Source organism: Phaseolus vulgaris, chromosome 1 (assembly GCF_000499845.2).
Source record: "Phaseolus vulgaris cultivar G19833 chromosome 1, P. vulgaris v2.0, whole genome shotgun sequence".
In the NCBI taxonomy this organism is placed as follows: domain Eukaryota; kingdom Viridiplantae; phylum Streptophyta; class Magnoliopsida; order Fabales; family Fabaceae; genus Phaseolus; species Phaseolus vulgaris.
This window is the reverse complement of record NC_023759.2, coordinates 7,307,805-7,451,983: the sequence shown is the minus strand read 5'-3', so window position 1 is coordinate 7,451,983 and position 144,179 is coordinate 7,307,805. Positions and strand designations below refer to the sequence as shown.

At 33.2% G+C, this 144,179-nt stretch overlaps 9 protein-coding genes, 1 long non-coding RNA gene and 1 pseudogene across 12 annotated transcripts; 3 read left to right on the top strand and 8 right to left on the bottom strand.

Moving 5' to 3' along the window:
- Positions 1–5,097: 5,097 nt before the first annotated feature.
- Positions 5,098–5,741, bottom strand: LOC137815428 (uncharacterized). The gene is made up of 2 exons (XR_011081739.1): positions 5,364–5,741; positions 5,098–5,244 (listed from the first exon to the last, which is right to left on the bottom strand). It is a non-coding gene; the product is annotated as an uncharacterized lncRNA (long non-coding RNA).
- Positions 5,742–19,376: 13,635 nt separating this feature from the next.
- Positions 19,377–21,042, bottom strand: LOC137813433 (dof zinc finger protein DOF2.5-like). The gene is made up of 2 exons (XM_068615679.1): positions 20,878–21,042; positions 19,377–20,443 (listed from the first exon to the last, which is right to left on the bottom strand). The coding sequence occupies exons 1-2, from the start codon at positions 20,899–20,901 to the stop codon at positions 19,658–19,660; spliced, it is 810 nt and encodes a 269-aa protein (XP_068471780.1). The 5' UTR covers positions 20,902–21,042; the 3' UTR covers positions 19,377–19,657.
- An 18,821-nt stretch (positions 21,043–39,863) lies between these two features.
- On the bottom strand, positions 39,864–56,712 carry LOC137813432 (ATP-dependent zinc metalloprotease FTSH 11, chloroplastic/mitochondrial-like). Its single transcript, XM_068615678.1, has 17 exons — positions 55,882–56,712; positions 55,298–55,451; positions 53,919–54,011; positions 53,680–53,765; positions 53,460–53,583; positions 52,785–52,904; positions 52,435–52,485; positions 52,036–52,097; positions 49,408–49,465; positions 49,158–49,283; positions 45,524–45,604; positions 44,350–44,479; positions 44,046–44,194; positions 41,795–42,076; positions 41,494–41,583; positions 41,304–41,357; positions 39,864–40,567 (listed from the first exon to the last, which is right to left on the bottom strand). Exons 1-17 carry the CDS (start codon positions 56,454–56,456, stop codon positions 40,412–40,414), a joined length of 2,391 nt encoding a protein of 796 aa, XP_068471779.1. The 5' UTR covers positions 56,457–56,712; the 3' UTR covers positions 39,864–40,411.
- A 7,350-nt stretch (positions 56,713–64,062) lies between these two features.
- On the bottom strand, positions 64,063–65,041 carry LOC137815386 (uncharacterized). The gene is made up of 4 exons (XM_068618528.1): positions 65,038–65,041; positions 64,866–64,945; positions 64,561–64,674; positions 64,063–64,488 (listed from the first exon to the last, which is right to left on the bottom strand). The coding sequence occupies exons 1-4, from the start codon at positions 65,039–65,041 to the stop codon at positions 64,063–64,065; spliced, it is 624 nt and encodes a 207-aa protein (XP_068474629.1).
- A 3,132-nt stretch (positions 65,042–68,173) lies between these two features.
- On the bottom strand, positions 68,174–70,945 carry LOC137813431 (bidirectional sugar transporter SWEET3-like; annotated as a pseudogene).
- Positions 70,946–81,488: 10,543 nt separating this feature from the next.
- Positions 81,489–82,889, bottom strand: LOC137815385 (uncharacterized). The gene has a single exon (XM_068618527.1). It carries the CDS (start codon positions 82,887–82,889, stop codon positions 81,489–81,491), a length of 1,401 nt encoding a protein of 466 aa, XP_068474628.1.
- Positions 82,890–97,790: 14,901 nt separating this feature from the next.
- Positions 97,791–99,010, bottom strand: LOC137813430 (uncharacterized). 2 transcript variants are annotated; one of them, XM_068615676.1, is made up of 2 exons: positions 98,914–99,010; positions 97,791–98,417 (listed from the first exon to the last, which is right to left on the bottom strand). In XM_068615676.1, exon 2 carries the CDS (start codon positions 98,391–98,393, stop codon positions 98,007–98,009), a length of 387 nt encoding a protein of 128 aa, XP_068471777.1. In that variant the 5' UTR covers positions 98,394–98,417; positions 98,914–99,010; the 3' UTR covers positions 97,791–98,006. The 2 variants fall into 2 exon arrangements, with proteins under 2 accessions (XP_068471777.1, XP_068471778.1); XM_068615677.1 differs by lacking the exon at positions 98,914–99,010 and adding an exon at positions 98,807–98,913.
- Positions 99,011–112,335: 13,325 nt separating this feature from the next.
- Positions 112,336–117,325, top strand: LOC137813427 (NADH dehydrogenase [ubiquinone] 1 beta subcomplex subunit 8, mitochondrial-like). The gene is made up of 4 exons (XM_068615672.1): positions 112,336–112,581; positions 112,676–112,762; positions 112,860–112,955; positions 117,135–117,325. Exons 1-4 carry the CDS (start codon positions 112,351–112,353, stop codon positions 117,189–117,191), a joined length of 471 nt encoding a protein of 156 aa, XP_068471773.1. The 5' UTR covers positions 112,336–112,350; the 3' UTR covers positions 117,192–117,325.
- Positions 117,326–121,061: 3,736 nt separating this feature from the next.
- On the top strand, positions 121,062–123,803 carry LOC137815384 (uncharacterized). Its single transcript, XM_068618526.1, has 2 exons — positions 121,062–122,136; positions 122,926–123,803. Exons 1-2 carry the CDS (start codon positions 121,062–121,064, stop codon positions 123,801–123,803), a joined length of 1,953 nt encoding a protein of 650 aa, XP_068474627.1.
- Positions 123,804–128,206: 4,403 nt separating this feature from the next.
- On the top strand, positions 128,207–134,068 carry LOC137813426 (uncharacterized). Its single transcript, XM_068615671.1, has 9 exons — positions 128,207–128,385; positions 128,500–128,556; positions 128,644–128,776; positions 128,846–128,980; positions 129,199–129,291; positions 129,393–129,527; positions 129,958–130,055; positions 132,865–133,075; positions 133,799–134,068. Exons 3-9 carry the CDS (start codon positions 128,665–128,667, stop codon positions 133,882–133,884), a joined length of 870 nt encoding a protein of 289 aa, XP_068471772.1. The 5' UTR covers positions 128,207–128,385; positions 128,500–128,556; positions 128,644–128,664; the 3' UTR covers positions 133,885–134,068.
- A 3,577-nt stretch (positions 134,069–137,645) lies between these two features.
- On the bottom strand, positions 137,646–142,509 carry LOC137813429 (RNA polymerase sigma factor sigE, chloroplastic/mitochondrial-like). Of its 2 annotated transcripts, none has more exons than XR_011081426.1 (6): positions 142,277–142,408; positions 141,090–141,843; positions 140,592–140,735; positions 140,146–140,382; positions 138,485–139,797; positions 137,646–138,027 (listed from the first exon to the last, which is right to left on the bottom strand). XR_011081426.1 is itself a non-coding variant. In XM_068615675.1 (6 exons), the coding sequence occupies exons 2-6, from the start codon at positions 141,780–141,782 to the stop codon at positions 137,830–137,832; spliced, it is 1,536 nt and encodes a 511-aa protein (XP_068471776.1). In that variant the 5' UTR covers positions 141,783–141,843; positions 142,277–142,509; the 3' UTR covers positions 137,646–137,829. The 2 variants fall into 2 exon arrangements, 1 of the variants encoding a protein (XP_068471776.1); XM_068615675.1 differs by having other exon boundaries at positions 139,534–139,797; positions 142,277–142,509.
- Positions 142,510–144,179: the final 1,670 nt, after the last annotated feature.

Here is a 144,179-nt window from a genome sequence, read left to right as displayed (position 1 = left end):
TTTTCAAAATATTCATATAGAATATTATGACTTATACAAATATAAATATTTACATTATAAGGTTCAAAACAACATCTTAAAGCCCTTCAGACCCTCTCAACACGTATATGATCATGTGTTTGTGTACATATTTCAGTCATAACAGTTCACAACACAACAAGAAAGTAAGGGTAAGCTAATCAAAAGAAATTCCATAACATAATTAATCCATGCAAAAAAAAAAAAAATCAGACAAATCAATTATAAACATTTTTTGAACTATTATCATATAAAATTTCAATATCAATTTCATCATTCATATATACCATACATGGATCTATTTTCAATAACAATCATTGGATTTCATTTCAATCCATATCACTTTGATTTCATTTCAATCACACTGACTACACATGAATCCATCGTCTTTTGGAAGACTCCTTAAGTATGTCCCTACTAGAGACTAACATCTAATCCATACATAAAGGATTAGGATAAGTTCAAACATCTAATATCGAGTGTCTACCGTGGCACTGGGTGTGTATGAACTCTCTCATCGGCCTTATATTCAACAAGTGAAGTATTTAATTATGTTTTTCAAAAAACTTATATTAAGTATGGCTACCAAAGATTAATTTATGATACAAACAAGTAATTATATTTATAAGCAAACATATGAATAGTGAATCAATGTAATTCATTATAACCCAAGTCGCATATATATGTTGAGTCTGTAAGAATTTCCCCTTAAGTGTCTTACCACCTGACATCTTGATCTACATTACTTAAACTAAGAGTGAAGCAAGGAAATATTTATTGTAACACAAATACTTTTACTTAATACACAACTCAAAGAATGATTCACATATAATTCCAGATTTTTTTTTATCGGCATATAATTCCAGATTTATGACCTCATATATATTCACACAACTTTTAATATTTGAAAAACCTTTTTTCATATAATATAAATCACGTAAATAAAATCCAATTCAATCAAATAAACAAATCAATACTTTATTTACTTTTATATTTAACATTCACATTCAATCAATTGAAGAAAAAAAAAGTTAAAAAAAACTAGTTTGGGCAGAAATCTAGTCAAAAGAAAGTTGAATTTATGTTCTATTTTATTTTTCACTTAAGTGAAAATATGGCCGAGGACAAGGTTTATTTTTTACTCTATTTTCACTCAAACGAAAATAGAGTCAAAAGCAACTGTTAATATCATGCTATATTTGCTTATGCTTGAGTGAAAAATTATCGCTTTTTAAAATTTCACCAAAAATCAATATAATAATTTACATCTTTTAGATAACTAAAAAGGCCAACATAACTATAATTGACTCAAATATAACTTTCATTTTCATAAAGCTTATAAATCAATCCATGATAACTATAAGAAATTAACTTATTACAATAATAAATAATATTAAAAAACTAAATTTAAAATCTTCATCATTTAACATGCAAAGATATATTTAGCGTAACAATATCGCAATGATATTAAATTGAAAATACTCAAACAATTCTCACTCAATTTCAAATATTTACATATTTTCAAATAAAACACAAATATCTACATAGAAATAAATATATTGTGATCAAGTTCCAAAAGTTTATTCTAAAACCTCAATAAAATAACATAGATATTTTTAAACTTCATTAAGTTCTAAAGGTTTATTCTAAAACCTCAAATGACAGAGGCTTTTTAACCCTTGTTAAGTTCCAAAGATTTGTTATAAAACCTTAATAAAGTAATGAAGGGTTTTTTTAGCATTCATTAAGTTTCAAATATTTATTTTAAAACCTCAGCAAAACATGTCTTCGTCTCCATCCTCTTCTTCCTCCTTTGTTGTAATTCTTTCTTCTTCTTTCACATTGACCTTTGTTCAGCAATTTACAACTCCATAAGCCTCAAACTTGATGAACATAATTTCATTCTTTGGCATCATTAGGTTCTTTCCACTATCCGTGGCCTTAAAATCTTGAAGTTTCTTGAAGGAAATCAAGTTCCTTCTCAGTCTCCTTCATCTTCTTTTTTTAATTCTACTTCTCAACCTTCAAATGTTTTTCTTCAATGTCAACAACAAAATCAACTTATCATAGCCTGACTTCTTACTTCAATGACTACACAGATTCTTACAAAAGTTGTGGGTTTAGAAACTTCAGCGCAAATTTGGAAATTTCTTCAAGATCAATATGCATCTCATACTCGTGCTCAAATTCAAAAGATGAAGTTGTTGCTAAAGACTCTAAAGAATGACAAAACGGTTTCAGTTTATCTTGATGATATTAAAGAGGTTATCAACATGCTCGCTGCAATCAGTGCCTCAGTGACTATTGAAGATCACATTGAGAGTATTCTTGAAAGGTGACTAGAAGATTATAATGCGTTTATGGTTGTTGTCACGTCCGGAACTGATCATTACTCTATCAATGAAATTGAATCTCTTTTACTCGCCCAAGAAGAACGATTTCAGATGTATAAACTTTCTCACTCAACCTTGTTTTGTTTCAAGCTAATGCTACATTTGTTCACTCTCGGTATCATCAATGCCCAACTTTTTGTCCCTCTTTCAATCAATACTCTCGTGGTGGTAATTTTCAACATGAACACTGAACTTGAGTGCAGGTATGGCTATCTCTCACATTGGCTCTGCATCTTGTGTTTCTCCTATCATTAACATTGTTCTTTCTTTACAAAATCTTTTGCATGTTCCTATGGTAAATAAAATTTTGTTAAGCGTTTCCAAATTTTCCCATGATAACAACTTTTTCTTTGAGTATTACCATGATTCTTGTTCTGTTAAACATCAGGCAACTAAGCAAGTTCTGTTTCAATGCACGTTTAGAAATGGTGTATATGTTTTTCCTGCTCTAAGATTATCTCCTAACTTTGCTAATTACACTTCTTTTAAATTTGAAAAACTTTCTCTGCATTTGTGGAACAATAGTCTTAGACATTGCAGTTTTCATGTACTGAGAAACATCTTAAATCGATGTAATATTACTTGTACTGCTAAACCTGGTTTCTATGATGCGTGTGTTCAAGACAAAGCTTTTAAACTTCCTTTTTTTGTTTTCTACAGTTGTCTATACTTTTCCTTAAGAATTCATATATAGGGTCTTACTTCTACGAATGCTACGAATGGTGGAAAATATTATATTTTAGTTTTAGATGCTTATTCCAAATTCACTTGGTTGTATTTGCTACACTATAAATCTATTAACAAAGAATCAAACTGGTCTTAAAATTAAAACTATTCAAACATATAATGCAAAAGAGTTTCACTATTTTAAATCTCTTATCAATGAATATGGTATGAAACACCATTTGACTTGCCCACACACACGAGCATAATGGTGCCATTGAAAGAAAGCATCGACATATAGCTGATATGGGGTTGTCTATGCACTCTATGAATTTGCTCCCTATGAATGTTTGGGGTAACGTTGTTCTCATAGCTAGTCAAATTATCAATTTTCTTCGTTCTTCTATCATACAAGGTAAGACTCCTCATGAGCTTTTTTTTAACAAGAAACCTGATTATACTAAATTTAGAAGTTTTTGTTGTGCTTGTTATCCTCTTCTTGCTCTTAGAATATTAACAAGTTAAATTTCAGGTCTTTTTGCTGTTTATTCTTTGGCTATAGTCCATGTAATAAAGGTTACATCTGCCGTTCTTCTACTAAAAAATATATATCTGGACATGTAGTTTCCTTCTACTAAAAAATGCTCTTTAATCGTCTCAATGGAATCAAGCCATGCAAGATGACTATCGTGTTGTGATCAACAATAGAACTTGGACTTTGACTCCTTTATCGTTAGGAGCAAACATTGTTGACTACAAATGGATTTTTAAGAATAAGTATAGTGCAAATGGAACGTTTTAGTGTCACAAGGCACGTCTTGTGAAAATGTTTTTGTCCTTAAGATTTCTAAACAATTTTTTTTTATAACTATAATTATTTAGGTGACTTCCCCCAAAGAAAACTAAATATAAAAAGTTCAGAGTTGTTATGACTCTCATACCGAATACAATTCAGGATCATAGAGATCATAATAAGAAAAGGATCATAGAGATCATAATAAGAAAAGTAATGAAGCATGAAATGGAAAAATTTAACTTAAATAATTAATAAATGAATAAGAGACAGTATGCAAATAATTGTAAGGATATTTAATATTTAAAAATATCAATAATATTAATAATATTTAATACAATTAATAATATTTCATAGTATTAATAATATTAAATAATATTTAAAAAATATTAAGATAATTTAATAATATTTAAAAATATTAATAATATTGAATAGTATTAACAATATTTAATAGTATTAATAATATTTAATATTATAATATATTTAATATTATAATATATTTAATATTATTAATAATTAATAATATTTAATAATATTTGATATGTATTGACATAATCGGTGAGAGTTATCTATTTTAATGAGAATAACTAATAAAATGAATTACATTAAATTCTTTAAAAAATTTAAAAGTATATTAAATTTTAAAAAAATTGAAATTAAATTAACTTTTGTATCCTTAGTGTAGAAACCTTAACTAAAATAATTTAACATATTAAAATAATAATAAATTTACTTTATCAAATTAAAAACATTAATTATGAATTAAAAAATATCTACATAATTAAATATATTTTTAGAATAATATATATTAAAATAAAAACATTTTTTTCTTAAAAAAAACCTACAATACAGTCCCACCTTATTTTTGTTAGACCCCACCCCTACTTGGTTTGTTTTAGTATTTAGTGATAGTTTGAGAATATAATAATAAAAAATATATATTTAAAAATTATATTTCTTTAGAGTAGACATCTAATTAAGAAATATATAATAAAATGCTTGTGACATTAATTATTTTTTTAATTTTTAGTTTTCATCACATTAAATAAATATATATATATATATAATTATTAAATGCTATAGTATGATTTTCTAAAACTTTTGAATATGTCTTAATATTCTACTTGTCTATTCGTTTTTAACTAAACATAAACAATTCATCTTAATTAAATGTAAAAATAAACTATATGGAAAAAGATTAATGGAATTACCAACTAAAACATGAAAAAAAATTCATTAATTATGAGTTTTAACATAACTCATTCTTTCACGCAATTTAAACAAACAATTTTATTTTCAAAAAAAAAAATACAACTTTGAAGTATAATCCACCATTTGTAATATTTCATCTCCTCCTCGGGGCTAGGTTTTTATAAACTGAAAAGGAGAAGGAAGAAAAAAAAAAGGAAAAACAATGTCAGAAAAGTAGATGAAGGAGTATTAACATTTATAATACATATATATATATATATATATATAAAAGAAAGAAATCTCACCTATCGCAATCCAAGGTCTTAGAGAGATTACAAAGTTTAGGAAGACTTTTGGTCCTACCAAGATCTAGGTTAGGAATTTGAGAGCCTTCTTCCTTAAGGCACTTACATACAAAAAGTCTTTCTTCTTTTGTAGGTGATAAAACTATCACTTCATTCAACCCTTGACAACAAGAAATTGAAGGGGCAGTAGTTTTATCGGTGACAAAATCTAAGCATGCCTTCACTAAAAATTGGGTCTGCTCACAAGTCAGGGGCTTTGGTGGCCCTATGGCTGAAACTGTGACGACTAACACAGCTACCAAACACAAAAATGGTACAAACACACTCTTCATTCTTATCACAATGGTTTATCTCAATCACTCACTACTGCTTTTAATCTTGGATGGATGGAACATTGTGAGATTCTTATATTTATAGCCACATGCAGGTAAAGAGAAACCCCACCCCTATTTCTTTCCATATCTTTGGGTTGTTTTTGGGCTAACATTTGTTTTAAGTATTTAATGATAGTTTGATAATATAGCAAATCAAAATATACATTTAATTTACACTAATTTTAACTTAAGACAATTTATTGTTGTTTTACACATACCATTTTTTATTTTAGGCAATATTTAATTAGGTTAGATATATATAATTGTTGGATAATCATAAAAAATAACGATTTTATATACGCGGTTTAAATACTATCAAAGATCAGATTTATAAAACTAATCGTTGATTATTTATATCATATTTATTTAGTGTTGTCTTTAGAATATGTGAGCTAAAAAATAAACCTGTGGACTAAAAGTAATCACAAATATAAAATTGTCATACACCATGCTTATCGGGTCATAGATGTTTAAATCATTATTTTTTGACAATGACCTTGAACAAAAATAATAACCCACATTAATTAAATTGTGTCATAGAATAATAAAAATATGATTTTTAATTGTAGGTATTTTAAACTATTAAAGGTTATGGAATCTAGAGTTATATAAGGAGGATCCTAATATTAATTGTGTATTTTCTAATTAGTTGTTTCTCATGTGAATAACCTTTATGTTATTGGTTATGATTCTAGTATTTATTGATTGATTCTGATTCTTTCTCTCTTTAGCTACATAGAAACGTGTGTACAATGTGTACTGCTTGTATATGTTCAGAGTATTTGTTTGTTTTGATCTTAATGGAGAGATATTCATTCTCATATCCTTTGTCTCCCATTTTACTCTTTTATTCATTTCTGTTCTATTTCATAATATAAACCATATTTAATTAAAAAAAAGTATAATCTCAAATTCTAAATGTACAATACATTTTGCGTTTTTTTTTTTATATTCCCAAATCTAAATCACAAGTTTTTACTGGTTTATAAATCAAAATTCAAACCAGCCATTCATTTTAAAATCGAAATCTAAATTAATAATAATAATAATAACAACAATAATCATAATATCACAAAAAAAATTGTTTATTATAATTTTTTATATGTTTAGGGTTTATTTATGAAACTTTTATTCAAATGCAATTGCCCTAATTAAATAATTGTAACATAAATGTAAATGACAACACTTAAAAAAAGCTATAATCCTAAAACTGTTAACTATAATTATATCTTAAACAATAATTTTTAAAACGTTTCTTATTGTATAGTCCACATAATTATCTAAAATCATGATTTTTGGTAGTGTTAATTATTTAACTTGAGATATTTGAGAACAATAAGCATTTAACTTATTTGTTTTTATTTCTAAAAGAATAAATTAACACGTTTTTTTTTATAATCATGTTCTTAATATAAAAACAAGTGCAAAATAGTATTTTTTAAGTTTATTAGTTAGATCAAATTACATTATTTTTACAATCCAACATTGATAGAGTAATGTAAAAAGTGATTAATTTTTATGTAGATTCAAGTTGTGACATAAAACAACCCTTTTACATGTTCAAGGTGCTTAATTGATGGAAAAAAATTAAAGTATAATGGTTTGCTTTGGAGAGAAAATTATTGTTTGCAATTTATTAAAAACAAATTATACCACAAATAATCATTAAATTAGAATGTAAAATTTATATCGAAAGTAAATTTTATTTTCTTATATTTAAAATAATTTTTTATTATTACACAAATGTTTATAAAAGAAAAACAGAAACCAATTCAATAAAAAAAATATCATAAGTACAAATATATCAATAAATATAAATTATAGATCCATATATTATATTATATATATATATATATATCAACGGATATTCAACAAGTGAAGTATTTACTTATGTTTTTCAAAAATTCATATTAAGTATGTCCACCAAAGATTAATTTATGAAACAAACAAATACTTATATTTATAAGCAAACCAATAAATAATGGATCAATATAAATTCATTATAACCCAAATATAGTAATTCAAGATATACATTTAATTTACACTAATTTTTACTTTAGACAAAATTTATTGTTGTTTTACACATACCATTTTTTACTTTAGGCAATATTTAATTAGGTTAGATATATATAATTGTTGGCTAATCATAAAAAAACAACGATTTTATAAACGTGTTTTAAAGACTATCAATAATCACATTTATAAAACCAATCGTTGATTATTTATATCATATTTATTTAGTGTTCTCTTTAGAATATATGAGCTAAACAATAAAACGGTGGACTAAAAGTGCATAAATGTATAAATGTCATAGATCATGCTTATCGAGTCATAGATGTTTAAATCATTTTTTTTGTGACAATGACCTCTAACAAAAAGAATAACCCACATTAAAAAAAATTGTGTCCTAGAATAATAAAAATGTGATTTTTAATTGTAGGTATTTTAAACCATATTTAATTAAAGTTACCTTTAATATAAACAACGACTATTCAAATGTTGTTACTATAACCCATGCTTATTAAATTGTGAATATTTTAAAGTATGTTTAATTAATCCATTGATAAAATTAAAAAAATTAAAAAAAAGGTATGTTGTCAAATTCTAAATGTACAATACATTTTACGTTATTTTTTATGTTTTCAAATTTAAATTACAAGTTTTTCACTGGTTTATAAATCAAAATTCAAACCAGACATTATTTTAAAATCAAAATATTCAATTTTATCGCATTACTAGTTTTTTATTTCAGTTTTTATGTTCATAGAAAAGTTTGGATAGCAATTAAAGAAGGTCGGGCAATCATGTGAATTACTTTCTAATATCAAAATTACCGAGTCATTAAATTTTTTGAGTCTGATATCTCTTAACATTATTAATATTGGACTGTTTATTCCTATTGTATAGTTGGGTCTTGCAGCAACTTAAATGCGTCCTAAATGAATAATATTATATCCATCCTTTATATTTTGATCTAAAAGAGATTGTTTTAAAACATTTAAAATCTTATTATTTTTTGTTCCTGGGTAGTTGTATTTGACTATATGTATTTCATCTTGATTTGGATACCAAAATTTATAAAAAACTTTCATGTTAGACATCATTATGCTACTTGACATCTCAGCTAGGCTGACAGCTCAAGTAACAACAATCATTTGTCATCACATGAACAAATATTATTGAAGAAAAGAAAAAGAAAGAAAATACAAAAATATAGGAAGATTAAACCAAAATCCATATGTTAACAAAAACGATACATAGGTAGACTATACCTATTAATAAAGAATTCTAAAAACAAACTAGATGGAAGCCTATTATACCAATGAAAGGATTATCTATGAATAAATCATAAATTAACCAACTTATCAGCACACGCATCCCCTTCACGAAAAATATGAGTAACCCTAAACCTGATTTTTCCACAGTAATTAAGACAAGTATTCCATCGATTACGAAGCATCAAAGGAACATTTGTCCTAGTAGTAAACACAACACCAACCAAGGGAGAGTCACATTCCAACAAGAAATTAGTAGTCCCAACTTTGAGTTTCCTCCCAAGCATATATAACTCCATAAAATTCAGCAATCAAAGCTGTCTAAATGTCAAGAAACATAGAGAAAACTCCAATAAAATTCCCCATACCCCCACGGAAAATACCTCCACAAGTGGCAAGACCTGGATAGCCCTAGCAGCCCCATCAGTGCAGACCAAAATTTATGTTGTTTATATACTTCACATTTTTTAACTATCGATACTAACCAATTATGTAATGAATTTTCTATTTCTGCTATTTGCAAATTTATTTCATTTTTATTTTCTTGATTAGAAGATGAAGCTTCTTGTTGCGGAGTTCTTATTACAACCTGTTTATCTTTATTTTTTAATCCTAAATCATTTAAGGACCTAAGAAAATTTGGTATTCTACTTCTTTCTCTAGTTTCCATGTCACGGAACCCCCTATGAGATTTATGGAAGAGCGCTCCCAAACTACTGATAAGTCTCTTGCCTAGACATTAATTAGTACCTTAGCTACCATGAAATTTTTTATAGTTCTCATACTATGCATGAGCATGTCATTGAGATGACAAATATTGCAACAAGATTTAAATATCTTGGAATGACAATGGATAAAGTTTTTCTTGTGCAGTTCATCTTGAACTCAATATTGTCTAAGTATGGTTCTTTTCAAATGAACTATAATACCATGAAAGGTAAATGGAATGTGAAAGAATTGTGTAGTATGTTAGTTCATGAAGAGATCAGGCTTAAGAATCAAGTAAACCACTTCATTCATTATGTGAATAATTAGGGAGTTGGAAAGAAAGTTCGTAAGCAACAGGGAAAGGCTAAATGATCATTAAAGAGTAATGAATCCTCTACTAAAATCTAGAAGAAAAATGACAAATGTCATTTATGTGGGAAATTTGGACCTTTCCAGAAGAACTGCCATAAATGTAAAGCTTGGTTCGGAAAGAAATGTGGGCATAATGCTTATGTATGTTTTGAATCAAATTTAATTAATGTTCCACATAAAACTTGGTGGATTGATTTTGGATGTACAACTCATGTTTTTAATATGATGCAATGATTCCTTTCAACCTGCATGAGAAGTTTGTCTTCATGGGGTAATAGAGTGAAAGTTCCAGTAGAAGCTGTTAGGAGTTATCGTTTAATCCTTGACACTAGATTTTATTTAGACTTGTTTGATATTTAATATGTACCTAGTATTTCTAGGAATTTAATTTCTTTGTCCAAACTTGATGTTGTTGGATACTCTTTTAACTTTAAGAATGATTGTTTCAATTTGTATAAGCATACTTGTATGGCTAGATTTGGTACACTTTATGATGGTTTATATAAATTAAATCTTGATAATTTATATGATGAAACTCTTATGACCTTGCATCATAATTTTGGCATTAAATGTAGTTTAGTGAATAAGTGTTCTGCTTACTTATGGCATAAGCGTTTGGGACACATTTCCAGAGAAAGGATGCAAAGATCGGTAAAGAATGAAATGCTTCTGAATTTAGACTTTACTGATCTAAATGTATGTGTGAATTGTATTAAAGGCAAACAAACAAAAAACACACACAAAGAAAGGAGCCACAAGAAGCACTCAACTTCTTGAAATTGTACACACAGATATATGTGGACCTTTTTATGTAAATTCCTTCAATAAAGAAAGGTATTTTATCACCTTTATTGATGATTTTTCATGTTGTGGTTATGTATATTTACTACATGAGAAATCTCAAGTAGTGAATGTCTTGGAAATTTATATAAATGAAGTGGAAAGACAATTAGATAGAAAGGTGAAAATTGTTAGGTCAGATAGAGTTGGTGAATATTATGGAAAGTATGATGAAAGTGGAGAACACCCTGGTCCATTTGCTAAGTTCCTTGAGAAATGAAGTATTTGTACTTAATACACAATGCCAAGTACACCACAACAAAATGGTGTGTCAGAAAGGTGTGAGCATGTTGAGTAATTCATTTTACTTGTATCACTGTGGATGTATGCTTTAAAAACTATCATGTATTTGTTGAACAAGGCAGTTCAAAATACACCTTTTGAATTGTGGACAGGCAGGAAACCCAGTTTGAGACACCTGCATGTTTGGGATTGTCAAGCCAAAATTATAATATATAATATGCAAGGAAAGAAATTGGATGCAAGAACAATCAATGGATATTTCATTGCTTATTCAGCAAAGTCAAAAAGGTATATATTTTATTGTCCTTCCCATAGTACAAGAATTGTTGAAACTGGAAATGCTCGGTGCATTCTGAATGGTGAAACGAGCAGGAGTGAAACTTCACGAAATGTGGAGATTAAGAAAATTAGAGTACAAGTTCCTTTTACTAGCACCTTTACTTCAATAATTGGTGTTTAGGGTTTAGGATGTAAATGAGTCTTTAAGACTAAACATGGCTTTTATGACAATATTGAACGTTACAAGGCTCGACTTGTTGCCAAAGGTTTTATTCAAAAGGATGACATTGACCATAAGGAAACATTTTCACCTATTTCTAAGATTCCTTTAGAATTATCATGACATTAGTAGTTCATTATGATCTTGAGTTGCATCAGATAAATGTTAAAATTGCCATTTTGAACAGGAATTTAGAAGATAATGTTTATATGGACCAACCAGTGGGGTTCATTGAAGAAGGAAAGGAACACATGATCTGTGAACTTAAAAAATCATTATATGGACTTAAACAAGGTTCAAGAAAATGGTATCCTAAGTTCAATGATACTATTATGTCCTTTGGATTTAAGGAATACATTATTGATCAGTGTATTAATAAGTGTCATATTTCAGTAATATTTCATATTAAATTACAGACACTTATGAATATTTATTGATAAAATACCTATAATTTAACCCCTAATTTATGAATTTAAACCTTTTTACATATTTTATGATTATAATATGAATAAGAACGATTTATTCTCAAATTTGTGTTAATTTCAGGATTCTAGGGAGAAATGAAGATGAAAAGGCTAAAGGAGAATATACAAGATAAAAAAGGTAAAGTTGGAACGCTCCAAACTCACCTAAGCCGGAAGCCTTCCAAAGGAACTCGCCCAAACAAGTTCAATCTTGCTTAGGCGAGACACTCTAGAAAGTTGGACCTCGTCTAACTCGCCCAAGCTAGCCCAATCATGCCCAGGTGAGAAGTCACTTAGCCCAAACCCAATTAGCTTAAATATGAAGCGTGAGGCACAACCTTAGACACGTGGGGAGAATAGAAGGTGATAGAAAATCTTAGAGGAGGTAGTCGTCAAGGAGAAACATCCTAAATTCTTCTTTTCTTGATTTCCATGATTGTAATGGCTAACATGAATGACTAATTCTACACTTTGGGATTGGGAGTAATATGCTCAAACTCTTATGTATTGAGGTGATATTTAAATATAATATTTTGTTCTTGATTGATGATTGATATTCTTATTTTATTCATAAGGCTTGTTTACCATAATTTGATCCTTAGATTTGACTGAAAAGTACTTCTAAGTTTCTGATCTAAATGATCATGCTTAACATATTTGAATGTTAGGAATAAATTTCAAATGTTAATTGCTATCAACATCTAATCATAGGGATAAAGAGATTTTATAAATATGTGAGGAATCCATATTTAGGAGACTATCTTAATAATTTTATATGCGAGAAATCGGTATAAATGAATTTTATATGGGCATCAATATCAATCAAAGGATAAAATATTGTTATGCTTTTCAAAATAAAAAAGAGTGAGAAGGATGAACCCCAATCCCAATTTTCCCAATTGAATCAACTTCTTTTTTACTTTACTTTATTTACATTATTGCAATCATAAACAACAAACATCCTACAAACTTTTACTTATTGTTTTCTATTTAGTGAATCTTATACTTGATAATTCAATTGTTCCTCATGGGTTTGATATACGTTCTTAGGGACAAATTATTACTTCTGACATAGTATACTTGTCGTAAAATAGACATCATGTATATATCTGAAGATTAGTGGAAGTTTATATTTTTTAATCTCTATATTGATGATATCTTGTTTGCAACTAATGATCTTGGTCTATTAAGTGAGACTAAGAAGTTTATCTCTAACAACTTTGAAATGAAAGATATGGGTAAGGCATACTGTGTGATAAGAATAGAAATATTTCGTGATAGATCACAACAATTGATTGGTTTGTCTCAAAAAACATGTATTAATAAATTTTTAGAGAGATTCAGAATGGATAAATGTTCAACATCTCCCATTCCAAAGAATGATTTGGATTGGAAACAAATGGAGAATATCCCTTATGCATTTGTTGCTGGGAGTTTGATGTATGCTCAAACATGATAAGGTTAAATATTGGTTTTGCAGTTGGTATGCTTTGTAAATCCCTGAGTAATCCATGATTAGATTATTGGAAAGCTGCAAATAAAGTTTTAAGATACTTATAGGAGATATGATCATCTTGAGGTGATTGGACATACAAATTTAGATTTTGCTGGTTATATGGATACAATAAAGTTTACATTTGGTTATGTGTATCTTTTAGTCAGATGAGTGATTTCATTGAAAAGTGTGAAGCAGTCATTCGTCACTGCATCTACTATGGAGGTTGAATTTGTTCCATGATTTGAGGCCACAATTCAGGCTAATTGGTTGTAGAATTTTATCTTATGACTTGGAGTAGTTAACAGTATTGTCAAACCGCTAAGAATTTATTGTGATAATTCTGCAACTGTTTTCTTTTTTAACAACGACAAGTATTCCAAAGGTGTTAAGCATATGGAATTGAAATACTTTGTCGTTAAGGAGGAAGTTTAGAAACATAGAATGTCCATAGCAAATATTAGCTCCGATCTTATGATTGTTGACCCTTTAACAAAAGGGTTATCGCCCAGAACATTTACTGACCATGATGTCTACTAGTGTATATTGTTATTAATGGTTATTTGATATTGTGAGTTCATTTATATGCATGCAACTTATGATGTGGAAAAAATTAGTTATTATTGATGAAAATGACATTATCTTAGAACTCATTATGGACTTCTCATTGTAAAGACATATTAAGGAGGAAAAATGATACAATGGTTCATGAAAGGAAATGTGTTGACTAAATGACTTGTAACCGTCGTGACTCTTATTATGTAAGACCTTTAATGCACATTATGATTTATGTAATTATTAAATCATGAAATATTATAGTCCCACACAAGTCAAGTGGGAGAATGTTAAAAAAATTATGTAACATTCTAAGGTGACTCATGTGAAATAGATTTTGGATCTGAATGTTATTTAATAATATAAAAGGGCCTATTGATTAATCTTGAATGTTATATTATATATATATATATATATATATATATATATATTATGAAACCTCATGAGAACCTAATCTAATAGAGATTAGTAAACATAAAGGAAATATGGTTTTATCTCTACAAATGTGATTGTCTCACGGTTGATCATCAAAAAGAGGTGTGACAAAAAAACAATTGTAAGATATAAATTGAAAAAATATGATTGAAAAACTATTTAGATAGAAACTTTCCTAAAAGGTAAGTGTTTATTTTATTATAAGAAAATATATGGTATGTGAGAATCATCCTATTTAAGATTTTTATGATATGCATAACTCTAAAGTAGTTTAGTTTTAAAATTAGTTTTAGAAAACAATTCAATTTCAAATTATTTTTACATAGATTAGATTTATTTGTAAGTTTAACATGGTATAGTCATTAGAAGTTTAAGTGAGTTAAATTCTTTATAGTTAACTCGTTAGACCCCTCACTTATGTACCAAACCAATGGGTCAATATTTTACAGCTATTAATATTATAATCAGCACATAAGATTGATTTGCAGATGTAGAAGGATGTGTAAAGTTAAGGATGTTATTCCTGCACGGTCACCAAGAAAGAATGTTTGTGGGACCCTTCTCAAAGACCAATACGATAATATGCTTGACTAACGATGGGAAATAAAATAAAAAGATAGGGACACCATAAAGGATTTGACCACCATTCAAACTCACCGAAAGCTGATTTTGAATTTAATAATAAAAATATTAATAACAGTATTATTCAAGAGAAATTCGTATAAATATCTCTTGGTATAAAAGGAGAAACTTTTTTCTTGCGACAAGAAAATAAAGTTCAAAAGATAAAGAAATAACCATGTCGAGAAATTTTTGAGGAATAAGGATTTTGGGTTCTGGAAACTCAATATGGTATACAAAGGTTGTGATAAAGAAAAAATGGTTGTTGAGGAGCTCAAGTGCATCAATGGTGATTCACATCAACAACGATAAGAAGAACGCGAGCAACAATTTCAAACTTGGAAATTCACTGTTCAACATTGAAAATGGAGAAAATCTCATCAAGAAAGCACAAAAAATATGAAAAACAACATAAAAAATAATAAGGAGTACACATTTCAAGGAATGAGAGCAGTGACAACAATGAGAGGTCGTAGAGAAGACAACAATGGGAACAACAGAGAAGAAAGATCGAAGATGAAAAGGCTTAGAGTTGGAAATAAAAAAGCATATAGATGACAGTTATGACCTAATAATCATAGTCTATATGATAGATACAAGTATAAGTGACGGTTACCTAAAAAACCGTAGTCTATAGTGGTCATTATAGGCGAAAGTTGTCCACCAAACCGTAGTTTATATGCTTTGTTTTCACATAGACGACAGTTATAACTAGAATCGTAGTCTATATGTTAATTTTTTTTCAAAATTTCCACCGCGTTTTTGTAGACGACGCTTACGCTTAAATCGATGTCTATACACGTCGTAAAACCCTCTTTTTGCACTAGTGATTGTTATTTGCGCAAAACTCGCTTCAATCGGTTAAACAATTACGATATTTATAACTAACATAAATTATACTCTTAAACATGTCACCTTATACAAGGTGTTAAATGGCAGGTGCTATGACGATTCATATTAGACTGTCATATTATACTTCTTGGAGATCAGATTTATGGCGGTATGCAGATCTGCCACACGTGTATATAGCGGTGTTTATAAATGAAATTATATAATAAAATAATCACCCCCACATACACTATTTTTTTAGTGCATCCAATACATGGTCCTTTGTTCCACACTCAAGAGTGCATGGAATGCTAAATGACCAATTTCATCAAATTCTTCTCAATGTCACAACTACTACAATATTCACAAACACAACAAGATCTACCACCTGAACCCACATTCCTATGTACAACTAATTATTATCAACCACAAGATAAACTTTACTGACATTCATTTGCACTTGAAAGATTCAATACACTTGCACCACAACCTATTATGGACGACTGTAGACACTCATTTGCGTCCAATTTAGTTTATTTATCTCTAACTTTGTTGCAACGAATCTTTGAACACCACCTTCTAACAATGCTTGCATGCAATATATCCCTCCAACACACTTCAATAATTAAGTCACTCTCTTCCAAATGGCTACACAACCCCCACAATTTCAATCTAATGATCAACTACAAATGCAACAACAACAATCACCCCAACACAATCCACCATGTAACCAATATCATCATCACCATTACGAAGATTAACATCTTCTCATATCATTAAATTTGTTTTGTTCAAAATTCTACCTTGAAGTACAAGTTTTCATTCCAATATTTCAATTCTTCAAAATTTATTCTAAATCAAATTTCAAGTTTAAAAAAATCATATTAATTTTACTCACACCTAATTACATTAACATTATATTTATAAAAAAAATTCATAAAAATTTAATAACTGAACTTTTCATGTTAACTCCTTTTAAATTTCCTAATACATTTTCTTTGATAAGTTTAACATAATTATATAATCAATAATAATGATAATGATAATATTGTTCTAAAATTTGAAATAACACATTTAATTCTCAGTTATATTACAAAAACAAAAACAAAATCACTCTTAAATTACTTTTTATTTTTTTCCTTCTCTCCGATGAATTAAAATTTAATCTTATTTTTTTATTATTTATTTTAAATTTGATTTCTATTTCTACAAAAAAAAAATTATCTTGAATCTACGAATACAAATTTCACTCTACATTTTAACTCATTTTATATTCCTTATTGTGTTTTTTAAAATCCTTTCAAAATTTAATGTTACAAATAATAATAAGCATCCACACATTTTGAATTTCTCTTCTATCTTTCATTCAATTATTATACAAACTACTATTAAAAAAAATATTTTCATATTATTTTACAAAAATCAATACTACAGTATCAACATTTTTTCATCCTTAAACTATTTTTATTTTTTTTTCCTTCTCACAAAGCAATTACATTTTAATCTAAACATTTTTAATTAATTATTTTGAATTTCTTGCGTACATAAATTTCTTTCTTCAATATAAATATAACTCCACTTTATATTTTCACTCATTATATATTGCATTTTTTTAAAAATTTCCAAAATTTTATTCCACCATAATAATAACAAACATCCAGAAAAATTTTAAAGTTTCTTCTATTTTTAAATTTTCTATAAATCTCATTTTTTTTCTCCTTACATAATGTTTTTAGTGTTTTTCTCCTTCTAAACCAATTAAAAGTTATTCTCCTAATTTAATTAATTAATAAATTATTTTATTTATTATTATTTTTCATTTCCCTCTCCCATTACTTAAGAAAAAAATGTTCCTATTGTAGTAGACATAGGACAACACTAAAAAAAATCATTAAATAAAAAATAATTTAAAAAAAAACTAATTAAATGTTATATTAATTAAATTAGATATTATTTTATAGATTAAAAAAATTATTAATTTCTAAATTGATATATAGTTTATAAATTAGTATATAGTTAGTTACTAAAGTTTTTCTACCAAATTTTGATAACTAATTAAATATTAATTTAGAAATTATTTATGAATAATAATTTAATAAATAATAACTTTTTTAAATTTTAAAATAGTATATAATTTAGTGATGAGTCAATGTTATGGATACCGAATTTTCAGTACTTTTGGGGCAATTAAAGTCTCCGTAGTCCATTTTGGGGAATTGTTTTTAAAAAGTGTATTATTCATGGAAAAATTTCTTTACTAAATTAAGTTCTTTTAGCATATATATATGGTATGCAGTTAGTTACTAACCTGCGAATTAGTAGCATTAGTTGAAATCCAATAAAACTGACAGCTGACTATATTTCTGACTGAAGAATATCTGTTGGAGGCCGACATATATGACAACCAAGGAATAATAGCATTATTGTCGACAACTTGCTGCTAGAATTAAAGTGAGAGAAGATCCTGGTTAAAACCCCAAGAACAATACTTCTTGTCACATGGGAAAGACAACATTTAATAGGGGTTATTATCACTTAACCTATGAAAAGCAAAGGAAACTAACTATCATAGGTTTCCTACTCTCACTATTACTAAATTTAGACAAGTTAATATTAATCATGAATATAATTACTTTAATGTGAACATAAAATTCTGAATCTGTGTCACAAAACTCGGAATATGTTCATGAAATATCGAAGTAATTATTAATATATTCATCACTTTTTTGAGTTTATAAATGTAAGTATTTTTCACTCATTTATTTTCTTATACTTATTATTTAGATATTATTATGTTTTTACTTTCAACATTGAATAAAAAAAATTATAAAAAAGAAATTAATTTTTAGACATCAAAATAATTATATGCAATAGTAACTAAATTAGAGACTAACTTAGAAACTAAAAAATTTTTAGTTTCTAAATTAATTTTTATTATTGTTAAATAGTTTATAGATTGGTATCTAATTAGCTACCAAAGTTTTAAGTGTCAATTATTTAGTTTCTAATTTTGGTAGCAAAAAATCTTGATTGCTAATTAGATACAATTTAGAAACCATTTAACAATAATACAAACTAATTTAGAAACCAAAAATTTATTTAGTCTCTAAAATGGTATCTAGTTTAATCACTATAACAACTAATTATTTTTTATCTCTAAAATTATTTCTATTTATATATTTCATGATTTTCTTCTAGTGATTATTTTATACTTATTTATATTTTAATATTATTATATTTTTATTGTGACTTGAACGTTGGAAATTCATCTTCCATTCAGTTTTATTAATAAAGTTGGAGAATCTTCAAAAACAAAAATCAATTATTCTTAACAATTCGGATTCACCACTTTGAACCGAACAAAACAATATGCATACATACTTACACATTCCTGTGCTTGAGATCAAAGAGTAGAGAGTAGATAAAAACAAAAATCAAATAAAGATCAAAAGTGAAATGGATACTTAAGAACTAAAACTGAAGGCATGTACCCTATTTTGTTAGAAGTTCTTATCACTTCAAACAATGCTCATCAAATTAAGAACATAAAAGAAAATAATGAGCAAATCCTTGTTCTTTTCTTTTCTAATATCTACCATGATTCCAATACCCTGTTGAATCCCCTTGACTTCTATTTGGCCCAAACTCAGCACTCTTTGTCACCAGCTGTGACTTCAAATCCCCGACAGGAAACAAGATCCTTGTCCCTTCACCCTCTTGAATCCCTTGGAGACCATCATGATAACCATTTTCAAGCCCCTCTAAACTGAAGCTGAGCCCAGGTTTGAAGTCCAGCAAAGGAAACCCAGTTGAGTTATACATTGTTCTGGAATCTGAAACTGACATGGGTATGAAAGAGGTTAAGCCCTTTGATGAAGTGATCTCAGTCTTGAGAAGCTCCATTGCTGAAAAGTAAGAAGAAGTGAGATTTTGAAGGTTGTGCTGATGAGTGTTGTCTTCAGTGTTGTATGGAACCTCAATGAATTTAGATATGCTGGTGTGGTTCTCAACTGGAGGATATGCTAAGTTAAGATCTTGGGCTTGATGGATCTTAGGGTTTGAAGGAGAGTGAGGGAAATTGGGTTGTGTTGTGAGATCAGGAAATGAAGATGCAGAAGTTGGTGATCTCTTGCTCTTTCTTGAGTCTCCTCCCACTGGAACATTTCTCAAAGATCCTCCCTCAGTCCAATACCTTCTACAGCTCTTGCAAAAGTACCTTGGTTGAGAGAGGCTATAGTTGTTGTAATAGCAGAATTTAGTATTTGTTGAATTGCACCTTGGGCAGTTCAAAGCTTCATCTTTCTGTGGCCTTGCCCTTTTCTCCAAAATTGGAGGCTTTGAACCTTCCATAGCTTTACCTCCTCCAATGCCCTGAAATATATCAGAAAGTAAAAATAATAAAACAAAAGAGAGAGGAAAATTCCATAACTATTTGAGTCCAAAATCTTAAGGTAAAAAAGGAAAGAATGAGCAGGAGCAAGGAAACATAGATTCTTCAATACAAACAAATATATGTTAACTTTTCTGCAGGTCCTTTATTCCTTTATCAGACGGTGGAAAGAAAAAAAAGGAGAAAAGGAAAGGTGCAGTGATTTCATTTCCAGATGCTGAACTGAACTGAACATAGTCTCTTGCAAGCTGAATACTTATAGGAGAAAAGTAAAATTGCAGTTATAGTTTACAACATCAAGATCATTTATGAAATAGGAAACATGATATTTTCCATATTATGTTTAAAAATCACATCCCCAGAAGAAGTTTCATGATTATATGTGAAGAGAAAACAAAAGAAGGTTTTGTAATACCTGTGCCCACTGATCTAAGTCCATTGACTAAGGAGAAAGAAAGAGAAAAGGCAACAAGTCTTGATGAACACACGAAAACACCAACTTCAGAGAACGCTCATAAAAGCAAGCGTGAAAAGCATTGAGAATTGGATAATAGTAGTGGTTCTATATGAAGCTGAACACGCCTTTTAAACAATGTGTCAAAGCCTTTTAAACAATGTGTCAAAGCCTTTTAAACAATGTATCCAACACGTATACGACACTAATACAACTACGATGTTCATACGTATCTAATTTAAAAGACATTTTTTTTAATATTTAACAATTTTAAAATAATTTTTTTTAAATACAATTATTTTCCAAAAAATTATAAAATTTATTGTATAAATTTTTATTATAATTATAAAAATAAAGTTAAATTCTATATATAATCAAGAATATTTAAATTATATATATATATATATATATATATTATTAAGAATATTTTTATTTAATCTTCTATTATATCTTTATATATAATGTAAAATTTATTAAAATTATTAAATTTTTTTCAAATAAATTTTAACTAAAGTATCTTTTTTAATAATAGTGATAATATCTTTTATTATATAATTCATAATTTAGAAACTAAAATATATTAGGAAACCGCTGTTCAATCTTGCTTGTTACTTTCCATCAACTATGGTCATGTTTAAATTTTATTTCTTTATCTCAGTAGGTTTTCCCTGTGACGCAAATAATTGTGAAAATAATTATAATTTAAGTTTAGATAAATTTTCTCTTCGTAAAACATATGGATTATTACAATGAAAACAAATTGGCGGATAAAAGTGAATTTTAAAAATATTTTGGATATTAATTAAAAGAAATAACATACAAACAATATTTTGTTCAAGAATCTAAACCAAAACTTTCTAATTTATTACATACTTACTTTGAAAAAAATATTATTATGTATGAAAACAAAAGTAGATAATATTTGGAGACTTAAAACTTATTTAAGTCTATCGTTCATTTTTTATATATAATAAAAAAAGAAAGTGTAATTTAATAATTTAATATACTGAGTGTAAAAAAGAAGGTAACTAGTATTTAAATAAATATTTTTATATAATAATATATTATTTTTTTATCTTTATGATATATTTAATTTTTTATCAATTAATTACTACTATAATTATATTCTTTTTCAAGTGATATTTGTGATAACAAATAATTCGTCACAAACAATAATGAATTTTGTAATAACAAGTTAAAATTTCTTATGAACATAAATCAGTATATATTTATATATTTATGACGAATTTCATGATAAAGGTAATATTTTTAAAAACTTCATCACGAAAAAGTGAATTATTGATGAGTTTTTGTGTCGCTAACAATCCATTCCTAACTTATACATCACAAATATCACAAAAAAAATGTATAAAATATAATTAATTACAATTTTTGTAACAATAGCCATGGGCATCATAATAAGGCCACCACAAAATGATAGGGATGGCAAAGCGGGGCGGGCCATGCGGGCTGGCCCGTGGTCCGCAGGTAAAAAACGTGGGGCGGGCTAACCTTTTCAATCCGCTAACCCGCATTAGCCCGCGGCCCGCGCGGGCCAGCCAACGGGACGGGGCGGGCTGGCCCGCTAACCCGCAAGAAAAAAAAATGTCATTGTTTTAATGTGTGCAGATGATGGGGAAGATTATAATTATGAAAAAATGGATGAAAATTCTTCTAAGGCGACATCCAATGTTATTGAAATGGAAGAATGTCAATAATGTTTATGTTTAATGTTTTTTAATTAATGTTTATGTTTAATGTTTTGGAATTAGGTATGTTTAATGTTTTGGAAGTGGAAGAATAGTGATATTTGATATTTATCTTAATGTTTAATTTTTTGATGTTTGACTATGTTTGAAAAGGAAGAAAAAAAAATTGAATTTGATAGTAACAAATATATAGGTTTAATTTGACAATTTTTTAAGAACAAAATGTAAAAAAAAAATATTTAATTTAAAAAAAAAAAAGAAACGCGAGCTGGCCCGCAAACCCGCGGGACAGCTCTTATGCGGGGCGGGTCGAGAATTCTAATCCGCAATAACTTTGCGGGGCGGGCCAACCCGCCCCACATTTTTGCGGGCCAAGTGCGGGACGGGCCAATGCGAGGCGGGCCAATGCGAGGCGGGCTGGCCCGCTTTGCCACCCCTACAAAAATGATAACAAGGTATTTTCTACTTCAATGGTGAATTGTTTAAGTTGAAATATATGATGCTCTAAGAGCGTTCAAGTTTAAGTGTCACATTTCTTCGTTTAAGCACTCTCACTTAACGGGAGGAGGATGTTTTAAGTAAGAGTTTTAATTTTTTTTCTGAATTGATAATATTTGTGTTCTTAAACAAAAGTATGTAAGTTGATAAATTTTACATTCTAAAATAATCGCTTAAAGCAATATTTTATAAATGTTTAAGTAATGACACCCACCAGACTTAACAATTTATGTAAATTCACTTAAGCTTTCCCATGCACGCTTACCATTGCATGCAAGCTAATGAATTCACAATGCAAAAGTAGTTGTTCAGAGTGATGCTTAGTAGACATTTAAGTGATGCCACACAACAAGGTCAAAATTTAAAGTGTTTCACTTTTAATATTTATGCTTAAGTGGATATTAATGCGTACTGAAGCATATGTAAGTGGATAGAGTTCACTTTGTTAAGTACTCAATCGAAATTGTGTAGGCGCTTAAGCAAAATTTATATGAATGTTTTTTAAAAATTTGCAAAAGACCATGAAAGTCTCATTTTTATGGTTCAAGAATTTTACCCATATACATCTAATACAATCATTTATTATGACTGAACCATATCATTTACCACTTATAGACTCAAAGTTATCGACTCAAAATGTCTTTATGTTGAGACATCATTTATGCTTTCAAAAGTGTTTTTTATTTGTTTGTCTTTGACCCATGACTCATAAAAAAATTGTATTTGAATTACATTACTAGCAAACCCTTTACAATCATTAGTGGAAAAAGATTTAATTACATCACACTTTTCATGTTAGACTCCCTAGTCCAGATGTTAAAAAAATGTGATGGAAATATTGTAAATAAAATCAACTTGTTTACATCAGATCACATAGGATCCAACGTAAACTTCATAATTTACGTTGAATGACTTAAGAGTCCAATGTAAATTTTGAATTTTATATTGGATCATAAGTGGTCCGACATAAATCTCTTTAAAACCCTAGTATGAGCTTCTTCTTCCCCATTTCATCCTTTCATAAATGATGTTTCTCACAATTTTTCTCTAGTGGCGACTGAGGCGAGCTTATTTATACCTCCATTGGTGACCCAAACTTCATTTTTCTTTGGTCTCTATGATTGCTTTGGCATGGTGGAGGTTTTTGACTGATTGAATTTAGTTAACGTTCTTCATTGAGGTTAGTTGATATGAATCCACTAGCAAAGAAGAGATGATTCTTTGACATTCTATGGACTCAACTTGAGTTGGAGATAGTTTAGGCACTTATAATAGAATTGGATCAAGGTTCTATGTTTCAAGAACTCACCAAGACTTGCACCAAACACCAAACTCATATGGAGGAGCTATCTATTGTCAATTGAACCGAACAAATTGTGTAAAAAGGCAAAGGCACCGATTTAAACTCTTAAGAAAGCAAATGAACCGAACAGAATTATGAAAAGAAGCTACTGAACTGGATTAAAACAGAATCAAATGAAATCAGCCGAACAAAAGTGCAAGGAAAGGAAGATGAATCGAACAAAAGAAACTAAGACATGTTTAAGCTTCATATAAAATGGAGATGAAAGAAAGAAGAACTTATGGAGATGGATGCTTTGGTTTGTTGATCACGCCACTTAGAGGATGAAAGCTCCAAGATGAGTGAGCTAGTGCCGCCACTTGAGAGAACCAAATGCACTCAAGATAAGACAAGGTGAAGGAGAAATCAAATTCTCACAAATTCTCTCTCAAATTGAGTAGAGTTTCTCTATTGCTAATTTCCAATCTGAATTTTACAAGGTAAGCACCTTTATTTATAGCCTAAGAGGTGCTGAAATGAAGAGCTAATTAAATTCAACATTCCCCCCTAATGACATAAAAGTGGCGCCAATCCTAGAGCATGAGGAAGGTGTGACTTCCTCTCTTAGTTTGGCACCTCCCTATTACGCCTACACCCCTCTACTAAGCTCACACCCCCCAAGCTTCCTACTATTTTCCTAAACTAAAGACCTAAAGATGCTTTTACAAAAGAGGTTTTTTATGTTTCCCTCTAAGCACCTTCAAACAAAGATATTACAAAAAGAGAGAACAACCTCCCATTATTTCCTAATGCTTTGAATTGACTTCTTGTAAGCCTTTGAGGTGGGCTACCAACTCCATGAGCGTCTAGCACTTGAGCCTCTTCCTCTTCTTGTCCTTGAATATTGGCCTCCATTTGGTCTTGAACGTGATCTCCATCATACTCCCCGAGTTTGAGAGAATTCGACCACGAATTCTGGAGACCTACAAAAAAATGAGTTAGATCACTGATATTAAATATATGACTACCAAGGTATGTATCAAGCATATCTAACTCATAAGCATTGTCATTAATCCTCTTGAGGACTTGGAAAGGTCCATCACCACGAGGCATTAGTTTGGACTTTCTTTGAGTAGGAAAGCGATCCTTCCTCAAATGAAGCCAAACCCAATCACCTTCCTCAAACAACAATGTTTTTCTCCTTTTATTGGCAAGTTCAGCATACTTGCCAACCTTCTTCTTAATTCTCATCTTGATGTCTTTATGCAAAGTTTTCACAAAAGAAGCCTTTTCATCCCCATCTTTGCACAAGACATCTCCAAGAATGGGAATAGGAAGAAGATCAAGAGGTGTTAAGGGGTTAAACCCATAGACAACCTCAAAAGGAGAATGTGAGGTGGTAGAATTTACTACACGGTTATATGCAAACTCAACATGGGGTAGTAAATTCTCCCACACTCTAGGATTCCCAGAAATGAAGCATCTCAATAGTTGACCTAAAGTTCTATTGACCACTTCGGTTTGACCATCGGTTTGTGGGTGACAAGTGGTAGAAAATAAAAGCTTAGTACCAAGCTTACCCCACAAGGTCTTCCAAAAGTGACTCAAGAACTTTGGATCTCTACCGGACACAATAGTTCTAGGAATCCCATGCAAACGAACCACTTCTTGAAAGAAGAGGTTTGCAATATGACATGCATCATCCACTTTGTGGCAAGGAATAAAGTGAGCCATCTTTGAAAAACGATCCACTACCACAAAAATGGAATCCTTTCCCTTTGATGTCTTGGGTAATCCTAAGATGAAATCCATAGAGATGTCAACCCAAGGCATTGAAGGGATAGGGAGAGGAGTATATAGACCATGGGGATGCATCCTAGATTTAGCCTTGCGACAAGCTATGCATTTATCACACAAACTATGAACATGTTTATGCATATGAGGCCAATAGAAATGTTCATGCAACACATCCAAAGTTTTAGCAACCCCAAAGTGACCCATTAATCCTCCCTCGTGTGCTTCTCTAACAAGAGATAATCTAATTGAGCATTGGGGAACACAAAGATGTTTTCCTTTGAAAAGAAAGTCATCTTGTATAAAAAAATCTTTGTGTCCTCCTTTAAGACACTCTTGATAGATAGGAGAAAAATCAAGGTCATCATGATAAATATCCTTAATGTGATCAAAGCCAAGATATTGAGAACCCAAAAGGGTAATCAAGGCATATCTTCTAGAAAGTGCATCGGCCACAATGTTTATTTTGCCTTGCTTGTGTTTGATCACATAAGGAAATTGCTCAAGGAATTCCACCCACTTAGCATACCTCTTGTTAAGCTTGTTTTGGCTTTTCAAATATTTAAGAGATTCATGATCACTATGAATCACAAACAAACTCTTTAGGAAAAAGATAATGTTGCCAAGTAAACAAAGCCCTAACAAGTGCATATAACTCTTTATCATAAGTGGAATAGTTGAGATGACTTCCTTTCAATTTCTCACTAAAATAAGCTATGGGGTGGCCCTCTTGAAGGAGAACAGTCCCAATGCCTATGCTTGAAGCATCACACTCAATCTCAAAGGTTTTAGCAAAATTAGGAAGGGCTAAGATGGGAGCATTAGTCAATTTTTCCTTCAAAATATCAAAAGCTTTTTGTTGTGCTTCTCCCCATTGAAAAACCACATCCTTTTTTACTATATCATTGAGTGGTGCGGCTATTGTACCAAAGTTAGGTACAAATCTTCTATAAAAAGAAGCAAGTCCATGGAAACTTCGGACTTCATTCATGGATTTAGGTGTAGGCCTATTTTGAATGGCCACCACCTTAGCTTGATCCACATGGACCCCTTTGCTACTCACAACAAACCCTAGGAATTCTATATGATCAAGTGCAAACATACATTTAGCAAGGTTAGCATACAAATGTTCCTTCCTAAGGGTTTCTAAAACTTGCCTAACATGCAACCTATGGTCTTTCAAAGATAAGCTATAAATGAGTATATCATCAAAATAAACAACAACAAACTTACCAATGAAAGGTCTTAAAACATTATGCATGAGGCGCATGAAAGTACTTGGAGCATTAGTTAAGCCAAAGGGCATAACTAACCACTCATATAAGCCAAAGTTGGTCTTAAAAGCCGTCTTCCATTCATCACCCGGTTTGATACGGATTTGATTGTAGCCGCTTTTAAGATCAATCTTTGTAAAGATTTTTAAACCATGCAATTCATCCAACAAATCATCAAGCCTAGGTATGGGATGCCTATACTTAATTGTGATGTTATTTATAGCCCTACAATCCGAACACATTCTCCATGTGTCATCTTTCTCAGGGACAAGGATAATAGGCATAGCACAAGGGCTCATGCTATCTTGGACCCAACCTTTTTCAATCAAAGCCTCTATTTGTTGGCGAATTTCCTTGGTTTCACTTGGATTGGTTCTATAGGCCGGACAATTTGGCAAGGAAGATCCCGGAATCAAATCAATTTGGTGTTCAATCCCTCTCAAAGGTGGAAGGCCTTTTGGAGGATCTTGAAACACATCTTGAAACTCCTTTACCAAATTATCCAAGTCATGAGAACTATCAACAAGTGGTTCTAACTTAAGAGGTCTAGGGATAGCTAAGAAGATAGGATTGTGAGCCACTATTTCCCTTTGAACCTCATGCCTAGACACAAGAAGTGTAGGCTTAGGACTTTTTTTATCTTTTTCACCCTGCCTCTTTTTCTTCATAATGATTTGGTCCTCATGGACTTCTCTTGGAGAGAGAGATTTTAAAGTAACCTTGTGACCATGGAAATCAAAAGAAAGTTTGTTGGTAAAGCCATCATGAAAAACTTTTCTATCATATTGTCAAGGCCTTCCCAAAAGAACATGGGTTGCTTCCATGGGCTCAACATCACATAATACCTCATCTTTGTATTTTCCAATGGAGAAATGGATGAGGACTTGTTTATTCACAACTATTTCTCCTACTTCACTAAGCCATTGCAATTTGTAGGGCTTTGTATGAGAGATAGTAGGCAATCCAAGTTTATCTACTACTCTTGTACTAGCCACATTAGCACAACTACCCCCATCCACTATTAAAGAACAAATGTTATTTTGAATAAGACATCTTGTATGAAAAATATTTTCCCTTTGACTTTCATCAAAAAGTTGTGAAACTTGTCCAAGAAGTCTTCTCACAACTAACAAATCTCCTTCAAATGGACTCTCACTCTCATGCTCACTAGACGCCCTAGAAGGTGAAGAATGCCTAGGTGAATCTGAATCATGCTCACTCATGACAATGCCATTATGCACAAACATATTCCTTTTAGAAGGACAATTAGCCGCAATGTGACCATAACCCATACACTTAAAGCATTTCTTACTAGACGATTTAGTTGGGGATTTAGGCCTAGAAGTAGAAGGCTTAGATTCCTTTAGTTTGAAAGAATAATCTTTGGAAGGAAATTTAGAAAAAGACTTTTTGTTCTTCCAGGAATTGTTGTAGTAACCATCATTGGGAGCATTTTTGAAAGAATTTTTCTTAGCAAGTTGGGCTTCCACCTTCATTGCAAGATGAACTAAAGAACCCAATGATGAATACTCTTGTAACTCAACAACATCTTGAATATCCTTCCTTAGACCACTCACAAACCTAGCAATCATAGCTTCATCACTTTCTTTCAAATCAACTTTAAGCAAAAGCGTTTCTAATTCCTTATAATAAGCATGCACACTTAGCGTGCCTTGTTGAAACCGTTGGAGTCTCAACATGAGGTCTTTCCTAAAGTGTGGTGGCACAAACCTACGGCGCATTTGATCCTTTAAAGAGTCCCAAGAGTCCACGGGAGGACCCTTGTGATAGATAATGTCCTTTACAACACCATGCCACCATTTCATGGCATAATCACTAAATTCTAAGGTGGCTAGCTTATATTTGTGCATCTAAGATCTCATGGAGGTCAAAAATCTGTTCACATTTAGCTTCCCAATCTAGATACACATTAGGATCACTATCCCCATTGAAACTAGGAATTTTCACCGAAGGTAGCTTGGCCTTTGCATCACGGTAATAGCCATCTTCACGTTTATCTTCATGAGCATAAGGTGGTCTATAGCCATGAAAGTTGGGTTGAGGTCTCCTTCTTCTATATTCTTCTTCACGTCCATGATCATTGGAAGAGCCTCTTGATGAAGGTCTATGAGAATGCCGTGAACCATGGTGAGAATGAGACGGTCTAGCTTGCTGCACTTCAAGGCTTTGCAATCTTTCCTCCAACCGTCTAATAGCTTCAGCTTGTTGTGTAATAGCTTCATCTTTTTGTGTAATGGTTCGCTTGGCCTCTTTTAATTCACCAAGGACAGAAGCTTTACTAGGAGAATGCTTGTTGTAAAACTCATCACTGGAATATGCAGCCATTTGGAAAAGAAAACAGCAAACAACAAAATAGCAAACAAAGTTAAGAAAACAAAGTTAGCTAAAATAATTTGGAACCAATTGCCGAAGTGAAGTGGTACTGAAAAATCACTCTCAAAGAAAGAATACTCTCTGCACCAAGCTTATCTTGAGGCCTTAGTAATCCTCAAATGAAAGATGCCAAAGCAAGAGCACACAATCTTCAAAGCACTTCACCACAAAACCAAGGAATAATGAAAGACAAGCAAGAAAAGGTATGAGCAATAAAAGGCTATAACAAAAGGAATACTAGATGTATGACAAACTCAAAGAGTAATGAATAAAAGAACAGCAAGAAAATAAGGAACTCAATGAAAAAGAAGGCACACAAAAGATACCTAAGGAAAAGTACTAGAGTAGATGAAGAAAACAAAAACAGAGCTACTGGAAAAATATTTTTTATGCAAACTGTGCTTGATGTTCACTGATTTAACTGGAACAATATAAAGCGAACTGGATTATAAAATTTTAACCACAGAAACTTCAAGATCTTAACTCCACAATGGCACTGGAATTACTCAAAAACAGTAAGCCAATTAATTGAGATAAATTTTTCAAAATCGCTGCCAGATTACCGTATTTTTTTCGGCAGAATTGCACACTTTTTGTTTTTGATTTATCATTTTTTTTGTACTTTGAATTTTTGAGTACTTCTTTCTTTTACTCTTTTATAACACTTTGAAGAACACAAATCCAGAATTTCATAAATTTCCATTGAGTAAATCAATTGCAATAAATCAAAACAGTAAGCACGTTTTCAGAAAACAGAGGAATCCTAACAGGAATGAAAAACAGAATTAAGAACTAGCAAAGACATAATGGAAAATGATGTATAGGAACTTGTATAGGTCTTAAATACAAGTATGAACTCAATACTAAAACAGAAAATGCACAAAGGATCAAGTATTAAACTCAGAAAACTGTATTACACCAAAGTAAGAAACAAAAAAAAAGCAATAAAAGTACTACAAGAAGTGATGACAATCTTGGAAAAACATGACTATGACAAAACTTGTATGAATTCAAAAAGGAAAATACACAAACATATGATAGGCACAATTAAGAAAACAGCAATAAAACTCAAAATAAGCCTAAAAACAGAAATGTAAACAACAAGAATTATAGAGCTCTTGAATTAAAGTGCAACACAACTCAAAATTAAACAAGAACACACCTAAACTCTAGATACCACATGATATGAATCCACTAGCAAAGAAGAGATGATTCTTTGACATTCTATGGACTCAACTTGAGTTGGAGATAGTTTAGGAACTTATAATAGAATTGGATCAAGGTTCTATGTTTCAAGAACTCACCAAGACTTGCACCAAACACCAAACTCATATGGAGGAGCCATCTATTGTCAATTGAATCGAACAAATTGTGTAAAAAGGCAAAGGCACCGATTTAAACTCTTAAGAAAGCAAATGAACCGAACAGAATTATGAAAAGAAGTTACTGAACTGGATTAAAACAGAATCAGATGAAATCAGCCGAACAAAAGTGCAAGGAAAGGAAGATGAACCGAACAAAAGAAACTAAGACATGTTTAAGCTTCATATAAAATGGAGATGAAAGAAAGAAGAACTTATGGAGACGGATGCTTTGGTTTGATGATCACGCCACTTAGAGGATGAAGGCTCCAAGATGAGTGAGCTAGTGCCGCCACTTGAGAGAATCAAATGCACTCAAGATAAGACAAGGTGAAGGAGAAATCAAATTCTCACAAATTCTCTCTCAAATTGAGTAGAGTTTCTCTATTGCTAATTTCCAATCTGAATTTTACAAGGTAAGAACCTTTATTTATAGCCTAAGAGGTGCTGAAATGAAGAACTAATTAAATTCAAAATTCCCCCCTAATGACATAAAAGTGGCGCCAATCCTAGAGCATGAGGAAGGTGTGACTTCCTCTCTTAGTTTGGCACCTCCCTATTACGCCTACACCCCTCTACTAAGCTCACACCCCCAAGCTTCCTACTATTTTCCTAAACTAAAGACCTAAAGATGCTTTTACAAAAGAGGTTTCTTATGTTTCCCTCTAAGCACCTTCAAACAAAGATATTACAAAAAGAGAGAACAACCTCCCATTATTTCCTAATGCTTTGAATTGACTTCTTGTAAGCCTTTGAGGTGGGCTACCAACTCCATGAGCGTCTAGTACTTGAGCCTCTTCCTCTTCTTGTCCTTGAATATTGGCCTCCATTTGGTCTTGAACGTGATCTCCATCATTAGTTATATAAACTTCATTTTATTTATAATTTTTTAAATATAGGTAATTTATACAATATAGATTGATCATATAAGTAAGTTGTATTGTAATATGTTTGGATGATATTGTATGTTTTTGTTGTACTATTTTTATTTAGTTTAAGTATTATTCATGCACATATTGAGTGAATCTTATTTCCAAGTTGAGATTTAATACAAATGGTTAAACATTAATGATTTGTATTAAATATTGAATTGTGCAATTGAACAGTTTGGAAAAATAATTTTTCATAATTTCTTAATACGTACAAATTGTAACATTTGATAAAATTTCGCTTCAAACCATTTGGTGTTGTTTTCCAAGTGCATACTTTACTGTGGTGCTTTGCCACCACTTTCATTTTGTGTACTCCAGAAAAATGCAAAACCTTGTCGAAACTTTATCAAATTTGGGATAATAGGTTTTGTTTGTATGTGTAACGAAATTATGAAAAATATTTTCTCGAATGGATAGGGTTTCACCTTCAATTAGAAAACTAAGAATTTCAAATTACGTGGTTAATGTTGGAGTTTGTAACATTCATAGTAATGAAGCATAGTTGGATGAATGCACGTCACTTTAGTTAAGAGTGTGAAAAGGGAGTTGATGAGTTCTTACAATTTGCTCGCTAAAATGAAAAACCTATCAATGTGACGTATTATTGTCCTTGCGTTCGTTCTCTAAATAAAATATGTCAGGATTTGGAGGAAATACGTGATCATCTATTCTTCTCCAGTATAGTGAAGAATTATACAATATTGATTTCACACGAAGAAATATTATGTCAGGAACAAAAGAAAATTATGAAGAAGAGATGAAAGATCATTTAGAAGACATTATATATGATGTGGGTGTTGGGGTGATTTATTAAATCTATTATCGACAGACGAACCAAGTCAACTATAGTACAGTTGATAAGGGGATTATTGTATCCACATGGACTAAAGATTATCAAAGTAGTAATATCTTTCGTAATGAAGTGAAAAAACAATAAAGGTTGATTGCATAGGTGATATCAATTAAATATAATAATTCTAATTTTTTAGTGAGATTGAAACGTGGTACAAACACAGCAGAAGGTTAAATGTTTCATCACAAGTGTTGGGATTGAAGTAGTAACTTTATAAATTTGTTTTTTTATTGTTACTTACAAATACTATGTTTTTCAAGTTCATTGTTCCTTATGACCAAACCAAGTCAATCCCTTGATCATGGTTATCTAGAACAACAAACTATCATAATAAATTTCTTGACTTACAATAACTTGTTTCTGCATTAAGATGGAACAGTTCAAGCCAAGTACTCAATTTTGTTCCAAGATATTAATATACTTGGTTGATTTGAAAGAGCTCAGAAAAATAAATGTGTCTCTCAATATCATTCAAGTTCCATAGACATAGATGGTTGTTCATCACTATCAAGCATTAAGAATTCAATCAAACCAAAAGAACTAAATCTTAAAAATAAGAATATAAAAAGATAACATTTGCCTTAGTTATGTATAAAATGTAAAATAATAAAATAGTATTTTCTAGCTTTGTATTTTTTAGCCAAATTTAGAATAGGAATATCTTTTTCTCCAAACAAGACATTCTTTAGGCATCTCCTCATTGTAAAGAGTGACTCTTCAAGCTTCTCCTAAAGACTAAGCAAGGCTCCTCATGCAAAGGACTCTCCAATCCCTTGATGTCATGTGTCAACTCATGAGTGGAGAGTTTCTTGCACTTAGGATTGTCACATGTCATGCTGGGAATGAAGAGTACTTTTTTAACTCAAAAGTCATCTTAGTAGTCTCCTTAGGCTATAAATAAGAGAATCCTCTCTTGTACATTTTAAATTTGGTTGATATATGAAATTGTGTTTTTGAAATTATCAACACACTTATCCAAGTCTCTCTTCATTGATGCTCATTGCATTCTTAGAAACTCAAGGAACTTGACCTAACCTTTTCCTTAGCCTTTGAATCTTGTAATCTCACACCCAAACTAAGAACCCCTATGACTATTTAGTGCTTCCTCTACAAATCTACAATTTTCTTTGCCTTCCATAAATTCCATCCAACACTTAAGAAGAATTGCATCACCTTTCTTCATGCCTTGAGGGATTGGTCAATTCTTGGGTCCTCTGTTTTTTTTTTCTGTTTTCATCTTTTTTCTGCAAGTTTCCATCAATTTCTTCTTCTCCTTTTGAGTCAGACCCGTTTTTGAGGAAAAAAATGCATGCTTTTGTGATGTTTTCCCATGCAATTCACTCATTATGCATGTTTAACTTGATATGAATTTTATGACAATTTGACACTTATCAAATAACCCCCAACTTGAATCTTTGCTTGTCCTCATGCAAATGATCTTGCAAATTCCGTTTTGATATTGTAAGACAATGCATATAATAAAACCATGATTATTATTTTCAAGAGTTAGTTTTGGAATTGAGACATAATCAACTTGTGCAATTTACCTCAACACAACATCTTCCAGTATACTAAATGTCAAAATATGGTAACACAATAATATAGTTTCATCATAAAAGGTTTTAAACCAAGCACAATTTCATTTTTCTCTTAGTTTTTCCAATTTGAACATTTATTCTTAGACTCTTCCCAACTAGTTGTTACACTTTAAGGATTCAACAACTCTGAGCTAGCTTTGTATATCATTTACATTTCTTAAGTTTGCTTGGTTAACATGGATCACTAAGGACTTTATAGTCTTGTAATGTGGTTGGGCTAACAAGAAAGATTGATTTTTCTTCGGATACAAATGTACTCTCATTAAGAGAATACAAGAGGGTAACAATTTAGTACTGTTAGAGTTAAGCAGTGTCTAAGAATCAAATTTTCGCAAACAATCTAATTTACTATGTAACAGAGGTGAAAAGAACAGATTGATATTAAAAGGAACAGATTGTTTTTACAGATGAATCTGGCACAATTAAAACAAGATCAGCACAGTTTAGATCAACCAGCAGCAATACCAGATCCAAATTGATTAACCTTCACTGTTTATAAAGTTGCAGTTTAAGGTACAGAATTAATCAATTTTTACTTAACATAAGCCATCTAGAGTAATGAACCAAATGTCACAGTTTAGTTAAAGGAACCAGTTTACCCTTCTTATCTTATTACAGATTCACACAGCAGCTTGATTTATGATTGAAGGATTGATTAACAAGTTAGAACAGCAAATTTAACCAGGTCTAGAATTAACAGATTTAGTTTCAATATAACAGATTCCTTTCTTGACAGATTATGTGAAATTACAGAATTAAGTGCAGGGATGAGAGAAGAACCACACAAGAATTTTTATACCGGTTCACTCATCAAGAGCTACGTCCAGTTCACCTCACTCCAAGGTGTAATCCACTAAAAACTGATACAATCAATTACAAACACACAGCAGTTCTTGAACCCTTCAAGAACCTCAACTATCAAGGCTGAAAAACACTATTCCAGCATACCTTGCACTCCAAGAAACCCTGTCTAGAGTGACTAACGCTCAAAACCAATACAAGAATGAATAAGGAAAAGATTACACCTGAAACAATGTTGCAAGAACATAAACCAGTTGTTCTATTTGCTCCAAGACAGTACCATCACCTTCATCCAGCACAAGGTTCTTCAAGAACAAGCTCACATGTATTTCACTTTTGAAAAACCTTTGCAAAACCTTTTCAATTCACTTTCTCACACACAGAATGTTGTATCTCTGTTAAAACTGTGATTGTTCAGCATCCCTTTACGTGAGAAGGGCATTTTCTTTTATAGAGAACAGTTTCTAACCACTTTTAAAAAACAGTTACAGAGCAGCAAGCAAAACAACATATTGATTCTGAAAAACAACATGTTAAAAGATGATAAAGCTGTCAGCTCAGCTTAACTGAAATAACAGACTGAGTTGTACCTTTGGTGCCCTAACAGAATTTCGAAAAGCCTTTAACAGAAAAGAAATAAACCGATTACTTCTCTATAAAACATATTTATTTTTGTACTGAATCAACCATTTAAGAAAACTTTAAAAAGCTTTTCCAAAACCATTTAACCACATCATGAGCTTGATCTTACTACCTTGATTTGGCATCTAGGATGGGTCATGCAGCAAAAGGCAACCTTGACAGCACACAAGCCTAAACAACAGAATCATCTAAGCCATATAGCAACCTACAAAGCAACTTAGCTAACATCTACATCAAACACACTAAGACTAGGTAGAGATGAGCTTCATCCATCTTCAACAAGTACCTCCCTTCCTTTTTAGCTTTTATTCCTAACCCTTGGTTTCTTGGTGTGTCAAATTTTTCTTTCATACCTTTTTGGTCTAATATTTTTCTTTTCCAACACCAACTATTATTTTTCGTTTTGTTATTTCTTTTCAACCAACTATTTCATTTCAGTTTTAGTTACGCATACTTTTCTTCTCTACCTAAGATTGAGTAAAGTTAAGATCTTATAATTGTGGCTTAGGGTATGTGTATAAACAATTAAGGTTCAAACAAGGCTATTTCCTTTTATTCATAGGTTGGTTGTTTGGCTATAGGTTTTTAAGAACAAAAATGGCCTTGATCCTTTCCATGTTCCCTATGCTTACTCTTGGATTTAAAATCCAATACAAAATTGCTTCAGTCTAGTTGAAGTCACTTACCCAATCATGTCTTTCTTTGGTGGGTCACTTAGCTCACTAGATGGAGCCTCCCCTTATGCTATGTGTTTGGAACTTGTATGACTCCATGCCTAAAGTGTTATGCATTTTTTCCAAGTTAGTTTTCTTTCTCCCTTGGTTACAAGTCCTTTGTCATTCATTCTAGTAACTTCATATTCAAAACAGGTTGTTAACTATACTAACAACATGCTTGTGTAATTAAACCTATTTCTACAACACATATAATCATATAGTTACAGGCTTAGCAAATATAATTATATCATATATTAAAAGTAAAATTATAATTTCATGATTAGTCATCCTCTCCTCTATTTTGTTTGCCAGCATCAACAGGTGGCTTCAGGGCATCTAGAACGATGTTCACAAATTCTTCACTTTCAGTTTTAGAGGAGGGAGCTTCCTTTAGCTCTTTCACGGTCAATGATCAAACTCTTATGTATTGAGTTAATATATTAATATAATATTTTGTTCTTGATTTATTATTGGTACTATTGTTTTGCTTATAATTCTTGATCTAGAATCTTAAATTTGACTAAAAATTATTTTTAAGGTTCTGACCTAAACAATAATACTTAACATATTTTAGTGTTAGGAATAAACTTTAAATGTTAATTGCTATCAACGCCTAATCTTAAAAGATAAGTTATTTTTATAAATATGCGAGGAATCGATATTTAGGAAGCATCTTAATAATTTTATATGTGAAGAATTGATATAAATGATTTTTATACGAACATCAATATCAATCAAAGGACCGAATATTGTCATGCTAATCAAAATACAAAAGAGTGAGAAAGATGAAACTTGATCCCTATTTTTCCATTTGTAGCTGCAAACTCTTTGACTTGTTTTCTTGATAATTATTTCTATCATAACAACTCTCAACAAAATTTTATTATTCTATTTATTATTTAGCGAAGCTTTTACTTGAATATTAAATTGTTTCTTGTGAGTTCGATATCCTTCCTTAGAGACACATTATTACTTCTGACAAAGTGATACACTTGTCGTAAAAACTCATCAACATATCACACCATAAAAAAGCTAAAACCTTCGATTAAACTTTCATGTATCAAATCTTTTTTTTTTCAAAATCAAACTGAAGTCATACATGTATGACACGGCTTTAATGTAAAATAATACAATTATCAACTTCAGTTGTATTATTTTATTAAAGGTTTTAAGTTAACATAATCTCAGATTAAGCAAAGAAGTGAAACTACCACATGACTTCTCCACAACCCATCAAAAAGTTGTGTAACATGAGCACAACTTCAACTTTGTTTGTATTGTCCATATAAATCGTTTGACACTTTCACAACCTTTATTAAAATCATTTTTGTAAAAGACAACTTGACCAAATAAGTAATAAAAAAGTTTTAGCAATAAAAATTCTAAATTATACCACTTTCTTTGAAAAGCACACATTAAAGTCATTTATAACATGATAAAAGTAAATGTTACTTAAAAACTAGAAAACAAATACTGAGTTATTTATTAAAAACACAAATAAGTATTTATTTAAAAATTAGAAAAAAAAATATAAATGACTTTTAATAAAATAATTAATTTAAAACTAAAGATATTCATCTTCTTAACAGTTTTCATTTTTCATTTTTCACTTTCAAAAGAGGTCAAGAATAAAAAAAACGACAAATGATCGCATAAACTGTTTGATAATAGTTAACTAGTATTTTAACCCGTACAACACACGTAATTTATTTTTAAAATATAATATTTATTATATAAATTTAGTTTGATAAAATTAAAAAAAATAATAACAAATAACATGTATAATATATATAAAAAATTACTATTATATAATTTTAAAATAATAATAAATAATTTAATAATTATTATTATTATTATATAATTTTTTTAAATAAAGAAATATGAATTATTTTATTGTTTGAAAACTCTTTGCTCATTATTCAGTATGTTTATATTTAAAATTATCATATTCAATATGATTTTTAGGACTTAAATTACTAGAACAACGTAACGGGAATTTACAATATCGAATCATAATATAAAAATTACTACTGACTTGTGTTTGAAATAGAACAAAATAAAATAATTAGGTAAATACTATCATAAATCTATAATATCTTTTAATCAGAATGATCTTAACGATAAAAAAGTCAACAAATCTAACATTTTAATAATTCAGTAAATTATTATTTAATACTACACAACTTTTTAATTTTTAATAAAATCAAACATAAATCTATAAATAAATAGTAATAATAATAACAATAGTAATAATAATAATTAAAAAAATCCATTATAATAAAATAATTAAATATTATAGAAAAGTTAATTGATGCAAAACATTTCAAAAATATTTATATTTTAAATTGAAATATTCAAAAACCATAACCAAAAGAGAATGAAAATATTTAACCTTTTGGTATCATTAAGATACGTAAAACCATAAAGTTGGCATTGCATTGTGCCAATTCTGCAAATAGCTTTTCCTACAACATATCGTGCAACATAAGGAAGCTCTTTCTCATATATGGAATTCAAATTCCTAAGACCTCATGCTTGGAAAGTGCTCATATATTCATATCCATATTTATTACAATTCTAATAAAATGATAATATTAGAACATATTTCAACGATTGTAAAAGTGCGAACACATTTAACCTTTTAACAAATTATCATTTAAAATCAAACACAATTTATAAATGAGTAATAATAATAATAATAATAATAATAATAATAATAATAATAATTAAAAAATATAATACTATAAAAGAGTAATTGATTAATTGATGGCAAATATTTCAAAACAAATTTATTATTTTTTAAATTTAAATATCAAAACATTGAAAAAGAGTGAATATACTTAATCTTTTGGGTAGTTAAGTGAGTTATCATCTAACAATGGATAATTGTTAGATGAAACTTTTCGATTTTCAATAAAATCGAACACAATTCGAGTGAATTTTCTCGACTGCGTATTTAGCAAAGCACCAGAATAACAAGGGATAAATTTAGATTTCAAGTAATGTATTACATCATTGATATAATTTCAAGTAATCAAAATAAACCTTGCTTACTTCAAAGATAAACTTCAAGTAATTCATATGGATCCAGAATTGTAGTCAAATCACGGTGTACTTTTATTAAATCATCTGTGGTTGCACCCTGTGCAAAGAGTATTACTAAATCCAGGATCTATTAATTATTCATAACATTTTCAAGTATTATTTGCTGTTAAATAAATAGATGCAGAATATGCTAGACATCTTGTGCAAAGCTGCAGTCATCAGTATCCAGGCTTGTTGGGGTGTTGTACCATGTTCCACTAGACAAAGGTCACTGAATGTTTTTAACAAATTTTTAAAAAATGAATTATGTATAGGCTTTCAAATACAATTGTCAAAATGGTAAAGTCCTACATGATACATTGTTCTCACCAAAAATATATTTCCCTCAGGCCCTCAGCAAGGATGATGGTAATCTAGTAGCTGACATTTTGCCACTGTTAAGTAGCATTAGTTGCTTAGCAGATATCCAACGTTGTGTCTTTTTTCCTATGTGCATCTTAGACAAGAATAGCATGCATCTGTAGGGCTTCTGGGGTATACTGTACAGAGCTTCCCCTAAAATAGTACAGTGATGGACGGGAAGTGGAGAGAAAAAATTACACTAACACAAGATCCCCTTCCGCTGCTTCTTGTTCCTGTTGTTCTGGTAGCCGTCCTTCCCGATATGGGAGAAGTATTCGCCTGATTTCTTCTGCACTAAGTGTCTCACACTCTAATAAAGCGTGCGCCAACACATGTAATGCCTTCTCATGCTGAAATAATGTCACAAGTTACTAGTGTTATGAATTTCCATATGCCAGACTACCAGATCTCAAATTTGCTCAAGGTTGACAACTTCTATTAATCAATGTCATTAACAACAACAAAAATTGCTTAGTTTGAATTTTGCTTTGTGTCAATGATCCCCCAGTCAGAAAGCCCCCAAATCTTATTATATAACTATTTGACACATTTGTTTTGATTTAAAAACAGCCACACCTTCATATCAAGAATGTGTGTTCTTGTCCACTAGTTGGCTTGGCTCACTGAAGACAGGCACCGCACTCATGAGTCAGACCTAACAGTGAGCTAAACTCTTCTAAGTACAAGAGTTCTTAACTACTAATCATTAAATTCTTGGTTTTACAGGAAAAAACCTAGATAGAAATAGCTTGCATTCCTTCTAATATGTCTATCATTAAACGTTAATATTAAATCATTTAAAACGATGGATATAAATAACCTAAAATGGAAAAGTGACAGAATCTAACATAGTATAACATACAAGCTAGAAGAGCTGAGAGTCATCAGCCCACTGATCCGAACAGATTGGAAGCTTTCCTCAATTGATGGGTTTTTTTTTAAAACTGTGTGCTTTGTTATCCTCCAAACCATTTATAATTTCTTCTCTTAATGAAATTATTCTTTTAAAAACTTGTCCAACCCCAAAAGTGAAAGAAAAAGGTTTCCCAAAGAAAAAATTTATAGACAATAATTTAATCGACAAACCTTTTTCAGAAGGGCTTTAACACGATCATATGCTTCCCGAAGGAGTTTCACAACCTGCAGATTAAGTATTTTAGTCAAAGTCCTATCCTGATTTTTATTTTTGATAAAACAACACTTCTTAGAATAGGAAGAAAACAACCCAAATATGATTGTTCATCAATTATAAAGGATACCAATTTATAACACTTACCTCTGCATCAATACGTGACTGCATTTCAGAACTTGGTCGCTCTTTTATATGAACTGGCCCGATTGCATCACTCATCCCACAATTTGATACCTTGTGCATAGAGAAAAAATAACACAATAAAAGTCAATAATTTCAGCAGAAAAATCTAAATGTCATCTAACAAATAATTTTGGAAAAAGAAAGCTGCAATTACTTAAGTACTAGTTGTAAAATGTTCCAAATTCCAATTAGAAATCTGAACTATTTTTTTGAAAAAGTTATCTTTATGCACTAAACACAATACAGGGGAGCATAAAATTACCATGTATTGGGCAAGCTCAGTAGCAGTGTGGAGATCACTACTTGCTCCAGTTGTGACATAATCCCGGCCAAAGATAAGCTCTTCTGCAACTCTTCCTCCCATACAAACATCAAGGCGAGCTAACAACTGTTTCTTGCTTATTGATGTCTCGTCACTTGAGGGAAGCTGAGTGACCATTCCTAAAGCAGATCCACGTGGCATGATTGTTGCCTTGTGAATTGGATGTGCACCATCAGTGTTAAGGGCAACAATTGCGTGGCCGCTCTCATGATAGGCAGTGAGCTGAAAATTTCAAATCCAAGATTAACAAATATAACTGTAAGAATACTATTAGAGATTTTATATTGACTATAGATACAATCAAATTATAATATATAAGTGAGTGCAAATCAAATTTTAGAATTCCATTAGTTAAGTTCAACTAGATTTAAAGTTCACTTTCTAAGATAGCATCAGAGTCTGTCAAAGCAAAGGTTGTCGAGCCTATCATGTCATCTATTATCAAATTATCAGATCACCCACAAATATTTAGTCTCATACTTGAGATGTTCAATTCTCAGCATAAGAAGGTGTATTAGAGATCTTGCATTAACTAGAAATATAGCCAAATTAAACCTCACTTTACAAGTCGATTTTGTGAGGTTAACTTAGACTTAAAGTTCACTTTCTAAGAAATACATCAACATATTAATATTATTAAATCTAAAGCATATATATACTTATGATTGCAGATCAGTACAGACTCTACAGAGTGCAGAACATTTCATTATATCGTACCAACAAAATCTGATTATTCTAAATAAAATAGGTATAAAAGATGCTAAAATAGTTTATAAAACTGAGCTATAAAATAATTGCTAAAAACACTCCTCGACATACTACTAATGGTGGGTCCAATGAACAAGAGTGCATCAAAGAATGTGTTGTTAGCATTTCTCTAAATTTGAGCATTACTTCAGAAAAATCACTTAGACAAAAATAATTATATAAAAAAACCAATTTACCATGTCCTAATCACTAGCTAACTACTGACACAGCAAATAATTACTTATAAGACTGTCAATCAATTCTTCCCTATAATATAAAATGTCAGTGTCTTCTCACAAACAAAATTGCAATGTAAGGCTTCAAATTTTCAGCTATAGTAATTTTAGTATTGAGATTAGGCCTGATGAAACTGTCTCTACTCTGGACTCGAAATAATTTAGCACGAAAATTTCATTCGCAAAAATTTAAAAAATGCAGTGCCTCAGATTCGCCTGAATAAGCTTTGTAAAAATCACTTCTTTGATATAAATTTTCTCAAGTTCTTTTCAAAAGTTACTCTTGCTTCAGAGAATGCACTCAAATAACTTGATATCCTCTAATAATAAAGATATGATATAGAAATAAATAAAAATGTTCCTAATAATACATATATAATCAAGATATTCTTGATTATATAAGATTGATCATTGATTCTATAATTATAACAGTTCTCATCAGATGTGTCCACACTTGCACACAATATTTGAGCCATTTCTTGAAATATTTCTTATTCAAAATCATCTTGTTCAAAGAGAATTTTGTTCAAGAATAAATCCCAAAGAGAATTTTGTTCAAGAATAAAACTTTATTCAATAGCTTTAACATCAGTTGAGAAAATATAAATATAAGTTGTGTATAAAAAAAGGTCCATCACAGCTTTTTTTCCTTCTAGGTTGCATAACCCAACCCGTTAAAAGCTTATAGGAACATGGATAGTATTAAGGAGTATCTTTATCTCTAGCCGATGTGGGATCTCCAACAGATAATATTGGGTGCCTATGTCCCATATGGAATAGTATTGTTGTTTGGTGGAGTATTTAAGTGTTTAGCTCTCCCCCAATTAACAACTAGCTCTTAAGGATGGGTTCCCTTGCTGCTTGGATGTTTATCAGATGGTCTTATAAAAGGGACTTCGGCATTATGTTTATGAGATGTGTAAGTCTCATACAGAGTAGTATGAGATGTGTGATGGGGTATTTAAGTGTTCAGTTATCCTTTATTAACAACTTTCTTTTAAGGGTAGAATTCCCCAAGTGCTATATTGTTTATCAAAAGCTCAGATTTGAAACTCCAAAAAACACTCACTGGTCGTGCAAATTACATGTAATCACAATCATGCTGTGCTCCCTGCCTATAGTTTAGATCAATCACATAAGCACAATCCACATGTTCTAACTTCTTAGCACTAAACCAGAATACAAGATGTACTGGCATATACATATACCTTCTTTGACTCTTCAGATATAAACATTGTTTTCCGCTCAGTACCCATAATTATTCTGTCTTTTGCAAACTCCAACTGTGAAGCTGTTACTTTCTCTGCACCTTCAACTGCAGCTTTAATGGCAGCAACATTTACCAAGTTCGCAAGATCTAGTTCAAGGAGATATATAAAAATAGAAAAAAGTCATTCAGAAACAAATCATTAGCAAGTGCCACTCTCTTTGCGTGTCCAATAGAAAAACCTGAAGGAGTATAAGATTTGCATTTATAAAAAAGTCATCTCAAATAAATAAATAACAATTCACCTGCCCCATTGAACCCTGGGGTACCACGAGCAATTGCTTTAACATCTACATCATCAGCTATAGGCTTATCTTGCAGATAGAGTTCAAGTATTTCTTGCCGACCTCGTACATCTGGATTTGGTACAACAATCTGGTATTGGAATTTGTTAGTTTCTATATCTTCTACATTATGTACTCCTTTGGGCACTACTATACATACAAGGACCATATAGCAACTCTCATTATATAGGAAATTAACTTGTACCATCAGAACAAAATTATTATAACAGAAACTAAAAGGACAAATAAAAGCAGAGCATATTCCATCCTACAAAGCACACCTGAACCTAATCAGAGACTGCTTGAACCTTGACTCATCATCTTGTCACTAGGCTGCAAGAAGAGCAAACCTAGAACTGGCCCGCGATCAAGTGAAACCCCAGAAACCCAAAAACTGAAACAAAGTGCAAAAGCATGTGCCAGTTTCTTTGCATGTCCAATAGAGGAACTTCTCTAAAATAGCTATTAACAGGGCACTATTTGTCAGACTTGAATAACTTAATTAGAATAGGTCAACTTTTAGAATAGGATAAGTTTGTGTTGTTTCCTATCTGACCTATATGGTAGGATTAAAATTGAGGTCCAGGGCCCATCCGATGAGAAATGAGAATACTACATCATGAAACCAGACCTACGAGAGCCATCATTTTCTGTTAGCCAGCACCACCCTCTCAAAGTGAAATGGTTGTGACAGAACACAAACAGAAGGTCAACACCAGCAAATTGTGATCGTGGGGTATTGGCAATGCAGTTTTCAATTGGGCTTCCTAAGCACAATGCAAGAAAACATCGCAGAAAAACAATTAACGAACCCTACACCACCGCTATTGTTGTTGCTCCAACCAAGACTCCAATACACAAGGCAACAAAATTTGTATTGTGCCTCACGACCACTCCAACCACTATTGACAACATAGATTGTCTAATAATAGAGGTTCATAGGCATTTAATCAATAATTTAGAGGAAATTGAATATCCTCTATTTATGTGTAATTAATGTAATAAGCCTACATGCATTGGCATCTATTGTGCAGTCAAACACGATTTTCAACCTAATATACCGATGTCTCTACCACTCAACACTATATTATTTCTCTTAAAAGATTAATCTATTGTGGAAAATAATAAGACTTACATGTCGATCGAATCTACCAGGCCTTGTTAGAGCTGGATCAAGAATATCAGGCAAGTTTGTTGCAGCCATTAATATTATTCCCTACAAGATAAAATAATGAATTACATGAGATATAAGCATGGAAACAATGCAAGAGTGTATTTTACCTTTTCTCATTTATTCATTTACAGGAATTCCTTACATTAAAGATAAAAAAAATGTAATGATTAATCCTACCATATACGTCAGATAGGAAACAATGCAAAAATTAGCCTATTCGAACAAATTAACCTATTCTAAATCAGTTACACAATTTTGACACTCCCAAGCTAGAGCATACAAGTTGTATGTACCAAGTTAGGAACATAAAACTGAGTTTGAGGTTCTCTCGAGGACGAAGTCAAAATATTTGAACCATGGTAGTAAGTATCGTACGATTCACGATACGAATCGTACAATACGATACGGTTTCAGAGCCCAACGATACAAATTGTGAGAAGAATTGTTTTTACTCCCGTATCGTGGTTGTATAGTGTGAATCGTATCATGAATTGTATGAATCGCGAAACTGTTTCGTATCGCGACTTGGGTTTTATTCTGTGTTTAGGTGTGAATTGGGTTGGGTTACTTGAATTGGTTTTATAAAAACCCTAATTTTAACTTTTTTACTCGCGAACCTGCACCATTAACGAAATATTGAACTTGAGGTGGACAACCAGAAGGTGCGAACACGACGAAGGCAGGACGACAAAGTGAATGTCAGAACGGTGGTGAAGCACACGCTGGAGCAGCGAGAGGCGCAAGACACTTGGGTTCACGAGTGAAGATACCGAGGAGTCGCTACCGTCGTCGGAGGCGTTGCAGTCGTCGGAGGTGATGTAGTCGTAGGCATTGGAGGCACGAAAGTACTCTCTTTTTTGCAGTAGAAGAGAAAATAGGGGAGATCTTTTTGCTGCTCTTAAATCAAATATTTTCTTTTAACAAAGAGGCCCATATAAGCCAGCCCAATCTAACCATTATAATATTAACCTAATTTTGTCAAATATTAACCTAATATGGCCAGTGATATAACAACTCTTTTCTTAATGTGATTGTGATTATTAATTATATTTTTACAAGGAATTGGGTCATATAATCCAGCCCAATCAAACCATTAAAATATTAACCTAATCTGCCAAAATATTAACCTAACATGACCAGTGATATAACAACTCTTTTTTAATGTAACTGTGATTGTTAATTATATTTTTACATGTTTATATGTCTTATGTTATATTTTTTAAATGTTTATGAATCTTACGATTCACGATTCGAAATATAGGCTCTCCGATTCACGATTCAACTACCATGATTTGAACTAATCATTGGAGCTGACAAACTTTGTACAAATATCCTTTGACAACAACTTCAAATGACAACCAATTTCTTTATGTTTGGTTTTACCATGAAATACATAGTTGGAGGCAATGTTAATAACCTAGTTATCACATTACATGCTCATTTGTTGAATGTCACAAAATTTGAACCCTTGAAGTAAATGTTTTATCCACACAAGTCAAAATGCATCATCATGTACTTAGCTTCGACACTAGATCAAGCAATCAAATTTGTTTCTTGCATTTCCAAGAAACAATATCGCCTCCAATAAAACACAATTGTCAGTAGTGGATCACCTATCTATAGAAGATTCAGCCTAATCAACATCATGATACTAGTCATCTAAGTACTTCCCTTATCTTCATATAGCAGTCCATATCCCGAGGCCTTATTGAGGTATTTGAGGATGCAAATGAAAATATTCCAATAACAAAGACAAGCATCCTACATAGATTGACTAACCACTCCAACCAACCACAAAAGACAAGTCATGTTTAGAAATAGTGAGAGAAATAAGATTCCCAAGTCTTTCGTATCTTTTTGGATATGAGATGGGCTAACTTTCTTATGCCGTTAATTTCTACTTTAGATCCATAGGACTATTCACGCACCTACAATCAATCACACACGTTTCTTGTAGATTGTCTACAGCATATTTTCCTTGAGAAATTACAATACCTTACTTTGATCGAGCCACTTCAAAACCTATAAAGTATTTAAGACATCCAAGATCTTCGGTTCAAAAGTGATTGCATAAATACATATCTAGCTAAAAGATTTAGTGACATCATTCCCTTTAATGACCATATCATCAAAATACTCAATTAAGTATGCGCATTTCTCAAGATATGTACAACAATACGAAACTGAATTATCTGTTTCACTACATTTTAGAACAAAAGTTTGTACAATGTGGCTGAATTCACCAAACCAAGCACATGGAGATTGTTTAAGACCATAAAGAGAACATTATAATTTATAAAACATGTATACGAGAATATCTAGGAAGACACATGAAAGTTTTTGCAGGGATTTTGTGTAAACTCCAAGGACGTGTCATGAATAAAACATACACACAAAAACAAGGATAGAAACATGAATAAAAGGTTCATCATTCGAAGGATAGAATAGGGAATGTTATTGTCGAGGAAGGAAAAGAGCATTCTATTTATGAGGAAGCAAGTTGTAAGAGTAGCATCACCTTGGTGGTGAAATGCCATATTAGCATCAAGTTATAAGCTATGAGCAGTCTCAATGGAGATGCCATATTATTCAGCAAAATCATATGGATTTCTGCGAGTAATAGTGGGAACACGAAGCAATAGTGTTATTGGCTTTCCATCAATGGAATTTCTTGACAAGACAGGGTATGATCTCGAAGATCATCAAGATATAGGTACATGACACGAAGAATCATAACCATATAGAACATATCTAACTTCTTAATCTCTTCCAAATTATCAACTTCTAAAAACATCTTCAATTCCTCAAGAGCCCATTGGGCTTCAACAATAAAAGAAGTCATGTCATGAGCGGAAGACATAAAATCATTAAATATCATTTGCAAAAATTACTCTTAACCTCCTTTCAAAAAGAGTAACACAATTTGAACGCTCTAAGAGTTCCCAATATATTGGGTTCCACAAATTGCCACAAGCAACAAAGCTGAAAATCTTTTTCCACTATTAAACTTTGTCTAATTGTTTTGTAACACCATCTTCCAATTGATCATGAAGACCTTCAACAAGAAACCACAGATGCTAACCAAGAGAAAATAATTTTTTCCATGAAGCCTCTCTAAAGAAATTGTGGGTGACCTACTAAATGAGTGGACAGGTCTAGATGTCATTGCATATCAGAAACAAAGAGCACACATGTAAAAAAAGAACACTCAAGGTGTTCAAAATGGGAGCCAAACTCCAATTAGAAGGAAAGGTGGAAAAGCATAATGGAGCAAGGACAAGAGAGGCCAACAAGAGAAATTGAGGAAGCATGAAGTCCTTCTAGCGATCAAAAGGCACCCCCATGGACTTCATGCACCTAGGTTGGCCGCTTTGATACCAACCTAATAGAAGTTCATTCAATCATTTATAGGAGTTCCTTACATCAAAGATGCAAGACAGTAATGATTAATCCTACCATATAGATCAAATACGAAACTATGCATAAGTTAACCAATTATAACAAGTTAACCTATTCAACATAAGTTACACGATTCTATCAAAATCAATTTCTAAAACCACAGGAACAAATTGCACTCCAAACTATTCAAAGATACCTCATTCTGCTCAAACCCATCCATTTCGACAAGTAGTTGATGTAATGTCTTCTTTGTGTGACCCTCCCATTGTTTTCTTGTTGATCCAACAGCATCAATTTCATCGATGAAAATGATACAAGGTGCCTATAAAAAGATAAAAGAGAAATAAATATTTCATAATAAAACATAAAAAAAAGGACCCATTTGATATGGTGAAAAACCACAATAGTAGACAATTTGGGGAAACCATTTGCAAATAACAATAGACCTTCTTTTTCGCAGCTTGAAATAATGATCTTACACGCCGAGCACCGACACCAACAAACCTGGGCATGAAAGAGAAGTTATATGAAAAGAAACATATAGTATGTTTCGTATGACAGAAAAGATTAGGTAGGAAAAGAAAACAAGCCACAACTATCCTTTCAATTGATTGGAACACACATCAAGAAAAAATTGAAAAAGCATGGACCCACATAAAAAAATTAATCCTTCATGGTACAAAGTGGAAGTGTAGCAACTTCTATACAAACATATGTAGTTACGAATTTTAAAACAAAAATAAATTGTTTTATTTTTACTTTAAAAGCATATATATGAATAAAACAAACAAAGAAAAAGGTATATAATGAGTAGTGTCAATAATAATATTTAAATAGTATAACAATATTATTTTAGATTTCAAGATAACGGTCAAACTATAGGAGAGAGAGAGAGATTGAGCTGATACCATGTTTCTAATACGTCACAAATGCTTTATTTACATTGAGAAAATGAAATCAATACAATAAATGGAGAAGATTTTATATACTCTAATAATAAAGTTATGATAAAGGCATAAATAAAAATGTTTCTAATAATACATATATAATCTAGATATTTTTTTATCATAAAAGATTTGCTTCTTATTCTTATAATTATTAAACTCCCCCTCAAGTTGAAACATATAAATTTTAATTGCCCAGCTTGTGGATAATCGATCCTTACTCAAAAGACTTGGTGAATATGACAGGCAATTGTTTACTAGAGTTGAAAAATATAGTGGTGATGTCTCTTATGAAATGACTCTAGTTTTTCCCTTATGAAATGACAATTCACTTCAATATGTTTGGTCATCTCAAGAAAGACAAGATTAAAGGTGACGTGAAATTGCCTACTTGTCACATATAAGGCATATTTGAGAACTTTCTTCAAATTTAAGCTCTTTAAGAAGTTGTTTTAGCTATATGAGCTCACAAGGTCATTGCCCTGCAATCTGCCTCTGCAGTTGATCTTGCCACAACATGTTTACTGTTTTTCCACGACATTGAACTAACTCCAACAAAAAAACACAGTACCTAAGGTGGAGCATCTATCACTTGTCTTCATAATACCCAACAATTTGAGTATTTCCCTAATTTTCATAAATAAGGCTTTTCCAAGAGCATTCTTAATATGCTTTAGGATCCGTCTAACTACATTCCAAAGGCCTTAACAAGGATAATTTAAAAAAAGTGAGGTAATTTAACTTATCACCTAACCTTTAGTATCTCATAGGATTGTAATACAATACTCTTTGGTTAGATACAAGTTTGGCACTCAATCTATAGACAAGTCCACAAACTTAGCATTTCACATCCCTATTTCTTCTAGAATATCCAAAGCATATTTTCTATAGGATATGACCAAACCATTTTTTGACTGTGCAACTTCTGTACCGAGGAAATACCTCAAGTGCCCACTTCACCATAACACAATTTTGGAAGCCCAAGATGAATAGTTAGACTCATCCACCTTCTCAATTCTAATCAAAAAAATTGTGTTTGGAAAAACTTTGTATATATAAACTGACAATTAAAAATATTAAATTAAATTACAATAACTTAAATTTAGTTTTAGAATTTATTTCAAAAACATATACGAATAATATAAATAAGCAATAAATAGAAACTATATAGTATAGTTTTTTTGTCAATTTATCATTTTTTCAATAATAAAATATAAAATTATTAAATGAAAATATTTTTATTCTATATTTTACTTTTTTTGCTTTAGTTACTTTCCACTCTTTTTTTCCTTTCCTTTGTTTTTCTTTCCAAACCAAACATAGAACATATCACAACATTCTTTAATGTGATAAAGGTTGTTACTATATATGTCAGCACGCAAAACAAACCATCCAAGAATTACATACACTTCTATTCGGACCCTGTGGATACTCGTAAAACACACCCACAATGGGTAGGATAAATACATGCTCAATAAGAACCCACAAAATTTAATAGGTATGGGTGCAATGCAAATATGAATATATAAGTGCAAAGTAGTAATGGATATGGAAATTAAGTTACTACCTGTACAACTGTGGAGACTTTTGCAATTGCATGTATGAGAAAAATAACTATAGCACACTACTCAACCCTACCCATCGTCATCCCTAGAAAACATGAAAACATTGTATCTAATCTAACCTGATAGAGTGCCACAAACATAAAAAAAAAAGAAATTTTAGAATGTCATGAACTCATCATTCTGTTGCATATATTTTGCCTGTTTCGATTATTTGAATTTATTCCCTAGCAATAAATATCACAAAAGGCCAATTCCTTGTTCATCACAAAAATGGGAACCCTTGATACGGAGATACTAAGAAAATTTCATATAACTCTACAGAGTTCATTAGAATAACAATATCAAATAAAATACATTTCGCAATCAAAAACAGGCATGCATCAATATATTTTGTACCACAGTTCACAATTGTATTCTTATTATCAAGGTTGCAATGCAAAAAGCATTTTTGTGTTGTGTTACTTTCAAAATAACATGCAATGCACCCACATCATTTTGCAGCATTATAAATAATAAGTGTCAATGCTCACAATTAATGCATTATAGAAAAGCAAAAGAGACTTACATCTCCTCAAATTCAGAGCCTGCCCGATAGAAAAAGGGAACACCAGCTTCTCCAGCAATAGCCTTCAAGGTCCCAGATAAAGCAAACACTATTAGATCATAACAATGATAAATTTCAATAGATTAACTCAGAAGATTGATTTCAATAAAGAAGAATTTTAGTTACAATAACAGATCAGAAGAATAATGTAAAGTGTAAGAAAATATCAATGCAGGAGACAAGATCCAAAGTCCATTTATGTCATTCCTGAACTTCCTAATAGAAAACTTATACAGTGTAGTGTGGCATATTGAGAATGACAACAATCCCAAAAGAATATGGAAGTAGACCAACAAATTATAATTGTATAACACAATAACATCATAAAAACTGTAAAAGACAGGACAGAAATTAACTGACCTTCGCTAGCAGAGTTTTTCCAGTTCCAGGTGCTCCTGTCAAAAGAATCCCCTGAAAAGTGGAACACTTTAGCCACACTTGACAATCAAAATACAAGGAATACACACCAAAAAATCATGATATATTATTATGAGACAAGCGAAAAATGTACTTATAACTATCATTCATTATGATGACCAAAACATAACATGTATGCATATTCAGAAGGATTAGAGAGAATCAGATCATAAACAGCGATGAAAAATTAGTTTTTCCTACTAAGAAATAAGAAGTCCATGTATGAAAAAATAGAATATGAACAAAAGCTAGCAGGAAAAAAAGAACAAAATGATAAATTAACCTCTTCAGACCTTTGGCAACTTTCCTCCAAGGCGTGTAAACTTAGATGGATTTTTTAGGTACTCCACAACTTCCTCAAGTTCTTGTTTTGCATCATCACAACCTTTCACATCCTTAAAGGTTTTTACATTCTGCAAGTAAAGAGAAGGCATGATAGGGAAAGATTAATAAATCAGAATTTGTATGGTGTAGCAGACTTTTGGGTTTTGTGTATATTCTACACAGCAGGCTAACAGAACAATCAGATATCATTCAGAAATTATGGAGGTGGCAAACTTCCCACTATGTTGTTGACTCCTCCACAAAATAGCAAGTAGACATAATTAGGTAAGATTATTTTATTTAGATAAAGATTTAAGAAGGCATAACATATATCATGTTATTGTTCATTCTTTTGATTTGATAAGCAAAAATTCATTTCATGAAGGCAATAAATCGATGATCACAAGATGTGCCTACTCATAGCTTCCAGAACAGTACTGCTCAACACAAAAAATCATATCATTGTTAATTAACCTATTGCACCTAGAATCTTCTCATCCAAATACTGATTAGCAGTCAAAATTTCTAGCTTATTCAAGAGAAAGCTATTGAATCATATAACACTCAAGAAATAGAGAATAACATATTTTCCAGACTTTTCTAGAAATTTGAGTAAAGAAGTAAGAACATATTAACAAGTTAACCTTTTCTGGCATCACTTCCTTATTTAGCTCCTTTGGGGCATAGGAAGAACTTGATCCAACTCCTGAAGGTCCAATCCCCCCCAAGCTTCCAATGTATTTTTGAAGTGCCGCAGCACCCATAAACCTGAAAGGATGTGCAGTAGCAAATACAAGTATATAAAATCAAATAGTGGATTATATATGAGAAAAGAGGGAAGAAAGAAAAACTGAAGACTCGTACCAGACCAACCCCACAGCTATGGTAAACAAAATAGTCGAGATAAGCTCTTGTGCAAAACGTGATTTATTTGATACTTTTGGATCAACCTAAAGGAGGAAAGAGCTTTTCATGAGTTTCAATGAATAAATAAACAAAAAAGAATCTGGGTTACAATAGAAAAATTAAACAATAATGTCCCACAAGATTTAAAAATGATAACCAATAAAAGCACAGAGAAAGCCTTTTGCAATAAATTTTACCATAACCACATGTAATGGCTGCTTCTCAGATATTCCGGGATTAAGAAAAGTTTCATCTGAGTTACCCAATGCACGTTGCTTCAACTCTTGCAACTGAAAAATAGGTTTACCATCAGTTTTCCATTATAACACAGGTACATCATGACCTAAAAAGTCTAAAGGCTGTTATTATAATCAAAAGAAAGTATACATTACAAATCATCTCTTATCATGCAGTCATAGGAGGACAACAATCATCTATTAGGGTCCATTATAAATCTATCATGGGTTTAAAGGCAAAAGGAGAGTGCAAAATAACTCATCCAGAAAGGCATGTTAGAGAAATACTGCCAAACACTGTATATAAGTGCTTAAAAAGTATCAAATTTATTATGCAAAAAAAAAAAGACACCACCAAAGAGTCTTCCCTACTAGACATGTCAATTATATGTATTAAACAAGACCATTGTTTTGTCATGAACGAAATCCTCCAAAAGTCTATTTGGATATGATACAACTCTGTTTCAAAGGGTTCATCTAGAATCTTTATTGGTTTCCCCTTATCCTCAAGTAAGGACTATCCTGCACTGCCTCCATTCTTCTTACTGAGGCTCCTACTCTATGTGTCTTCTTTTCACATGGCCAAACATATCTTCAGTTCCAAAGAGAATCTAAGACCTCTCCCAGTTCTCTTAATTGCATTCATTCCTAAACCTATCATGTCTATGTCAATTATGCACCACAACATCAACGTCTCAACAATACTAACCTTATGTATCTTGTTGGCATTTTCAGTGACACAACGCTTGAAGCATTTCTGCAATTCATCCACTCTATTTGACTACTACAGTTTACATCTGTCATTTGCTCCATCTTGACAGAAACAACTATGCCAAAAGCTTAATACCCGCACTCCCCTCCCTTCAATAAATCTCCCACTAGGAACACGTCATCCTCCAAAAGTACGCATACTAATGGCACTACCTCTTGGATAAGCTCCATGATGAGCACATCCAAAAACTTAAGTTTAAAAAAAATTAATCATAACTGACAACAAATCAGGAAGAATACAATAAAATTAATTTTGATGAAGAAGCGTGAAACTAAGAACTTTGGTAGAAAAAATATACTTTCAAAATAATAATGTAATTCAGCAGTAAAACAGACATCAGTTAAGCATTTTGATAAAAACAGTCACAGATTAAATTACCAATTACAAAAGAAATCCAAATATCATACATGATGCTTATGGAAATCAAGTAGAAATAAATAGATGCCAATCAAGATGTACAGAAAACCCCTCTACCCGTACCAATGAATATGAAGCACTAAGAATTTGGTTACACATAATAAAAATTGAAAAACATAATACCAAAAACATGATGCTACAAAATGATTACCAGGATAGGAAGGCTAGAAGTTTTTCCAGAATCCTCATCTGGAAGATATTCACTAATAGAATTAGTAATCACAAGAGCTCGAAGATATTCCGCAACCCCTCTACTGTCCACTGCTCGATCCCTTTGTTCAAACCGCTTGATGACAGATTCAGGACTAGAAAAACAAACATAATCAAACAAATTAATACATATTCTAACAAACTGACACAAAAAGCCTCCAGGTCAGAAACCTATGTAGTGTAATTGTCTACCTGGCCAAATTTTCTCTAATGTAACATTTTCTTCTTTTTCTGTAAGCACTACAAGAGCTACATTCTCCAATAACTCTCAAATCCATATATCTAACTACAATTCACAATTTTTCATCTGTCCTACATCATTAAACACACGAAACCCGAACAATTCTTGCACGAGCACATGCATGAGCAATCAAAGCGCAAAACTTTATCACCACTTCAACGCATATTGAATCGTCTTAGTTTTACTTTTACCCGTAGCCACCGTAGACGAACAAAAATAGCTCAAGAACCTTATATTCTTGAGCAGTCATCAAAAGAAAACATTTCCAAATTCAAAAAACGAACCTGTGCTTATTGAGTTCCACAAACAGAGCACTCTGTTTAGCAGCATCTTGCGGATTCGCGTCGGCGTCCGCGATCAACCGCTCGACGCGCTTCTCCTGCCGCCAAAACGGCCACCAATCAAGAAACTCCGCGAAAGCCTTCTTTACACGCTCCCTCGCCTTCACCCACAGTCCCACAAATAACACCACTATCGAAAACCTTCCATTCGCCACATTTCCTTCGCTCTCCAAATCCGCGCCACTCCGCAGCACAGTCTCCGCACCTTCCAAACTCGCCTCGCCCGAATCAGAAACCAAAACTGCACCTTCTTCCGTCGAATAAATTACACCCGCGCTGGCGTCCGCTTCGGCGTCGCCCGAACCGAATTCGGATGGGTTGTCATTGGGTTCAGACCGGGAACCGACGCTGTCAGAGCGAAAGGTGCAGCAGAGGAGCGTGGAGGAAAGGCGGCGCGTGGAGTGGAAGGAGAGGGCGAATGGGGAGTGGTTCGCAGAGAGGAACGAGAATGGGAATGGGAATGGGAAGGGAAATGGAAGAGAAGGTTTTGAGAGAAGTGAAGCTTGAAGTGTGGCCATTATTAGGGTTTTATTTGACAGAGTCTCTCTTCTTTCTCTGTGTAGTGGGAAATTTGGGGAAGAAGGAGAGTGTAAGAAATGAATGTAACCTTATCCAGGGATTCAAATTGGCGCCGGCTTTGGAAATTTTGTGAATACGGATTTTATTGTAATTACGCTTGGATTGAATGAAAATGTTCGTTTCTTGCCTCTGCATATCGTGGACATTTCGTAGTCACACTGCCCAAGCCTCCATGGATTCTTTCTCTTGTCACATTCTTTATCTAATCTTTTCTTTTTTATCAAAATGCAAACTAATTTTTATTATTATTTTAATTAAATTAATTATTACGATCCATATAATTTTAATGTTTTAAACATTCAACTTAATCATCTATTTACTTCAATTTAATTAGAACTACTAGAAAAATGTTCCACCAAAACTTATTTTGATTTAATAATATAAATGTATAGTTGATCACTTTTATAATTGATAATTGCAAATATGGAAATTAATTTTTAAAATATAAAATTAAAGTAATTATTATAATAATAAAAACCCTCAAATTAATTTTATAATTATTATATTTCTAATTAATAATGTTCATAATTTGAATTTTGAAACCTTTAAAATAATTATATTTTTTATGTGAACAATGACAATTAAAAATCTTTTGGTAACGTTGTTGGTAACATTAATACATATTAACATAATTAAATAACTTTTCAAAATCTTGGAGGTAATTGTTTCTTCTTTTAAACATAAGAAACAATTCAGTTTCTCAAATATTATGACTTATTTTAAATAAACTTTCCAAAAAATATCAAAAATATATAATCACTCTTTCACAACAACTATTCAAAATATCATTTATACTACAAAATGACATATAAAGAAATATATCATTTAATTTACATTATTCACAACGAGCACCACTATACATTTATAGCTTAAAATGGCATAAAGTGTGACAATTATATTAATAAATCATACTATTATTCTTTAATCTATGTTTCTATTTACAAAATAATGATTTGGACTTAAAGTTAAAGTATTAAGTGATTATTAACATCAGTATATATTCAAATGAATTATTTTTACGAATGATTTTTGTTATGGGACACTTGATCATTAGACTATTTGATTGAAATGGTTGTATCTCAATACTATTATTAATGAGAATTTTATTTTTACAAAAGTAGGATAATTATCAAAATGCTTTATAGTTTTTATTGTAATAAATAATATCAAATATTAATAAACTAATAACTTTATTTTTTACTGTGCTAATTTGAAAAAATACATCCGTGAAAAGAAGTATAGTCTTTGATAAGCCATGAAATTGTTTTTCCTTATACAATTTTTAAATTATGTTCATCTAAAGCTTGTTTAAGAGAAAAGTTGATGTGATCTTAACCAAAAAAACAAAAGGAACTTAAATCACTACAAGAAGGTCTGTACCGGGGCTTCAGAGAAAAGAATCAAGGAATAAGAGATTACAAATAACTCTTAAGATTATAAAGAAAAACATAAAAGGAGAATGTATAAGAAGCTTGAAAAAAATATTAGGAATATAGATAATTATTATAATGTTTTCCTATGTTTGTTGACTGTGGTTATATTTCTCGTGGGAGTATGGGAAAGTTTATTGGCGGTTTATCTACTTTTATTGATATTCAAACTGTTTTAGTTGCTGAGATTTATGGAGTTATACATGTCATTGAAAAAACTCAAAAGATGAGTCTTACTAGTTTATGGCTTGAATGTAATTTTGTCTTGGTTTGTGTTGCATTTAGTGTTATGACTAATGTTCTTTAGATTTTTCGTAATAGGTGAAAAACTTGTCTTAATTACTGTGGAAAAATTAAATTTAGGATTTCTCACATTTTTCATGAAGGGAATACATGTACTGACAAACTTGTTAACTTAGGGGTTTATTTATAGAGAACAATTTCATTGGTATAATAGGCTTCTATCTAGTCTTTTCTTAGAATTCTTTATTAATAGGTATAGATTATCTAAGTATCGTTTTTGTTATATTTTTTATATGTGGGTTTTGGTCTAATTCCCTCATATTTGTTTGTATTTCCTTTATTTCTTTCTTTTTTAATAATTCTTTTTTTCATGTAAGGTAGATGATTGTAGTTACTTGAGGTGTCAGCCTAGTTGAGATGTCAAGTTTCATAGTGATCCCTAACATGAATTTTTTTATAAAAAAAGTAGATAGAATAATATCTTTCCTTAGAATAGAAATAAAAGACAAATATACAAAAATAAGTACTTTGGTTGGCAACAACCAATCAAACAAGGTCTAGACACTTCATCTTCCTGTAATGGCCTTGTTTGGGAGGCTTAACACACAAAGCAAACATGTCCTTGTCTATTTGAATCCACAAGTCTTGCTTGTATAAACATGGTAGATCTCATTTGTAACATTATTTGATAATATCGATGAATTAGTGAGAGCTTTCACCATTCTTGATTTCAAGAGGTAAGTTCTCAACCTTAGAATCTTATCTTGAGCTTTCTAAATTCAAGTGATGATTGTCATTTACACTTATCTTTTTTAGAGTGCATGTTCTTCATTAACTTTATTCCTCCATGGTTGTGCGTTCTTTATCTCTTTTACTTCCAAAGAATCAAACTTTCATACTTATATAATTACTTGGTTAAATTCGTGTTCAGTGACAAGATTATAGGAACTTGTGTGTGTTTATTTTTCAATTCCAAATTTTTTTTTGAATTGTCAAGAATATAATTCATTGTTTTCTCTTGGAATTTATTTGTTCGTGAGTTCCAAAATCCAAACTAGATTTTCGAGAAACATACAAGACCATATAAGATGATTCAAGACTTTTTAATCGATTAGATCATTTGTTCTTGATTCCTAAATTAAAACATCAAGGTGTTTCATTCAATCAGTTAGTTTTGTCCATATTCATTAATTACATTTTTCTACCAATTGGTTTGGGTCTTAAATATATTTTGTTGCAAGTTATTGGATATCTATTGATTTTTAGTCATGTTTGATTGATCTTAATTGTCATGTTCATACATTGAACGTTATCAAGATGTAAGGTGTTAAGTCAGTAGACGGTTCAATATCCATCAAACAATCTCATTATATGGGTGTCTATATGTTTTGATGATAACAAACACTATAAAGTGTGTTGTGATATGACAAAACTCACTCATGTGCACTAAAGATAAACAAAAACAATAGAGTAGGCGAGCAAGACTCATTGGATGATATAACAAAGAGAAAAGGTTGTTACACGAACTAATGACACACAATCATAATGTTAGACGATGCTCTCGTTAGAGAAAGGATCAGACGAAACAATTGAGAAAGATCACATAAGACGATCCTAGTGTTGATGAACTCAATAAAAGCTCACATTAGATTAAGTTTTTGGGTAAACAAGGCAGATGCACAAGTTCACAAGCATTAGAAGCACGTTGGAATTTACACATGTCAGATGATACAAGCATCGTCAAAGCATTAGACGAAACATTGTGATAGGGAAGTGTCTATGCTTAATTACATTCCTAAAATGATTTAAGACACTCTTTTATTTTTTCCAAATCTTATTTGGTATTTATAAATTATAGAAAACATTATTTTCAAATAGGATTATTGGATTAAATGATTTTGGAAAGCATTTAACTAAACACTATTCCATTATAAAAGTCTTAAAAAAAAACAGAGTTTGAATTATTTCTATATCAAATATTTTCAAAATATGATTAATGGATAATATCCCTTATAATCGTTTCAAATAGACTATGGATGTAATTATAATTGTTGCCTATATATTGCTTTTATTCACAAAATTGCCACTATAGTGTCTATAGACATCGTCAAGCGTCTCCGTGTAACTGTAAACATATGAAAACAATTCAAGGAATAACAATGACACATGGTTGAATCAATGACAGAATGGAAGAGTTTGCAAATAAAATAAATAAACATTTTTTAACACCTTGATGAAATGTGAATGAGTTCTTTGATTTTTGGCACTCTTTTTTGCTGTCTTGGGGATTTAAAGGTGCCATAGGTGGGTGGCTTTTTGGCGTTATCAACTTTTTTTCTCTTTAAACACAATTGCAGTTTCGGTGGTGGTTGAAGAAGATGGTTGAAATCTAAGAGAAAGGTTTTTGCTTGGATACAAAGTATGTGGAAGATAAAGAAAAATCATCTGCCAAAAACCATTTGACAAAATTACTAAATAAATAGTTGGGTGGTAATTGATGACTTTTTACGGCAAGTGCACCGTTTTGTCAGAAGTAATAATTGTCCCTAAGAACGGATATCGATCCCACAAGGAACAGTGAATTATCAAGTACAGTAATCGCTAAATATAGAACAAAACAATTAAAAGTGTATTTGTGTTGGTGATGATCAATAAGAAAACAAACAAAAAATTAGTTGTTTCAATTGGAAAAATAGGGATTAAGTTTCATCTCTCTCACTCTCATGTATTTTGATTAGCATGTCAATATTAAGTTCTTTGATTGAAATTGATGCCCGTATAAAAATCATTTATATCGATTCCTCGCATATAAAATCCTTAAGAATGTACCCTAACTATCGATCCCTCGCATAATTATAAGAACAACTTAGAACGAAGCTCAGACGTTTAATAGCAATTAACATTTCAAGTCTATTCCTAGCACTCAAATATGTTAAGTATTGTTGTTTAGGTCCAAACCCTAAAAATACCTCTTGGTCAGATTTAAGATTCTCAATTTGTCACGGAAAATTAAAAGTAAAACAACAATACCAATAATCAATCAAGAACTGAATATTAATATATAAGATATCACCTCAATACATAAGAGTATGAGCAGATTACTCCCAATCCCAACGGGTAGAATTAGCCACGCATACTTCTAGCACCTTCAATTCTCCCAAATGGGTTACAATTCACTATATGGTGTTTTCCTCTCAATCTGGCACACTAGGGTTGAGCCTCTAGCCCTCTATTTATCCTAGTTTTCTAGGGTTAGGTTGTTTCTTGTGTCGTGCTAATTGGCTAAATGATAAAACATAAAAAAGGCCAAATATTTCTTTGCATCTTTTTCCATTATGGGACCTTCGAACTTTCTCTTTTTAGCTCAAATTATTCTCCTTTACTCCAAATCTTCAATCCTAGAAATATGCAATTAACACCAAATTTGGGAATAAAATGCTCTTATTCAAATAAAGCTCATAAAAATGTAAAAAGGTATAAATTCATAAATTAGGGATTATTTTATATGTATATTAGCAATAAATCCTCATAAGTGTCTATATTTTAATATGAAATATTACTGAAATTAGACACTTATCAGTAATTTCTAATTATTGAAAGTTTGGACCGAGGTATGGTACAAAAGCCTTTGGATCGATTGGGTCGAAAAGGGGAAAACAATGTGGGCTGATTGATGGAGGAGGGCCAAGCACATCCCACCATGAAAGCCAAGACCCAAAGCTAGATCATGATGAGCGTCTAGACTCAAGGAAGGAGCGTCTAGGACGTGAAGAGGGGAGGCTACACATGGAGCGTCTAGAGGGAGGCCTAGACCGTCTAGGCCCAATTACAAGATCAATGGCTAAGCACTTTCACGCCCAATTGAATGAAGCCACAGATGGAAGAGAGAAAGCCTTGTACATGTTACATGGAGGCCCATTAGGGGTGCTTAGTAATTAGAGTAGTGTAGAAAGCATAATTGAGTGAACATTCTAGAACCTCTTTTGTGTTTGGCCAGTCATGAGCATGTGCCACGTGCCTTGTCATTCTTGCATTTCATTTGGCTCTCATTTCATTTACACTTAGCTTAGCTTTTACGGTTTTATAGCCTATAAATAGGAAGGTTATCCCTTGTATTTTCCAAGTTTATTGTGAGTAAAGTTATGCTGCCATTTTGTGCCAAGCTTTGCTTCTCCCTAGAACTTTAGGCTCTAAACTTCACATCCTTCACCTTTACTTGGGCTGGCCGAACCTCCCTATATTCATACCTATCATGCACCTTCAAGATCAACACCACTCTTAGGAGGATCTTGCACACACTCATACATAGCTTCCGCACCATATCTTACATGATTCAAGAAGACCTTCATGAAATTTGCCATCACTGATTCTCCCTGCACCTGATCATTTTGAGTTGGCACCCAATCGCATGTAGGAAAAGACTAAACTACCCTTAATGAATTTGAAAATACCTTAAGTGTGATATGCACCCAATGTCATGCACCCTACCCTATTCTTCTTCTTCTTCGTTTGTGCGTGAACCAACAACCGCAGGCGCAACCATCACCGTCAGCCACCTTTGTCTCCGTTCATTTGCTTCACCGTCAGTGACCTTCAGCATCGCAGGCAGAGCAGCAGCTGCGACGGTCATCTTTGGAAGTCGGAGAAGGAACCATCGTCAAAAAGGTCAAGGTACACTGACATGGCTTCCGAATATTTTTATCCGTAGTTGAGTATTGCCTTCTATTCGTAGCTCATTATTGCCTTTCGGATATTTTTAGCCGTAGTTCATTATTGCCTTCCGAATATTTTTATCCGTAGTTGATTAGTGGCTTCCGAATATTTTTATTCGTAATGGACTTTTGAGTTGCGGATATTTTTATCTAGAATTTGTTGTTGTTCTGCGGATATTAATATCCGTATTAGTGTTAGGTAGTTAAAGCACTTGACTTCTATGGAATTTTTCATTTTTTCTTTTATACTATATGTGTTATAATTTTTTATATATGTTGGATTGAATGTTATTTTAATGAAATGTAAGATGGTGAGGACTAGAGGTGGAGGAAGTTCTAATTTGGACCGTGTGCGACCAACTACATTGGTGAGAAGAAAACGGGGTGGCCCTAGTACTTCAATTCCAAATGAACACTTTGAAGATTATATTGAACAAGAAGAAGTCGAAGTTGATGATGAAGGTTATCCAGGAGGGCCATTGGATAAGTCCTTACTCGTTAATAATGAACATCATGTAGCCAGACAGTTGTGGGATGGTTTGGTAAGTAATGAAAAATATTTTTTTGTATTTGGTATGTATCTATTTATTGATGATATATGTTGATTATTGTAGGATCGTGGTGAGATGAAGGTCATTTCACATGGGAGGAAGATAAATAAGTTAGGAGCACCTCATGAGCACATACAAGCTGTTGTAGAATTGTCTGGCTTAGGTGGCCTGCTTCATGCTAGTTATGAGAATTTAGACTGAGGACTGTTGTGTGCTTTTGTAAAGAGGTGGCATGCTGAGACAAACAACTTTCATTTACCAGTTGGGGAGATGACCATCACTCTTGATTATGTGTCAAATTTATTGCATTTACCCATTGTCAGTCATTTTTACACATAGGAAACCTTAGATGCAGATTCGACGAATGATTTATTGGTAGAATCCCTCCGTGTTGACCATGGAGTTGCATATGAAGAAACAAGACACTGTCGGGGAGCTCATGTGCGCCTGAGTTGGTTAAGAGATGTGTATGAAGACGCATGCTCAAGGAGGCAGTGGATTGTGGCTGCCAGAGCTTACTTACTTCACCTTGTTGGTTGCACTATTTTTGCGGACAAGAGTGCTACATCAGTTAGTGTGTTTTATCTTGAGTTTTTGTTGATTTGAGGCTTACCGAGGGATATTCTTGGGCTTACGGGGGATATTTCTTGGCTTCACTGAAGTTTTAGTCATATCCTCAACCATAAACTTTTCCTCTATACTTAACCTTCCAGCATACAAATGACCCACCATTGTCTCTGCCAAATCATGATTGTGAGAACCACAAATTAATTCAACCATCCACCCTTGACCACCTTTGACTGGTTTGCCTCGCAATCTGAAAGGACACTCACACGTCCTACTTCCCGTTCGACTGACATCTACTTCTTTTTTATACTGTCTATATTTACCTCTTCTCTCACAACTTAACAATACGTAGGTCATCCTTCCTCGTTGGCCTGTGCATGTATTTGACCTTAATATAATAATAACAAACTCATAACTATAGCCAACACTTCTCACCCACTTTAACAGCTCATCTCGATCACGAAATACCTACAATAACATATGCCAAATTTTAAAACAATTCATAAAAAAAAGCATTCACAACCCTAACATTGACCATACCTCATTTGTAGAAAATGCCTCACTACACTCATGTGTCCTGTGTTCATTATCTAATGCGTTATAACTTATTGAATGCTCCATATCAATATCATCTAATTCATCCCACACATCAATCTACCCTAAAACTCCCATGTATGACTTCGTTATATCCATTGGGTTGCTGAAAAAAAAATGAACACTTAGCTTCCGGATAAATAAATCCATAAGGCAAAAAAAATCAATACTTAGCTTCCAGATATGTACATCCGTATTGCATAAAAAAATCCCGGATATGTACATTCGTAAGCCAATTTTCAGTTACGGACATGGGCATTTGGAAGCAACAAACTAGACTTTCGGATTTTGACATCCGCAATGCAAAAAACAGACTTTTGAATTTTGACATCTGTAATGCAAAAACCAGACTTCCAGAAGTCAATATTTGGGACCAGCTCAGTTCGAACGAAACACCATAAACGAGTTCAAATGACTACTTACCCATTAACTTGGCAATCGCACCTTACACTGAATGTCTGTGCACAACAATGAATGTAAACCTCATCTTTTGCAGCTCAAAGCAAAGTTTCACCACAACAATGAACTTCCTCTACCTCACCATACACTATTTTTCAAAGTGAAGAAGAGAATGACACAATGAAAATTTTAAAAATTCGTCAGGTGCCAGTCATAATTGATCGGGTGCAGGAAACAATTGCCAACAATGTGGGGATGGTGCTAAGGCAATTACTTCCTGCACCATATATAACTTCACACCCAATTTCACAATAAAAAGACATAAATGTCCTTAAATAAAATGGAAGGATATATAAAAATACATTTCAGACCTCCTTTTTTGGAATATGTTCTAGATATTTTTTGGAGAATAAATTTTATATTATGAATTTTTTTATTCAGAATGAGATTTTGATTTTTTTTCTGGATTTTTATTTTCGGAACACAATAATCTCTTCATATCTATCTTTTTGGAATGTATTATTTTCAATTTTAAATTTTGATTTAAAAAAATGAAAGACTTTTGGAAATTTAAAATTATGTATGGTTCAAATTGATTGGTTATAGGAAGAATTTGCCTGGTGCTTATTTTGATGCTAACACCCCTAGCCCGTTGATAAACAAATTTTGATGCAAAAAGAAATAGTTTTGGCGTGCATTATTGGACGACGATGAGTCCTCCAATTAGGACATTTCACCTCCGATATTTGTGCATCAACATCCATGGTTCTAACATGGTGACAATTTTATTATAATGATATTAATATTAATAATATTATTAATAATAATGATAATAATAATGATAATAATAATAATAATAATAGTAATAATAATAATAATAATTGTAGTAATATTAACAACTACAAGAAGGTTGTGAGAGTGGAAACTTACAAATAAAACGATTTCCGGTGTGTATGAATGACTTTAAACCCAATAATAATATAATAATAGTATTACAAATAAGAAAAACAATTATAGTAATAAGAGGTAGCTCGATACAAATTATTATTAAGAATAATCATAATAATACTATTATTCATAATAAAAAAACATTATAACAATAATACCAAATATATTCATAACAATAATTATAGTAATAATAATGATATCAATTTTTTTAAATAATAATACATATTATAATAATCATATTAATAAAAATGATATTCACAAAACTAATCATTATTAAGATTATTAATGGTGATAATTATAATAATTATGATAATATATAATATAATAACTAGCAGCATAATAATAATAATCATAATAGTATTTATCATATTTATAAAAAGTGATAAACATGTTAATAATGATAACTGTAATAATAATTTCTATGTATACCATTGTATAAAGAGAATATATTATTTGATCACTTTCTTTAGTGTAATTATAAAGAAAAAAAAAACAAAAAAATTAAATAAAAAGGAGAAAATGATAAGAAAATTTTCTTTTTTCAATAAATAATATTTTACTTATTTGTATAAATTCTTTGGTTATGTAAATATAATATATTCATATTTTCTATATCTTCTTCCATCAACATTGTTTTTCTGATCTCAATATATTCTTTGGTTCGCATTCATAGTATTTTGTAACAGTAGGTATGCTGAATGATAATTATTGTCCTCTTTTGTATTAAAAAAACCTCAATTATTTCAAATCATTTATGAATCATAAAAATATATATAAATATTAAACTGAAGAGAGTGAAATTCATTTTTCAATAGTGTTATATATTTATAACCTAATCAAGTGTTAGTATTACATCTATAATTAAGTCTGGTGAGAGTATTTTGTTGTTAAAATATAATTTTAAAGACCAACTTATTAGTAAATTATACGTTATGTTATCATTGAACTATAATATTAAAAACTTGGATTTTCATTATTTTAAAACTAAACAGACAGTTTCGTTCTAAATATCACATGATTTATTTATCCCAAAAAATTAAAATATTGATTTTTATTTTTTACTAAATATTTTAAATTTATATTGCAATATATTTTGCGATTGTATGTGAAAAAAAAAAATCTCTCACATTTTTAACAACTTTTTTTCCTTCATAAATTCTGTCATTATTTTATGACAAATTTGTTCCCTAACTATAGATTGATTTTATTCATTTCATTGAGTAAAATTCAACTTATTAGTTCATTCACATATCTTTATTCATTAGAGTAAAGTTGAAGTAGTAGTTAGTGACTATCTTATTCATACTTTTTTTGTGAGATTATTATATAGTTTCATTCACTATTCTAATACCACTAAATGCTAATTTAATGTAATTAATTCAGTGCAGTTTATTAGGTCAACAATGATGTAATTGTTAATCTACTTAAATTCATCATAGATAATTAATTCAGTTAAATATTTGATTACATTCGGTAAACTATTATTGTAAATTCACGTATCCATCAACAGTTCACATTATTTTGAAATTATTACTTTTAATTATCTTTTTACAAAAATATATTTTATTAGGTAAATTAAAAAATTAAGATATATATTATAGTTCATTTATCATTAATTAATAACGACATATTATGAGTTATTTTAAATTTGAGTTAAATATGTTTTTTTAATTTCATTATTGATTTTCGTTTCTAATAGAAATTTTAGAATTTCGGGTGATAAATGAATTTTTAATGTGAATTAAAAAGTTAAAATATTTAATATTAATTTATTGTTAACATTTATGTTATAATATTATGATATAATTTATGATAAAAATTTATTACGTAAAAAAAATATTGATAATGATTCGTTAAATTATTACAAATTCATTTATAAGAGAGGTTTAAAGTTTAGATTAGAGATAAAAATTAATTTCATATTATAGTATGAAAATATATTTATCTTTTAAATTTTAATTACATATTTATATAGGTATTACATTTTAATTACATATTTATATAGGTATTATACTTTTAGTTGCTTTGTTGGTGAAATATAAAGCTTTTATATAAACCCTAAACATATAACTTGCACTAGCACACTATGACTTAAATTTGTGTGGTGAATACATCAACTGCCAAATACATGAACTGTTTTTTTTTTTTTTTTCTGTAGATCAAAGAACATAAAAGCTCGAATCCTAGAAGAAGTTGAATCGGTATAAGAAGAGACATAAAATGATGATAGGTAATTTTATTAATGGTAATGATATATTGACAAGTCTATTTTTTTTATACAATTACATTATAATCTCAATATTATTATTTTAATACTTTTTTATATCATTTAATTATAAATTTATCTTTTATTATATATATTTATATCTAAATTAATAATATTAAGAGTTATCATTTCTTTTTTAGTATATCGAAATTCAGTTAGGAACATTGAGGTTCTTATCATGTCCGATTTCCAAGTCCAGCTTTTCGTGGTGCTCGTTTTGCTTGTTGGGCTCTTCCGTGGGTCTCCTCTTCCAGTATTTGCAGTAGAGAACCAGCTGGAGGATGCCCAAGGGAGTTCCAACCACATTTGGCCCCTGTTACAAAACCACTCTTTTTATTGCACAACTATTAAAACTCTTTCTAAAATTAAAATAACTTATTATCCCATGTTAGAATATTTTTTTCGTTAATTCAACCATTATTTAATGTTACTATTTTACAATGTATTTTGGAAGAAAAACAGCAAGTATGTTACATACCGCAACGAAAATATCGCGAATGAGAAGTCCATAAGTCATCCACATTAGACAGGCAAACAAGGAGCTCAAAGACAAAGGTAGTGGCATGAATTCCACACTCTTCGTTTCTATCACTTTCTTCTGCAATTAATATGAACAGAACAAAATTATCTCTTTTTCTTTTATGATGGAACCACTCTGTTCCTCTTTTTTGGTTTTGCTATTCTCTGTTTCCTTTTAATCCAACTATGGCTCACCATTGCAACCAAAGGCGATGCATAGAGTGCTATTGAGACCCCCAAGCTTATGCTACCCACCAGAAGCTTTCGGTGACGGTGATCTGGGATGCCAAAAGTTGATACAATGCCAATAACACCCACCACTGTAAGAACTGCTGCTGCTGTCATGGCCACCTTCACCTGTAAACTTTCATGTGTTTCAGCAAACAATATACCTACCTAAAAATGAGACTGATTTTTTTGAAAATTACAAATTTGTTGGATATCCACTAGATCAGAGATTATGACTTTTATATATATATAAACCTTATTACATGAGCCGGTTTTATGAGATTGAATTAAATTTAAAGTTTACTTTGTAAATATGGTATCAAAGTTATTTAAAGTCTATCCTAGCGAGTATTTGTTGGACCTATTGTGCCACCGCTATCGGACCGTTATCGAACCACTCATAATATGTTGTCCCACGCATGAATTGTCACTTTTGACATTGGGAGTGTGTTGGAGATCCCACATCGACTAAAGATTAGGACTTTTCAATGTATATAAGTGAGTGCAAACCTCGTTCCAAGAATCAATTTTGTAAAATTGAATTAAGTTTAAAGTTCACTTTATAATAAAATTAATTATCACAACAACACGATTTTATTAAAGAAATCGTGTACAATTTCTGAAATATCAATATAAAATTGTACTACTATAACAAGATTTTCATTTAAAAAAATTATACCGAAATCATGTAACTTTTACATGTGAGAAATGGTGTCAAAAGGATTAACCCGTAATTTGTAATTTCCAAAAATTAAACCTTGAAAAAAAAATTGCACATAATACACAGTAAAAAGAACCTTTTGAAGTCACGTGATGCTGTTATCTAGTTTTTATTTCATGTATTTTGATGGTATAAGATTTTTTTGCAAGTTTGTCACTAGAGTTAATGTTTTTGGCCATTCCTTCTTTTTTTAAATAAGTTAATATAATGAAAACTCTGTACATGTTAGATTGATTGAGGTGAGAAAATGAGACAGATTTGACATGACTAAATCTATATTACCACTTTTAATTTAAAATTTTGTAACACTATCTTTAATTCCAAACTTTAAACATAATAAATTTGTGAATCTTTTTGCTTTTATATAACTCATTTCTACGTAAGTTAGGTGAGCTCCTCTAGTGTTTGACACCTGTTATTACAGAAAGATCTTAAAGTTGATATCTTAATCTTTTAAATTTGTTTGCGGAATTGATTGTTGATGATTTTGCTTGAATGCTGAATTTTACATAAGCTTTTAGGACTTGAAAAGATGTTTTATACATGCAGAAAATAATGAATAAACTTGCCTTTGCTTTAGGTGAAGAAAACCAGAAATAGATGAGAATATAAGATAGTTCAAAGAGAACCCCAACTCCATTAACTGTGACCAGAGGAAAATTTTCCCACTTGTTGCTTATGATCGGCAATCCATACCAAGTGTAAAGGAGACTGTTCATCAGGGCTATGATGTAAGGAATGCATGAAAACTCCTCTGTGCTTTTCTTCCTTATGACCCTTTTGAAGGTAACCCTACACAAGTAAAACCATGGTTGGCCAATGCTTCATGATGACAAAATGAGAAGGTGAAATAGTGTTATCGAGTGGAGGAACACAACATACGTTGGTGCAGCGTAAAGAGACATTGAGGCAATATTCCCTGCAAGAAACACCCCAAAAATGGTCATTATTTTCTGCTAAAACTTAGAGTCAAATGATCCTAAGAGGCTAAGGAATGAATAAACAAAAGAAGTACCAAGAACAGCAACAACCACAAGGGTTACTGCCATGTTTAGTTCTTGACCCTAATGAAAATGAGATGAAGTTTATGTGTGCAACTGAATGCCTATTTATAAGGCTTTTTCTGACACTGTTCAACGCCAAGTGGTGGTTAAAACATTACAGTAAAAATAAGAACACGAAAACAGAAGATAAAGAAAAATTAAAAAAACAGATAGAGAGAGGAAGTGTTGTCTGCTGCTTTTGTGGATGCAAAACTTTGTTCAGATTGAGAATATTTTCTCTCCACTTGTTTTTCCTTTTAAGGACTAATATTACAGTATTGTCTGGTTACAATTTGCTACCAGTTGAGTGCTCTTGATTTGTAGCATCCACTTTTTTTATCCAAATTTACTGTGTCATTTCTGGTTTTTCTTTTGGTAAAGTTTGGTGAAGTTTGGTAAGGCATTCACAACACCAATGATGTGTCAAAGAAATGTTACTCAATGAAGTGTTATGTGACTTACATCTTGTAAGGATATGAATGAGAATTTATTAGCATGCCAAGGAATATAAGATCACTGTGGATGACTGGTTCAGAATTTACTCTGTGTAGTTATTAACTAAACCAACATAATGTGAACATCAAATAGAAAAGGAAATAATAACAATCAGATTTGCATTTGTGATTATAGTCAAGAAGTTTATAATTATTAGCAAAATGATTTGTTGACAACTAAGTCTACATGATAAATAGAGGAGATAAAAAGAAAGAGTATATAGGTTTGGTACGTGAGAGAGGTTATCTAATTTACCCATCTAACAAGGAGATCAAACACCATAAAAAATCATTTACTACTAACTAGAGAAAGAAAAAATAATTAGTCATAATTAAGTTAAATATTATTTATTAAATTAAAAAAATATTAATATGTAAAGTAGTTTTTATTATTAATAAAAATTTATATAATAGTTTTTAAATTGGTATAGTTTGGGTTACATATTCTACAATGGATATAAAGATGGATAAAAAAATGTAGTTAAAAATATTAAGTCAAATTTTCCTATAGTAATTAATCTAAATATTTTATGTCAATAATATGGTAAAAGATTTTAACAAAGACGTAGCTTTGAGTTTATTATACATATAAGTAATTGGCAACTGTAACAAAGATTAAAATATATATGGTAGATTTTAAGGAATGAAAAAAAAAAAAAGAAGATAGTAGTGATTTATAAATAAGTAACTTTGGGTGAGGTCCATGGATGGCTATGCAGCAGCACACAGGGTGTTTTGAACCTACTATGATTCTACTGAGAACATAGAATATGTTCCTATCTCCAAATAAAATAACGACTACTGTTTATGTTAGAAGAACAAAATCTAGACTTGACGTTGATACTAAAACCCATTTATTTGGCACACGGGTGAATTTGCCACGTTGATACTAACTCAGATTTTTATGTGCAGAATAACTTCTAATATTCACCAAATAATGGATGAAAATTCACCAGAAAAAGAACAGCTTCTATATCAATTTAAACTTTGGAATAGAGAGATAAAGATCTTATCATATAATTTATCTGTCTCTATCAAGAACAAGAAGGAAACTTACAATGAGTCAACGCCATTATGGGTCGTCTGATAATGGTACTATATCGGATGTTCTGATAAGTCTAACAAATACTCGCTAGAAAGTAAGTATTGAAGGATAATATATATTGAAATAGAAGTGACTTAATAAGAAATCTCACATATTTTAATAGATGTGCTCAAACTACATAATCAAAAAATTTCTCTTAAAGTATAATAATAACGATCATGTCTTCAAAATTAAAACTACAAACTTAGTTAAAAAAAACATAATGTATTGTTTTTTTACTACATATCAATAAGTTTATTCTTCTTCAATATTGTCTTCATAGTTTTCATTGCCATCAAGCTACAAAAAAGACATAAATATATACTAATTAAATCTAATTCAAATAAACTAAATATAGCAACTACCAAAATATAATTGTATAAATAATCAATAACATGTCTTAATAAAATCCATTAAACTTTGATGTAACACTAGACAATTTACTGGTGTCTTAATCAACACCATTAATATACTTTTTACTAAATTTTGAAAATTTAGTCCACTCTTTCTCCACCATCTTTAATCTAATAGATACAAAATTATCATATATTGTAAGTGTCTAAAAAATAATTAATAAATTTGAACAATAATAAGAATAAAAGAAAATAAATACTTGTTCTCTTCCAATTTAATGAGTTAATCACAAGTTAAAGTTACAAAACTTGACTTGGAGTTAGCAACTGGAATTCTTGGAGGAATAGCTAGTATGTGTGTTGGTGAGTGAAGATAGAAACAAATAAATGAATTGGTAGAGTAGACTTGCAATACCAGTCATATATCATACTAACTCTATTATTGCAATAATTAAATATAATTATTACTGATTGAATTGAGTCAAATTCTAAAAACTAATATAATTTAATTAAGGTAAAATCATTATTAAAATATACTTTTCTAGAGGTGATGCACTAAATTTACAATAAGGATTAGTAAAAACAAAAAAAATTCTAGTTCCATGAATCCAAATATTTCCAGCACAATTTTAACCATTAAATAAACAAAATAGTAAACATGCTTTGAATATTTAAAATGATAAATGAGTTAAGTTTGTTAATCACACAATTTACCTCTTTCAGTAGTTAATAAAGCTCCACTTTAAACTATCTTCACCTTAAAAGGAAGCAATACATTATTTGGATATACTCTATAGTGTACCTATAAATAAATCACACGTACAAAGATTGAGATAAAATATAGTTGAACATGTGAAAAGATGATTTCTAAAAAGGCCATTAAAATGTCAGTAGTAAATCAATCCTAATTTCTTTAACCACTCTTACTTTTATTTACTTCCCCTAGCTAACATCAATAAAAACACGAAGAATTTGAAAAAAATATAAAAAGTAGCCTACACAAAATAGATAGCTACATTCACATGAATATATGAAACTTAAATAATTTAATTTTTATGAAGTCATCCAATAGGAATTCCTGTATTAGCAAGAGTTCCAACCGGATGCTGTTTTTTTTTTCAAAAAAAATTACAGTAACAACAACATACGAATTAAACTATTTAGAATATAGAATAAATTATAGATGTTTTACTTAAGAGAAAATAAAAATATGTCTCTATAAGGAAGAAAGTTAGAAAGTTAGGTAGTAGTTTAGATACATTCTCATCACAATAGCATCTTCCATAAATGTAATAAAGGATCAAAAGATAGTGTTACTAAAAGCTTCATATGAATGAATAGGATAACGAGACAAAGTTAATGAATGTTATTGAACTGATCATTTATTCAAGGCTCTGATGGTGTAGAGATACATGGAGCCAATGGGTATACTTACTTGATCAGTTCCTAAAAAGGCCATGTAAATGACACACTCCCCTCTGCACCAGAAATCAATACCATAAAGTCATATAACAACATTGACTTTCATATAACAAGAATGATTAAATGTTACATAATCATCAAATCTACTTAAACACAAGTATTCCATACACCAATATATTGCAACATTTCCTCTACAATACCCTTTACATTTCAACTTCAGTTTTAGAGCTTTAATTTTTTTTTATTGTTTTCATTTATTGATTCCCAATTTTTTAATCTGAAACTCTGTTAACCGGCTAGATGTAGACAACTTTTTATTTTTCTGAGCAATGAAGACTCAATAAATAACTAGCACAAAAAGGTGTCAAACTCTTATACAACAAAAAAATTCAGTACTAGGTATGTTGTATTTAGACTAAAAGGTACCTAAACTACTCAAGCTTCGCATGAAAGATAAAGAGGCTTTATTTAAAAATTGATTAATCAACTAACTTGTTTTATAAGCTAATATAATTTGTAAAAATAAATTTACAAAAACAAGATAAAACCAAAAAATCGAGGAATTATGTGTCAGTTTAAAACTAGTACCCATTCTATGATCCAATGCATAAAAAGAAATTCCCAAATTACCAATAACCATTAAATTAAAATGGTTATCAAATAGGTAACCTTACAATAAAGATATACGTGATGCTAAAACAAACAACAAATTACAGTCTAATATAGTAAAAATGAGAAATATACTTTGTAGTCTTCAAGGTTGAGCTTTGATCACATCAAATTCATCCACTTTAGCAACACACTAGTCCGAGTAGATGGCACATTCATGTATGGCATATATAGAGCCACCCTACTAATGGCAATTTCACAAGACAGGAGGAACAACATAGTCCCTATTGCATTTGCTACTATTGAAGGTGAAAATGTAGATGCTTGGTTTTTTTTCTTAAGAAACCTAAGAAGGTACGTGATAAAAATTGAAACTAAACTACTTTCCCATCACGCCCAAGTGTCTAATCTACTTGTTATCTAAGTCGTGTCTCTCTTATCTTCTTCAGATAAGCTTTATTTACAAAGTTTCAATGCTTTACATATGGACGAGTCTTATTTCTAACAAAAATCGGGCCAAAAAAAGTAACTAACTAACTTCATTTACTTCTTTAAGCATTTTGTTGACCATATATATAGTGTCAGTTGACCGAAGACCTTTGATTGTTTATTGTGTATTTTGCATATTTTTGCTCTTTACACTCGGGTTCTTCTAGTGTTCATAATATAAATGTCTTCATTTAAGCTTCTAAGATCAAAGTCTAGTTCAAAAAATGTTCCTATAATTGATCAAATCATATATTAGGTAGTTCAAACAAAATATAAGCTAAATAATGTGATTTTTGTTATGTTTTTATAAATATCCTAATTCTATACAGAAAATACAAATTTGAACTAAAAATAGAAAATAAGAACAAAAGAAACCTTAAGGAAATACAATTAACCTAGAAAAATATAACAAAACCGAGAGTATTCACCCAACCAGGCAATGCATATCAAGGTAACGCATCATCCAAAGTCACCTCTGTTGGGTACACTTTTCAATTAAAGTTGACAGGTTATATCTTTTAGAGTGCATGTTTATCTGATGATAAGTGTCCTTAGTCACCCTAACCACCCGATGCATGTCAAGGTTACATCCTATCCCACCTTCAATGCTTCTAGTATAGTGTAGTTGGATGAGTGGAAGAATGTGTAATTTGAAATTTATAGTAGTAAAAATAGTTCACTTTAAAGAAATTAATGCACACAATTCCTTATGTGCTTGAGTTATTACGAGGATGGGATGTGTGTATTTTTGTAGGTTCCCAAATGGTGTTACGCTTAATCATATGAAGAGGATTAGTGAGAATGAAGTGTTATGCACTCAGGGTCAAGAAGTTACAAATATTTTTTTATCATATGTCACTACTACCTTATATAGAAACTTCCTAATTCATTTTTATTGCAATTGATGAAGATGTGTAGAACATGAGTTGGTGACATTTGTGAATTTGATAAAGGTGGAACCAACAGATGTGAATTATGGAGCATGATGCAGTAATAATTAGGGGTGGGCATGGATTGGATTTTCCAAAATCCAATCTAGATCCAATCCAAATCCAAATAAATGGATTGGATTTAAAATCCATATCCACTTTAACTAGATCAAATATATATGTGGATTTTTTTAAAATCCATTTAAAGTGGATTGAATCCAGAATAAATCCACTTTATTAATTATATTAAATCCATTTTGTCAATTACATTAAATCCATTTTGATATGGACAGAGACTAACTTGGCTCAAACTGGGCCTAAGCCGACTCACCTGGACGCAGAACAACTCGGCTCTACATTGGCCCCGACCCAGACGACTCGACATCGGCCTCGGCCCGAACGACTATACATCGGCTCGGGCCCGAACGACTCGACATCGGCCTTGGCCCGAACGACTCGACATTGGCTCGGGTCCGTCGACATCGGCCCGGGCCTGTTCGGATCGACATCAGCTTGAGCCTGCTCGGCTTGACATCGGCCCGGGCTCGCTCGCCTCGACATCGGTTGGGGCCCGATCGTCTCAACATCGACCGGGCCCGCTCGCTTCGACATCGATTTGGGTTCGCTCGGCTCGAGATCGGCCTGGGCCCAAACGACTCGACATCAGCCTGGGCCGAACGACTCGACATCGGCCCGGGCCCGCCAGACTAGACATCGGCCCAGGCCCGCTCGGCTTGACATCGGCCTGGGCCCGCTCGACTCGTCATCGGCCCGAGCCCGCTCGACTCGATATCGGCCGGGCCCGCTCGGCTCGACATCGGCCGGGCCCGCTCGGCTCGACATCGGTCGGGCCCGCTCGACTCGACATCAGCCCGGGCCCGCTCGGCTCGACATCAACCTGGGCCCGTTCGGCTCGACATCGGCCCGGGCCCGCTCGGCTCGACATTGGCTCGGGCCCGTTCGACTCGACATCAGCTTGAGCCCGCTAGGCTCAACATCGGCCCAGGCCCGCTCGCCTCGAAATCGGCCCAGGCCCCCTCGACTCGACAACGGCTCAGGCCCGGTAGCATCGACATCTGCCCGGGCCCGTTCGGCTCGACATCGGCTCGGGCCTGTTCGACTCGGCATCGGCTCGACATCAGCTTGAGCCCACTCGCCTCGACATCGGGTTGGAGCCCGATCGTCTCGACATCGACCGGGCCTACTCGCTTCGACATCGGCCCGGGCTCGTCAAACTCGACTTCGGCCCGGGCTCGCTCGGCTCGTCATCGGCCCGAGCACGCTCGGCTTGACATCGGCCCGGGCCCGCTCGTCTCGACATCGGATCAGGCCCGTTCGACTCGACATCAACTTGAGCCCGCTCGGCTCGACATCGGCCCGAGCCCGCTCACTTCGAAATCGGCCCAGGCCCGCTCGACTCGACAACGACCCAAGCCCGGTCGCATTGACATCTGCCCGGGCCCGGTCGGCTCGACATCGGCCCATGCCCACTCACCTCAAAATCGGTCCAGTCCTGCTCGCCTCGAAATTGGCCCGGGCCCGCTTGCCTCGACATCGGTTCGGGCCCGACCGTCTCGACATCGACCAGACCTGCTCGCTTTGACATCGATTTGGATTCGCTCGGCTCAACACCAGCCCGAGCCTGAACGATTCAAAATCGGCCCGAGCCTGCACGATTAGACATTGGCCCGGGCCCACACGACTCGACATCGGCCTCGTCCCGCACGACTCAACATTGTCCCAAGCTCGAATGAGTAGATGTCGGCCCTGGCCCCCTCGGCTCGACATCAGCTTGGACCCGCTTGCTCGTCATCAGTCCGGGCTCGCTCGGCTTGACATCGGCCCGGGCTCATTTGGCTCAACGTGGACTTGGGTTAACTTTGCTCAACCTGCTCCTGAATTGTCTTGGCTCAACCTGGATCGGGCCAAGTCAAAATCCAACCCAAAATACAATTTGGATAATTCAAAAATGTATCCAATCCATATCTAATCCATATCCAATTAAATGGATTGGATTTGAAATCCAAAAATATGGATTTGGATTTGAAATAAATCCATTTAAATGGATCAAAACTAATATGAATTTGGATAATTATGGATTGGATTTTTTGCCCGCCCTTATAATAATGTGAAGTAATTGATTAACGATTAGTTATAATTGTTGTTGTAGATGTTATGTTTGTAGCATGTGTGTTGTTGATGTAATCTTTGTTGTTAGAGTTGTTTCTTTATATATTGTAGTATTCTTTGATATAATGTCATGAAGAAAAATTTAAAAATTCATGCTTTTTTTTTTGTTTTTTTACAACTATATTTCTTCAAAATTAAATATTACATACAACTTTTATTTCTTCATATATCTATATGTCTCGAAAACATTATTACACATAACATAAACTATTCATTTTATTCAATTAATCAAAATTAATCCATATTCATGTATATTTTTTTTTTAATTTTTAACAGTTCCTAAATAACATTTTGTGTTCATAAATAAACACCTACTCATTATAATTTTACATTTAAAATAAACCTACACAATTACTTTTTCTCTAAACTAATATATTACATATACTATTTTTTAAAATCAATATTTTTTTAACTCAATCAATTAAATTCTATCGTATACATTCCTCTACCTTCTTCTAATTCTTTAAAAAAATTGCTTTTTTGTACTTTTTAAAATATATCTGTTTCTAAATATTTATTTATCTCACTTTTACTTCTCTAAATAATTAAAACCTACACACTTACTAAATAGGCTTAATTCCCTATCTAGCACCATTTACATCTTTATTTCCCTATCTAGCACCCTTTTGTTTTTATTTCCCTATCTAGCACTCTTTTATTTTTTATTTCCCTATCTAGCACCATTTTAAAAATAAATAAATAAATAATAAATTATTATTTTTTTAATAATTTTAATTTTGAATACATTAAAAAATAAATATTTTTAATGTTTAAAATAATTATAAATATAATTAATGAATAAATAAATGAGTTTTTACAAAATAAAAATAAAAAAGTAATAAATTAAAAATATTTAGTTTAAAATTATTTTTTTTTACAAATGTTACACTTATTTTATTGTTGTTGTTTTTATTTTCTAGACTTATTTATTTTTGCATTTTTTTCTTCTCATTTTTAAGCATTAAGTGTAACATTTGTACTAGTTTTTTTTAGAATTTTGCATTTAGGTAAACACTTCAATATTATTTATGTGTCCACTATTAATTAATACTAATTGACTTTGGTTTTTTTATAAATATGTCCTGTATTTTTTACTTGAAATTAACATGATTACATCATCAATAATAATCAAAATAAATAGTAATTTATGTTTATAGATTCAACTTTTATGTTGTTGTAAAGTTTAATTTTTTATTTTCTTTATTTAAAAAATAATAATTTTAAACTAAACATTTTTAATTTATTACTTTTTTATTTTTATTTTGTAAAAATTCATTTATTTATTCATTAATTATATTTCTAATTATTTTAAACATTAAAAATATTTATTTTTTAATGCATTCAAAATTAAAATTATTAAAAAAAATAATAATTTATTATTTATTTATTTATTTTTAAAATGGTGCTAGATAGGGAAATAAAAAATAAAAGAGTGCTAGATAGGGAAATAAAAACAAAAGGATGCTAGATAGGGAAATAAAAACAAAAGGGTGCTAGATAGGGAAATAAAGATGTAAATGATGCTAGATAGGGAATTGAGCCTACTAAATACAATTAATTATTATTACTGTTAAAAAATTAATTTTAAGTTTTTCTTCAAACAGTTCTTTTCAATTAATTATTTTTATAATTTTTTCCTTAATTTTTTCTCTTCTCACGTGGCTTCCCAATAACTCAATAGTAACCTAAAAATAAAACCTTGCTACCTTTATTAAATGTTGTGTAAAATGTACTATTGGCAGAATAGAAAGCACAAATAGTGCTATTTCAAGTGAAAATTTCTATTTCCTCAAGGGCACGCACTCAACAATACCCATGTCCCCCACAAGGGTATGCTTTTTTCGAGAATTTTACTAAAATGGTGTTGTTTTTTTAAATTTACATAAATGGGCAGATTCAGAAAATATTATAAGAATGGATATTTTTTTTGTCAAAGTTGACAATGGAGTAGACAATATAAATTAAATTCCTTAACCTCCTACTTTTTTTCTTTTAATTAAAATTTCAACCGGATTGGCAACTTCAGTTTAAATAAAATTGAATACTGGATTGACAACTTCAATGTATTTTATCTCAATTAAAGTTGTCAATTCAATTGTCAAGTTCACTTCATTTTTTCTTAAACAAATGATAATTAATATTTTTAAAAATAAAAATATATAATTAAAAAAAGTATTTTATAAATAAGAAAATGATATATAAAGTTGAATAATTAAAATGAATATTTTTTACAATAATTTTAAATAAATTGGATTAAAAATGATTTGTTTGATAAATTAAAAATATTTAGTATTTTTTAAATATTGTTAAAGTTAAAAATACACTTATAAAAATGTGATATAATTTATGTATAAATTTTTAGATTATATAATATATGAAAGTATAAATTATATAATATGTAAAAAGTAATAATATACATGTATTTATGTAAAATAAATGTATTAAAAATAAAATAAATTATTCAATATAAGTCATTAAAAGAAGATGATATTAAAATATTTGATGAGAACAACATTGCAAAGGATGACTCTACTGTCTAAATGGACAATTTCCTCTGTTGTGACCTTCATTGCGACAGTAAGAACATTTTTTTGTCTTGTTCTGAATTGATTGATCTATTTCATTATGCAAACGAGTCGTAATTGGTCGTCTCGAGTTTTTACGTCGCATGTGGGGTTCTAGTATGAAATTTGGTCCGGTATAAGTAGACCAATAATCCTCGTTTCGAACGGGGTGGAATTCAACTTGATATGCCTTTCTAATTGTGTGGAGGTTGTAAATTGGATCAATGAATGTCGTCATTTGTAAATGACAAGAGGAACAAACGACAATAACATGACGACAAGGAAGTCGAAGAGCTTGAAAGTGGCCATAATCACACCACCAATCATTTAATCTAACTGTATATGATTGAGGTCGCCGACCATGTTGGAGGGTGGCTAATTCTTGGACATCAAATTCAGAATTTTCTGCATTAAACCTTTCCACAAAACACATAGATGAATCTTGTTGATTTTTTCTAAGTAAGGTTGTGATATCTTCTGAATAATAATGACTTGCGCGTAACATGGTGTCTATTTTGAAGACTCGTTCAACAAACCATGTTTTTGTTTTTTCAAAAGTTGTCTTAACCAAAGCGGAAATTGACAAAGAACGAGCTCCCTTAAGCACGAAGCTAATTCATTCTGCTAGATTTGTGGTCATATGACCATACCTCTTTTCCCCATCATATGCTTGAGTCCATTTCTCTAATGGTATGCGATCTATCCAGGAAAATGCTTGCTTGAACTCAGATCGCATAACTGATAGCTTTGCCTGTACTATGGGTTGTTTCATCTCATAAGTTGTCATAAAGAAGTAAATGAAATTAGTTAAATGGTAAAAGGTCGTAATTATCTGTGAGAGAAGGTAAGGAATGTCATTACCCATGTTAATCAATTGTCGTTTCAGCTCAGCATTTTTGAATTTTTTGTTGAAATTCGATGTGATATGGCGTATGCAATACACAGAAACGAGGCCGTCTCCTTCCCATCCAACTTCTTCGGATTGTAATGCTGAAATTATACCGATTCCTCTATCATTAATCATGCACAAATTCGGCTGAGGTGTCACATATTGTTGCAATAATTGGAAGAACCAAATTAAAGTCTCCCGAGTCTCGCCTTCAACAATCGCAAACGCCAATGGAAATATGTTTCGATTCCCATCTTGAGCGGTTGCGGTCAACAATGTTCCATGGTATCTTCCAGTTAGAAATGTCCCATCAACTTGTACAATGAGCTTGCAAAAATTGAAACCATTGATACAAGGCTTGAAAGACCAAAACACCCGATCCAACGTGTAATAAGAATTGTCTTGAACACCATCAACCATATAAGGAGAAGCAATATACTGCACAATTGTCCCTGGATTGCTTTCTTTTACTGCTTCCAACCATCTAGGAAGATCATTGTAGGACTGTTCCCAATCGCCAAATGCCAAAGCAAGAGCTTTCTGTTTTCCCAACCAAGCTTTTCTATACGTGATAGTATAGCCATGCAGATTTTTTATTTCTGCAATTAAGCTTTTAATTGGGACGGAAGGGTTTGCTTTGACTGAAGTCAGCACCATGGACGCAATATGGGTTGAATCCAAATTAACATGGTCTGCCGTAAGATTTGTTGACAAACAAGTATGTTGTGCATCAATTTTTTTTATCTCCCATTGATTTCGGATTTTACTAAAAGATGCACGTAATCTCCATTCGCACCCTACATCATGATGTATGCACCGAGCCACATATCTGTCTGACTTTGATTCCACGACAACAAATTTGTAATCGTTGTCTATGTGGTATCGTTTTATGGCATTCAATGTCGCCTCCTTTGACATGAAAGACATGTGTTCATTGAGTTCGCAATCGATGTTATGTCTGGATTGATTGCCAGACGAAATATATTGTGAAAATCTGTTGAACTGATCTTCATCATCCAAATCAAAGTCGTAGTTATCTCCATCTTCACTTATGTCATCCACTATGTTTGTAATTATTGGTTCTTCATGCTGGCTTAGTGACGTTCCACCGACATTCCACGTGTCCATCTGCATTTAAAAAAAAATGATAAACAAGAATGTTACGGAAAATTTACATTACCTTTACAACTTTCTTTGAACTTTATACTAGAAGGAGAAAATAATATATCTCACAAACCTTGTCCTCAATTATTTTAACTTGGATGTAGAAATTAAGAGAAGAAAAAGTGTAGAACAAAGAAGGAATGCAAGGCTAGAGAGTTGCATTGTTGTTCCATTATATAACAAATGTTCTGTATGAGTACAATAATTTTTATTCATAAGTCAAGTCCTCATGTAATTGTGACAGAAAGCCATCACTCCACGCTACACTTGGTTTATTTTTATTTTTTCTAATTTTATAACAAAGAAGTTGACTTCACCATTGACAACTTTGGAAGAAGTTGCATTCACCATTGGCAACTTTGGAAGAAGTTGCATTCACCATTGGCAACTTATATTAAAAGTTGTCTTCATGGTTGACAACTTTGTATAGGCACCAAATGAAAAAAGCTCACACACCATTGGCAACTTCATTTGCAATTTCGTGAACCACCAAGCAATACTTTATTTTGTGTCCAACTTTATGTCATGACTATAGTTTTCATGGCAGAGATTCTTTTTTCATGACAGAGATTCTTTTTGAAAATGAAGTTTGAATTCAAACTTTCATTTTTTGAAACTCACACAAGCAACTCTATTTAATAGAGTCTGTGTCCTATGCAAAACACTCTCAAGCTTTGCCATTGTTCCAAAGTGCTTAAGGGTGGCATTCAATTACAAAGGTAAGTTCTCTCTAATATTTTAATTATTTATTTAATTGTAGTAGCAAGCACATGCTAACAAAGATTATCAGTATATTTTAGCTATCATAATTTTTTTTTTGTATTTTCTGTGGATGGATCTGTATATATTTTTGTATTACATGGTGGCATTACTCATGAATCCTTGTTCATTCCAGAAGAAAATTTTATTTTAGTTTTGACTAAAATTTAGTTCTATATATATGAGAGAAAATTACATGTAAAAGAATTTAGTTATAATAATTTAGTTCTAATGTACTAATATCTTTAAATTTGTAAACAAAGTTAACTACTTGAAATTTGTTCTAAAAACAGTAACAAACATTTTTTTTATTTTCATACAATGTCTTCATTATAGCCAATGAGTAGGAGTATTTTATAAATAATAAGGAATAGAATAAGAATCTCTGATGGAGCAGAGAAAGAGCCAATGGACAAAAGAGTTATCCATGCTATTCTCCACATGTTATCCATGCGCAGAAAATAATATGGTTGAATGAATTAAATCACAAAAAATTTCATGTAATATAGGTTATATTTTACCCTTTACTTTGGTTCTAGCCTTTGAAACATCAACCATACTGTAACATCATAAGTGTGCGTCCTGGAGATGTACGGAGAAGTGTAAAAGGAAGAAGAAGAGTGTTAAGGAGGTGGTGATAGTCATGGTTTGTGGTGAGAGGGAACAAAAGTGAATGAAGTCGCGGAAGACTTATCATGAGTGTTAGGTTAGAATTGCATGGAATATTAAATGCAGCGTTGTTTGTTAGCGAAAGAACACTGATTGGCTATTCAGTTCACGGTTTCTTCTTCAGTATAGACCAAAAACGAAAGTGCAAAAGCAAAAGGAAACAAAACCTGTTAATCTTTTATTGGAGAGTTAAAACAAAAAAAAATTAAAGAAAACTGAGAGGGTAAAATATAAAGATAACCATTAATTTTTCATTAAATTTAATTATATTTTACCACTTTGAATACTTATATTTTAATAGTTATCCACACACAAACAATATTTAATATTTATACTCTGTTAAAGAAATTTAAAAATGATCCTTTAAAACATGAAATTTTAATTATTATCAACTTATAAAAAAAAGCAAGTTAATATAATTAATTGATATTAAATATTGACAAACAATTGCTAAAAAATATATTTTTATTTTATTTTTCTTATATTTTTAATTGTTTGGACATAATATATTACTTTCAATCAATATTTTTATAATATGTTATACTCAGTACTCTTTAATTAGTATGTATAAATATCTTTTCGTTATCTTTAATTTAAGAAAATTAATGTTTATTGATAATATCATTTTAATAGGAATTATCTATAAAGGTACTTTAAAAATTGGTTGTATTTTCAGGAATCATTTTATTAGAATTTTATGGCATCTCATCGTCTTCCCGCGAATATGTCTATATTGCGACTCCAAGAGAAACATGTTACTAAATACGTATAGGAAGGTAATGAAAGACTATTGAGACCCAGAAGACATGCCACAAGGACGACCACGAAGACAACGAAGAAGACCACCATGTGGCACAGCTTCTCATAGATGACAACTTTTCCTATATTTCTATTTTCTAATCATGTATAATATCATTTTATAAATATTGTTTAAACGCTACCCTTTTTATTTATAATTTTATCAACTATAAACGTTATTTCACAAACATAATTTCAAATTTTTAAAAACAACAAAAATATTTTTAATTTTAATAATATTTAAAAAGTACTAAATATTTTACATTTATTTCACAACCTATTTTAAATCCAACTTAATTTTAGGTAACTTTGTTTTTTTAAAACAAAATTTAGTTTAATTTTTTAATATTAATTATCTATAAAAATACAAATTTTCTTAATATTTTTATTTTTATTCACTTCATGTAAATTTAAATAATTTTTAAATTATTATTATATACATCTTTTAATTTTAAAAAATATGAATTATTTAAAAAAATCAGATAAACTTGCCAACAGAATTGGAAATTTCATTTGAGATAAAATACATTGAAGTTGTCAATCCAGTATTCAATTTTATCTAAACTGAAGTTGTCAATCAGGTTGGAAACTTTAATTAAAAAAAGAAAAATAAAGGGGTTAATGAATTTAATTTATGTTGCCTACACCATTGGTAACTTTGACAAAAAATGACCATTCTTGTAACATTTTCTGAATATGCCCATTTATGTAAATCTAAAAAAAAACTACACCATTTTGGTAAAATTCCCTGGAAGTGTTCATTACTTTCTCTCCTCAAACACATTTTTTTTTTCTCTTCTCCTTATGCATATTTTGATGCATTAATATATTTAAATAGAAGAAATATCACAAAATAATAAAGTCGGAAAGAATTGTTATTAAACCAAATTGATTCCTACTTAATTAATCAGTTTATTAATTATTTAAATATTAAAAGGATATTAAATATATCATACATTTCAAATATTACTCCATTTAAAATGTATAGATTGGATTAATTTAATTAAGATTAAAATATAGTTAATACGCATACTGTTAAGGGATACCCCCGCATAACAATTAATGTTCTATAAATCCTCAACCAAAAGGTTAGTGTACTCCTTTTGTTCCTTAAGTGCCAATTCATTGATATGAAAATCACCTTTCGTAGTGACTTAGTTGTTGTGTCCTGCTCATAGGCAAACTTGATGGGTCTACTTAAAGCATGATCATGGTCCAGATGCTAAAGGAATCTCACTATGTTAGTCACTCTCTCCCTCCCATGATATACTTGAATAAAGGAATAATGTAGAAAATGTTAGAATTAATGGCTCTAGAAGGGAATTGAATAATGTCTTAGATTTTGTTCACTGATAATTAGACTAGACAGTCTTAACGTAGAAGCAACATAAACAAGATAAGAAAATTTATATTGATTCACTTAAACACATGAGCTATGTTGATTTTTTCCTTAAACAAGTTGTTTAAGAGGTTCTATTAATCAAATCAATTGATTACAATGAGTACACCAACCACTTAGAGTTATAGTGAGTACACAGACCACACCTAATTATTTGGAGTACACAAACCAATCCTGATTAGATCATCTTAACCTTACCCTGAGTTTAAGACCTCATTGAAAAAGAATAAGAATAATTCTTAAAGAGCGAATAATTTTAATTCACTGAGCTTACCTCACGTTTGAATAATTACAACGGTTTCACACATCCATAAGAAACATTTAACATTCCTTGATGCATGCTTGATTAGAAATATTCACTACATTCTTTGATACAGCTTGATTAGAAACTTGATATGAAAAGTTTATATATATAAGTATTAGATTATTGTTAGATACAATATTATGCAATATACAGTTTTCAAAATATTATTTCACGACTATTTATAATAAAATCTTTCTTTACTTGAATTTTTAATGTTGAAGTTATAACTTTGTACATTTGAAACAATTGTCATATAGTATTGTGAAAAATAGGAAATAAGACAAGAAAGGAAGGTCGAGTTGTGTTTTAAAAAAAAATGCATTTTTTCGCTAATTTGAATATACAAAAAAGATTTGAAGATTTTCGCAAGATTTGATTTTTCCTTCCTTATTTAGTTAGTTAAATAGTTATATAACACACAATGTAAAAGATTAAAGAAAAAGAAAAGATACTTAATATTTTTATACTGGTTCGTCTGATCACATGGACTACATCTCCTTCTTGACCAACTAGTTAAGTTCCACTGAATAGTTTACTATTTCAAAGTACATATGATTACTCTTTGATCAAGTCACTCGTGCTAACACTGAGTATTCTTTACACTTGCCACTCCTAACTCAAATACTTGTCACTCTTGGTTCAACACTAAGTATTCTTGAAACTAGCCACTCCTGGTTCAATCCTAAATACTCTTTGATCAAGTCACTCCTTTCTAACACTGAGTATTCTTTACACTTGTCACTCCTAGCTCAAATACTTGTCACTCTTGGTTCAACACTAAGTATTCTTGACACTAGCCACTCCTGGTTCAATCCTGAATATTCTTGACACTAGCCACTCTTGGCTCAACACTAATTATTCTTGACATTAGCTACTCCTGGCTCAAGATAGTTAGTTACAAGGTTTCAGTGATCAATAAATCACTTATTTTTGCTCATAAAGAGGATAGCGTCTTTCGGTATATGGAAGATTTAAACTCTTTTTACTAGTTTGTAAGAATGAACACAAACAATATTCTTACAAAACTTCAGGGCATAAAATAATTTAGTAAACTTCCAATACTCGCAGAATATGACTCACTTTCTTGTTTTTTTCTTCGAAACATGTCTTCTTATAGACTTGTGAAAAGTATGTATTAAAATAAAGGAAAAGAAAAATAGGATAAATCTCATTGTGTATATTGAACACAAGGTTATATTTATATAAAGAAAAAACATACAAAAAATATGGGCTAAGCCCATTACGTAGATAGAAATATCTAACAATAAGTAATAAAATTATTATACTTATGTTTCATCTCCTTTTTTGTCCATTGAGTATATTTGAACTCACTTCATTGTCCTATCTTCTCCTACTATTGTGTAATGAGCTCTTATGTTGAGAAGCCTTAAATACATGACATGGAACATTAAAATTTTTTTTTTCTTCACGAAAACTCTTTGATAGCTGGCCACACTAATCTTCATTGGTAGCAGATCCTTTTACACCAAATAGTGATTAAAAGTTCAACCGTATATGATAGGCAATTAAGCCAGAGTTAAAACTAGTCATGTCATAGAAGTTGGTGGTCATTGCACTTTTAGCTCGTATCCCAAGAGATTTTAAATGTTTTTGTTTGGCATATATCTTCCCCAGGTAGACATAAAAGACATTCTCTATTTCTGTAGACTTAGGCTTTGGAATATTCTTCATGTGTGTTAGCTTGAAGTCTTGGTTTGTACTTATCGTTTGAATAATCTTCAATTAACTTATTAGACGAAGTGGAACTTGACATAATGCTCTATCTTTTATCAGATGAAGCATATACATTTTTCATCTGATCAACTTCTGTCAGACACAATTGCTTCATATTTTTCAAGCTCTCGACTTATTGTGTTTAAAAACATAATCAAAACATTTAGGGTGTTGTAGTTTTGCTACAACAAATATATCTTAGAAAAAAAAATTGTTGCAATGATTTATTTATGCATGACAAAGTTTATTGATAGTAACATTAGATGGTCTAGTGGTCCTTTAACTAGTACAAAAACACATATTAGAATGTTCACATAATAAATCTGTCTATACAAATAATTCAAACTTAGTATTTGTTATCATTAAAACTCATAAATAGTCTATTGAGATTAGACTCTTTAGATGAGCTACATAGGTTAAATCGTCTAAGGTCTCAGCAATAAAAGGGATGATCTCTTGCTAAAAATACTAAAATCTAGACAAATAAAAACATACTAGTACTCAAGCCTCTTCCTACATGGATGAAATGCAATGCATCTCATTTAGACAAAGACATTTATGTTTGTCATCATGTCTATCTCTTAAAAATGGTCTTTTGTTTATATGAATAGTTATTAGTTGGTCATTGCTCCTAAAAGATGCAATGTGAGCAAATACCAACCATTATGGCTAAAAGTATACTCAAAAGTATAGTCTAGAGCACCCTCTGGAGTGAAGCATGAAACTTGTACATGATTACTCCTGAGTCAAATGTGTGCGCAAATGTTGGGTAGTTCACCATTCTCCAACACCCCTAGGTCTCCACGATCTTCTCATACATATAGCTTAGCCTTTCTATATTCATCTAGGAATAACAATGTAGAGAGAGTTGATGCATAATTCACAATAAAAAATATGGGATGGGTTAGACTTTTAGTTTGTCATCTCGCACATATTGCCCCATATAAGCCAGAGTTTGTACAAGTTAGCCCTTGCCCTACGATTCATATCCTTTTCTTTTTAATCTTATTATTTTTAAGAATTATTTGGGTTGAATATTGTTGAAATTGGTTTTGATGTCTCCAAATTCATGAAGATTTGTTGAAATTGGTTTTGATGTCTCCAAATTCATGAAGATTTGTTGAAGGCCTTGTTGCTAGGTAGACATATTAGAAATAATAGAAACTAATTTAGAAATTAAAATTTTTTTTGTCTCTAAAATAGTCTCTAATTTAGTCATTGTAACAACTAATTATTTTTAGTGTTTAAAATTAGTTTCTATTTTATTATTTTCTTGTAGTGATAAATAATGTATCAAAATTAAATTATTTTCTTAATCACAAGTATTGTAAATAACTAAAATTAAATTCAACAACTAGTCACAAGTTTAACGTGGTGTTCATTTAAAGTTACTAAGGTAAAATTTTACTTTTAATTAAAAAACTCTAACGTACGATAGCTAGTTACTAAGAATATATTCTTTATTGAGTTCCCTTGCAGAGTGAGTGAAGTCAAATGAAAGTGGTGCTGTAAATTTGGCATAGTGATGCAATTGGGATTATTTTTGTATGGATAGCAGTGGAAGCTGTCATTGCCAGTTCTAAGTCATTAAATAATATTCTTCTTGCCAATTACAGCATCACAAATGCATACACCAAGCATCAGAAACCCTTTGCTGTTCTTTCAGTTCATCATATTAATTTCCAGTCTGTTAAGGACCTATTACCAAATAACAGGGTACATTTGACAAGACTAACACAAAAAAGGGGTCTAGAACATGAGTACTTTTATAAGTTTGGAATTTGTTCACTTGTACTAATACAATTTTTGAAAGATTAAAAATTGAATACTTTAAATGTTTAGAGCTATATTAAAATCTATCTTCAAATAAAATTAGACGATTACAAAGTGAGAACTAAGTGCAATTAAGACTTTTTTTTTTACAAGTTGACAATGGATACCGAGAAGGTATATGTTCAAAACCAGAATGATATTTAAGTGGTTACTATACTTTTTTCTTTCATAATCCTGAGTTATCACCATCTTCATCAAAGATAAACCCACTTCTTTGAGCAGTGAAGTGTAACAGTGTTCAGCAACTGTAACACTGTAAAATCCTTTCTGTCAGATGAGTTTTATATTCCATATATTACAAATTGTTCGTAAGGTTCAAAGAATTCTTGGTGATGCGTGAATGAGAATAATAAAATCTAAATCATGCAATTGTAAAATCTGATTTTGTTTCCTTTTTCTAGGATGTTCATTGGGTTGGTTTAGCCATTAACTAGACATGTGCACCTGATACACTTGTTTGCTTGCTGTAGAATAAAAACGAAGTGTGATTAAATGTAGTTTTAATTGGACATTTATTTTATCATGCGATTTAATTCCAATATTAGTTTTTGTTAAATAATTAACTGATAGATTTGACAAAACGACAAATGCCAATTGAGATAGTTGTAAACTATGTTAGTGTGATTTAACTTCATTTATAGTATGGATATCACAATCATTAGAGAAAGTTTGTAGTTAAATGTTATGTATGTTTAATACGACATTTTAGTATTTTTTTAATTTTTTATTAGATAAAAAAACCTATTTTAGCATATAGATAGTGCTACTTTTTTTTAATAATCTATAATGTATTTTAATTATTATGTACTTTTTTTTATATTGGTCAAGTATCTAGGAGTGAATAGAAGTGTTGTAAGTAATTTGAGATTGGTTTAGAATGGTGAAAAGTAAAGGAAGATTTGGTTCTCAAGAGATAAGATAAAGAACAAAGATGATTAATAAAGAAATTATCAAGAAGATAATACTTTATCTTGGTCAAGTTAGCTTCACTTTGGAAAGTTTTAAGATGAACCGTCATGCACTCTAATGTACTATGTTTCAAGTGACAAGCAAGAAAGTGAAGGATCCTTATTTGAGTTTCTACTTAACCATAAGAGCTCTTCAATAAAAAAAGAAAAAAAATAATTTTTGTTTAATTCCCTCTGGATTAAAGCTCAAAGTTATGTTTACACATGAGACTCATAGGGTTTAGGGTTTAGATAAGAGGTCTTGAAATTTGAAATCAAATAAGGAAAACTATGTCGTTTAAGTAACTCCTAGGTTGGATTACTTAACACTTTTCCAAAAAAAACAACTCAATCCACAATCTAAACTAAAGAAAGAATGCAAAAAAACATTGTTCCTATTTACATTCTTACAAAGAGTTAGGACATCCTTAGAAGCTTATTTTATTGACTCCTTAAAAGCTTTTTTTATTGTCTGAATTCTTTTCTTCTTTTCTCTTTCTATGTCATTCTTCTTGTTATCACTCCTCCTTGACTTGGTTTTTTTCATAATTCATTATCACATCACATTGTAGGTTTGCTTTTAATAATCTCATTCATTAAGTGATTCCATACTAGTTACGAATGAGGATAATCTTATTCTTACTAATGCACTACTTTAAAGAAAGTAAAAAAAAATGTTATTTACTTTCTAAATGATGTTATTACTGCTTTTTTTCATGATTTTGGAGGTTCTATCTACCATATTCATTGGTATATCATACGTGAGGATGTTGTTAATAGTGCAATTTCACAATTCTTTCTTCAAGATTGGATCATCTTAGAAATTAATTCAAATGTTGTGTTCTTTATTAATAACTATCGTTTAGTTGACAAATTAAAAAGATTTTAACGTAGACCTTCTAACGAGGTGATATGTCTGGGTATAGAATCTAGTTAGGTGTTTGAACCTAGTAGCTTACTCAGTGATTGAAATATTTTCTTGTTCCAAAATTCAATCTATTTTTGCATATATGACACTATCAAAAAAATACTCATCCAGAAATCTTACTTTGAAGCTTCCTAGGTCACATTTTCTTTTTTATCTTTCATAATTTGTTTCATGTCTATCCACCAAAACTTAGTTTCTTGAGTTAGCTTGTAGATAACATAGGATAACTTTCTCTCTTCAAGACATTGAACGTCTTCAAAAATCCTCTTAATATCCCTCACCCGCTAATTTGCTTTATCTAGTTTTTTTTTTCTCATTAAACTTAGACGGATTGTGCCCACGAAATCCTTTGGGCTTAACGAATTATGTTGTCAATGAAGTTGGGATGCTTATGTTGCTATTTTAGCATCAAGAGTAGATGATGGGAAGCTCGGTGTTGTTGTGTCATAGGCACACTTTGTTGTTGTAAGGTTGTTGGCATCATCCCTATTGTCCATGCTAATTAGGACATATCCGCCGATGGAGGAGGAGTAGGTGATCTTAGTGCCATCTTCTAAGCACATAAAGAATTAAGTTAGAAATAAAATAGAAACTTCTAACTATAATTTTGGATCAAACTTAAAAAAATACCCACAAAGAAGAAACATAAAAAACTCACTACTCTCAAGTCATCCTAAAGACAAACAACTCTGTTACCATGAATGTAACACCCAAAAAAAAATTATCCACTATACTATAAACCCAATAAAGAGCCTGTACATAGCATAATATATTTTAAAGTAAAATTTAAAATACAATATATATATAAATACTTACAAAGAAATGTTAAAATAAAGTCTCTATTATCTTCCACGAGTTGCATCTTTATCTACACAAACATGAGTGAGCTATTGAATGAATTTCTAAAACAATAAAATATATATTAAAGGAAACAATTTTATTAAAAATTCTTGCACAATCCAATTTCAATCCAACACAACACATATAAAAACCATATAGACCACACAAATCTATACATCAAAGGATATTCAACAAATGAAATATCGATTGACGTCTTCGAGAAGACTCATACCAAATATGTCCTACCAGAAAGTAACATCTGAACCAATCTAAGACTTAGATTTGCAAGTGAACCCAAGAATAATGACTTAGGATAAGTTCATTACAACCCAAGTCGCACATCTGCACATGTCACAGTGTGTAAGAAATTCCCCCTCTGATTCTCATCACTTGATATCTTAGTCAATGTGATTAGACCATCAGTGAATCAACATGATCTCTATTACAACATAGGTGTCAATACTTAATACACAAAATAAACAATGATTTACATGTCATCCCATATTTATGACCCTAAATTCATACAAATTTCATCAATCTTAGTAAGCATTGTCATACAATATAACTTTAAAAAAAACCATAAATCAATCAAATATAAAAATTAATATTCATTTTTGCATTTATCAAAACATTCATATTCAATTAGTCAAAGAGACCACGAAAAGAAAATATTTTTTTAGCTGGAGTGAAAATCTCCTCGCTTGAGGGAAGCTTTTTGTTTTAGTGAAATTAAAGTCGAAACTGGGTTAGGTTACAGTGCTATTTTTGCTTGACCGAAAATTTCTTCGCTTAAGTGAAAATAAGAATGAAAGGAAGATTGATTTTCAGCTCTATTTTTGTTTGAACGTTTCGCTTGAGATAAAATAAAGCGGAGAGTAAGGTATGAATCTATGTTTTATTATCTTTTGAGCGAAAATCATCCGCTTGAGCGAAAATATCATAAAAATCAGCCTTAACAATAAAAATCAAAGTAGTTTAAAAAGCAATACAACTTATAAACAATTCAAAATGATCAATCTAAACTTTAATTTATTCAAACATCATCCTTCACTCATTTCAATTCAACCTTTATCATTCAAACTCAAAATATACATATTTATATTCACATTAAACTTGAAACGAACATAAGAAAAATTATAGAAAATAACTCTACTTATCTAAACCATATTCAAAACACAAATTAAGAAAACTCTATAGCTTAGCATGCATAATCTAATCATTAGATCAACTTATCAATAAGAATATCCAACTCCAAACATTTCAAAGCAATACATTTATTAACCAAAACCCAAAAACACTCAAATTCAAATGTTCAAATAGTTTTCAACCAACTTCAATCCTTGCATAGGAACTTACTTCATTTTAAATTTAATAGGACAAAAATGTTCTAGGTTCTTCAACTACTAGAAAGTGTGATCATATTCTAAAATAAATAAGATGTGAAAACAAAAGCTTAGAAAGAAGTTGGAAGAAGAGAAAAAGAAAAAGAAAAGGAGAAAGGGGTATACAAGTCTGTATGTGGAGGTTACATGCAATAGTTATAATAAGAAAAACAATTTCTAAACTAGATAATCTTAAATAGTTTTTATATTAGTTTTCTTTGTTAAACCATTTCTTTTATCATTCTATTTTGATGTATTTCTTTCAACAAAGTATTTTAATTTGCATTTAATCCCCTATCTTTTGTTAACCCTATATTTTCTTCCAAATAAATTCCTTCAATGGAAGCCACACCAGCTGGGGAAGAGAACTTCATTTAGTAATAGTATTTTATGGCGTTATTGGAAGTATGAAAACTTTTACCAATAGAAAAGGTGGAAAATACTTACCAAATCACACCCATAAAACACAAGAAAGAACATAGCCAACATATTCTATAATTCAAATTTTTTAAATGGCTTTGTCCAAATCTGATGGTTCAGATATAGTGCCATCTACCATTCTCATCACATATAGTATCAAATATAATGTATTCTGGCTATACTGCAATATTAACCCTTAAACATGAAATCTAAAGGGAATTGACATTAGCCGTAGAATTGTGCAAGTTGAGAGAAAAGCTTCTGAATTTGAACTTTGCATCCACTATTTCATTAAAGACTCATACACACCACTTCCTGTCTATCTACTTTTTGTTCTCAAATTATTTTTCTTCATATTCTGTTTTCATATCCTTATTTACCTTTAAATTTTCACTGCCACTTGGAGTTGAATAGTGCCCTCAAAGCTTTATAAGAAGAGCATCCTCATGGGTCTCTTCAGTGATAGGGAGTGAAGAACCAAACATGGCAGAGACTCTTCGCATTGTTGCTGTTTTTGGTACTTCTTTGTTCATTCATTCCTTATCTTAGCATTGTTGACCCTTACCATGTCTTCAACAGTTTGGGTGTTTCTTGCATGTTCTAATTTATTTATGGTTTTCTTCACCCAAAGGAAAGGCAAGTTATATATCTCCTCCACCACCCTCTTCTCTTCTTCAATTTAAAATCTTTCCAAGCTTCATACCTTGTTTTATTGTATTAATTGTATATTTGGTTTCTATCAGATCAAGTCAAATGTAGTCCTAATTAAAGCTGCTACTTTGTATAACTTCCACTGTTTCATTCAAACATTAGTAGGAAGCAAACCCCAAATCAAAGTTTTTTTTTTAAAATTTATTTTCTAAATCACTGAAACATTGTTGATTTTTCAGAAATTACAAATTAAGGGTTAGGCTTTACTAAGAAGTTTGGTTAAGATGACATGATTTTTTACATATCAAGATGAAATTGTGATAAGGTAGCATGGTCTAACTTTAAAAAAATTATACCTTAACACGAATTTATCTTGATATAATAAAAATTGTGAGATTGACACGACTATTCTTAATTCTTAATTTTCAAAAAATCAATCCCATTTCAGTTATTAGAAAAAAAACTGCACAGTAAGAAAAAAACAAATCAAACGTACACTCAAACTAATCCAACCAAAGGTTGAAAACCTAAGCAGCATCAATGATACATGCATTCAATCTTCATTATATTAATTGTTTTCCAACAACAAAGGGTGTGTCAGATGTTAACTTCAGTCATAAACATACACTAATTTCTTCACCACCTTTCTCTAACAATATCTCACTCCATCAAAATACGGAAATGGAAATCAGGTTAAAGGAAACATGTGATTTATTGTTCTGTATTACATCTAAAAATCTATCCCCACACTCTATACATGGTTTCTGAACCAAGTGAAATTTCACAGGTGAAGGTGGCCATGACTGCTCTATGGTGAGTCTCTTCCTCCTCACCACAGCTTTTGCTTGTAGTATTTTTACTTCAGTTTAAACAGAACAGGGGAACCCAGTACTTCCATCATCAACAATCCAAGCTAAAAACCATCAAATATAAGAAAAAACTGAAGTACCTACTCTCTCACATTTTCAAATTATTGTCTCAAAATATCTGTATGCGTTAAATACATTATTAATCATAATAATTTATTAGATTTTTTTTGTACTGGCCAGGAATGTTTGGGATCTCGGTCCAAGCGTTGGTCAGCTTGATTGTGCGAGTTATGTCTTGCTTGGCTTGAGTCGAATATAGGGCCCAAAAGTGTGTTATGAAGTCAATCCAGGTTTTCTAGTAAATTTAGGTGGAAAACATAATTAAAAATAACAAAAGAAATAATTGAATTGGTTGAAGTACAAATTTAAATACAAGAATAACTGAATTGATTTAAATATATTATTAAATGCAAGTGAGGGCAGTTAAGAATGTTTGTGTCTAGATAGACTTCATAATCAATTTTAACTTTTTCTTGTTCAATATAATCTTCAAAGTCCTCATTTGGAAGTGAAGTACTAGGACTACCACGCCTTCTTATCACATATGCAGTTGGTCGCACACAGTCTGAATTAAAAGATCATCCTTCTCTAGTCCTCACCATCTTACTATTCATATAAATATCATCAAATAAAAAATAAAATTGGTCCTCCAAAAAACAAATAACTTGATAAGGATAATTTGAGGAACTAATCGTTCCGAACACCAAATAAACAATTATTCAATCATAAATAGCTAAGTGCACTAATATAATATTATAAGGTCAATTTTAAGACCAAAGATAGTAGGAAAATCACTGAAGTCAGAAAAAAAAACTCACCTAATTAATAGGTTTCGGATAAAAATATACAAAACCCACAACACACTTCTAGATAAAAGTATCCAGAATCCACAACACACTTCCGGATAAAAATATTTGGAACCCACAACACACTTCCAAATAAAAATATCCAGAACCCACCCACAAGCAATGCAGAAACTCACCATTTTCGCCGGTGCACGGTGCCTTCGCTCTCTGTCACTACCTTAGTCCCTGAAAAATACACACCATAGAATTGCTAGAAACTCATCTAAACTGTCCCCCATATTTCCTAGATGCTATCCCAGAATTGATAGATACTTCACAAAGTTGCTACACACCCCCTAGAATTGCTAGATACTCATTGAGAGTTGCTTGACGCTACCCTGAACTGCTACACAATACCCCAGACTTGATAGACACTTCCGAGAATTGATAAAATCCAATGGCATGAATCTGACGAGAAACCTTTCATAATTACCATCGGTATACAAGTTGGACTGAATGTTAAACTGATATGAAATCAATTCAAAACTTTAATGAGAAAGTAAAAACCACATAACATTGATCTTCAGTCTAACAAGCCATTTCCCCCCATGATCACATGACATATTCGTAGAAGGGGTGATTATGAATTAAAATACAAAACAAAAGTTAATCATCAAGTAAGCCCAAAAGCAGGTGTAACATAATACACCATCTCTTGAAGACAGTTTGTGACAAAACTTCCCAAATTAGAGGAGGAGCCAAATCAAAGTTTTCCTTTGTCTTCCTCCTTCATCTTCTTCTGCCACCTTCTCTTCTTGTAATCCAGCAACATCTGGGGCATCTTCTCCATCAACTTTTTGGTGTTTTCCCGCTTCTCGGCGGATATCCTATCACATTTGTGCCCTTTCCTCCTGGTCTTCATCTCCTTTCTTTCAGGATCATAGGGCCAATCTTGCCCGGCAAGGAGCACTTCCTTTCGAAGTCTGGCACGTCGCCGAGCACTGATACTCAGTGGCTTCCATGCCCCCAGGTCCCAGTATCCCCATACTCCCTTGGCAAGTTCATCCTTGTATTTCACTAGCTTCTCACGCCAAGGATACTGATATTCTGCCACTGCCTTTACCATCGAACCAACACCTTTGCCCGCCATAACGCAACAACAGACTCTTTTTCTCTACACATGACAACAGCCACTCGATCAGGCAAATTCACAAACAACTTCAAGGCCAACATTTTATCCCTTTTACACCAAATTATTACACACTACATTTATCACGTACATTCTCTTAAAATAACATAAATAACCAGAGAAACAATAAAAGTCCAGAGAGAAAAACAGACTGTGAATAAATAAAGTGAAGAAGCAAATAAAATCCAATTTAGGTCATGATTTTAGAACAGAAGCGAATATCGGATCTAATTCATAATTGAAGAAATTGTTCAATGCTGGGACAGAGGAATGACAAGAAATTGAATCGGCTATTAGCATCAAACAAGAAACAGAAAAAAGCAGACATGCAAATCTTTGATGAGAGACAAAACCCTGCAAGGTTAAGGTTCAACCTTGCTATGCGAGTGAGGTGGGACCGAAAATGACTACGGAAATAGTTAGAATTTTATGCAGGAAATGGAAAAAAAAAAAAAAAAAAGAGGGATTTTTTATTGCTTACATGTTTCGGTTCAGTGATTCTTCTTCTTCTTCCCGTTTTCTCACCCTCCTTGCGGAAACAAAGAACAGTGTTTGTGTGAGACTTTTAAAATTCAAAGTGATGTTTTATAATTATTAATAGATAAAATTTTAAAATATTATTAAAATAAATAAAATTTTAAAAAATTAATAAAATGAGTAAGTTGTTTTAAGATAATATGTTTTTAGTTCAAATTTAATTCCACTACAAACGTGTTAAAACACACCTTCTTTATAATAAAATAGTGTTTTTTTATAATAAATAGTGTGATGTTGAGGTAATTTATTTATTTTAATAATTTTTTAAAATTTTATTTATTTTATTAATTAATAAGTGAAACTGCAATCAACAGAATCGTGTTTTTGTTCGTATAATTTGAAAATACTAAAGAAAAACGTTTGTTTTATGTAGTCTAAAAAATATAATGGTACTTTTTTCAGCTTAATTAGATTAATAAGTTAATTGGGTGGATTCTAATTAAGGAGCAAGCAATTAAAGCTAAGGATGTAATTTACAAGTTTAGTGAAACTTGGGTTCAATTAACCAAACAGTAGGTATATAGTTATATTCAAGTGGAGTTTTTAATCCATGATACTCCCAAATGGCTTCTTAGATTAATTCTAGCACAGGAATGCTCTTCGTTTGAGGGTTCCTGTTGATTCTGTCTCTGAGTCTATAATAAAAATGCAGATCATATAGAGAGGTATTAAGAAGTGGATTTTAAGTCTAACTCAACTCCATAAAACCGACTCATGGGATGAGGTTTGCACCCACTTATATATTATGGAAGGCTCTAATCTCTAGTCGATGTGGGATCTCCAACACACCCCTCACGCCGAGATTGTCAACTCATGCGTGGAATTATATATTATGGGTGATCCGATTACGGCCTGATAACGGATGGCCTGATAAGCTCAACAAACACTCGATAGGATAGGCTTAAAATGACTATGATAGTGTTAGGCTAAGTGAGCAGAGGAGAGAGAAAGAACTTATATTTCATTATGTATTTCCAAAAAGTATCTATTACATAAGGCGTAAGGGTATATATAGGAATACCCATGCAGTTACATAAAAGGTCATTCAGTTATACACTTAACATCCCCCCGTAAGCTTATGGTTGAAGCAGGGACAACCTTGAGCTTATTTCGAACCCGAAGGAAACTGACTCCAGACACAGGCTTGGTGAGCAAATCAGCAACTTGGTAGCGAGCTGGGATGTGAAACAGTTGAACCTGCTTAGTCTGGACAATGTCCCTAACAAAGTGCAGGTCTAACCCAAAGTGTTTTGACTTAGAGTGCATGATAGGATTAGCACTGAGAAGGACAGCACCCAAATTGTCAGAGTAGATTCGAGGGATGGACGTGGGTATGTGAAGTTCGTGAAGAAGCGACCGGAGCCAGAGGAGCTCAGCCATGACTGCAGCGATGGCACGATATTCAGCTTCAGTGCTACTCCGGGAGACACATTTTTGCTTGTGTGTGGACCATGCGATCAGATTGGAACCAAGATAAACACAGAAGCCTATGGTGGACTTGCGGTCATCCAGGTCGGCAGCCCAGTCTGCATCGGCAAAGGCTAGGACATTCGAGGTAGAGGTACGGTGAAGAAGGAGACCGTGGTGGACAGTGCCAGCAAGATACCGTAGAATACGTTTAACAGCTTGCCAGTGATGATTCTGGGGAGCATGCATGAACTGCGCAACCTTGTTGACTGAGTAAGAGAGTTCAGGACGAGTGACAAGGAGGTACTGGAGAGTGCCAACGACTGACCGATAGAGAGTGGGATCATGAAAGGCCGCAGATGAGTTTTGTTGAAGACGAACAGTGGAGATCATGGGTGTGGGCTGCGGATTGGAGGAGACCATGGTGGTTTTATGAAGGAGCTCGCGAATGTACTGTGACTGAGACAGATGCATGTCACCTGTGGAGGTACATGTAACTTGGATACCTAGAAAATGATGTAGATTACCAAGATCTTTTAAGGCAAAGCAGGAATGGAGGCTGGAGATGAGGGAAGTGATGGCAGATAGAGAGGACCCAGTTATCAGAATATCATCTACATAAACAAGAACCAGAAGAGTGTGTGAAGAAGTAAAACGAACAAACAAGGAGGTATCACTCTTTGTAGGTGTGAAACCAAGGGTATGTAATGTATTACTTAGCTTGAGAAACCAAGAGCGAGGGGCTTGTTTCAGCCCGTAGAGGGCTTTGTGAAGCCGACATACGAGATGCGGATTTGCAGAAACGAAACCAGGGGGTTGTTGCATGTAAACACATTCACTAAGATCACCGTTAAGAAACGCATTGTTGACATCAACTTGACGTACAGGCCAACCTGAAGTGACAGCATGGGCGAGCACAAGACGTATGGTAGTGTGACGAACCACAGGGCTAAAGGTCTCGGCATAGTCAAGCCCGTGCGTTTGATGAAAACCTTTTGCCACGAGACGAGCTTTACATCGATGAAACGAGTCGTCTGCATGTAGCTTAGTTTTAAAAACCCACTTGCACCCAACCAGCGATGCATTGGGAGGGAGAGTAGTTAAGGTCCAAGTGTTGTTAGAGAGCAAAGCAGTGTATTCTTCGTGCATAGCAATTGACCAAAGCGGGGAAGCAAGGGCAGTTTTGACAGAAGATGGAATGTGAGGAATGGTGGGAAGAGAGGAGAGATACACCTTTGGTTTGTGAATGCCAACCTTTGCTCGAGTAACCATCGGATGAACGTTGGTCGTAGTGGAGACAGGAAGCAGTGCAGAGGACGCAGAAGTATCAGTGGGAGGACCAGCAGGGGGACCCTCAGGAGGAACATCAGGAGGTGCAGCAGGGGGGGTAGCAGGAGGAGGATGAAACGGCACAACGGTGAGAGGGGGAGATGAAGAAACAGGAGGCAAGACATTACCTGATGAAACAGCAAAGGGAAGCGAGTGTGCATTATAGGGAAAATGAGATTCATTGAAGATAACATTGCGAGAGATAATAGTTTTCCCATCTGCAGTTAGGCAAATATAACCAGCACGGTGAAGGCTGTAACCAAGGAACAAACAACACTGAGAACGAAAGGCAAATTTACGTGCGTTATAGGGGCGAAGATTAGGATAACAAGCGCAACCAAAAACCTTAAAGTGAGCGTAATTAGGAGTGGTGTGAAAAAGTTTATGATGAGGCGTGTCACCTTGTATAGGGGAAGAGGGAAGAACATTAATAATATGAACTGCAGAAATAAAAGCCTCAGCCCAAAATTTTAGGGGAAGATGAGCATGAGCAAGCAACGCTAAACCCATGTCCACAATATGGCGGTGCTTTCTTTCCACAGAACCATTTTGTTGGCGCGTGTAAGGGCATGTTAAACGGTGATGTATACCATGTTGTTGAAGAAAAGGAGTTAAGGCAAGAAATTCACGTGCATTATCAGTTTGCAGATTACAGATTTTATGGCCAGTTTGGTTTTCAACCAGGGCTTTAAATTTTTTGAAAGCATGCGAAACCTGAGACTTGGTATGCAGAACATAAATCCATGTAAATTTGGTAAACGCATCAAGAAAAGACACATAATATCGAGCTCCATTAGAAGCAGGGACAGAAGCAGGACCCCAAATATCAGTATACACAAGTTGTAAAGGAGCAGTGTAGACAGTTAACGTAGTGGGATAAGGAAACTGATGACACTTAGCACGCGCACAGGCAGCACAGAAATGAAGATCATGTTTTACAGAGATATTACAAGACGAAAGAATTTTCTTTAAGGGTGTTAAGTGGCAATGACCAAAACGCTGATGCCAAAGATTGATAGTGGCACTGTTTCCAGTAAAGGAAAGAGAATTAGCAGAGTATTGTGATGAAGCCTTTAAGCCAGGAAAGGTGTACAGCCCATCTTTAAGAGTTCCTTGAAGAAGGACTTGCTTCGTATCCTGATGCACAACATAACACGAGTGAGGGTAAAATATAAAGAAAACATTGTTATCACGAGAGAATTTTGAGACACTTAGAAGATTTTTTGTGATATCAGGCACGAGCAAAAGGTCGTTTAAATGAAGGGACGTACTGTGAGTACCAGCAGATAAAGAAGCAGAACCAATATGGGAGATGCACAAACCTTTTCCATTACCCATTTTAACCGTTTCAGAACCTGCATAGTGTTGTTTATTGGAATAAACAGAAGGAGAGTTGGTGATGTGGTGAGTAGCGCCACTATCCGGATACCATAGAGGGTCATCCACGGAGGAAGGCGCACCAAGTATGGACGCGTCACCAGGAACACAATCCTGAGAAGAATAAGAGGAATAATGTGCCATCATATTATTAGACGAAGAAGGATGATACCGCTGCCAACATACATCCGCAGAGTGGCCATGCTTCTTGCAGATTTGACAAACAGGGCGAGGCGAGACCCAAGAGTCAGTATGCGAGGGTCTGTAGCTGGAAAGACGTCCTGAATTCAAAGGAGCATGCATGACGCCACGACCACCACGAGAGCCACCAGGCTTGCGGTGAGATTTGCCATGGGTGGAACGCGTAGGAGTCCACGTAGCAACATCAGTTGTGGGCGGAACAGTGAGATGATCAACCTGAAGGTGTTTAGCGAGACGCTCTTCTTGAGCTAATAAGAGAGCTTCGATTTCATCAATAGTGTACGCCTCTTTGCGGGACATGATGGATGCAACAAAAGGATCAAAATCAGCAGAAAGTCCATCTAGAATTGTTTCCACATGATCGTCAACAGAAACAGGGGCTCCTATGGCAGCAAGAAGATCAACGGTCTTCTTGATATCCAAGAGATAGGTGGAAACAGAGCGCTCATTCTTGGGGTTCTTGAGACGCAATCGGAACTTCTTGATCTGTGCACGTGTGTTGGCAGCGAAATAGGTGTGAAGAACATCCCAAATCTCAGCGGAGGAGTGAAGACCCACCATCTTGGTGAGGAACGGTGTGGTCATGGAAGCTAACATCCATGCCACGAGCAAACTATCTTGCTGTTTGTACCGGGTAAAGGCAGGATTGACACACGGGGTGGAGCCCTCAGTAACAGGTGGAAGAACAGAGGAAGGGACACAAGAGCCATCAAGAAAGTGAGAGAGGAGTAACCCATCAGTGGTTGCAAGGACCTGCTGCTTCCACAGTAGAAAATTTTCTTCAGACAGTTTCAACGAAATCGGTGTGGTAAAGAAGTGAGGGGAAGGAGAAAAAGAGGAAGAAGAAGCAGAAATTGTGGACGTAGCGGAAGACATGACAGAAAAAAACAGGGAGCTCTTGATACCATGTTAGGCTAAGTGAGCAGAGGAGAGAGAAAGAACTTATATTTCATTATGTATTTCCAAAAAGTATCTATTACATAAGGCGTAAGGGTATATATAGGAATACCCATGCAGTTACATAAAAGGTCATTCAGTTATACACTTAACAGATAGCATATTACGAAGTGGACTTTAAACCTAACTCAACCCCATAAAACCGATGAAGTTGAGGTTTGCACTCACATGAAAGACTCTAATCTCTAATCGATGTGGAATCTCCAACAAGAGGCAATTAAACTCTTGAGAAAAATGCAGTTTCAATGCCAACATCCTGATCGGACTACTTTGGCCCTTATTCTCAGTTCATGAGCTGAATTGGGACTTCTTGAGGCTGGAAAAGAGGTTCATGCTGCGTCTCAAAAGTTTGGATTCTATGATGATGTTTATGTTGCCAGTAGCCTTATTAATGTGTATGTATTCGAAGTGGGGGAAAATGGAGCTCTCTAAGCATGTGTTGAGTAAACTGCCTGAAGTAGATAATGTATGTTAGAATTCAATGTTAGCAGGGTTCTCAATCAATGCTCTTGAACAAGATGCCTTGTCTTTCTTCAAACAGATGCCAAGACTTGTCTTTCTTTTTCTTCAAACATAGTGAGCTCTTGTGCAAAACTTTCTTCCTTGTTTCAAGGTCAATTGTTTCATGCTCAGATCATAAAAGATGGTTTTCTAGATGACATATTTGTGGGGAGTTCTCTTAAAGAAAGGTATAATGGCACCACTCCAAATTTTCGCAGCATTGCATTGGATATTTCAAGTCCTTCATCAACCAAAGACGAGTGGCTACAAGCAGTTAAAACAGCAACAAAAGTAATATCATCAGGTTTCTCACCAGATGAAATCATGTCATTGTAAAGACATAGAGCATTGTGACCATCTCCATTCTGTGCATAACCGTGTATCATTTCATTCCATGTAACGGTGTTTTTACCAGGCATCACATCAAAAAAACATCTGCCGCATTATATCTCCACATTTACAATACATTTATATTATCTTTTCTTTGGATTAGGGAGAGAATTAAAAGAGTGAATTTGAGATAATTTGAAGGGAAATTTTGAAGAAAGTTATACTTTTTAGATTAAGGTAAATGGAGGAAAAATGTAAGGAAAGTTTATGAAGATTTATGAGTAATGTGATGGATGTGATTGTAATTGTAATTTTTTTCATTGATAAAATGTAAGTTTACATATTTGCCCTTGCATTTAAAAATTGTTGAAAAAATAATTTGGTTGATTATTTGTGAATTATTATTGTTTTGAAATAAAATATTATTTTTGATAATTGAAATATTATTTCCGATATTGTATTAGAGTTAACTTCAACAAAATATAAATGATGTAAAATTTTCGTACCATGTTTACGATTATCAGAAACTTTATTTAGAAAAAAATTGTAATTGTGGTTTATTTATTTTTTAATTATAGTTGTATGTAATTAAAAGATTATTTTTGTTATTGTGTTGTTGGAGCATATTATTTTCGATATTCTATTGGAGCTATAATTTGATAAAGCAAAAAATATTTATGAAATAAATATTAATGCAATAAATTATTTAAAGCAAAATTCATGGATAAAGTCCGTGTATAACAAATATTATAAATGTGCATAGATTTCGTGTCATAATTAAAATTACAGATCCGAAAAGAAAACAACATATGCATAATAAAAGACAACCATGCTGACCAAAAATAAATAAATAAATGAATAAAAGACAACCAAATTTTTACATAGTTTAGGGTTTTGTTGTCATTATCCTCACAAGTTTTCTCATTCGTCACTTGAAAGGCAGGCCAAAGAGTTGCTTCACCACATTAGGATGACCACACAAGAAGTCATAATAGTATTCTAATAGATCTTCTTCATGTATGTTCATCTCCACTAATATTTCCCAGATATCATATTCAAAGTACTGAAAAGTCGATGTATGGCAGAGTGTGCCCGTTTGTTCACGAAATATGGAGTTTCGTTCTTCTTCTACAACAACATGGCATTTGTTATATTGCATATTTTCTTTTGTAGCATTACCCACTCACTGTGATGACAAAGCGACAACCTCATATGAAATGGCTTGTCACTCAACAATATGACATAACCTATCTGATTGATCGCTACCCCTCCCAAGGATATCTGATAATCTTTCAAACCTTGTATTAAGTCTTTCCAATTGCATGTCAATGACGCCCACCATGGGAGCTGTTCCTGCCGGTTGACCTGGGTACGCCTTTCTGTGCGACCTTGCTCGTCTGTTAGGGACACCCTTTTCTGGTAATCCGCGAACACCTGCAAAGAAGTGAACAAATGGACGCCCTAGCGGCCGTTTGCACTCCGACGCTCAAGTCAGCTAACAAGAAACACCAAAACTCTGCACCTTCGTATTGGAGCACCGCATTTAACACGTTTCCTTAAAACCTTTAATGGAGGCATTTAAAGTGTTTTTAAAGCGTTTGAAACGTTAACTGGAATAAAAACATACCTGATGAGGAAACATTTAATGTTTCCTCATTTACTGCCTTTGCTAACTTCTCGCTGACTCACTAACTTTTCGCTGACTTGATTACTATCACACGTGGAGGGCCTCACGGCGCCGTATCCCAATCTTAGGGAAATTCTGTCGCGTGAGTTCCCCCCTTCTCGAAGTGCCGCTGGCGCAGGGGGTGGCATTCTGGGCGCCAACTCATGCTCCCCAGGTTTCAGCCACTCACCCTGGGAGTGTATCTACCTTCCTCTCGCATCACGCACCTGGTTCGTCCCTGGGCATGACCCTCTCTTGGGTCGTAACTATCCCAGGGATCACCCTGAGGTGGCGTGGGCTTCACGAGTCAGGATACTCCCCACTGGTACTAGAACTATGGCCTTGAAGCCACCTTTATCTTCTCTCTAACTTGGCTTCTGGCGATTTCGTCCCCTCCACAGTCTTTCCTACTCGTGGGTATCGGGGGGCGACGCCATCAGCGCCTTATACTGGCGACGCCATCAGTGCCTTATCCTGACGACGCCCTTTTACTGGCGACGCCTCCTCTTGGCGGCGCCTCTTCTTCTTGGCGACGCCTCATCCTCCTTCCTCGGGCCCCTCACGGGGTCCCACCGTATCTTTGACTTTGACTTTAGTCAACGCCCGGGGACGGGACAGTACAGGAGCTTTTCTTTTTTATCTCCTAGAAGAAGAAGCACCACCTAATGGTTGGGATGACTGAGGTGGCATCGATGGGGGTGTCAGATTAAGGCTAGGACTGTATGAATCGACATTAGGTCCAGCTGAACGAGGAGTTTCACATTGGATCACATCAATATCTGGCTCCTTCGAGATGTACTTCATATTATGATTGTTAAGATCTACATTAAAACTATACGATAAGTCAATATCAGGTTGAATACGCTACCTTTATCAACACAACCCATACTTCATCTTCAACCTCAAAAAATTTCGAGCTTTGATTCCAAGCGAAACCACTCAGTCTACTAAATAGATCATGGATCTCACACCATCTATCCTTAAAGTTTTTTCTGTCTGTTCTTCACATGATTTTTTGTAATCCTTGCCAATCCACTTTGATGTGGGGATTTTAACAATGTTTGTGTAACCCTGAGTCATCCAACTATCGTCAATGTGATTACCCATAGATGTCTCATCAATCATGGCATTCAGTAGTCGGAAATCCATGTCGGTAGTCCATTTTTTGTGTTCACGGATACTTGCATATGACTCCAATGCAATACCCTTTCTCCGATCCATGATAAAAACCTAATAAAAAATATTGAACTTTTGCAATAAAATAAATAGTTTCATATGTAAATATTAATAAAGGTGGAATGTCAACATTAAACCATGAGATTGTTCTTATAGCAATATAAATATAAGTTCACAGATGTTACATAAAATTAATTATTACAATAACCTGTCCACATTTTATTTATTATAGTATCCCTAATTTGTCACCCAAGCTTGTAATCATCTTCACGAGTTTGCGAGTGTGACACATCTATATCTCCTTACATCAAGTCACGAAGACTCATCATTATCCACCTGCCAAGAAAATTATGAAAGAATACAACATGCTAAAATAATATTGGTCATAATGTCCATAGAGTAATGAGGCTATGTTCCGCTAGCGATAATTGGGAATAATTTTTTTAGGACACCAAATGTTCTTTCGATAACATTTCTAAGTGAGGAATGACGACGATTAAACAACTTTGCGCGCATTTTGCGGACCTCTTTGGGAATACTCTTTTAAATGGTATCGAACTCCATGATATGGAGTTATAACTTAGGCTTTCAGTATAAAACCAACGTCTCCAAGGTAGTATTTTCCTACAACCATCCATTAATACTTATTACTTATAAGTAATATCACCAAATGAATATTTATTGCACTAGTAACGGAGCATTGAACTAACCTTCTGAAATGACCAATGGATCCTCTCGTACAAATGCATCCTTCAATATCCTAGAACCAAAGGTTGTTTCTTCCCGCCCAGCAAGAACATATGTGAATTTCATGTCAAAATCACAAGCGGCAAATACGTTTTGAGGTGGCCAGTCTTTTCTTCCACGAAAACGAGGTGCATCAGCTCGTGGGACTTTGACAAGGACAAGTGTCGTCTATGGCACCTAAACAATCCTAATACGCAACAAATTCACATTTATAAATAACTTCAATTGTATAGAACATCAATTAAATATTTAAGTATTGTTTCTCATATTCACACCTTAAAGTATGGAAAAAAAATCAACTGTTGTTTAAGATATGAGGTTCAACCTTGATCCTAGATGGTTGAATTAAGAACTCTCCATGCAACATCAATATTGCCTTCAAAACATTATGAAAGTGACGAGATATTGTTTCCCCGGATCAATGAAAGAAGAACGAAACACTTTGATTTTTGATGTTATGACCAATGATGTGTAAAAATTTAGCCACTTGTTCTTTAACTATAGATCGAAATGCATCTTTAACCATCATCGTTCCTCTTAGTCATTGACATAAATTAATAAATGATTTTGAACCATGCGAATAATGTCACGACATCTTTTAGTATGGACCAAGTACGACTTCAATTCTTGGCGACGACGTTCTTTTTGTGGAACCAACTCCGTCATAGCATTATTTGTCTCCGTTAACACACGCAACACATTCAATCCATATCCAATCATGTAAAGGACTGTCATTGTTGCTACTAGCATCCGCAAATTTATTTACTCTTGTATTTGTGAAATTAGTGTGAAATCGACACCAACAACATCGTGATTCTTGTCATTCGTGCTAGACATCTCCACATTGTCAAAATACATAGACCAATGATTATCGTTATCGATGATTACAAAATCTTTCCAATCATATAAGTTTAACTATTAGGTTTCAAGAACCACATTTAGAAAAAAAAAAAAATAGTACGTAAAATAAAAAATTAAATTATATAATTAATTTATAAGATCTTGCGTAAAATTATTGTGGAGTTTAAATTCTGATTTCTGCACTTCTAAATTTTTTATTTAAAGTTTTTTTTTACTTCATTTAAAAAATATTATATGTAAAGTAGTATTTTTATACTAATAATTAATTTATAAATTTAAAATAATATTCTTTATACTTATAACTATTTTATAAATTCACAATAATATTTATAAACTTTTTTTACTTCATTTAAAAAAAAATTAAATATATATCTAAAGTATTTGCACAGTAGTATTTTCAAAAATTAAAATATTCTTTATACTTATAACTATTTTATAAATTCAAAATAATATTTATAAAGTGTTTTTACTTCTTTTTTTAAAAGTTCAATATTATATATAATGTAGGCTTTTCCAAATATTATCTATAAAGTAGTATTTTTAAATCTTTAAATATTCCTTTATATTTATAATTACTTCTTAAATTCAAAATAATGTTTATAATTTTTTTACTTGATTTTTAAAAACAAATTAAATACTGTGAAGTAGTATTTTTAAAAAAATAAATATTTTTTATAGTTTTAATAATTTTATAAATTCAAAATAATATTTATAAAAAAATTTACTGTATTTTTCAAAAAAAATAATTCAATATATTATATGTAAAGAAGGCTTTTCGAAATATTAAAAAGTACAAGTATTATTTTTAAATCTTTAAATATTTTTTCTATTTATAATTATTTGTTAAATTTAAAATAATATTTATAATTTTTTACTTGATTTTTTCAAAAACAAAATTCAATATTATATGTAAAGTAGACTTTTCCAAATATTAAAACGTATAAGTAACATTTTAAAATCTTTAAATATTTTTTATACAGATAATCATTTCTTAAATATTAAAATGTAGGAGTAGTATTTATTATATGGCTCAAAATCAATTTTACAAGTTAAATTTAAATAAATTTTAATATCTTAATTAACTCTATTTAATATTATTATCTAAAAAATATTTATGTTTTTAAACCTAATTACCATTAGCAATCACTATGCTATCAGAGTGTCACAAATGATTATTCAACAAAAACAAACCACCTAATTATCATTATATATTTTATATACATATATAAAGATAAAAATAAATATAAAAAACAAACTAAATAATTATTCATTCAGTCAAACTATTTTTTTCTCATATATACATAAATCAAATCGCAGCATAAATGCATACATACATATAAATAAAAATGAAAAAATAAAATAAATTATGGAGGGATATCAGAATGTGTAGAACTGGTTTCCATTGTTGAAACACTGATTCTTCAAAAGTTCTGAGTTTTCACAACTCTCCATTAATTATGGGTTCTCATTTGTGTACGTGAGTCCACGTGCACCATTGACCAACGATCATCACCGTGCACCACTAACCAATGACGACCACCAACCACACATCACGGCTAGCCACACCCATCGACCACCACTAGCGGAGCCACACACCACCATATGACCAACTTGCACCACACACCACCAACCTCCAAGAATTTCTTCACCAAGTTCAAACTCTTCATAACACACTCACCTCCTCCCTCAACTCAATGCATTTGGAACCCACACCTCCCTCACTCCCCTTCCACTATTTATTATTCCATTCACTCATCATTCCACTATTTATTATTCCATTCACTCATCAACCACCACTTTTATGACAGTCAAAGGCTGATGAAATCTTTGTTGCATTTCTCTACATGGAATATGAAAATTGTTCAATGGCATGCTTTGTTTGAAAAAACATTTCTCTACATGAAATATGAAAATTGTTCAATGACATGCTTTGTTTGAAAAAGAAAAGGATAATATTGTAAAAGCACATTTCAATAGTGATTTTATTTGCGAATCACTGTAGTGTGTCAAAGAACCAAAATGCCTATTTTCTCTACAAATCACTACAGTGCGTCAAAGAACCAAAATGCCTATTTTCTCACCTTTATTCACCACTCTTTATGCATGAGTTGTTAGATACTGTACTACTAGCAGGGTCCGCATGATTGAGACTCGATTCAAGCTGACCACAAAGACCATTACGTCTAAGCTGGATTAATGAGGCTAATTAGCGATCAAACACTAAGTAATGTATTCCTAAGCATGACCAAACTCCCTAATCCAACCCAATAATAAAGGACCCAAGATAATAATATAAATAGACATAGATTCCAAGAATCAGGTACGTCATTATACTCATTATACAGTACTCAGAGCATCGACTGCCGAATACCAAATTCTCACTTGAGTATCGGAGTGCCTTTTGTAGGTACCATCCGAGCCTGTACTTCCCGAAGATCGAGAGGCAAAGTGATGAAAGAAGAAGGAGGAGTTTGTTCAGAAAGGAAGGGAGAAAGTGCAAACCAACCAACTGAGGAGTAGCTTGAATCGTTCTCTTGGTTTCAACCCCATTCGAGAACAGATACAAACAGTCCCTTAAAGACCTAACCCAAACCTCTTCAAGCCCATCACCAACGCCGCCCCTCCCTCTACCATCAACCACCATAAGGCATTGGTGACGTGGGAATGGTTAACAAATGGGAGTGTAGGAAGTAAAATCTTAATTTCAAACAGCAAAAGCGAAGAAAAGAAGATCCAACCCATCTGAAAAGCCCAATTGGTGAAACATTGAAGGGTAAAAGAGTAAAAGAGTAAAAGAGTAAAAGAGTAAAAGTGAATATTCTCAAAACGATGTCGTATAACAAGCGAGTAACAGCAACATTGGGTTGTGGGGGGAGAAGGAGAAGAAAGAAGAAGAATCTCAAAAGGAAAAAGTCATCAACCATGGCAGGGAGATTGACAAACGCAGCATCAAGGATCTTGGGCGGAAACGGCGTCGTTTACCGATCTGTTGCTTCCTCTCTCCGCCTCCGCTCCGGCATGGGCCTCCCAGTCGGCAAGCACTATGTTCCTGACAAACCCGTACATTTCTCTTAGCTTTTCTTATTCGAATTTTGCTTTTTTTTTTTTTATAAAAACCTAAAAATAACATCTCTTTTGAACTTGGGGCTTTTAGCTTCCCATGAATGAGGAACTTTTGTGGGACAACGGGACACCATTTCCCGAACCTTGTATAGATCGTATTGCTGACACTGTTGGAAAGGTATCTGTTTTTTTTTTTCTTTATTTCTTATTTTTGTAAGGAAATTTTGCTTTAGTATTGATGCATGGGATTGATTTTGCTTTAATTTTGAAACAAGTATGAAGCATTGGCCTGGCTGTGTGGGGGATTGAGCTGTTTTGCGTCTCTGGGGTTGTTGGCTGTGTGGAATGACAAAGCCTCCAAGATACCGTTTGTGAGTCTTCTACTTTAACTTTATCCTTCACAATTCCTCTGAATCTATGCTCGGTGTAGACTTTGATTTGGTTGTTTTGCTATTTATTGTGCGTTTAGGATGTTGCTGATTTCAATTCTGTTATAGCATTCCTTAATAAAATATTTAAGGGAAGCTAATCATGGTCGACATTGATTAGTGTTACTGTTGGAAGTGTTTTAAATTTCCAGTAATGTTGTTGTCAAAAAATTTCTTACACTCAAAATCTTGACTGGTAGCTACAATACACATTGTTTCATAAGCCTTCTTATTTGATGTGCAAAGTTAAATTGCATTGTGAGTTATCCTATGTAGGACATATTACTATACTGTAGAAAGCTTAGAGGGACTTAGTGAACAACATTACTGTAAGGAATGATGTTATGAAGCTAATCATGGTCGACATTGATCAGTGTTACTGTTGGAAGTGTTTTAAGTTTTGGCCGAATTGGATGCTATTGTTCTCATTTGCCGCTTAGGCGATGCACTTTTGGTTGTTGTGTTCTTTTAATTCAAATGTCAAAACCAATCTGACCAGCCAACCAAAGGAGAAGATAGAAAAGCATGCGAAGTGGTAAAGAGTTCACACTCTTGAAGTTTCATACTTGATGTGTGGGATTTCATGAAACAACATTAAATCTTCTGAAGAGTGTCTTCTAAAAGGAAAATATCTCCTAGTCAGATAGTAACAGTATTAAGCCCTATATTTCAACCTCCTACCAACCAAGACCAATGTAAAAAATATACCAAACAAATCTATCATGTGATGGACAATAAATAAAATATATATAAACTTTAGGGAAAAGATTCCAATACATGATGCAAGCCTTACTCAACATCGAATCACATTTGTATTAAGATAAATGATTATTTCAACTCACCATGAGATTCTGCACCAGGAACTAATCCAAAGCACCATCATATGACTAGAAAAATAGAAAAGAATAAAAAACGTATCAATTTCATTAATTTACATTTCAACAAACATGTATGAGCAGAATATAGTACAATCTTGAGATAATTCTCTTATTCCTCTACCAGTTTGAGACACTAGGTTCACTGTTCACATCCCTGGCAGCGTAATATGTAATCCTTCGTTTTCTCCTTATCCATACCACTCCAGTTGTTCAGCATGAAACAGACTGCAGCTGATACAGTCAATCAGTTAAAAAGAGATATATCAATTCCAGGATTATTACTCAATCAAGTAGCTAGCACCGGCATTTCATAACTTTATTTCTCTTACCAGCACAATATACAAACCTAAGATCCGTTTCTCCTCCAGTATGAATGGGAATGAAACTGTCAACATAGATAAGAGAGATATTCCACTAAAGTATATCATTAGGGGCATTAATCTTGACATTAACCTGTGGCATCATTAGGGGCATTAATCTTGACATTAACCTGTGGCATCATTAGGGGCTTTTATTCCAAAACAGCTGTGAATTTTACATTTTCAGCATTGCATAGGCTTAAAGGCCATGGGTCTAATCCAAGTTTCAAAACCAAACCTTCCATCAAGCTGTTAAAGGTTCCTCATAGAAGACACGATTGATTCAGAATCAAGGTTGGATAATTCATAGCCAACAATTTTTAATATAGCAATGCCACAATAAGTACTGGATAAGTGACTGTTGTTGCAAATCAAAACCTTAAAAAAGAAAGGAAAAATAAAAGCATAAAAAAAATCAGGATCCTTCAACAAGGATGCTCACACCGGGCAAATGCATATGACATCCACACCCTAGTTGCTCCTAGCTCTTATAGTGTAGAGTGTTGTGATGGAATAAAAGACACAAAAGAGAGGGTTGAATATGTGTATATAAAACTATTTCAAAACCTCTTTTGTAAGATAGATAAATTTGAAATGGTTATAAAAGCTTTTTGATAAGGGTAAGGAAGCAAGGGGGAAGAAAAACAAACAACCAAATGTAACTTGTATAGTGGTTCACTCAACTGAGCCATACTGATCCCTTTTACAGCAAACGTATCTACAATTTTCACAATGTTACGAATATTCTGTCACTTCAGGCTACACCAGCAACAATCTCTATCTTAGATTGTCATCACAAGTATTATTTGTTCACTAAGTCCCTCTAAGCTTTCTACAGTATAGTAATATGTCCTACATAGGATAACTCACTATGCAATTTAACTTTGCACATCAAATAAGAAGGCTTATGAAACAATGTGTATTGTAGCTACCAGTCAAGATTTTGACTGTACGAAATTTTATGGCAACAACATTACTGGATATATTGGAAACTTGGGTATTTTTACTTTAGGAAAATGTTCATTGAAAGAGAAAATATATTTGTTCTAATGAACATTGAATAAACGTGCATAGCTTCCTTGTTTCTTGTGCCTGATTCAGTTTAATAAGACAGAAAAATGTGTTTAGAGAATACAAAAAAATGGCATGTCTTTGCTTGATAAATTGACTAAGGGAACCTATTCCTGTGCTTATCCAAGCATAAAGTTTGTTCATATTAAATGTAGAGCTATTTGATCATTGAAACATATAAGAAGGGAATTTATTTTATGGTTTGAAAAGCTATGTTAGTGTGAACTTTGAATCCACATAATCTAGAAAGGTTACATCAACATGAATATGAACACGGTCCATTTTAATATTTGAAGAGGAATTACACTGGATGTGCTTTGTTCAATAATACATTGAACACTTAAAAAAAATAATAATGCCTTTGGCCCCATTTTTTTCATTGGACTCTGATATATTTAATGGTTTTGTTAAAAACTTTGGACTCTTATTTTTGTAAAACATATTTGTGCACAAAGGTTAGAATCATGGTTATAGAATCGAGATTTGAATCCTGAATCGAATCTTATTATGAATCTCAAGATACATAATAAATAAAATATGATATATTTTTAAATAAGAATAAGTAACATGAATAAATGTTCAATCCATAAAATCAAAATATCAAGTCAAAACGTTCAATCCACAAAATCAAAACACAATAAAATGTAAAATACTTTCTACATTTAAATCCTACATCCTAATCTTATGCTTCCATTCATTATCTCCGAGATCAACATCACTTAGATCATCTTCTTCCTCTAATATAACATTCTCTTGCAGCTCATTTTCCTCCCCTTCCTCCACATCTTCAACCATATTTTCAATTTCATTATCATTTGCGGTTATGGTAGATTTTCCCTTTCTATCAACCTTAGTAGTTAAATTTCTTGGACCTATTAAAGAAACAAAAACCTTATTAACATTTATGATTAATTTAATTAATTGTAAAGGTTTCATAATTTGAACAAATATCTCTCTTCCTTTTGTTGCTTGGAGCCCTCTCTTCAAGAGTAAAAGATTCATGTATATTCATTCATGAAACATCATTTGGTAGGCAAAGATCTTCCTTTTCAATAATCTACTCATCATTTAATTCCATATCAGATAAATATACAAGATCATAAGTATACCCTTTCTCCTCTCTAACCTTTCTCACCAAAGAGCTGTAATTTCGAACAAAAAGCTAACATTAATAAATCGTCATCCTAACTGTTATGCTTTTTATGAAACTATTAGGATTAATTAAATGCTTTACCAGATGCTTCTTATCCTTGATATCTATTGTCATGCTTCTTCCAAACAATCCTTGTGCTTTTTTTTGAATCTATCATGTTGTTCATCAAGTTGAAATTTAATTCTTTTATTTGGGAAATTTTTTTCAATGGTCTCACATAAACCATATAAAACTTCACTATCCATATTGAAATTTTTGTCATAATGAAATATGATAAAAAGAAAAATAAAATATTGAAATAAAAATCATTATTAATTTGCAATAATGATTAAGATAATAATAGTTATTTAGGATTAAGGTAGTAAACAGCATGGAGAGGCCTATGTAATTGCAAATTCTAACTAGTATCAATTAGTTATCTGTTTGGTTGAAAGAAAAGTACAGTTTGTTTGCTAGAGCTGAGCATGGTCATGGTCTACAGACTAATGGAGGTTTCTGTCTTGCATCTGTCATTGTTGTATTCCTTGTATCCCAATTGCAATATTACTTGCACTACCTTTTCTTTGATATTTTTCTCTTTTGATGTTTCATATTCAATGCTATTTGTGCAGCTATTTAATACTTATGTTGATTGATTTCTCTGTTATTTTCTTTGTATCAGACACCCAAAGTATATCCATATGACAATCTGCGAGTGGAGCTTGGTGGTGAACCGTAGGTAAAATGATCGAATGCGAAGTTATTATTTGATGTAATTGTTCTTTTACGTTTATCTGTGTAGTTCAAAATAAGACTGGTTAAATCCAACTAATGGAAGGGCCTAATCTGGTTCTTTTGATATTTCATGCTTAATTGCTTATGGTCACTGTTGTGAGGAGTGGGCGAGTACTATGCGCTATGTTTGAATGCGTACTTATGAAATGGATTTTGAAACGTAATTTTATAAAAAAAGTTTAAGTGAACGTGATTTTCATTTGGTATCATCATGTATTTGAAAATTGTTTTTTTGCAAAGAATGTTGTTTGGAAATTGCAATCAAAATTGATTGAGTCTGTAATTACTAAAATGAGTTTTAATGTTCATATATAATATCTTATGTAATGTCATTAATTACCATTTGTGAGCAATCCGTGTTAATTCAACATAAAATTGGGATTCAATTATAAGAAAACATTTTTATACATTCAATCACTGATTTGGCCGCGGCGATTAAAAATAGATGCAATTTTTTCATTCAGGTTTTACCCTACGAAACCGATAATGAAAGTTATTTAGTAGATAAATTTAGTTGTTGCAGGCAAAGCGGTTCATCGTAATAGAATGAGAGCTTGGCGTAATTAGCGATTTGCAAAGGGAAAGCTAATCACTGTTTCTAACTTTAAACTGTACATTGACAATTTCTTCATGCATCACTTTCAGTATCATTATTAACACTGCTACTATTTGTTAACACTGCTACTAATTTAATGAGCAATTTAATACATTACACTGAAAAACATGATAAGCATTTAGAAAAATTATGCTATAAAATGGTGTTAAAAGGGGCCTAAAGTTATATGTATGTTCAGGGATTCTCAAGTACACACAGGCACATGCGTAGGAAAAAAGAGGAGACTTGAAATCAGAAATATCTACTCTTGATATCTACTCCAAGCTGGTCTTCCCAGTCTTTACCTAAATGTGACAACCATAGAAACATCAGAAATGACACATATTAGTGCATACATAGTAATAGAAACAAGCAATGGGTTAGTTCTATCCTCCGGTTCTTAAATATTCTTCTGCTGCATAAACTGCATCACTTCCATTGGAAATCTTATCAGCCCCAGACCTAAAGTATTCTGAAGCAACTTCCAAACTAGAATTAGATGGTTCTTGTTCAATAATCAACCACACCTCCAAGAACTTGATATTGTACAGATGTCCAGTGTCTTGGCATATCTTCTATTTGAATTTTAAGCAAACTTTTAAAACCAAAAAATAAGTATGATCTCTGATACCTCGTTCTCTTTTGTATGTTCTCTTATACATCATACTGGTTTCCTTTGGTTACAACAAGGTCCCCCTTATCGTTTGCTCTCACATCAAGACAAACAATCACCATAATAAACAACGCTTTGTTAGGAACTCAACAGAATGAATGCACCAGGAGGGAGCCAAAAAATACATATTAGTTCATTTAAAAGATAAGGGTTTCCATGACTATTAAAAAAAACAGATCACTTAGACACTTTCATGAAAATAAGGAGTAAGAATATGACAGCCAAAGCAACAAGGAGATTTTCAAAGAATACCATTTGCAGAAGAATAGCAGAAATTAAGCACTAAAGAAATATGAAATGCACAAATACCAATATCTCCAAATCTAAATGTACTGGTAGGCACCGGACGAACGCACGTGGCCGACCGGCCTTATACACTAAATGGAAACGAATGCACGTGGCCGACCGGCCGTGTACACAATAAATGTAAGGGCATTTATGTGACAAGCTAAGGTGGTTAAGATACACCTACGAAGAATAAGGAATATGCGTTTAGAGAAGATATGTTCCCCGGGTATTCCGGAGCACGACTGACAAGACATATCCATAACCACCCTGAGCCCAAGGGATAGAAAGCCCATTAGGCAATCCTATAAATACTGTGCTCAAGCCAGAGAAAGGTACGTTTTCATTCACTTACGAAACTGCGCTTAGAATCTCATACTTACTTGAGCGTCGAAGTGCCTTCGCAGGTACCCTCCCCCGCCCGACCGAAGTTGATAGCACGAAGGGACGACCGACCAAAGGAGACAGCAAGAAAGGACAATCGACCAGAGGAGAAGAAGATCAACACGTCAGCAATTACACCACGTCAACCGACCGTGCCTGGGCCCCATCTCTCCACTCAGGTACAATTGGCGCCCACCGTGGGGCCGAGGCAAATCTTCAATTTTTGAAGCTATAATGGTTGCGACAAGAAACAACAACGACGCTATGGCAGAACAGATGACTATGATTCAAATCCTCCAAGCTCAGATGGAGGAACTGCGACAAAAGGGGATGGAAGACCATCGTCAACATGAAGAAGATAGACGCCTCCAAGAAGAAGAAATCGCCTTATTAAGAGAGCAGAATGCACGACTCCAACAACAGGTCGATAATCCCGAACGAGAAGGCCAATCCCATATGGCCGACCGAACCGCCTCTCGCATACCTACACCTGCCAATACCAATCCTGCTTCCAGAGCTGAAACAGTCGAAAGAAAGTCAAGGAAAAGGGGTCATCCTTTTACAGACGAAATTATCACCACTCCACTTCCTGACAAATGGAGAGGCCTCGTCATTAAACTCTATGACGGCTCAACCGACCCGGACGAACACTTAAATGTCTACAAGACGCAAATGACTTTGTATACCACAGATAACAATGTGTGGTGTAAAGTATTTCCCACGTCGCTCCAGGGAGAACCTCTTACCTGGTTCACAGAGCTGCCTCCAAACTCCATTAACGATTTTGACACCCTAGCCGCAAAATTCTCCACTCAATATGCCACTAGCCGACCGCATCACATGTCCTCCATGTCTCTCCTAGCGGTACAACAAGAAAAAGGTGAATCTCTTAGAACCTTTCTAGATAGGTTCAACAAAGCATGCATGAACATCCGAGGGCTCAAACAAGAGGTTGCATTGCACCATTTGGTCTCGGCCATCCGGCCGAGCCGTTTTACTGAAAGTCTCATCAAGAAGCCGCCTCAAGACATGGAAGACCTTCGAACTCGAGCAACCAAATTCATGCAAATCGAGGAACACATTGATTACCACCAACGGTTCAAAACCGTCGGATCCGGAGTCCTCAAAGACCAAACCCCGAGCAAAGAAAGAGAAGTCGCGATCGAACGAACTGTCCGAACCACTCCAAGGTCCGACCGGAATAGGGGAGGCCGAATCCCCAGGTTTAACAGTTACACCCCTTTAACTGTGCCGAGGGGACGAGCCCTAGATGAAGCACTACAAACGGACCTAATCCCGACATTGAAGCAGTATCAAACACCACCGAATGCAGATACTGCTAAGCGTTGTCAATACCATCAGAATTTCGGTCACACGACCGAAGGATGTCAAGCTTTGAAGGATAAAATTGAAGAACTCATCCAAGCTGGCCATTTACGGCAGTTCGTCAAGAGGACAAGGAGTTCAATATCCCCACCACGGAATACTGACCGTCCTTCCCGTGGTGTCGACCGGTCGTACCGTAACGATTACAAACGCCACACTGACCGTAGCCAGACTTCGCGAAAACGCAGCGAAAGCCCCGTTCGGCGTACACGCCCCCGTAGCACAAGTCCCGACCGAAACGCCCGACCTCGCCAACGAATCCGCGAAGTCATCAACATGATTGCTGGACCCGTTAACTTGGGCGAACCGAACCACGAAACAAATTATAAGCTGGAGGATTTGCCGGTGGCGGGTGCTCAAATTCCGCCCGAAAGAAACATCTTCGTGACATCCAGTCCGCTCATGCTACCACGAGGAGGCGTCCACATATACCTCCGATTACTTTCACTGACGAAGACTTTACAGCCATAGATCCAGCCCAGGACGACCCCATGGTCATCACTGTAGAAATTGACAAGTTCGCAATTGCCAAGACTTTGGTAAATCAGGGTAGCTCGGTCGACATACTGTATTGGGACATTTTCAAGAAAATGCGCATCCCAGAAGCACATATTCAGCCCTATAACGAACAAATTGTAGGGTTCTCAGGTGAACGGGTCGATACTAAGGGGTACATAGACTTGTACACAACCTTTGGTGAGGAAGACGGCCCCCATAAAACAATAAACGTACGATACCTCCTGGTTAACGCACAAACTTCCTACAACATCCTGCTCGGTCGTCCGTCCATTAACAGATTAAAAGCCATTGTGTCCACTCCACACTTAGCCATGAAATTCCCCTCGGCTAACAACGACATTGCAACCATCCATGTCGATCAAAAAACCGCTAGGGAATGCTATGTAGCAAGTTTGAAAAGTGAGCCAACTCGACGACTCTATACAACCAATACGGACGACCGAGTCCCGCAAAAACGAGGACGTTCCCCCACACGGCGTTCCGGACGACACATGTCCCGTCGTCAAATGATAGCCCTTGTTGACCTCGACCCTCGCATGGACGATCCCCGTATGGAAGCAGGAGAAGACTTGCATCCATTCCCGCTTCGCGATGATCGCCACACTACGCACATCGGTACTTCGCTGAAACCGGATGATATGCCTGGCGTAGACCCACAGGTTATCACTCACCGATTATCACTGTATAGAGAAGCTAAACCAATAGCTCAAAAGAAAAGACATATAGGCGAGGAACGACGTCAAGCCGCACGTGAGGAAGCCGACAAATTGTTACAGGCTGGATTCATTCGGAAGGCCCATTACACCACATGGCTAGCCAACGTGGTTATGGTGAAGAAAGCGAACGGAAAATGGCGTATGTGTGTTGACTACACAGACCTCAATAAAGCTTGCCCAAAAGACTCGTATCCTCTGCCTACCATTGATCGTCTCGTCGACGGTGCAGCCGGGCATCACATCCTCAGCTTCCTTGATGCCTACTCTGGCTATAATCAAATCCAAATGCACCCGGCCGACCGGAAGAAGACGGCCTTCATGACTGATTCCGGCAATTTCTACTATGAAGTAATGCCCTTCGGACTCAAAAATGCCGGAGCCACTTATCAAAGACTAATGGACCACGTATTCCACGACATGATTGGTAGGAATGTTGAAGTCTATGTCGATGACATCGTCGTCAAGTCCGACTCATGCAAACAACATATTGCCGACCTAAAAGAAGTTTTTCAGGCCCTCCGCCAACACCAGATGCGACTCAATCCGGACAAGTGTGCGTTCGGCGTCGAAGGGGGGAAGTTCTTAGGTTTTATGCTAACTCATAGAGGCATAGAAGCTAACCCCGAGAAGTGCAAAGCTATCTCCGAAATGCGAAGTCCCAACTCCATTCAGGAAATTCAGAGACTTATCGGCCGACTCACCGCACTATCCAGATTTGTTCCTAAACTCGCCGAATGAACGAGGCCAATCGTCCGACTACTGAAAAAAGCATTCCGCTTCGAGTGGTCGACCGAATGTGAGGATATTTTCCTCGATTTGAAAACTTTTTTATCAACCCCGCCGGTCATCCAGAAACCGGACGCACGAGAACCCATCATAGTCTACCTCGCCGTTTCACACGAAGCCGTCAGCTCAGTCTTAGTGCAAGAAATTAATTTTGAAGAACGGCCGGTTTACTTCGTCAGCCGCGCCCTTCATGGCGCCGAAATCCGATACCAGACGATCGAAAAGGTAGCCATGGCCCTCATCATTACCGCCCGACGAATGCGTATGTATTTTCAGAATCATCGGATTATTGTTCGGACAAATTACCCTATTGTAAAGATCCTCACTAAACCAGATTTAGCCGGACGAATGATCGGTTGGACGATCGAACTATCCGAATTCCATATTCAGTACCAACCACGCGGAGCGATCAAGTCGCAAGCTCTCGCCGACTTCGCAGCTGAACTCACTACTTCTTCAGCCGAGACCGAACATTCATCATGGATCTTATATGTTGATGGCTCCTCGAACGAGAGGTCGTGCGGCGCTGGAGTTGTTTTGGAAGGCCCCGGCGAGATTGTCATCGAGCAAGCCCTCAAATTCGACTTCAAAGCTTCAAACAATCAGGCCGAATATGAAGCCATATTAGCCGGTCTACGTCTCGCTCAAGAATTAGAAATCACTAAGTTAATTTGCAAAAGTGATTCCCGGCTTGTCATCGGTCAGCTTAACGACGAATATGAAGTCCGAGAAAGCTTTTTACAGCGATACTATCACTTAGTCAAACAGTCGATGAGCACCTTTTCTGAAATTTCTATGCAGCACGTTCGACGCGATCACAATACCCGCGCGGACGCCTTGTCCCGGTTAGCAACCACGAAGTGTAAAGGAATGCATCGGTCGGTCATCCATGTTACGCTTGCACGCCCAAGCATCGACCTACCGGAATGCCTGACGACCGACACGGAATCTACTTGGATTACCCCAATCAAGCAATATTTACTCGACGGCACATGTAGTCCTCTCGGCGAAAAAACCATGAAGCTGCAGGCCGCCCGTTTTGTCTTAATCGGCGACGACCTTTATCGCCGAGGTTATACCCAACCACTCCTTAAATGCTTGACACCAGACCAAGCTTCCTATGTCATCCAAGAGTTGCACGAAGGAACTTGCGGAACTCACTCCGGCGCACGGACAATGGCTGCCAAAGTATTCTGGGCTGGATACTACTAGCCGACCGTCCAGGGTGACTGCACCAATTTCGTACAAAAATGTCTTAAATGCCAAGAGTTTGGCACTTTGTCCCATCAAAAGCCTGAGGAACTCCATTTTATGTTATCACCTTGGCCGTTCGTCCAATGGGGTATGGACATCATTGGTCCTTTCGCCCCCGGTAAAGGCCAGTGTAAATTCTTACTAGTCGGCATTGATTACTTCACCAAGTGGATCGAAGCCGAGCCCCTGACTGCAATCACCGCCCGCAATGTTCAAAATTTCATATGGAAAAATATCGTTTGCCGCTTCGGGCTTCCACAAATCATCATCACCGATAACGGTCGGCAATTCACCGACCGAACGTTAGCTGAATTTTACGAGAAGCTCCACATCAAACACATCGCTAGTTCAGTCGAACATCCGCAAACAAACGGACAGGCAAAAGCTGGAAACAAAGTTATTTTGAACGAACTGAAGAAACGTCTCGGCCCAGCAAAGGGCAACTGGACTGAAGAACTCTTAGAAGTATTATGGGCATATCGCTGTACTCCTCAGACGACTACACAAGAAACGCCGTACAGCCTAACGTATGGCACCGAAGCTATGATCCCCGTCGAGATTGGCGAACCCTCTCTCCGCCGGCAAACCCTTGATCTTGATCTAAACAAGGAAAGCCTCTCGGTCGGTCTCGATCTCATCAACGAACTCCGGGACAAGTGTAGAATTAGAGAAGAAGCATGCAAAATTCGGGCGGCCAGACGATACAACTCCAAAGTTAAACCAAGATTGTTCCACAAAGGCGACTTAGTATGGCGAATGCGGAGCAGCGCACGGAAGGAAGGAGGCAAGTTCTCCAGCAATTGGGAAGGACCTTTCCGCATAGCTGATACGGCAGCCGGTGGAGCCTATTATTTAGAATATTTATCTGGGAAGGAAATACCGAGAACGTGGAATGTCACACATCTCAAATTTTATTACAGTTGAACTTTAATAATAAAAGTGCACTCTTTCCTCGCTCAGTCGGTTTTTCCCTAAGGAGGGTTTACGACCGGGAAGGTTTTAACGAGGCACTAAATTAAAGTCCAAATCTCCTAGTCCTTTACTCAATTCATACCTCGTTCGACATCTGAATTATTACCTTAACGTAATCAGAATTATTATGCCACGTTCGGCATCCGAATTATTTACTCAATCTTATGCCTCGTTCGGCATCTGAATTATTACCTTAACGTAATCAGACTTTTTTATGCCACGTTCGGCATCAGAATTATTCATTTATTTATGCCTCGTTCGGCATCAGAATTATTCACTTATTTATGCCTCGTTCGGCATCAGAATTATATTATTACCTCAACGTAATCAGAATTATTTATGCCACGTTCGGCATCAAAATTATTTACTCAATCTTATGCCTCGTTCGGCATCTGAATTATTACCTTAACGTAATCAGACTTTTTTATGCCACGTTCGGCATCAGAATTATTCATTTATTTATGCCTCGTTCGGCATCAGAATTATTCACTTATTTATGCCTCGTTCGGCATCAGAATTATATTATTACCTCAACGTAATCAGAATTATTTATGCCACGTTCGGCATCAGAATTATTTACTCAATCTTATGCCTCGTTCGACATCTGAATTATTACCTTAACGTAATCAGAATTATTATGCCACGTTCGGCATCCGAATTATTTACTCAATCTTATGCCTCGTTCGGCATCTGAATTATTACCTTAACGTAATCAGACTTTTTTATGCCACGTTGGGCATCAGAATTATTCATTTATTTATGCCTCGTTCGGCATCAGAATTATTCACTTATTTATGCCTCGTTCGGCATCAGAATTATATTATTACCTCAACGTAATCATAATTATTTATGCCACGTTAGGCATCAGAATTATTTACTCAATCTTATGCCTCGTTCGACATCTGAATTATTACCTTAACGTAATCAGAATTATTATGCCACGTTCGGCATCCGAATTATTTACTCAATCTTATGCCTCGTTCGGCATCTGAATTATTACCTTAACGTAATCAGACTTTTTTATGCCACGTTCGGCATCAGAATTATTCACTTATTTATGCCTCGTTCGGCATCAGAATTATTCACTTATTTATGCCTCGTTCGGCATCAGAATTATCTTATTACTAATGTAATCAGAATTATTTATGCCTCGTCCGACATCAGAATTATCTTATTACTTTAATGTAATCAGAATTATTTATGCAAGTGTGCATTGCCCACATGTCGGATCCAGCAATTTTCTATGCCACATTGTTCATTAACTCTTCAAAAGAGGCGTCAGGCTGTGGGCCAGGGGTCTCCCCCTCGGCCTCCTCATTTAAATTATCATCGGGGTTGATCGGCACCAGCTTTCCATCAACTATTATTTTTTCTGTCGTACTGGTCGTCCTCCAGGGGTGCTCCATGCAGGCAGGCCGCTTGTCCGATGCCTAACCGAAAATATTCTTCGCTAATGCGAACGTCCCGCCATTCCGTTAAGTTTAATGTCTGACAACTCGAAAGGCACAACAATTATTACGACTCTTCGGCTTTTATTCACCTCGAGCCTGGGGGGCAAGTGTACTGGTAGGCACCGGACGAACGCACGTGGCCGACCGGCCTTATACACTAAATGGAAACGAACGCACGTGGCCGACCGGCCGTGTACACAATAAATGTAAGGGCATTTATGTGACAAGCTAAGGTGGTTAAGATACACCTCCGAAGAATAAGGAATATGCGTTTAGAGAAGATATGTTCCCCGGGTATTCCGGAGCACGACTGACAAGACATATCCATAACCACCCTGAGCCCAAGGGATAGAAAGCCCATTAGACAATCCTATAAATACTGTGCTCAAGCCAGAGAAAGGTACGTTTTCATTCACTTACGAAACTGCGCTTAGAATCTCATACTTACTTGAGCGTCGGAGTGCCTTCGCAGGTACCCTCCCCCGCCCGACCGAAGTTGATAGCACGAAGGGACGACCGACCAAAGGAGACAGCAAGAAAGGACAATCGACCAGAGGAGAAGAAGATCAACACGTCAGCAATTACACCACGTCAACCGACCGTGCCTGGGCCCCATCTCTCCACTCAGGTACACTAAATGTTTTGGGTAAGAGTATGCTTGGGGGCATGGGGTTTGGAGAAAAGGGAGGCAAAGGGTAAAAATTTGCTAGACAAATAACCCATAAACTGATGGACAATTCCCAGAATTGCTAGACAGTCCAGTTGCTAAACTGTCCCCCATATTTCCTAGATGCTATCCCAGAATTGATAGATACTTCACAAAGTTGCTAGACACTCATCGAGAGTTGCTTGATGCTACCTGAACTGCTAGACGAATACCCATACTTGATAGACACTTCCGAGAATTGATATTCCCAAAATTGATAGACACTTGGCAGAGTTGCTAGACAGTCCCCAGAATTGCTAGACCCTCGCACTAGACGCTCCCTCACCCTCGCACTAGACGCTCCCTCACCCTTGCGTTAGACGCTCCCCAGAAACGCGCTAGACGCGTAAAAAAAATCTTCCAAAGACAAAGCAATAGGGAAAAGGCATTAACTTTGTTCCAAGGAAATACGCTGCAGATCATAAAGAATGTACCACGATGAAAACGAACCCACCACAACATTAGAAAAAAAGCAAGAAATGATTTGAGAACGCACCTGGGTCACTGCTTCTTACTTCCAACTTTCTGTCCTTTAGCTGTTCTGGATTGGGTCATGTTTTTAATATTAAAACTATAAAAATATTAGAAAAGTATAAAGATCTATTTAAAAATAATATATAATATGATCAACTAATATATCACACTAACAAAGATTCCAGTTTTTTTAATTTAAATAAATTTGTACTATTTTTTATTGTTTTTAAAATTCAAATAATTATTTCCAATAAAAAATCATCCATAGAGTAAAAATATTAATGATATGTTTGTTTCTGTGGATAGAAACATGGGAAATACTTTTAGTAAGAATTAAGAAAAAACATAAAATTATAAAAGAATAATTGTATTAATTGTGAAAGAATTAAGCTTTAGACATTCCACTTAAAAGTGTGAAGAAAGTTTGACAAAAATTATCTTTTGATAAATTAATCTTTTATAATATAATTTACTTTTATTAATAATTGTATTTTATAAATAAATAAATAATTAAATAAATATTAATATTTTATTTAATAATATATTGAAATAAATTATTTTATTTGATATCAAAATTTAAATTAATTTATTATCATTTTAAAATATATTTTTTATACATTAAAATTTATAATAATTTATTTATTTTAATTTTATTTACATTTCTAAAATTTATATTTTACATTAAAAAATTTAAAATTCCTTTTATAAATAAAAAAAATTGAATTGCATCAATCAACATCATTTACAAATTTTTATAAAGTTTTCCATCATTTTCACTCTACTTACCAGAATACAAAAGAATCTCACTTTCTTCTTAATTTTCCTTTGAATTCACTGACTAGGGTTCATTCTTTTCTCTAATAAATCCTGCACCTGTGTGTTACGCTGCTCTTCTACCGCTCAACCGTTCCACTTCTCTTCTCTCTATTTACTTCGTGTATGCTCCAGCAATTTCACTCTTCGCCTGTGCCAATTTTAACAATCTGTTCTAATTTTGCGTTGATTTGTTAATCGTTATTTTGCTAAATCAGTTCTCATTTTCTTCTTGCAGAGCTTTCTCCTCTACTCGTATCCGCTGGCTCAGTCTTCGTGTAGTTGCTCCTTCCAGGTTCGTTCTTATGAATGTTTCTTACGCATCGTGTGTACTTGATTCATATTTTGCGGATTAACCATAATATATTTTGTTGATTCACAGGTTGTGTGAGTATTTTTTACAATGAAGGTAAAGAAGGCCAAAAGAGACCCGCATACTGGGGAAAAAAAGAAGAAAAAGAACAGGGAACAAAATGCTGAAGTTGAGATAGATGCTACTGTGGAGAGCGTTGACAGTAAGTGCTTTGTTTTCACAATCATCACCGTTTTGTTTGGCTGTCTCTGATGCAAAGTGTTTGTTTCAGTGGATAATGCAATACATATTAGTGACTCAAAGAAGGAGAAGGCTTCTATCAACAAAAAAAGGAAGAACAAAGGCAAAAGCGTAGTAAGGAAACCAAAACCAAAGGGTGAAAAAGTTGATTTGGAAGAGCAAAGCGGTGAGTTGAAAGTTATGTTTGTGGTGTGGGCTAGTGCCATAATGTGAACTAGAATATATTTTATTTTCAATTGTTGTAGAACTATTGCCCATACTTCTCTAATACTATATTGCGTCGATTTTCATTTTCTGGCATTGTTTCTCCCTGTTCTGGCACTTATAGGCATCTTTTTAAGTTAATTATGGTCATGTTCAACATATTTGTTCAAATGGTAACAGATGGAGTAGTAGACAATTGTCATTCTAGTGCTGAGGAAATCCAAGACTTTGGTGGTCATAGAGATTTGGATACCGGGGCAGTTATCAATCCCTGTAAGAAAATAAATTTTCTAGTTTAATTCATTTTTTTCACTTTGGAACGTAATGCTTGAATTTATGCATTGGTTTCCCTCATGAAATTTTTTATCTTGTAGGTAGGTCAAAGAAAGGTAAGAAAAAAAGGAAAAAGGAGGTTCAAAATTCCCTGGAAAAGGGAGAAGGGTACAACAATCAGAAGGAAGTTTATACTATTTCCTCTGGAGATGATGACTCCTCAAAAGGAATGAAAAGTATGAATTGTTAGTATTAAGAGCATTTCTTTTTGTTTGATTTAAAACTCCAAATATTAGACATCCATAACTTTTATTTATGATATACATATGACATGATGGGCACATATTTCGTAATGCCAATAATTGTGTCATAGTTACTCAATTGCGTTGCAAGCCCATTTAAATGTATTTTGGCTCTATTTGCAATAATAATTGCCATATTTAAGGATTTTTATGTTAATTTTCATGTATATCTTATCATTTGCCATCATCCACCAGTACTACCTTCTGTGTTTGAACATTTAGAGATATCTTTTAACTTTATTCTTTCAATCTGTGGACAGAATGGATTGTGATGCACCTTTGTATTTTGTCCATATTTGTTACCAATTTCTTATTAATGATTATGCCTAGTATAGTTTCTGACTGGGGACTTCTGAAACTGCAGAATGGATCATGGAATACCATCAAAGCAGACCAGGATTGGAAGTACTGCAACATCAAATTGATGACTTTATAACTGCTCATGAAGAAAAACTGGAAGAGGTAAATGTTTTGACAAACATGCATGAAATGATAACAGATTGATTAGGCGCACTTGTCACTGGTTCATAACATGGACCTTTTTCTTCAGGCAAATTATCATTGGCACTTATCAATTTGGATGCTCATGTTACATAACACCATTACTTCAAAATTAGGTTAATTTATTTATACTGTTTTATGACTAAATGGAAGTTCCAGTGAACCTTTTCCTTTGGGCATAATTATCTTGGCATGAGTTTTGTTTATATATGGTATAATATTGTTGTTGGCTGGTATCTTATTCAATTGGAGCTTCATTTCCATGGCTTTGAAAAATAACTAATAAGTCCTTCATTACCAAAAGTGGGCTTTAACATATGAATCCCAGTTATAGTTGTCTCATTTTTTAGAGTTGTGTTAGTTACGTCCATGTTTTGCGCATTAGGTGATGCTTCCACTTGATGAAGCTTGTATATTTTGAGAATGGTATTTGATCCTAGAAGGATGTTAGGATACAGAGTTATTCCAATTTGTACTTTGTGGATTGTGCTCAAAAATGAATTTATGTAGTTCTCTGAACTTGCAAATTCAAAGGTATATGAAGGATTAGAAGTTCATTTTCGTTTTGGTTTGATGTTGACTTTGTGGAGTGTACCATTTGGATAGTTTCTTTCTTTTGGTCTCCTATCCGATGTGACTTGTGAGGTTACTTTTTCTGGCATTGGCAGCATAAATGGTATGGCTTTCTGCATACATGTGTGCAATACTATTTGTGAGGAGAGAAAGAGGCAATTCATGAACAAACAAAGAAATTAATTCACAGTTGAAATGATAGCATTTATGCGGCTAGCATACTGGCAATGTTCTCATCACACTGTTCTTGAGTAATGCTAGTAATCTTTATTACTGGAAACCAGTGATAATTCTGATGAAATCTCTTGCTGTTATTTAAACTGAAGCATATTCTTACGGTTCATTGGTAATGGCAATAATTTAAAGAATAGAATTTTGGAATACAAGTCCTTTTTGAATTTATAAAAATTGTATATAAATACGGTGGTTGAACAGATAAACTAGATTCTTAGATTTCAAAAAACCAAGTTGGTTTTATGCTAGGTAGGTCAACCCTGGAAATAATATACCTTTTAAGAGTATTGGATACATAATTTAAAGAATAGAATTTTGGAATACAAGTCCTTTTTGAATTTATAAAAATTGTATATAAATACGGTGGTTGAACAGATAAACTAGATTCTTAGATTTCAAAAAACCAAGTTGGTTTTATGCTAGGTAGGTCAACCCTGGAAATAATATACCTTTTAATAGTATTGGATACATACTGAAAGTAGCAAATAGATCAACCTGTTACCTGAGGCTCTTATTGAATTGGAAAAGGCCTATGATGCTAAGAGAAGTCTAGCAGAAGGCTCTACGGGAGAAAAGAGTTTGCTTAGGAGCAAGTAATCAAACTTATTTATGCTGGGGGTTACTTCATGGTGAGGTAATTGAGGATTTCCTTTTAACCATAGGTTTACACCAAGGGTCTACTTTGAGCCCTTGTCCTTTTATATTGTTTTAGGATATGTTTACTGAACACATCCCAAAGTTAGTTTCACCATGTATTTGTTAGGATATAAGGAGAAAGAGAAGTTTACTAAGATAGTTAGAATATCAATGGGTTAGTTGGTTTGTTCGAGGGGTTAATTAGATATAATATATAAATAGGGAAGAAGTCATGCTCAATTTGAGAAAGGATCCTTTGTGAAAGAGGCATGCTCAATTTATAATAAAAACAATCTGAATCTCTCCTATCCTTCTTCCCCTATATGTAAATTATATCTGTTAACCCCTCTAACCAACTAACTACCCATTGACATTCTAACTATCTTAATAAACTTCTTGTATCCTAGCAGTATGCTTTTTAAAATGATTTAATTTAATATTATTATGCAAGTGGAGATCAATTAATTGTAACTAGAGTAGTGGAGAAAATCTTTGGAAATGCATATCTGATTAAAGTAATGCATTTCCAATTCAAAAACACTAGTTCTAGTTTAGAGGTCAGAATTGGGGATTATTCGATTCCACTAGTTTTAAAGTATGTTGGATCTTTTATACAAGATAATTGGACTTCAAGTTGGGGTGAATGTAATGACAAAGTGTCTTAGTTATTTGTGATTCAAAAATGCTTCTGAAGCGTAATGAAATTTTTACTGCACAAAACAAGATCTGGGATATCGTATGGGGTCTTATATATTGAGTGAGTGGTAAAGAGCCAACAAGAGAAGCCCGTGATAGTGTTGTTGCCAACATGAGGATGTTGTGGTTGTGGTGAATAAGTGGGCATAAAAGACTAGGTAGAATCAATAATGAATAAATTATATAGAAAGCAGGTGTAGCGTCTAGAGGAAAAAAATGGTAGAATATTGCTTAAAGTGGTTTGACTGCGGGAGAAGACAATAGAAGTCTCAATAAGGAGAGTGTCTCAGATGCTAGATAGCTCCTATAGTTAGAGAGGGAGAGAAACCAAAATGAACTTACGCAAAATCATTTGAAAAGGACTTAAATCTAAATGGAATTTTGAGGCTTTGGTTTGTGATAAAACACAATGGCGCCATTTTGGGAGGGTACTCTGTTGGATTTGAATTGCATTTGCGGTATCGGACCGAAATGAGTTATGTGTGCCTGTGACTAGTTGTCCATTTTAACTCATAAGCATCTTTTTAAATTCCTTAAACGTTTAAGCTTTTATTTTCATAAGGCATGAATGATCCCACATTTTTTTGTCTTTATTTTTGTTTTAGATGTAATGATTTATTTATCATTGCAGGAAAGAAAAGAAAAAGAAGCCCTTGCTGCAGAAGGGGGGTGGACGGTTGTTGTACACCATAAAGGTAGAAAGAAAACTACTGATTCTGAAACTGGAATTGCAGTGGGTTCGGTTGCTCAAGCAGCAGTGGAGAATAAAATGACCAAAAAGAAATGTAAAGAAGTTGGTCTAGATTTCTACCGATTTCAAAGAAGAGAAGCACAGAGAAAAGGTATTATTTCTTTTTTTGAAGTTGACCTAAAAGTTGCTCTGTTTATGTCAAACAAATGTCAATAATTAGCGAGTTTTCTATCAAGGTTTGGATGAAAAAATTATTTTAGGAGTTGATGCCATTTGTTTTTCTTTTGTTTGTAATGAATTCCTTAATGCGTAAAAGAAGAAAACCCATAGTTTTTTCATTTCTATTACCATGCTTGATTTTTTATTTGACTTTCCATAACTTCTGTTGTGCTGAAGATTCACAACTCATCTTGTCAGTAAACTAAAGTTTATGCATATGAAAACACTCGCAAATCCTTGATGGTTCTTGAATGGATGTCTTGTTGCCGTGGGTTGGACTCACTTAAGGAATTATATGATTTTATGTTGAAGTCTCATGCTTTTTTATACCATATATTGTATCATTCATAAGTGCTGTTGTGTTCTAGATTTTAAACCCATTTTGCTGCCAATTTAAGATTTATTCACAAATGACTGTCTGGAAAGAATATTTCTGGATATTCATGAAATGGATCTCATGTTGCTATTGGTTGGAACTGCTTAAGGAATTATATGATTTTATGTAAATGAATGTATCATGCTTTGTACCTCATTTTGTTTCTTGGCTCTAGTTCTTGAGAATCAAAACTTAGTAACTCTCTAAATCGATTTTGATTAGATTTTTGTTGGTGGTGGTGCTCAAACTGAGATAAACCCTTTTTGTTTTTGTTTGCAGAGATCATGACACTACAGAGCAAATTTGAGGAAGATAAAAAACGACTGCAGCAGATGAGAGCTGCCAGGAAATTTAGGCCTTATTAATCAATGTTTTAACGTAGTACAAGGTTCACGGTAGTTTTTTATGGAGGATCTGGGGTAGTTGTGAAGTCTTGAAGTTCAATTATCTATAGCTCTCATTAAAAAAAAAGGTTCATTTATCATTCCAATTTTGGCGAAAGTATTTGTTGTACATTAATGTAGGTAATGGATATTTTATTTCGAGTTACGTGACTTTGCATAGTATTAACTAATATGCAAAGGCTATGATCTGACGCTGTTGTTGATATGAACATGTCATGCCACAACTACGAGTAACCTCGATCAGTTACAGCACTGTTGTTCAGCAACAACCTGGACATCACATTACATGGCTTTCGTTACGTGAGGCAGCCACTACAACATTTCATGGCTTTTGTGTGTATGAAGTTGATGACCAATCTAGGGACCCACATTGCATGCTTCTTCTTTTGCTTTGGGTTGAAACATTGCATGCATGCTTGCTTCTCAGTTTTTCTCTGATTCTTCATCACAGCTTTTTGACAAATTTGACAAAAAGATGGGATGAAATTGCCCGTCAATGTGTCGTGGGTCATGACCGAAAGTGCCATCTTTTCTAACCCTACCCCTACGTTGAAGAATCATAACAGGTCATAATAAAGGAATAAAATATGGCTTCATTGCATATTTTTTTGTGTTGCAAATTGAAGGTACACGCATATATCTTTTTTGTGTTGTGAAAAAATCTAAATTGTCAAATTTAATTCATAATTATGCTATTCTATATTACTTTTAAGTCCACTTAAATAAATTTATCTCAACCTGAATCTAAGTTGAGCTAAGTTGATTTGAGTCCTGGTCCAACTAAGTTGATCCAGACCTAGGTTGAGTCGAATTGGCATGACCCAAGTCGAGCTAAAATGACTTGGGACCAGGTCCAATAGAGTCAAGTAGACTTGGGTCCAAGTCAAGTCGGCCTAGAGCCCGGTCAAGTTGAGATGACCCATGCCTAGGCCGAGTCGACCCAGGTGGAGTTGAGTCAGCACGTGCCAAGGTCAAGCCTACTTGGTCCAAGCCCAGGTTAACCCGAGTCGGCTAGGTCGAATTGAGTCGGTCTAGGTCCACAAGTCTACTCGGACCCAAGCTGAGTCGAGTCGGTCCAGACCTAAGTGGAGTTAAGTTGGCCCGACCCTAGGTTTAGTCGAGTTGGCATGGGTCTAAGCCAAGTTGACCTAACCCAAGTTAATCCACACAAGCCAGCACCTAGGTCGAGTTGAGTCTACTGGAGCCTAGGTTGAGTCGAGTCGACCCAGGCCATGGTCCAACCGAGTCGGGCCAGGTTCAGGCGAAACTGTGTCTATCTGGGTCCAAGTTGTACCGAGTCGGCCTAGGTCCAAATCGAGCCGAGTTGAATCGGGCCTAGGTCGAGCCGAGTCGATCCGGGGCCAGGTTGAGCCGAGTCGAACTGGGGCCAGGTCGAGTCGAGTCAACTTGGGTCTAGGTCGAGCCGAGTTGGCCTAGGCCTAGGTTGACTCGAGATTGCCTGGTACTGGGTTGAGCCAAGTCGGCATGGGTCCGGTTGAGCCAAGTCAGCCCAGGTTTTGGTTGAGATGAGTCAACTTGGTCAGAGTCAAACTGAGTTGGCTTGGGTCAAACTGAGTGGGTCAGGTAGAGTTGGGTTAGGTCGAGTTGGGTTAGGTCGAGTTTAGTTGGCTTGAACCAGGTCAAGTCAAGTCGATCAAGACTTAGTTGAGTTTATCCACATAAGGTTGATCCCATATTATATTTAATCTAACTAACAAAGTGAATTTAATATAGATTAAATATATTTTAAATTTGTTTTAACATTAATTTTAATATGAAATTGACGTAGAAGATTTGAAGCTTTAGGAAAGACATTGGTAATTACATTAATCAAAGCAAGGTTTATGTCACTGACAATGACTTCAAGGACCACATATGATCTAAAAAATAACTCTCTTAAATTTTCTAGAGCCCAACTGAAGTTGTTTTCTTGCCCACCTGATAAAAACACAAAAGTATCAAAGAAAGTCAACCATATGGATGTCACACCAATAATCCAAGCAAAGGAAACCTATATTTGTTGTTTTGTAAGTGCTATCCATCAAGACGATGATACTAATTGCTATCAATTTCATGATACTAATTGCATTCAACAAAAGATCACTCACAACTTAAGAAATCTAGTGAATATAATTGTCATGGTCTATCAACTTCATTAACTGTTGCAATTCAGGTCTTCCTCCTCTATTTGATCTCCAATATAAGTATATGACATTGTACACTTCCTTTATTGTCACATTATTCTCACAGTTCTCTTTCAAAGTGAGTAATATGTTTGTCGGTTTAACTAGACTTTTAGTCATGTCAACAAGCATGGATTATTCATTCACTTTTTAATCTCTCGGTATAGAGATGACCAACTAATGTTTTAACCAATTCATGATTATGAGTCTCACATATTACCTTCAATATCCAACATTCACCATTTGCAACAGGTTTACCCCGCAATTTAAAGGGACAAACACATTTTCATTTACTCGTTACACTAACCTCCAAATCATGTTTGTATTTTCTACATTTATCACTCACTTCGCAACCTAACAAGACATTTGTCTTTCACCGTTTTTTTCCATTTGCGATGTTAAATCTAATAATCGCTATCACAAAACCAAACTCATTCCAATCTTCACTACTCGCATTATTCATTAATTCTTCCATATCTGACATTTTATATACTTCATCGGATATTTTGCTAAAATATCTAGATTCCTTCTTCGTAATTCAGCAATCACTCCCCTAAAATTACAATAACAAATGATAGATAAAACCTTTTATTATAATTTTATCAATTAATAAAATCAACATTTTAAGTTTATATTTTGGATTTAAAATAACCTTCCTGGTTGCACCTTCTATTGTAGATGGACCAATCCAAAACGTATAAATCCAAGAATATGTTTAAGGTTAGTCAATCTAAAATATAAAATTATATTCATATTGACCAATCCATAACCTAAATATGTTTCAAATTCATAATTCAAAGTTATATTCTAAATTGGTCAAATCCAAAACATACTCCTGAATCTAGGAATACGTTTTAGAATGGTGAATCTGTAATAGATTAAATTCATTATATAATCCAAAAAATTTCTAGATTACAGAATCTAGATTTAAAAAAAAGAAATCTAGTTAACTAAAAAGGAAAACCAACAACCTACCACCACCACAAACAACCAATGCACTGGCAGAAGGGAAAACCAGCAACCTACCACCACCACAAATCACCAAAACAACCAATACCACAAACTTCACCACTAACCTCATTCACCTCCAACAATAAAACACCATAACCTAAAACTATTTGCAAAAAATATTTTTGAAATTAAAAGAATTATGGGACTGCAGGAAGAAATTCCCCAGGAATTCTGAAGTTCAAACCCATAGTATGTAATATATTACCATTTCCTATATCCATGTTAGGGGCATAGAACTTAATTAAACAGAACTAAATAAATTTTGGCTTGAATCATAATAATTTTCCCAAGTCACTCAAGTCATTCTTTGTCTTTACTACCCTGCTTTCCTCATACCAAAAGATTAAATTTCTCCTATATATAAAATCAATTTATGGAATTTACTTAGAAACATTTTCTATTTTAAAATTGAAATGCACAAAATTATTGTATTTATGAAAAAACCAATTTGTTTGACCTCATAGTACAAAGATAGGAACTCTAGCAGATATTGTATAGTTTGGAATGTAGTTTTATAAACACAACTCATTACATGTAACAAGCATTAGGTTGTTATTTCTTATGATCAATAACTCCTTCATATACAAATTACATGACTATTGATTAGATTTTGTATGCTTAAATAATCGTAATATAAATTATGATGGGTATGGCTATAGGTAACTGGGACTATAACAGCAGCAATAGAAGCATATATACATTTGTGAATTCATTATACAACATAGCGACGGAGATAATCCAACCGAGCAGGGTGCTTCAGCTTCATGAGAGCCTTAACTTCATGCTTCCGAACCATTTCCCTCGAAATATTCAAATTCCCAGCGATTTCTCCCAACGTTCTGTCACCCTTCCCATCAAGTCCATATCTCTGTCTCATCACTAAGCTTTCCTTTGGCTTCAAGGAATCAAGCTACAAAAACATTCCCAACAAATGACAGTGTCAATTCCATGTTATGGTTTTACAAACATGAGAAAACCTTCTAAAATGACTAACTTAGTCTCCAATTAGAACTTGGAGGATCAAAATCACACATTTTCAATGGATCCGTTTAAGGCAGTTGAAACATGAGAAACCAAAATTGCAATGCAGTATAAAAATTAATCTAGAGACTTTGATTTTCCTCTAATTATGAATCACGAATAAATGTTCTGCCAGTGAATTAGCTAAGCCCTTGTTTATGTACTGGAAAATGATGAGTGAATGGAAGTAGATTGTTCATCACTAGAAGCATGATTAAGAATCTTCTTGTTCACAAAAATGTCTTTATTTTCTTATTTTTACATTTCATGGACTTAATTGAAATATAATAATAGAACAGGTTTGACCTTGCTTTATAGGGAGTGTGTTAAAGACAAGGGACAAAGACCTATTGAAGGGCGCCATTGAGGGAAGGACCTAGATGATTTTCAGCATTCAATACATATCTTGGAGCTGCACTTTCCATGGAAGTTTCTAGGTTCTTTGGAGTGCCAAGCATCATGCCACATCACACTTTGAAGCAACATGGGAACTTTCTAGGCTCTTCAAGCACCAAGCAAGGCAAGGAAAACATGCATGCAAACCACATATACCTTAGAATTTAATGGAAGGTGTCACTCAGTGGAAGATCCCTTTTTCATGCCTATTTTTGGGGGTTCCATCAGAAGACATCTAGGTCTTGTGAGTCTCACAGTTCAGTGAGGATAACTCTTGCAGGAACCCAGTGTTTATACGTGTAATAAATCAAACTTGGAATATCATTAAAATAATTTGAATTGATTGCACTTTGCATTGAAAAAGGTACTTAAATTACACAATTCTCTTCTCTTCCCTTCCCAATACAGATGAAAATGCCTTAATGGTGGTGAAGAACTTAATGCATATGCCTAGTTATTTTATTAAATATTAAAATCAGTTCATTTTAAACACCATACCATGATTTTAGGATTGTAGAAGATGAAATAAAGTTTAAGCTTTTATAACATCTAAAGTTTTTTATATGATAGTAGAGGTTCAGAACTAGTAGTTGAATGTTGAGAATGTCCAAAAACTCCCCAAGAGACAAAAACAGTATCCTTAAGTAATTTTCACTAAAGATGAATCAAGTGTAACACATATATATTCAACACTCAATGAAGGGGTCTAGTACAAAAATATATAATTCCAGCAAGATCTTTGTTGTCTTTTTTTATTATTAAGTTAATATACATTAAGTTATTCATTAGTTAGGCCTCTATACGCACTGTACTCCTCAAGGACAGACACTGAAAAGGACTGAGGAAGTAAGGTTTTAGGTTGGAAAGAATGTGATAATCATACTTATTTAAAGGTATGGCAAGCAGCACACAACTTTGACATTCAAAGCACTAAGTTTTAGCACATTAATCAAATTTCACTTATCATCAAAGGGAGGGTATTAAGGAGTTGAATTTTTACCACATCATCAAGAGCAAGTCTTAGAACAGCAAGTTGCCTCCTATTATCACCATCCACACCATCAAGATCAGTAATCCCATTAATAAACTCTTCTTGCGTCACTATATGTCTTGAATGAAGGGATATAATGGGTTTTGATGCCTTCAATACATCATAATATCTTTCAGGGGAGATCCCAATTCTTTCCACTACCTCTTTTTCCGTTGGTGACCTCTGGAGCTCAAATCTTAACTCAAGTTTTGCTCTATGGATATCTGCTCTAACCTGTTTGAAATGAATGTGAAATGTTATAAAAGGCTCATACCATACTAAGTCTATAATAATTTCCCAACCTGCATATTTTCTTTGAATGTCTTCACAAAAATTAGATATGGTCAAAGCACCAAGAAATTGTTTATATATTCTATTTTAATTATGAAAAAGCCTTCCAAGTCAAATCCTAAGGAAAACAATCCTAGATCTTTCCTTCTTTCATTTTTACCCTACAAAACAAATTTGTTGAAACTGCCCTATGATACAGGCCAAATTTAATAAAGTATGCTGCCTGTGTAAACTTGGTAATAAAAGCAATTAGTCCATTTTCAAAATAATCACAATAAGAAAAATGAATACCCTGTCAAGTCCAAAAGGAACACGTGTGAGGCTTGAGAGGGTTATGGAACGAACAATTGAATGTCTAATCCAAAATAGACTGTATGTAGATAGCTGAAGTCTCCTTTTTGACTCAAATCGATCAATTGCAGTGATAAGTCCCTTAACTCCAGCCTGACAAAGATCTTGAAACCTTGGACCACTTGCAAAATCTTGAAAATATTTGTTAATCACGAACAATACAAGCCGGAGATTGTGCTGCAATAGAAATCACTATGATTTATTAATCACAATATAACTATTACTCATTCCAAAGAATATCAACAAACACATCAACAATTAAACCATTTGTTTCCAAAGCAACAAACAGAGAGAGAGAAGTAAAAGAATAGATGTTTATTAAATAACTGATCTTTGAAGGCTTATTATAAGCCAATCTAAAAGAAGAGTTGAACATTCCATGTTACCTTTATGAGCTTGTTTCTCGCAGCTTGACCAACCTCTAGAGCTTTCCTTACTTGAATAACGCTAATGCTGTTTGCATCTGCTAGTTCACCATCTGAAATTTCTTTCCCTACTTCCTGTAAATCTTCTCTCACTTGTAGGAGTTCCTGAACCATAATAAAACACAGCCTAATATCACAAATACTTGAATTTTCACTAAGGATCTTAAGCTATTAAACTTAAAGATTCCTTGGCATCAGAAGCTTTCATGACTGTATGCTCAAGATGTGGATCCTTGATTACTAATTCTCGTGATTTCTTCATGCCCAAATGAGTTTGACATGAAGTATACGTATACAAATGATAAAATCAGTTGAAAGTCTTTATCTTCCTGCTTAAGCTTTTAGGTTGAGGGTTCTTTGACATTCAACAATCAAAGGTGGCAAACTTCTATTTTGAGAAGAAAGGGAAAAATCATAAAAGAAAGTGCATTGGAGACCAAAACAGGAAAATAATTTCACCTTCATAGGTTCCATCAACTTAAATAACCATGCATGTTCTGAAGAAGGAAGAACTGGCGGAATTTTGATTTTCTTCCAGTCCATGCTAACTAAATCAGTTGATGCTGAATATTCCCTGATAAGCGCATCAATATTCTCTATTCTATTAACATCTCTTTTCTTCTGAGCTTGAACAATCACCTCCTGCTTTGGATTCCTTTTCAATGCAATCCTCTTATCAAGACTCAATCGTTTGGCCTTCTTATTCTGGTTTCTAACCACACTACCATCATTTCTGTCATCATGTTCATCACCAACGTTCTTCCTCCTCCGCAATACTCTCTTGGTTTTACTATCTATATCTTCCGTGTCACAAGTACTAGATACAGAGCTGAGTTTATATATATTTTCAAGTTTGGCTGCAGCTTCATTGTAGTCCACATCCAAGGTGAATGGTGTGGTTTCATCAGTAGAGACAGCTCTCACTCTCTTCACCGAATCATTAGTCTTTCCTATCCTTTTCCGGTGTTTCTTTGCCGTTTCTAAGGGTAGAGGAATTTGCTCCTTAGGTGAAACCAAAGTGGTTTTATTCAATTTATTTCCTTTAAAAGCTACAATTAAGAGTCGTTTATGTGCCTGCTGAAGACTGATCAACTTTGTACTCAATCTTAAGGGAGTCCTAGCAGCTGAGGTAGAAACAGTAACAACTCCCATGCCAGGTTTCTAAGCCGTGTTTAGAGCATAAAAAATTAAACAAATTTTCAATGCAGAGATCCTACAAGAGCAGATCAAGCCAATATCAATGACATGTGCTAATAAAAAATGTGGCATCAACATCAGCACCAATATCAATATCACTACCCAAAAGAACAAAACAATGAAAAACCAAGCTATTGTTTTATCAGACACTGATTATCCAATTTTACGATAGAAAAATGGTTTCAATTGAAATACCAATACAAAACCCAGTAGGATCGAGCTAGTAGCAGGTTAAAGTAGATGCATGAAGTCTTACGTTCAATTTTTGTGTTGTAAGCATTGTTCTAAACAAAAATTGATACACCAATACTTCAAAATAATAACAGCATTAACCAACAGAAATCAAGAAACAATCTTAATGAGTTCTAAAACAAATTGAATTTTCTGTTTTGTTTATTGTAAATAATGACATAAAAATGAAGTGAAGTAGCAGGGAGCATTAGTAGCACCTTGAACTGCAATGTTTCACTGAGTCCACGAAGATTTTCGACCACGGCGAATCTATGAGAACACGTTGAGGTGTGGTTTTGTTAAACGCGACATTGAAAAATTGCGTGTCCACAATTTAATGTCTGAAAAATCAGGGAGAGATGGACGGTGGAAAGAGAAGAGAAGCGTTGTAGGATGGATACACGTGGAGAGAACGTGGCATGATAGCGCTGACGTGGCGAAGAAAGTGAATGTGGCGCTTTTGGAATGGGGGAGGAGATATTTGGGAGAAGTGTGGATGACATGTGGTGCAGGTGGCAAGCTATTTGTGGTTGTTGAAAGCCTTTGATATTTTTTGTTGGACCTCTCGTACGTGTGGTCGTGCTGTCTCCACATGCCCACCATGCATCTCCTTCAAATCAACGTACAAAATCCATTTTAGTTTAAATAAGAGTTAAAAAAAAAACTTTTTCTTTTTATATTTTTATTAAATTTATTTTTATTTTCAATTTATATATTTTGAAATTTTGTAATAAGAAAATTATTAGTTTGTTATATTATTATGAAAAAAAAATATTTATAAAAATTTATTTCAATAATTTTCTTACTATAAACATTCAAGATATTTAATGTTTAGAATAAAGATAAAAATCAATTTTGCATCATTCAAATTATTTCTTTAAATAAAATTTTTCAGATTAAGCATCACTATGCAACTTGAGATCTCAGCTTATAAGAAATTGTATGTAAGAAGATTTTAAGAAGAAAAGTATTTACATCACTTTTATGTATAGGAAATATATATAAATATATAAGTGTATGGAGACTTTCTCTTCCCAAATTACAAGCTAATTAGGAAGGATCCACTAATCATGAAATTCTATCATTATTAAATTAATTGCATATAATTGCGTATAATATCATACAATAACGTATAATAATTGCATACAATAATGGTGTATAATTTGATAATTATTATTTTCTTAATGTTCCCCTCAAGTTGGTTGGTGAAGATCATGAACCCCCAACGTGTGTGTCGTAGCGTAAAAAACGATTCTTGCCTAGTGTCTTCGTAAAAATATTTGCGAGTTGATACTAGTGACATGTAAATACCAACTTTGGAACGGGAAAATTCAATTCCTAGAAAATATTTTAAGTCTCCAAGATCTTTAATGTGAAATTGTTGTAATAGATAGTCTTTAACACACTGAATTTCTGTCAAATCATTTTCTGTCAAAAGAATATCATCCACATAAATCAAAAGGGCAGTAAATGATGAGTTATTCTGTCTTGTGTGAATAGAGAGTAGTCTATCTTGGACTGTTGAAATCCTACATATTTAATCACACGAGAAAATGTTGAAAACCATGTTCAGGATACCTGTTTGAGACCATAAAGGATTTGTTGAGTCGACATCGACATACAATTTCATGCAATGTGCCATGTAAGAAGGCATTTTGCACATCTAGCTGGTGAGTAAACCAATTTCTGGTTGTTGCAATGGTAAAAAGACACCTCAAAGTTGTTAATTTTGTTGTTGGTGAAAAAGTTTTAGAATAGTCAACGCCTTCAATCTGAGTGTACCCCTTTGTGACAAGGCGCGCCTTATATCTGTCGAAGTTGTCATCTAAGTTGTACTTTATTTTATAGACCAATTTGCATCTGATGGGTTTCTGCCCAGCGGGTAACGGTGTCAAGGTCCACGTTTGATTTAGCTGCAATGCAAGGCAGAAAGCTCTTCGTCGATTACTTTTTTGTCAATTTGGATCAAGGATAGCTTGAGCATAAGTGTGAGGTTCTTTGGTGGTTGTGATGTTAGCAAGATATGCACTATGTGTAGAAGAAAATCGTGAATTAGAAAGAAAATGATGCATAGAATACCTGGTTCCATTCAGTCGGTCTTGGGCAGTGGTCGAATGATTG

Bases quoted from the DNA above. Each gene is read 5' to 3' on its own strand.
- LOC137813433 (XM_068615679.1), bottom strand. From the start codon at position 20,901: ATGGACTTAGATCAGTGGGCACAG. The intron at 20,444-20,877 runs GTATTACAAAAC...GATATATTTCAG, and splicing joins ACTTAGATCAGTGGGCACAG to GGCATTGGAGGAGGTAAAGC.
- LOC137813432 (XM_068615678.1), bottom strand. From the start codon at position 56,456: ATGGCCACACTTCAAGCTTCACTTCTCTCAAAACCTTCTCTTCCATTT. The intron at 44,480-45,523 runs GTAAGTCTTATT...TTCCAATACCAG, and splicing joins CTGGTAGATTCGATCGACAT to ATTGTTGTACCAAATCCAGA. The intron at 40,568-41,303 runs GTTTGTCGATTA...ACATTATTTCAG, and splicing joins TTAAAGCCCTTCTGAAAAAG to CATGAGAAGGCATTACATGT.
- LOC137815386 (XM_068618528.1), bottom strand. The intron at 64,675-64,865 runs GTCCGTAACTGA...GTTTTAGGGTAG, and splicing joins TGTTGCTTCCAAATGCCCAT to ATTGATGTGTGGGATGAATT. The intron at 64,489-64,560 runs GTATGGTCAATG...ATGTTATTGTAG, and splicing joins AGGCATTTTCTACAAATGAG to GTATTTCGTGATCGAGATGA.
- LOC137815385 (XM_068618527.1), bottom strand. From the start codon at position 82,889: ATGGACACGTGGAATGTCGGTGGAACGTCACTAAGCCAGCATGAAGAA.
- LOC137813430 (XM_068615676.1), bottom strand. From the start codon at position 98,393: ATGGCGGGCAAAGGTGTTGGTTCGATGGTAAAGGCAGTGGCAGAATAT.
- LOC137813427 (XM_068615672.1), top strand. From the start codon at position 112,351: ATGTCGTATAACAAGCGAGTAACAGCAACATTGGGTTGTGGGGGGAGA. The intron at 112,582-112,675 runs GTACATTTCTCT...TGGGGCTTTTAG, and splicing joins ACTATGTTCCTGACAAACCC to CTTCCCATGAATGAGGAACT. The intron at 112,763-112,859 runs GTATCTGTTTTT...TTTTGAAACAAG, and splicing joins TTGCTGACACTGTTGGAAAG to TATGAAGCATTGGCCTGGCT.
- LOC137815384 (XM_068618526.1), top strand. From the start codon at position 121,062: ATGGTCATCACTGTAGAAATTGACAAGTTCGCAATTGCCAAGACTTTG. The intron at 122,137-122,925 runs GCAATTTCTACT...TCACTAAACCAG, and splicing joins GGCCTTCATGACTGATTCCG to ATTTAGCCGGACGAATGATC.
- LOC137813426 (XM_068615671.1), top strand. From the start codon at position 128,665: ATGAAGGTAAAGAAGGCCAAAAGAGACCCGCATACTGGGGAAAAAAAG. The intron at 128,981-129,198 runs GTGAGTTGAAAG...AAATGGTAACAG, and splicing joins TGATTTGGAAGAGCAAAGCG to ATGGAGTAGTAGACAATTGT. The intron at 129,292-129,392 runs GTAAGAAAATAA...TTTATCTTGTAG, and splicing joins CGGGGCAGTTATCAATCCCT to GTAGGTCAAAGAAAGGTAAG.
- LOC137813429 (XM_068615675.1), bottom strand. From the start codon at position 141,782: ATGGGAGTTGTTACTGTTTCTACCTCAGCTGCTAGGACTCCCTTAAGA. The intron at 140,383-140,591 runs GTAACATGGAAT...TTTCTATTGCAG, and splicing joins CGAGAAACAAGCTCATAAAG to CACAATCTCCGGCTTGTATT. The intron at 138,028-139,533 runs GTAAAAATTCAA...ATGTTTTTGTAG, and splicing joins GACTTGCTCTTGATGATGTG to CTTGATTCCTTGAAGCCAAA.